This window comes from Adiantum capillus-veneris, chromosome 7, assembly GCF_014529385.1.
Source record: "Adiantum capillus-veneris isolate H3 chromosome 7, ASM1452938v2, whole genome shotgun sequence".
Lineage (NCBI taxonomy): Eukaryota > Viridiplantae > Streptophyta > Polypodiopsida > Polypodiales > Pteridaceae > Adiantum > Adiantum capillus-veneris.
Window position 1 is genome coordinate 46135351 of NC_140937.1, and position 144179 is coordinate 46279529.

General features: G+C 42.5%; 1 protein-coding gene across 3 annotated transcripts; it reads right to left on the reverse strand.

Annotated features, from left to right (window-relative positions):
• Window positions 1-26918: 26918 nt before the first annotated feature.
• LOC147453786 (putative potassium transporter 2) lies at window positions 26919-98307 on the reverse strand. 3 transcript variants are annotated; one of them, XM_086515882.1, is made up of 9 exons: window positions 97737-98307; window positions 97191-97474; window positions 82871-83105; window positions 59029-59274; window positions 58835-58885; window positions 29399-29659; window positions 28848-29114; window positions 28503-28757; window positions 26919-28414 (listed from the first exon to the last, which is right to left on the reverse strand). In XM_086515882.1, exons 2-9 carry the CDS (start codon window positions 97227-97229, stop codon window positions 27327-27329), a joined length of 2442 nt encoding a protein of 813 aa, XP_086372008.1. In that variant the 5' UTR covers window positions 97230-97474; window positions 97737-98307; the 3' UTR covers window positions 26919-27326. The 3 variants fall into 3 exon arrangements, with proteins under 3 accessions (XP_086372008.1, XP_086372009.1, XP_086372007.1); XM_086515883.1 differs by having other exon boundaries at window positions 28848-28962; window positions 29062-29114; window positions 97191-98307; XM_086515881.1 differs by having other exon boundaries at window positions 97191-98307.
• Between the last annotated feature and the right edge of the window lie 45872 nt (window positions 98308-144179).

The following is a 144179-nucleotide window of genomic DNA, read 5'->3' on the forward strand; positions in this document are numbered from 1 at the left end:
ATCAATGAGCAACTTATTTTTGCACGTGAAGTTATTTCAGACAGTTCCCTTGTGCAGACTGTTCTTGATGCCTTATCACATTCTTACCAGACTTTTGCTAGTACTTGGAGACTTATGACCCAAGGAAATCCAGAAGTTGTCAAGTTTGATGCATTATGCACATTACTGTTCCAAGAGTCACTTTCCAAAAAAAACAGGACTAGACAGCGTGCAGTTGAACAGGCTTTTAATGCTTCTCAAAGAAAGGGTGGTAACAGCAATGCAACTACTTCTTATGATTCTGCTGCGAGTGGCAAAACTTCTGTTCCTAATGCTTCTGTTGGCAGCACTTCGTCTGGCAATTCTGGTGATAAGGGCAAAAAGAAGATGCGTTGCCATTATTGTAAAGGTAATGATCACTTGATCAAGCGGTGTCCTAAGTTGAAGGCCAAAGAGGCTAAGAAGAAAGAGGGTGGTTCCACTACAAATGCTCGTTCCACTACAAATGCAGCCATTGTTGAGTCTTCTGTGAAAGGAGACTGTGATGCTGATGTCGATGCAGAATGGGCTTTTAGCGCAGAGTGCACTTACAATCCTGCTGTCCATGATGCATGCTTGTCAGTTGCTACAGATTCACATGTGTGGTATTTTGACAGTGTTGCTACAAAGGTACCTCACATCGTGAATTGTTCACCTCTCTTGAGTCTGTCCCTCATTGGAATTCAGTCACTTGTGCCAACAATGCCTCTATCCGGTTCAGGGAGTTGGAAAGATTGTGCTTATTGCTGCAAATGGCTGTTCCTTCACACTTTTGATGCACTTTGTGTACCTGGGATCAAGAAGAATCTCTTGTCTCTACCCACACTTGCTAGACATGGACTTGTAGTAAAATTTGTGGATGACAGATGTACGATTCATGATCTCAGTTTTGGTGATGAAATTGTTGCATCTGGCCTTTTGTGCCGTGGGCTGTATAAGCTCATTTTGTATGACAAGTGTGGACAAAATTTTGCAAATGCTGTTGCAGATTCAAGGGCTATTTCAGATGCAAAACTTTGGCATGCACGTTTTGGTCATCTAAATTTTGCCAATATGCTGCGTTTGCAAAAATCTGATATGGTTGCTTCTTTGCCGCCTCTTGAAGCACTCGTCAAACATGTTTGTGAAGGCTGTATTTTGGGTAAGATGCAGCATTCTAAGTTTCCAAAGGATGGTTCAGTTCGGGCCACATGCAGATTGCAGCTTGTGCATAGTGATGTTTGTGGGCCCATGCAAACTCCGTCCTTGGGCAATTACCTTTACTTTGTGACTTTCATTGATGATTACTTTAGGCATGCATGGGTATTTTCGCTTAAAGCGAAGTCCGAAGTTTTTTATGTGCTTCAAACAATTTCTGGCTATGACTGAAAATGTCTCGAAATGTACTATGGGCACCCTCCGTTTCAATCGAGGGGGGAGTATATGTCTCATGAATTCAATGCATTTTTGGCTAGTCGTGGGATAAAACACCAATGTACAGTACCTTATACACCTTAACAAAATGGTGTTGCTGAGAGGAAAAACAGGTCACTGACAGAAATGGCATGATGTATGGTCAAAAGTCAAGCTTTGCCGCATTCTTGAGGCCATCATGTGTGCCACTTATGTACTTAACAGGTGTCGTATGAAAGCTTTGCAGTCTATTACTCCATATGAAGCATGGCATGATAGAAAGCCTTCTATTGAGCACATGCGTGTTTTTGGCTGTTTGACATATGCTTTGGTGCCACAAACATAGCGCAAAAAATTGGTTGATAAGGCTGTCAAATGTATTTTTGTTGGTTATAGTGCTGAAAGCAAAGGTTACAAAGTTATATCATCCGCAAACAAAGCATATTCTAGTTTCACGGGATGTAGTGTTTGAGGAAGATTATGTTCAGCCCTTGCTATCATGTACTAGAGACAGTAATGTAAGCTCACAGGCCATTTATGACACTTTGTTGCCTCTTTTCAGTGGTGGAAATACGAATGTAATTTCCAATGAGGCAAATGTACAGCCTATGGGGGTTTTTGAAAATGTTACAGATCAGCCTATTACTGATGCAAATGTACATGATGTACTTGATGAGGAAAGGGCTGAAAATGAGCAGGCTAGAGGTATACCAAAATGGATGGTGCACACTTTGTGTGACAGTAAATTGGATGCACCTTTTTCTAGTCGTACTCGTTCAGGCTCTCACCATGCATCTTATGCATCAGATGGTTATGCTTTGGCTGTGTCTAGCTTGCATGATGTTGAGGAGCTTCTGTCTTTTGATGAAGCACAGAATTCAAAAAATTGGATGGCTGCCATGCAATCAAAATATGATGCAGTTATAGAAAATGACACATGGAATTTATGTGATTTGCCTCCTGGCAAAAAGGCCATTGGTACAAAGTGGGTTTACAAGTTGAAACGCAAGCCGGATGGTGAGATCGATCGCCATAAGGCTCGACTTGTTGCAAAGGGTTATGCACAACAAAAAGGCATAGATTATGAAGAGACTTTTGCTCCCACTTGTCGTATGACTACTGTGCGTTTTCTCTGGCATTGGCAGCTCATTTTGGTTGGGACGTACATCAATCAGACATTGTTACTGCTTTCTTGAATGGTGACATATTTGAGGAAGTTTATGTAACGCAGCCTCGCGGTTTTGTCACAAAAGAACAAGAGGACAAAGTGTGCAGATGTAAGAAGGCTTTGTATGGGTTGAAGCGATCTCCTCTTGCTTGGTATGAGAAAGCTGACACTCATTTGGTTAAACGAGGCTTTCGTAACATTCCAATAGAAAGCACATTGTGTGTAAAGCGTGAGGGTGATGTACTTCTCATTGTGGTTCTTTATGTCGATGATTTGATGATCACTGGACCAAATGAGAGACACATTGCTGAATTTAAGGCTGATTTGAATGCTACTTTCAAGATGAAAGATTTGGGGCCGTTGCATCATTACTTGGGTATACAGTTTAAGCAGTGTGATGGTGGTATTGCCTTGTGTCAGAAAAGTTACATAGAGACATTACTATGTAAGTTTGGACTTGAGGATTGCAAACCTGTTGCCGCTCCCATGGAAACAGGTTTGAAGTTGAGTCTACATGATGCTGGCAATCCTGCTGATGTCATTCTTTACCAAACTGCTGTTAGCTGCCTCATTTATGTATGCAACACGAGGCCAGATATTCAGTTTGTAGTCTCACAGGTCAGCAGATTTATTCATAGCCCAGGGTCTAAGCATTGACAGGGTGTCAAGAGGATTTTTCGCTACCTTAGTGGCACTTTACATCTTGGCTTGTTTTATCCCAAGGGGGGATCATTGCCACCAGACTTACATGCTTTTTCGGACTCAGATTGGGCTGGTTGTTTTGACATGCGAGTGTCCACGAGTGGTTTTTGTTTCATGCTTGGCAGTTCATGTATATCATGGTTGAGCAAGAAGCAACCTACTGTGGCCACTTTGAGTTGTGAGGTTGAGTATAGGGCAGTCTTCACAGCTACGGTTGAGTGTGTATGGCTCAGACGCCTTATGGTGGCTGATTTGGGTGTTGGACACGACACTGCCAACACTATCTACAATGACAGTCAGAGCACATTGGCAGTTGTGGGAAACCCAGTTTTTCATGCTCGCACAAAGCACATTGAGGTGCATTACCATTATATCAGGGAGAGGCTCTCAACAGGAGAGATCAGCTTGGCTTATGTGCCAACACAGGACAACCTTGCAAATCTTTTCACAAAGGCATTGTCTCGTGAGAAGCTTGAAGCTTTCCGCAAAGCTTTGGGCTTACTCCCCTTTGTGGACTGATCATGTCCTCAGGGCATGGCACTTCCCTTTACTCATGTGCCAGCTCTCGTTCACCGCATCACTTCAGGGGGGATTTGTTACCATATACATGTGGTAGTGATGTGTGTGAACACACTAGGACCGTCGGGGGCGTTTTTTCCCTCTTTAGGAAGTTTTTTCCCCCGAGCATTCATATATACGCCCATCACTCTAGGGCTATCTATCTTCCATTGCACACTAAGTAACACACTCTCTATTGTGTGCCTCGAGCTTCCTTCGTCTTCTCCAAGCTGTGTGTGTCTCTCTGCAACCCTAACTCCAACAGTATATACAATGCTCGGGGGGAAAAAACCTCCTAAAGAGGGAAAAAATTCCCCGGCGGTCCTAGTGTGTTCACACACATCACTACCACATGTATATGGTAACATTACATATATCAATTGCCGGTATAAAATGTTTGTGTGAACAAACTCTTAAGATAATTATTTAGGCCATACAATTTTTTTAAAATAACAAAAAAAAAACATGTGAACTCTTCACTTGCTTATTTGGCTGATGAGTTATCTGACATCAACACTTACATGTGTCGTATGGTGCCAGCGGTGCTATTATCTTGCCACCCCTTGGGGTGGCCTCTTCTTTGGTACACCTTCTATGCTACAATCCCAAGGATAAGGCCTTTGTTGATGGTGCATCACTTTGTTTGTATCAAGAGCACCCTCTTGATGGAACGCTTGTGTTGAAGGCCCTATCAGAGGATTCTCGCTGAATGGTTGGAAGGAGAGCACCCTCTTGATGGAGCGCTCGTGTCGAAGGCCCTATCAGAGGATTCTCACTGAATGGTTGGAAGGAGAAGCGTTTAAGTAACTTAGCCAAGCACTGATCGTTGGTGATATTTTACATGGAAATTATTCACATTAATGGTGATATTAAACATGACAATATTTTCCACAACGATGGTGGGGATTAGCAAAGGAATCCATCGCCTCTCTTGTGACACTGGTAGGTATACGCGAGCCCCCAAATCATGCACGGGGTGGACTCCCTTGCTGTTGTTGTTGCTGATCATAGAGCCTCTTCTGTCCAGACCTCTTCCCCCATGGCTACTATGCTGCTCGGTTGTCGATGCGCCACCCCTTCGAGAGTTGTTGTACCCAACCCTACTTGGCCTTCAAGGCTAAACCTCGGCTGGGTTGGTTGAGCTCCTCTCAAGAGCTCCTGGCTGAGCTTTGCTGCAGATGATTGTCATACACCAAAATTGCCACCTTGTGCAAGCATCTCTTCAAGCCTTCATGACTACTTCTCTATTGCAATCTCCATGGGACGAGGCCTATTCTTTGATACCACTTGTAGAGCCCTCGATGCAAGCAAATAGAGTCTTGAATGCTCATAGGTATGGAAGGAATGTGAGCGCAGAGAGAGAGAGAGAGAGAGAGAGAGAGAGAGAGAGAGAGAGAGAGAGAGAGAGAGAGAGAGAGAGAGAGAGAGAGAGAGAGAGAGAGAGAGAGAGAGAGAGAGAGAGAGAGAGAGAAGAGGATAAGCTCACATGTGGACACAAGAAAAAGAGAGTTTTTCATCAGGTTTTTAGGCCTTAAGTTTTACATTATGTTCACATAGGCACAGCCACCCAAGTTTGACTAACCACAACATCTTGTAGCTTGTCTGTTGAATTTTCATTCAGGGTTAGGTGTCAAAATTAGCCGCTAATTGGGATCAATGGGTTGTACTTCCCAAATATGATCACTTTGTGCCAAATGAGTGACATAAGAGGTACCGTTACGTTTGAACTTTAAGATGACCTGTTACCAGTTCGAAATTGCTTTGTAAGTTTGCATCCAAGGTATGCCTAACTCATGCCTAAGATGACTGCTTTATTAAATGATATGTGTCCATAATTACATGAAATTGGTATGGCATTGATGGACATCAATGATTGACATATTTGATTGACCTAAACTGACCATCGTCCCACAATTTGTAGCTTTGAGCTCAATCTGAATTGTCATCAATTGTACTCTGACATCTTCATGTACATAGAGTACTTCATGGCATTGGCTCGTTCTCCCATGTCTACAAGTGCTTGCTCTGTCAATCCATATGTCAGCTAAAGATGAATGTGTACATCCATACCTCCAAGCCAATTTGGTTCTGTCTGAATTGTTTCAATAGGATGAGGAGGTGTTGTTGGTTATTGAAATTATACGATTTTTTGTCCCTCCTTGTGCCTTAAAATTTGCTTCCTCCTAAGTTCGTGTTTGATTAGCTTTAGCTTTCTTCTTTCTTTTAGCTATGTGGTAAATCTTGTCTAGTATTTTTGTGGTTAGTGATACCTGATATTTCTTCAACTTACAACCACTAATCTAGTTGGACATCTCTTCTCCCTCTAATGTTGCAAGTTTTATGGCTTCACTGAATGATACATCATTGATCTCACGAATGGGCCATTTCTTTGCTTTTTCAGCTTTTTGGAGGGTTGTTTTAAGGTATAGACTAATACATAGTCACCCTTTTTAAATTCTTTTTTGATTACATGTTGATCATGGAACTCCTTCATACGTCATTTTTGCGTGTAGATGCCCGCGACCGCTTGTAAGCGTATTTTCTCTAGCGTTTCTAGTTTGTTTACCCTTCTTGACATCTCGTGGCCAGTCCACTCTAGGTTCTTGGCTACGTGAAGTATGGGAATTAAGAATTCCATGGGTAGTCTCGGGGGGTTCACTATATAAAGATCTTATATCAAGAGGTATTGATAAAACCCCCTAGTGTACATTTTTTGAGGTGCATAGATACCCCTTATGTACCAAAATTTCCACTTTTTTAATTTCAAACACCCTTCTGTATATATATGTTTTGTAAGTTCATAAGAAAAATCAATCCCTTCTGTTGAACTCATTTGGCTATTCTACATATTTTTGAGTGAACCCCCTTGAGTGGACAGTATGGCGTTAAGTCCAAACTATAGTAAACTCGATATGCCCAAAGAGCTGAATGGAATGTTTGGTCCCAATCTGCTCTTGACTCACTCACTATCTTTGTGATCACTATGCATACAATCTTGTTTGTGCTCTTCGCTTTTCCGTTAGCTTGAGGGTGATTGTGAGGGCCATGCTAGGGACCACCGGCTACACCACTTCCAAATGGATACACCACAATTTCCTGGCATCCCTCACACTTGAGACCGACACCAAGACAGGACTCTCCTTACGCTCTTCGATTCCAACTCAAGGGGGTGATAACATTCACTTTTTCTCATATGGAATCCTTAACTCCGAAATATCTTTTCCTTATTGAATCAACTTTCAAATCGAAGTCATCATACTAAATTTGAACCCTACCTTTCATGGTCAACTGGTGAGAGTTCTTTAATTCACCCTTGGTTCAAGGTCATTGACCCTTTTTTCCTTGTGATGACCGAGCACAACCGTCACTGCGTTCCCCTAAGATGAGTGTATTTACTAACTACACGAATCCCTCGTTCTCAAGTTTGATTCCTACTCTGTAGATCAAAATCCCTTTCCATGTTCTTGACTTAACTTAATGTACAACCTAAAATTTGGTGCAACTTTTCGGCCAACAAATTAACCCTCCGGAATCCACCCTCCCACTCAACCATTTGATAAATGCACCTTTTTGAGGTAGTACTATGATACTAAGAAAACAATATTCTAAACATGTCAAACCAAGAATACATTGAAGGCAGCATGCAAACTATTGCATACCCTTACAAGTGTGCATTTATCAGGTTGTTTCCACCTTTTTTTTCTTAGAATATTTTACTTTCTTTTTTCTTTAGTATTATTAAAGTTATCTAGTTGTCTTTCAAGGAATCACGTATACTTCTCCAGGCATATCTCTATCCTCATCCCAGGACTCAGGTATCCTGTCTCCTCCACCGAGTGTGGAGACAGCACCTTTACACGATTTTCAATTTTTTATTTTTCTTTATCTTATTTGGGAAAGGCTTACAAAATTAATCTACCTTAAGTTTCATTTAATTAAATATTCCAAGAAGCAGAGCAAAGGTCCAACTGATGAGAACAGTTACTGGATAGCCCATTTAGGTCCCTAGCCTTTCCAAGGTTCCTTTTTATGAAAAAATTAGAAGAGTTTCTTAATTAAATCACATCTCCCTCCCTTATCTGATCCCCTTCCTCGATACAATTTTTCTTCCTTCATTCCCGTCGGCATCAGGCCTACCCAGACTAGGCTGATTTCTAGACGTATCCGCGGGTCACTCGGCTGACACTCACTCCCATCCAATCCCAATTCCACGGCTTCGAATGAACCCGAGCTCAAAATTAGACCAACGGTTATCAATCCTTGCCGAAAAGGACCATCCCCCGTTGCATCCCATTAGTAAAAATCTACGTCGGTCTTTTTCCAAACATTTAAGATAGATATCACACTTAATCTTCTATGTTATGCTAGGACTATCCATGTCAAATGTTCTGTAAGGTTCCCAGTTTTTGAAACCTTAGAAATTGTACAAAGAATGATCAAATTGACCTGGTTGTTAAGAAAACACTGTAGAATGATCCAAGTATGGCAAATATTGGTATTTTTGGAACTGTAACCATGGCTTTACTATGGTTAGAATTTTTTAGAACAAAATTCCGATAAAATCTGAGAAGTTACGGGCTCTGAAAGGTTACACTGTGAATTTAATTAGCTAAGTAAAATTGAAAGGTTTCAGTAATTATTACTACTAAAGACTTTTTATCCTAAAGTTCTAAAAACTACAGATATTTCCAAGTTTAATCATTAAAAGTCAGGAAAATAAGCAGAAATCGATTTTGGGAATCTGGGGAGACTGTGTGGGGTCGTGGTGAACCTGCCCAAGATAATTTTAGCAGAAGGTGGCGCTAGAGGGAAGCTGGGGGCTTGCTTGAGGTGCCAGGACCTGCCAGAAACAGCCCAGGGCCTTGAAAAACTATAAATAGACCCCCTTCTTCACAAAAGAAATTAGACTTGGAGTCCTGGCAAATTCTCTCTCACCTAGAGAGATCTCTACTCAGAAATCACTAGAGAGCAAAGCTCTAGTTGGTTAATCAACGGTAATTAGCACTAAATCTTTTTAATTAACAAAATTATGTTAATCTATTTATATTTTCTTAATTAATTCAATTAATTAAGAAGATTAAACTTACTTACACTCTAAAATTCTCTTCTAATTCCTAATTCTCTGCTGATTATTGAGATTAGGTTTAGGGATACTAATCTAGTTAATTATTATATTATATTAGGACTGAAATTACTCATTTTAACCATAAATTAATGATAATTATACTAATTAAACTTATATTAAAAAAAGATAACTATCAGAGCTATTTTAGACTAACAAGATGCTAAAAAAATTATCTTTTAATTTTTTGAATGATTTTTGTAATTATTTAAGAAGAATTGTACTATTTTTAAGAAAAATTAAAGGGGGAAAATAGCAAATTAAACTAAAAAGCTTTGATATAATTATCAGAGGTAAACACATCTTAAAAAACCCGTGATAATTATCTTAACCACAAATAATTAGTTTGGCTAATTATCTCAGTATAAAAACACTATTTTTAAGGAAAAATTAAAGGGCGAAAATAACAAATTAAACTAAAAAGCTTTGAGATAATTATCAGAGATAAAATACTAATTATCTTACCCATAGCTAGTTAGTTTAACTAATTATCTCAATAGAAAAACACTGTTTTTAAGAGAAAATTAAAAGGAGAAAATAACAAATTAACACTAGAATGGTAACCTAACAGGACATAAAAGTGTCCTTTCAGGGTTTTGGGAAAAAAATCCAAAACCGTAGTAGATCCACTCATTTTGAAAAATCTTTTCATGAGTTTATAGTTCAATAACTACTACATATGGAAAAAATGAGAAACTTGTAATTTTTCTCATCCCTTGGTCACTACAAGTCTCCAAAGTTGATGGACCGGTGCATTTTGCCCAAAACAGTAATTTCTTACGATTGATTGCATATAAGTAAGAGTGGGGATTTTTGTAGGACATGAGATAAAATGCCCCGTTAACTTCAATGGGTTGGTGACCAAAACATATGGTTGCTTTTACCTCACTATTTGTTTTTTGGGCAAAAAAAAAGGTATAAAAAAGTTGCATTTTTGCCATTCTGCGGACCTATCATCAAAGTTTCTATAGTCACGCTCAATACAGATACTATATACATGTTTTCTTAGTTCCCTTTGGGCCTTTGGATTCAAAAGGAGCCATGGAGCATGTCAAAAGGATAATGAATCTCTTACGATTGGAACCTTGGGAGCAATGATAAAGTGCTAAATACAGCAAACATAAAAAAACTGGGTTTAGCATTATGACCTCTAGAAACCCATAGAAACTACTCAATATCTAGCCAAGTTTGTACTCTATGATTAGATATGGTTACTACCTACAAAATACACACAATTGGCCTAAGAAACTAGCAATATTGAGAAAGTTATACTTGCTACTCTAAAATGTATCGTATTCTTCAGCAATCAAAAAACTCAACCATCATCATATACTATGCTATATAGCATATTAGGTCCCCCAAAACTCAAGGAAGATTAGATTTATGTTATACATTACACTTACATAATCAAAATTGAATTTGGATATCAAGAAAGCCACCAAAAAAAGCATAAAAGTGCAAATTTTGGCCAAAAAACAGGATTATTCAATTCTTGTAAATTGGTCATAACTTTCAATTTTAACACTTAGCTCTCCCTACAAGCATCCAAACATGTTGAGAACTATGAAGGCATAACCTCTAGCCATCTAAACCTCACAAACATGAAGTTTAGAGTGGTATAGTTGCCAAAAATTGAGAAAAAACCAAAAACAGGACCCGTTTTTTCACACAGTTTAGGTTCAAAAATGTTGTGCAAGAGTAAGGTTAATGGTGAGATCGATACTCCAAAAAAAATGCTAAGTTTTTTTCCAGCTCATAAGGCAGCTTTGTGGATATATATCACCTAGAAATTCATTTTCATACTCTTCAAATAATTCAAGAAAAATGGTCACTTAACAGGACACAAAAGTATCCAAGGACATAAAAGTGTTCTGTTACCATTCTAGTGTTAAACTAAAAAGCTTTGAGATCATTATTAGAGGTAAAATATATCTTAAGAAATCTGTGATGATTATCTTAACCACAAATAATTAGCTTAACTAATTATCTCAGTAGAAAAACACTATTTTTAAGAAAAAATTAAAGTGAAAAAATAACAAATTAAACTAAAAAGCTTTGAGATAATTATCAAAAATAAAATACATCTTGAAACACGTGATGATTATCTTAACCATAGATAATTAGTTTAACTAATTATCTCAGTAGAAAAATACTGTTTTTAAGGGAAAATTAAAGGGAAAAAATAACAAATTAAACTAAAAAGCTTTGAGATAATTATCAAAAGTAAACACATGTTAAGTAACCCGTGATAATTATCTTAACCATAGATAATTAGTTTAACTGATTATCTCAGCAGAAAAACACTGTTTTTAAGAGAAAATTAAAGAGAGAGAATAGCAAATTAAACTAAAAAGCTTTGATATAATTATCAGAGATAAAATACATCTTAAAATATCCGTAATAATTATCTTAACCACATATAATTAGTTTAGCTAATTATCTTAACTAATATTAATAAATTTTGTGTATAAATTAAAAAAAGAAGAAAATTAATAAATAAATTTATATAATTACCCGATAACTACCAGAGACCAAAAACAACTTATGAAGGTTGGAAAAATTACCTTAGTCCCAAATAATTAGTATAACAAATTATCGTCACCCACTATTGTCTAAATTAGACCATAAATCTAGAAGGGAAATTTTATAAATCAATTTTATGAGTTAGCCAGAAAATTATTGGAGATATAACATATCAAACTCCAACTAGGGTAAATATCCCACTAGCAGATAGGTAATTCATAATTTACGAAGGCCAAAATAGGGTATTTTGGAACATAAATTAAAAGAGAAATTTAGAAAAATAGCTCCAATAATTATGGGAGAATACTAATAGTACCAGGAAGCTACATGAGAAATATCTCATCCAAATATTTAACAAGGATACCTATTTACTCCAAAAATCCTTATTTTTGGATAAAAGAAATAAAAGAGATTATTCATTTAATTCTCTAATCGATTAAGTCCTTTTATAAAGGTTGCCAATATGACTCCAAAAATAACCAGAGGAAATCCTCTTTCCGATGAAGAGGATACATTCCACAAAGGAATAGAGCAACTCATGACCATGAGACTGGGCCTAGTCATAGGCCTACGGAGGAAAGTCTGCAGGGGCCAATACAGCAGCAAATGGCTGACCAGTCTCACAGGTGGATTTCCATTTGTTCTCTTAAGTCTTTAAAAAGCTTAAAGTTCGTTTATAAAGTAACATTGCATACGTAAGAACTAGGAAGGACTAACTGGCCGTAAACGGAAGGTGACTTCCAAGAAACCAATGAGCAATGGTTGTAAATAGGAAAGAAATGATTGGGCTACGACTGATTGATCTAGGAAAGAAATGTTCAATCATCCTTAAGACAGCTTGTCTCAAGACACCTCTGATTCCTTGGAATATTTTACTCCAGGTAATGAGTAATGATGGCAACTCCGCCAAGGATGAGTCGGTTTCCTCTGTGCGTGTGGAGTCTTTACCCCGTGCTTGTGGATTTTACTTAGGATATCGAGTTTATCCTAGAGGAACCGCCCGATTGTATGGGCAACCGGTTGGCGTATGGGTGCCCGGACTTTGGGTGATGACTTTTTTCACCCCAATTTTTATAAATAAGGAATGGGTGCCGTTTTTTAACCCATGTATAGGTGGTCAAGCCAGTACTGGTCAGAGTTACTCCAGAATGACAGTACCTTGTCTTAAGTCTAAAGATGTCTGTTTGCTAAAAGAATGTTTTCAATACTGTTTTCAAGGACTGTTTTAATGAAATTCAGTTATGAAAGTTAAAAGAAATCATTATTTTAATTGTGACAAAAATGTGGTAGTAATTAAATAACAAAGCAACATGTGTGAGTGCGGGGTGGTAAGTGGGGATTGACTAAGGTTGTCAATCATGGATGGGTGGATCTGATTAGCCAATCATGATTGACTAAGGTTGTCAATCATGGATGGGTAGATCTGATTAGCCAGCTAACTATCCATTCCCGTGCACTGAAAGCGTCTATAAACTTCTCCACTTGGAAGAGGAGTCCACCAGCGCAGTTGTGCCCTCACATATGTTAGGGAGAAAAAAGCGTTGGCTAAGGAAACCTTAATCCGAATGATGGAAGTTATAGGGCTGGAATAGTTTTTTTTAATTCAACAAGTTGTCCCATTTCCACTGCGAGACAGGACTAGGTCTCGTAGGGCTATAAACCTAAACCATTATTAATGGTAAGGGTAAATTCCCTAGATTCTTCTTGTTTAGGGACTCAGATTTTATTAGGTCTAGAGACCTGTCAAGGATCCCATCCCACTTTTTGGTGTTGTCGGGTTTGGGGGCCTCACAAGTTGTATCAGAGCATGGTTTAACAAGGTCCTGACCCTAGAATGAAAAGTTGGCAAAATAGGAACAATAAGTTATTTTGTATTTTTAATTATAGTATATTTTGAGATGAGAATTTCCCTATCAATACAAGAAAATGTCCGCCAAGCTTACCGGAAGTTTATGATCTTCAAAATCATGTCCAAAGATGCTTGCAACTCTAGTAAATTCTTATTTCGCAAGAGCACCATGCAATTATTAGACCAAATGTTTTTCCTCCTCCTACATGGAGAATCAGCTGGTCATAGTTTGGTGGAATTTTCTTGATTGATGCGGGACAGATAGAAGGATTGGCACTAAATTTGAAGAGACTCAAATGGGTAGAAACACTTCGAACCATCAAAGTTTTCTTTTTCAATGGGACTGAAAATCAGGATCAGACTATTACTATAGATGGGGTAGAGGTGTCTCAAAATAAGTGGGTATTTGATCAGGTAGCTAAAGTTATATACCCAGGTAGGATCAGACCCATGAGGGTAGGCCCTAAATTTAGAGGACCAAAAGATGTTATATTTTTTGATCCCCTGTCAGACCCACCAGTGGTTAAGAAGATTTTGGTATAGAGAGTTACCTCTTGTATATAGTATGAGTCCATTTTGTACACAGTATGAGTCAATGATTGTATTAACTCTTGTATATACCATGGTTTTATGAGAATGACATGCTTTGTGTAATTCAAATGGAATGGTTATAATAATTGTTGGATTTTTGTTTTCATTCAAAGTTCTGAAAGTATATACATAGACTAGAAAAGTTGCATGACAACACAAAATTACTTGTTATCACTAAAAGATCTTCATTAATCAAAAACTCGGGGTAATGCAAAAAGCCTTTACACTCCCACCCAGGAGAAGGAACTACTATTAAAACAGGTTCAACTCCCAACCTTCAAGGGAGAGGGGACCAACTTAGAACGTGATGCCGAAGCCTGGCTCGACGCCATGGATGACTATTTCTTGGCAGTAGGAACTGCTTCAGAAAATCAAGCAATGCTAGGAATGTTTCGACTCACTAGAGATGTTAAACTCTGGTGGAAACAACATTGTAGAGATAATCCTTCCATTAGTCCATCCTGGGAAAGAATGAAACAGACAGTGAAAGAAAGATATCTTTCTCCGGCTCATCAAGCTATTAGAATGAATAAAATTTTCACCCTCAGACAGTTAGGGCTTACTTTAGAAGAATATTACACCAAATATGTGTCTTTACGGCGTTATGCACCACCAATGACAATAGAACAACAGCTTGCTCGTTTCTGCTAGGGCCTAAACAAACCTTTAAGTACCCGTTTAGAAGCTATGAGACCCACATCTATTCAAGATGCCCTTCTCAGAGCTAAACCGCTTGCGGCTGAAAGAAACCCCCCCTGCAAGGAACTATTATAACTACAATAACTTTAGAGGAAGGACAAGGGGAAATTTCAACCAAGGAAATCAACAAAGGGTAGTGACAACTGCATCTACTAGAGAACATACTTTTCCAAATATCAGATGTTATGGATGCAATCGAATGGGGCATTACAGGAGCCGATGCCTCGAGGAGAAAAACCCCCGAGTTGTTGCTAGAACTACTTCCCAGACTTAAATAGGTCAAGGAAATAATCAAAGAGGTGGAAGAAATAGAGGATGAGACAGATGAAGAGGTAGAGGAGCCAGAGCTTATGCTGCAGTAGGAGAGCCAACCTTGATGGATGAAGAAGATGAATTTGCTGCCATTGATAACCCTGGAGCTCGGCAACAGTATGCTGTCATCCAAACCACTGCAAACAAAGAAGGTAAAAAATTTGAACTACTTATAGATTGTGGCAGCACACAGTCTTTTCTCTCCCCTAAATGCTTAAGAAAACTCAAATTAAACCAATATCCCACCAAGAAATTAGTGGTAGAACTAGCAAATGGGAAAGAGGTTCTATCTCAATTTACAACTGGGGAGATAGAACTTACTTCATCTTACTTTTGTTTATCCCTTACTTCATCTTACTTTTGGACTCTACCAGTAGGAATCTATGACGGTATTCTAGGAATGGATGGGTTAATAAAAAATCAAGCCCATATTCACTGTGCTCAAGGGAACCTATCCTTCAAAAATCACTTAGGCGAATCGCCGCACCCTTGATGCAACTACTTAAAAAGACAGCCAAACTTACATGGGAAAAAGAACAGGAGGACTGTTTTCTCAAACTAAAACAAAATCTCACATCAGCCCCTGTACTCAAACTCCCTGACTTCACCCAAGAGTTTGAAGTAGTAACCGATGCCAGCGGCCTTGCTATAGGAGGAGTCTTAAACCAAGAAGGCAGACCAGTCACCTTTACTTCTCGGAAATTAAAAATCCACGAGCTGAATTATCCAACTCATGATCTGGAACTCCTAGCCGTCATCCATGCTCTTAAGCACTGGAGGCACTATCTTCTAGGAGGAAAGTTTCAGTTAATCACTGATCATCAAAGTCTAAAGTGGAATTTTTCACAAGCAACACTCAACATGAGGCAACGTAGATGGATAGAACTCTTATAAGAATATGATTTTGAAATAAAATATAAACCAAGAAAGGAGAATGTGGTTACTGATACCCTTAGCTGCAAGGTTTTTCTTGGGGCCATTTCCACAATCGACAATCCAATCCTAAACAAGATTAAGGAAGCCTCCCTGGAAGATGAGGATTATCAAAAACTCCTACAGGATATCACTCAAAAGGACCTAAAAGAGAAAGAGAAGGATAGAATCAAGGATTATTCACTTGAAGATGGGCGTCTCTATTATAAGTATCGGCTTTACATTCTTAAGAATCCAACGTTAAAGGAGTTAATCCTTTATGAAGGACACAATGCTCCAATTACCGGCCATCCTGGCTATGCAAAGACCCTTAATGCCATAAGAAAAATCTATTTTTGGCCAGGAATGAAGGAGATATACTTCGCTACATCAAACAATGCCTTTCCTGTCAAAGGATTAAGGCTGAAAGGGTAATGATGCCAGGGAAACTTCAACCTCTTGAAATTCCTCAAATGAAGTGGGAACTCATTAGCATGGACTTTGTAACAGGCCTTCCTACCGTTCAAGGGGGTTACGACTCCATTATGGTGGTAGTGGACATGCTGACTAAATTGTCTCATTTGATGCCTGTGAAAACAACTTACACTGCATCAGACATAAGTCGTTTATTTATCAAAGAGATCTTTAGATTACACGGGCTTCCTAAGAGAATAGTCAATGACAGGGATGCAAAATTTACTTCAAAATTTTGGAAAGCTTTATTTGAATCCTTAGGTACCCAGCTATGTTTCAATACAGCCTATCACCATCAGACGGACGGTCAGACGGAAAGAGTGAATCAAGTTATTGAAGACATCCTTAGAGCTTATTGTAGTAGAGAATCTCGAAAATGGATACAATTTCTTCCTCTGGTGGAATTTGCCTATAATTCCTCATTCCATCACAGCATTGGGATGTCACCGTTTAATGCACTTTAGGGCATGAATGTATATCACCCCTAAACTTTTCTGACTCCACCACAAGAGTAGAAGCTTCAAAACCAATGTTGGATGAGATGGATGCCCAAACCAAAGCGATATGATAGGACATTCAAGCAGCTAAGGACATCAAAAACATTATGCTGATAAAAAACGGTCTGATCGGTTTTTCAAACAAGGGGATAAAGTATTCCTTAGGGTACGTCCGAAGAGAAGCAATTTATCATTGGAAAAATTCAAAAAACTAAGCCCCAGATATTGTGGACCTTATGAAGTGATAAAAGTAATCAGTGATCAAGCTTACAAATTAATGCTACCTGAACACCTCAAGGTCCATAATGTATTCCATATTAGTCTTCTAAAACCCTATATTCCAAACCCCAATCACACTCTAGACGATGAACAAATTGTGAAGCAGAAGCAAGGAATTCTTGAACTCCAACCAGATTGTATTCTCGATACTAGGAAAAGAAGTTTGCGAAACAGAGTCATCAGAGAACATTTATTAAAATGGAAGGACTACCCAACTGTAGACACCACATGGGAGGACGAAGTATCACTTCTCAAAGATTTCCCCAATTTCGATTGAGATGAGGACATCTCAATACTTTAAGTTGGGGTGATTGTAGGTTTTCAGTTTTTGAAACCTTAGAAATTGTATAAAGAATGATCAAATTAACCTGGTTGTTAAGAAAACACTGTAGAATGATCCAACTATGGCAAATATTGGTGTTTTTGAACCGTAACCATGACTTTACTATGGTTAGAATTTTTCAGAACAGAATTCCGATAAAATATGGGGAAGTTACAGGCTTTGAAAGGTTACACTGTGAATTTAATTAGCTAAGTAAAATTGAAAGGTTTCAGTAATTATTACTACTAAAGACTTTTTATCCTAAAGTTCTAGAAACTGCAGATATTTCCAAGTTTCATCATTAAAAGTTAGAAAAAATAGCAGAAATTGATTTTGGGAATCTGGGGGACTGTGTGGGACTGTGGTGAACTTGCCCAAGCTAACTTTAGCAGCAGGTGGCGCTAGAGGGAAGCTGGGGGCTTGCTTGAGGTGCTAGGACCTGCCAGAAACAACCAGGGGTCCTGAAAAACGATAAATAGACCCCCTTCTTCACAAAAGAAATTAGACTCAGAGTCCTGGCAAATTCTCTCTCACCTAGAGAGATCTCTACTCAGAAATCACTAGAGAGCAAATCTCTAGTTGGTTAATCAATGGTAATTATCACTAAACCTTTTTAATTAGCAGAATTATGCTAATCTATTTACATTTTCTTAATTAATTTAATTAATTAAGAAGATTAAACTTACTTATACTCTAAAATTCTCTTCTAATTCTTAATTCTCTGCTGATTATTGAGATTAAGCTTAGGGATACTAATCTAATTAACTATTATATTATATTAGGGCTAAAATTACTCATTTTAATCATAAATTAATGATAATTATATTAATTAAATTTAGATTAAAATAAGATAATTATCAGAGCTATGTTAAACTATCAAGATGCTAGGAAAATTATCTTTTTATTTTTTGAATAATTTTTGTAATTATTTAAGCAAAATTACATTGTTTTTAAGGGAAAATTAAAGGGAAAAAATAGAAAATCAAACTAAAAAGATTTTAGATAATTGTCAAAGATAAAATATACCTTAAGAAATCCGTGATAATTATCTTAACCACAAATAATTATTTTAGCTAATTATCTCAGTAGAAAAACATTGTTTTTAAGAGAAAATTAAAGGGGGGAAATAGCAATTCTAATTAAAAAGCTTTGAGATAATTATCAAAGGTAAAATACATCTTAAGAAACCCATGATAATTATCTTAACCACAGATAATTATTTTAGTTAATTATCTCAGTAAAATAACACTGTTTTTAAGAGAAAATTAAAGGGGAAAAATAGCAAATTAAACTAAAAAGCTTTGAGATAATTATCAGAGGTAAAATACATCTTTAAAAACTCGGGATGATTATCTTAATCACAGATAATTACTTTAACTAATTATCTTAGTAGAAAAACACTATTTAAATTTTTTTTAAAGCAAATCAAACTAAAAATATTTGAGATAATTATCAAAGGTAAAATACATCTTAAGTAGTCTATGATAATTATCATAACCACAGATAATTATTTTAGCTAATTATCTCAGTAGAAAAACACTATTTTTAAGAGAAAATTAAAGGGAGAAAATAACAAATTAAATGAAAAAACTTTGAGATAATTATCAGAGATAAAATAAATCTTAAGAAATTTGTGATAATTATTTTAACCACAGATAATTAGTTTAGCTAATTATCTTAACTAATATTAATAAATTTTGTGTATAAATTGGAAAAATAAAATTAGTAAATGAATTTGTATAATTATCCGACAATTATCAGAGACAAGAAATAACTTTTGAAGGTTGGAAAAACTACCTTAGTCCCAAATAATTAGTATAACAAATTACTGTCGCCCAATATTGTCTAAATTAGACCATAAATCTAGAAGGAAAATTTTATAAATCAATTTTATGCGTTAACCAGAAAATTATTAGAGATATAACATATCAAACTCCAACTATGGTAAATATCTCACTAGCAGATAGGTAACTCATAATTTACTAAGGCCAAAATAGGATATTTTGGAACATAAATTAAAAAGAGAAATTTATAAAAATAGCTCCAATAATTATGCGATAATTATGTGAGAATACTAATAGTACCAGGAAGCTACAGGAGAAATATCTCATCCAAATATTTAACAAGGATACCTATTTACTCCAAAAATTCTTATTTTTGGATAAATAAATAAAAGAGATTATTCATTTAATTCTCTGATCGAATAAGTCCTTTTATAAAGGTTGCCAATATGGCTCCAAAAAGAACCAAAGAAAATCCTCTTTCCGATGAAGAGGATACAATCCACAAAAGGAATAGAGCAACTCATGACCATGAGGCTGGGCCTAGTCACATAGGCCTACGGAGGAAACTCTACAGGCGTTAGTACAACAGCGAATGGCTGACCAATCAACAAGTGGATTTCCATTTGTTCATTAAGTCTTTAAAAAGCTTAAAGTTCGTTTATAAAGTAACATTGCATAAGAACTAGGAAGGATTAATTGACCGTAAACGGAAGGTGACTTCCAAGAAACCAATGAGCAATGGTTGTAAATAGGAAAGAAAGGATTGGGCTATGATTGATTGACCTAGGAAAGAAATGTTTGATCATCTCTAAGACAGCTTGTCCAAGATACCTCTGATTCCTTGGAATATTTTACTCCATGTAATGAGTAATAATGGCGACTCCTCCATGGATGAGTAGGTTTCCTCAGTGCATGTGGAGTCTTTACCCCGTGCTTGTCTGTGCTTGTGGATTTTACTTAAGATATCGAGTTTATCCTAGAGGAACCGCCCGGTGGTATGGACAACCGGTTGGCGTATGGACGTCTGGACTTTGGGTGATAACTTTTTCCACCCCAGTTTTTATAAATAAGGAATGGGTGCCGTTTTTTCACCCCTGTATAGGTGGTCTTGAGACAAGGCAGTACTGGTCAGAGTTACTCCAGAATGACAGTACTTTGTCTTAAGTCTAAAGATGTCTGTTTGCTAAAAGAATGTTCTCAATACTGTTTTAATGAAATTCAGTTATGAAAGTTAAAAGAAATCATTATTTAAGTGTGACAAGAATGTGGTAGTAATCAAATAACAAAGCAACATGTGTGAGAGCGGGGTGGTAAGTGGAGATTGACTAAGGTTGTCAATCATGGATGGGTGGGTTTGATTAGTCAAGTAACTATCCATTCCCGTGCACTGAAAGCGTTTAGAAACTTCTCCACTTGGAAGAGGAGTCCACCAACGGCTGTGCCCTCACATATGTTAGGGGAAAAAAAGCGTTGGCTAAGGAAATCTTAATCCGAATGATGGAAGTTATAGGGCCGAAATAGTTTTTTTTAATTCAACAAGTTGTCCTGTTTCCACTGCGAGACAGGACTAGGTCTCCTTCTAGGGCTATAAACCTAAACCATTATTAATGGTAAGGGTAACTTCCCTGGATTCTTCTTGTTTAGGGACTCATATTTTATTAGGCCTAGAGACCTGTTAAGAATCCCATTCTACTTTTTGGTGTCGTCGGGTTTGGGGACCTCACATGTTCTCAGTAAAGTTTTTAATATTAGTTGAAATTTAGATTAGATTCATTTGAGTTATAATTTGTTAGTTATTTTCTTTTAATTTCTACTCAAACAAAACCTTAAGAAAACAACGAGTCTCTTGGAAGTTAAGGTTTTGTCTCGACGCAAGTTTCAAGTTAACCTTGTTTTGGATGAATCCCATTTGTTTTCTTTGTCTCAGTTGCCATCCATGGGAAATCTCCGTGGAAGTGATGAAAGTTTTTATGTTTAAGCAACACGGTTGTCACTTTCATGAAGCTATCCCCTCACTCCTCCCCTTTGTAGTTGCAAAGCAAACTTGAAAGTAGACAAACTTGAAACGAACAATGCATATGTTCTCTACAATAACCCTTGCCTAAGTGTGAACCGTGAGTAGTAAACCTTATGTAGCTAGGAGAGGCTTATAGTTTTAGGGTTTTTCCAATTGACAAGAAGGGAGATAACCTTACTTGGAATGGGAAAATCCTTTGATTATGATAAAATTGCCCTTCAAAACTCAACTTCCTCTTGAGATATATGTATATTAACTTAATAATATCACTAAAAATCTTAAGACACATAATTTATGCAAAATCATGAAAAAGTTGTGAGCCTTTCATGAGAGCATTTCTTTTGAAGAAATTATAATTCATCTTTTGAAAAATAAGGTTAATTTTAAAAATTCTAATACGTAGTCACCTTTGATTTATGGCATTTATCTTTATAAGAGTAATTTAGGTAAGAGAATAAAAATCACTTAAAAATAAATAAAAAGGTTATATGAGAGATTAAGAAATAATTAAGTATATTATTCACCATTCATCATGCATACTATATAGGTAAATACGATATCCAATCACCCTTGGTAGTGTAGTCGTCTCTCTCCCTCTTTACCTTCACTTGGAGACCACCAATTTCACTACTTGGATTGAGAGAAAGGAATGAGATAAACGAGATTCAAGCTATGAAAAGCTTAAGGGCTCAGAGAGAGGAGAGGGAGAGTGTAATGTGAAGAAGAAGATCAAATTTTGACAAACTTGATTAGGGTTTTAGCCATGGCTGCTCTTGGAGAGGGTGTGTGTGTGTAGAAGGTGTGTGTGTGAAAGAGGCTTAGCTATGGCTTTCTCAAGCTTCACCTTGAGAAATAAAGGAGAGAAGTGTTGAGCGAGTAGAGAAGGCCTCCTTTTATGCTTATTTTTTTATAAAATCCTTCATTAATCTTAATAGCTTATCTTCTTTATCAGTATGTTATTTTTACTTATTTTGTTAACTTCTTCTCATTTCCAAAGGTTCTTCAACGAGTAGCTTACTCACCTTATCCTTATCCTCTCTTGCATCCTTATGCTAATTTTATTGAAAAGAAAAAAACTAATTTCTCATGCATTGGTTATGCCCATGTTTCCATGGTGCAAACCCAAAGTGTCTCACGAGTAGACTAGGGTGCTTGGATTTAGCTCGAATTTACCCGAATATTTATTTTTTTATCATTATTATTACTTTTTCTTTTGAGTCGGTGGCTATTGTTGGTCATGAGGAGTAAGGGCTAGGAGGTGACTCATCCAACAAGAATTCAATCATTTCGTTTAGGAAGTGAGTCCCTTTGTCGTTCACTATTTCAATTGGTAGCCCGTACCTTGTAAAGACATTCTCGTACACAAGAATTTTGATGTCATTTTTGTATCGTTTTTTTTTGTCGCTTTGGCCTCAACCCACTTGGTTAGATAGTTTGTGGCCACAATTATATATTGAGCGCACTTGATATATGGGAGGTGTAATTGTTCCTACAAAGCCTATGCCCCACTTGGCAAAGGCCCTTGCCCCCATCATAGGTTGTAAAGGCATTGTGTCTCTCCGCATATGTGCTTTTGTGCATTGACATTCACCACAACTCTTCACATATGCTTCTACATCCATGAACAAGATTGGCCACCAAATTCCTGCAACAAGAATTGCTTTGGTAGTTTTATGTGCAAAAAAATGTCCACTTGCCTATCTAACATGAGCTTGCTCAAGAATCAGAATGTATTCATCTTTTGTGGTGCACATCCGTAATTGATTACCTTCCCTCACTTGTAGAGATAATCTTGAATCAACATGTAATCCTCCACTTAGGTTTGAATGAATTTCATTCTAGATCTACTCAACCCCTTTGGTAAGATTCCTTGGATCAAGTTATCCTCAATGTACAAGCTCCACTTAGGTGCTATCGCTACTCTGAACATTGTTACATGTTCCACTGCATTGACCAAACAATTTTTCCTTTCGTACTATTTAGATAGTGGCTTGTGAACAATGGATATATACCTAATTAGCTTGGCCCTAACCCACCAAACATGGTTGTGGGTGTAGCAATTCCTATTGATTTGGCTAAGAATGATGAGTGTGTTAGCTCTCAATAAGAGCATTTCAACTAACAAGCTTACCCTAATGTCATTGGAGAGTGGTCACAAGCTTACCCTAATATTATGTCTTGGGTTGTTGCAATAGGTGTAGTCAACCACTAGCAGTGCATTTGTGACCACTCTTTCTTGAGTTGCAATAGGGGTAGTCAACCACTAGCATTGCATTTGTGACCACTCTCCAACCACATGAGAAAGACTCCTCTTGCAAGAGGGGTTACACAAACACAAGGGGGAGCATTATTTCATTGTACAAACATGTATTTGATTTACAATCTAGCAACACCATACTTTCACATTTGAGGTCTGCATGTCATCCATGAACTTTGTGATGGGAGGACATTGCTTAATTGCCTCTATCAACCTCGAGGCAGCCCTATTAACAAAGATCCAAAGCACTGGCTTAACTATAGGACAAAAACACAAAAAGTGGGAGCACTATTTTAACTACAAGATAAATAAACTTATAGCCTAGCCATTCCATGGTGACCATCAAGGGAGCTCAATATGAAACATATGTTGTCAATGATATCAATTGCTATGGAATAAAACTCTAAAAAATATACACTCAATTTTTGCACAATTTGTTAGGATTCTTCATAGTTATACAAAATATTTATGCTCCATAGAAAACACAACTCAAAACTCTACTTAGAATCAACAATTGAGCAATAGTCCTAGGAGTTACAGACATAGATTAAGATAGCATTCTAAGGTTCCACTAATGAGGCAACCTAATATAGAGCGGGACAATATGTGCACTACTTGCTAGGTTGCCACTAACAAGGCAACCTAATACAAAGGGACAATATGTGCACAAAGGGACAATATGCTTAGAGCACTTCACCATGAGTCAAGTAAGCTCTCAAATGGAGTGGAAGCGTTCACAAAAGGTATGTAACTAGACATCAAATTTTCCCAAAAGACTAGTTTTTATATTTAATGGTACGCTCAAAAAGATTGAAAGTGTTCACAAAAGATACGCAACTAGACATCAAATGTTCCAACTAGTACGTCAAAGGCAGTTACTAAAGTGAACTAAATGTTTGCCTACAATTCATGGTGCATCAAAGCAATGTTCTGAAAAAATGTGTCTCAGCTTAATATCATGTCGTTTTCAAGTTCAAAAATGCCGGTTGAGAGCAAGGGGTAAAGGAGAAATTTTCCCCAAAATAGAGAAAAATAGTGTAAAAACCCAAAACATGACCTAATTTTTTAAAATTTCCTCTTGACTAAATCAAGATGGAAAAAAGAATTTTCCTGAACACTGCATCAAAGGCAACTACTAGTCAAAGGTAATTGCTAAAGCGAACTAAGCGGTTACCTCCAATTCAAGGTACACACTATGGAATTGAGCTATTCTCACTCACTCCTTTACCCTGCTACTTGCCTTCGGGCTGGCCATGCTAACAAAAGGATGAGAAGGAAGTCAGATTAGGCTATTAATTGAAGGGACACATTCACAAACTAAAAACCAAAGAACACAATTCAAACCCTACCTAGAATCAATAATTGTGCAACAACCATGGGAGTTATTGACATAGATTAAGATAGCATCCTAAGGTTGCCACTACCGAGGCAACCTGACGTACAGATAGACAATATTTGCACAACATGCCACGAATGAAGAAACCTAATATAGAGAGGGACAATACGTGCACAGCTGAAAACTGATGGAAACCAATCAATGTTTAAAGCTCAAGACATGCGATAGGGACCTCTCTTGCACTTGTCCATCCCATATCCTCATTTTGACATGTGACAAAGGCCCGTCCCTCCAATCATCCCTCCCACCACCTTCCTTTGACTTTCCTACATGTTTGCAAATTTGCATGCCTAACTATGGAACATGGGGGGGAGAGAGAGAGAGAGAGAGAGAGAGAGAGAGAGAGAGATTTTATGAATGTCTTGAGGTATAAAGATGTACAAGTGTGGGGGGAGAAAGTGCTGAAAATAAACATGCTACAAAATAAAGCAGGGTAAAGGAGCCAACAAAATTCAGGGACCCATCAATCCAGTGACCTGTAAAGAGTCGTGAACACACAAGATTTTGTGTGGTTAGTGCAGTTCTATGCCGTCAAATCCTGCGTTCAAGCCTTGCTGTCGAACTCTCGCCTCCCTTTCGCACCCACATTTCTATTTGCTGTCGAGCTTCGTCGTCCGACTCCAAAACACGATGGCACCACTATTGAAGATGCCTATGCACAGGCCGTTTGAATGCGCTCTTCCACTCCAAATTTGATTCAACAGATCGCCGAGAATTGGTCTCTCATCTTGGGCTTCTCTAAACTGGCTCCTCTACCCTAGACTAAGGCTGGGTTCAGACGATGCCGGTGGAAGAAAGCCAAAATCATGCAGTCTTCCAGGCGGAAGGTGGGAGAGAAGGGAGCTTCCACCAGGCAAGTGTTCACAAGGCGAGGCGAAATTGCCCAAGGATGTCAGGAGCTCTTGCGTGCATGGATGCTGAAGATTGGGTGGGAGCTGAATTGGAGGGCGGAAGGAACTTCTGGCAAAGGCGAGGGGGGTCGGAAGATCACACAAGGGTGGCGGAAGAAAAATCGGATTCCTTTGCCGTGACATGGAGCAGATTTTACAGTCTTCCACTGCCTCATCTGAACAAGATACTCCACCTGGCCAAAAACTATTGGTTGACGCCTATTGCCGCCGCGCCTTGTGAATCCAGCCTAAAATGGATGTACAAGAGTGTACGAGCGGGGGTGGATCACTGACACTTTATCGGATGTAAGGGGAGTACAACCGTGATGCTAACTCTATCCCCCTGAGAGAGAGAGAGAGAGAGAGAGAGAGAGAGAGAGAGAGAGAGAGAGGGTGGTAGCCCAACAGCCATTGGACCTAAGTGTCCTTGATCATCACATACATGTATCAACACTCAACAATCGTCCTTGCTTGCAGCAAGAAAACATGAAGGCCTCAACAAGGCTGTCACAAATCAAATGGAGGCAGTGACTATGCTGCTTTCTATGGTGGAGAGAGAGAGAGAGCACTTGCTTAGCCTTTGAGTATGCTTAGTGACAGCATTCACTGAACATCAAGTAACTAGATTCCAGAAAAAGACTTTCTAAATTTAGTGGTGCACTCAAAAGGAGTGAAAAAGTTCACAAAAGATATGTAACTAGACATCAAATATTCCAAAAAAGGGGTTTCTAAATTCAGTGGTGCATCAAAGGCAGTTACTAAAGTGAACTAAATGTTCGCCTACAATTCAAGGTGCGTCTAAGGCGGTCAATAAAGTGAAGTAAGTGTTTGCATACCTTGAAGACAAAGTGGTACCTCAAAGGTAGTTACTAAAGTGAACTAAGTGTTCACCTACAATTCAAGGTACGCCTTTACCGCTACCTCCGAGCTAACAAAAGGATGAAAAGGAAGTCATATGAGGCTCTTAAATGAAGGGACCCCTTTACAAACTAAAAACCAAAGAAGAATCATCATGTAAAGGTAGGCCCATAAGTACAAAAAGAATAATAAAAAAATTCAAATGTATGCCTTACTCCCTCCCTCACTGAGGCTTGTTTTAGAAAGCCAAAAAGAAGACCCGGGATTTTTTCTGAAGATAGCAATTGATGCACCATCATAAAACTGCAGGTGAAGGTTATATTTTTTGCATATTCAATGCATCTTCATCTTGGAAGATGTAAATAAGCCTTTCGCTAATCGATGTCAGCCCTGGATACAATCTAAACCCAAATACAAATCAAAATATTTTCCCTATTATGCACACCTGCTTTAGGGTTCTGTTGCTAGATCTGAAATATTCAGTTCCTGAAGACCCTCCAAAGATGATTATCTGACTGCCGGCACAAGAAAAAGCCCCAGAATGTGTGCAGTTATGTATGATAAAAACCGACATTCCCATTCTGTACAGACACCTTACCTCTCCAAGCATCCTCTATATATGTACATGTTGGCTACCTTCTAAGAACACTGATTTCACCTTTTATGAGATGCTTTGCATGCATCCATGCATGCCCATTTTCTCTATCTAAACATAGTATATCATACCCACTTCAATAAGACTAGTGTGGGGAATGCTGAGCGCCATCGAAGGCCCCCGACAGTTTCTCCTAAGAAAGTTGAAGCCAAAATTGATTGCAATTTTTTTGATGAGTGAAGAGCTTCCACTGGCCTTCACATATGAATGACCTAGAATGTAGGCAACCCCTGCTTCCTTTGCCTGAATAAGCTCCCTCAACTCCTCTAGAACTGACTGATCCATTTGGGGACTCTCCGGGAGCTCAAACCTGACTTGCTTCCGCCGCCCAGATGTTTGTGCGCCAAAATGATGACCCACAGCTTCTAGCATCTGTGAAGAGGATACCGAATGGTTGCTATCATCGCCATGGTGGCTTCCACCCACCATTGATACCATCTTCACGGCTGGGTGATCCGATGCCCTCACCACGGTCACCTTCTCATCCATAGCTGCTTCACTGGTAGCAGGTGATGTCATTGCACTCTTTGCTTCGCTCTTTATAAACTCCCCCATATTCAGCACGAGCTGGTCCTCAAAATCCACATCGTCTTCGTGCACATCCTTGTAGCCATACCTCACTATGCATCTGTATATCCTGTACTCCTTCGGCCCGATGCGGCCAAGTAAAAACCTCTCATTGGGAGGAATATGTGGAACTGGAACTGCCCTTATACACACAAACACCACAATCTGATGAAAAGCAGGTAGATTTGTCACAAAATGGGAGAAAACTGCTGGCACCCCTGAGACTAACTCTGTGTATATTAGACCCATGCCTCGAACTCGAACAACTCCCAGGCTTGGACCTAGGGTTAGCAGCCATTTCAAGGAAACTTTGTTTTGCATGTCAAACTCGTACTTTTTCCTCATCCCATAGTTCCAAATGTACATAATCAACATAAAAATCAGCGCAAGGACAACAGGGACCCATCCACCTTGGTGTACTTTGATGAGGCAAGATGATGCATACACAGCCTCGATGAATCCAAAAAAGATGAAAAACATGAGGGCTAGAAACAGGCTTTTTCGCCACACAATTATGATAACCAGAGTCATTAGACATGTGGTTACAAACATCACAGTGACAACTGCAAGACCTGCAGAAAGAGAGGCACAAGAAGTTAGAAATTTTCAGGCTATAAGCCATTTTGAAGCATAAGGTGAGTTTAGGTTCCATAGACACACCATATGCATTTCCGATCAAAGTCGTGTTCCGAAAACCGATTGTTACAGACAGGCAAAGAATCATCAAAATCCAGTTCATTTCAGGAACATAAATTTGTCCAATAATACTTCTGGATGTGTGAACAATTTTCACACGAGGAAAGCAGCCCAGAGCTGAGCATTGTTTGACAATTGAGAAAGTGGCAGATATTACTGCCTGACTGCCAACACAAGATGCAAGTGTAGCGACTATGAACACTGGCCAAAACACTGGCTCTGCAGCCAAAAAACAAAAAGCTTCCTTGATGAAATGAGTCAGTTTAAAGTATTGATTGCATATACAGAAAAGAAGAGAGTGGTGCTTACTAGGTATAGCTTTATAAAAGTTCCCCTCAATCTCTTCCTTATTTTTAGTGAGAAAAGCAGCTTGTCCCATGTAAGCAAGAATCAAGCATGGATATACCGCACAGATGAAAGCTAGCTGCAGATTGAAACAGAATACTTTGGGGATTGAAACCACGTTGCATATTGCCCACACGAAGATGGTATACAAAGACCACAGATAAGATCCTTCACCCACCTTGATGGATCTCTGAGAGAAATGCCCCATGTCAGCAAACATTGCCTCCACTCCTACACCAGAAATCTTGAGGTTTGTTAACACTGATATTGAGATTCTTAGAATCACATTCCAACCCGTAGACAAAAGTTACTGAGAGATGACTTCCTGCCTTGTGCTAATAGGAACCTAATAGATAAGCTCACTCATCATGTCAATAATTTCTATTAAATGTTGTTTTCTTATAGTACGGCTTAGAGGGCTTTCATGATGCAAATTCAATTCAGAAATCTTTAAGTACGACTCAGAGGGCTTTCATTATGCAAATTCAATTCAGAAAGTTGTTTTGGTGGTGTACCTGTAACACATAGGACCACTCCACCAAGTGACATCCACCCATCTTTTCTGGTTTCTTGAAAAAACTTGTACATATAATATGGTGATAGTCCTCTGTAAATGCCCGGATTCCAGTGACAGATATTGTAGATGCCAACACTGCTAATGCAAAAAAGCCAGGCGATGATGATGGGCGCAAACATAAAGGCAACTTTCTGTGTTCCGCATTGTTGTAAGGCAAATATACCAATCAAGATTATGCATGCAAGAAGAACAACCAAATCTGCCAAAAAACCAAATAATTAGTCAGAAAGAATAGCATGCTAGATACAATAGGTAGCTACAATGAAATTACAAGCCTCCGCCATTTCTGTGGCAGGACATTCAAGTGGAAAAAACAAAGAGAGAGAGAGAGAGAGAGAGAGAAATGAAATGAAATGAAATGTTATATTAACGTCTTCAAAAGGCCAAAATGACCTATGAGACCAATCAGTTACAAAATAGTGAATCTAATACCATGTCTGGGTACAAAAGAACTAGAAAAGAACTAGAAGTGGAACAAAATACTACTACTACTACTACAATCTAAAACTACGTGGGTGTAGCAGCTGATACAATAGGTACCCGGTAAACTGGATGTAACAGTGTGTGAAACAAAGATGGAAGAAATGGTGAGGATCCATCCTCATCTGCACTCTGGATGTCGAGAGAGTATGGCTCGAATCTTCTGTTGTAGTCTCCGTCGATGCTGTGTAGCTCCTCTCCTCAGTCGCGGTCGTCTGTATCTCTGTAGCTCCAATGCTCGGTCGATGAGAGTGCCAGTAGTGGTCGAATGAGTGTGGGACGAGCTCTGCAGTGGTGGCTGCTCCTCTGGCTGTCCCATATCTAGTGAAAAGAAATCTGTAATGTGTCTCTGGGACTGCCTCTCTCTAGCTCTCCCCAGTAAAGTGTCTCTATACCTGTGTAACTCAAGTAGATATAGTCCAAGACATCTCTGATCCTCATAACTCATGACCCTAGATAGAGGACCAAAACCCTCTCTGAATAAGCAGTGGAAACGCCCCCGTATCTCATAGAACACTGTGCAATGACATATGTAGTGCAACTCTGTCTCTGGCTCTCTCTGGCATAATCGGCATATCCTGCTGTCTGCTGGTATCCCTCTGAATCTACCAGTCTCAATCTCGAGCTGATGTGAGGATGTGCGTATCTGACCAATGGCACAACGCAAACCATGAGACATATGTGTGTCCATGTAGCTGGGTCGAATCACAAACCCATCTCCTGTGAGGTGGAGAAGATGCTCTCTATAGAAAGCCATCTTTGTGCTCAACTCCTGAGGCGGCTCTATCCATGTCCTCCTGGTGTCGAGCTGGATCAGGTCCTGACGAATGAGTCTAGTGATCTCCACCCGTGTAAGAGACAGCGAGGGTGCCTGAAGAGAATACTGGAAAGGGGGCAACCTGTCCATGGTGAAGCCATGCGTCTGAAACCATGAAGTCATCTGTGCATACCAGCATGAAGTGTCCCCCTGTAGAGCTAACTGTCTGGAAGACTCAAGGGCCAATCTAGCATATCTGTCTCTAGTAGTATCCCATAGGCTGTGCACAAAGGACACTGATCTGGTAAGCGCCTCAATCTCCATGGGGGGGGCAGCTAGCTCTGCTCGAATGATCGCGTGAGGTACGGAGGCCTTGGCTCTAATCAATCGGGAGATCATAGATACCAAGGGCCTCTCCATACCTCTCCAACCATCCTGGCCTACAGAAGGTCCCCATACCTGTACCCCATACATCATAGCTGAGGCTACTAAAGTATCAAAGAGCCATAACTTTGTCCGAGGTTCCTGGAACTGAACCTGCGAACACATCCTCTCCAAGCCTCCCAAGGCCGCATAAGCTCTGGTCAGTCTAGTCTTTGCTGCTCTCCCCAAAGAAAACCTCGGCCCAGTGAAGACTATCCCAAGGTAAGTGTATGCATCTGTATACTCCACAATCTCTTGACCATACGTGAAGGTCGGTGCCGATCTCCTGATCCACTGCGGTGTGGTGTTAAACACCATGACCTTGGTTTTACCAAGGTTTACAGACAATCCACTATCCTCTGCAAAACTGTGTAATGCATCCAACTGTCGCTGCATACCCTCTGGTGAGTCAGAGATCAAGACAATATCATCAGCATATAACAACAATGGGATCCACGTCCCTGCCAGCTGGGCACCTCTATCACCCTCTCTGTCAATGTAATCAGACACCTCATCAACATACATACCAAATAGAGTAGGAGACAATGGGCAACCCTGTTTCACCCCGATAGTGGAGTGAACTAAGTCAGATATCCCCTCTGGGGTGCGTACATGTCCCATCACTGATCTGTATAAAGCCATAATCCCCCAAATCAACACTGTGGGCACCCCCATCTCCTGCAGTCTGCGCATCAGTCGAGCTCTTGGTACCATGTCAAATGCTTTGCGGAAATCCACAAAGCTACAATAAATCCGTCTCCCATGTGACCTGCCCTCCTCAATGATAGCTCTGAGTGTCAGAATATGGTCAAGAGTGGAGAAACCCCTCCTGAAACCTGCCTGTCCCTTTGCCCGTACACCCTCACCCTCTGCCCAGTTACTCAACTGCTGCTCAATAATGGATGCATACAATCGTGCCAGTGTGTGTCCAACCATAATAGTGCGGTAATTTCCAGGCTCTGTAGGATCACCTGCCTTGAATATAGGCACAATAGTAGACAACCTCCAAGTCTCAGGTAATCCCTCACACATGGCACGATTGAACAACACTGCAAGAACCTCCATCAGCATATCCCTAGCATGTATAAAGTGCTCCGCTACTAGACCGTCATGATCGTAAGCCCTCCTGGTCCTCATCCTGTCAATGGCTCTCTTTACCATCTCAGTGGTAAAGAAGGTGCTCGTAGGTGGACATGGCTCTGTAGGATCTGGAAGGGGATCCTGCCCAGGAACCGTATATAACGATGTCGCATACTGGCCCCACACATCAGGAGAAGTAATCACTGGGGGAGGGGAGTGCTCATGGAAGAGTCGCCATGCCTCGCCTGAGTCTCTACTCAAGAACAACTGATACAAGTCTCGCTCCATCTGGGCCAGGTAAGCTCGTTTCTTCTTTCGCACAAGACGCCGGAAAGCAATCCGCGACTGTCTGTAGGTGATGACTCCTAAATGAAGATCCCTCTGAAGCTGGGCTCTCATCTCTCTGCACTCCTCATCATACCAACTATTCTGGGGCATGCTCCCAGAATGTCGCCTCCGATCCGGTTGAGTGTGTGGGTATGCCTCTGATGCTGCATCATGTAGTGTCTCAGTCAATAAAGTAGTGCACTCCTCTACTGAGAGGCCTGGAGCAACTGTGCATAGACGATCCCAGATCGCCTCTGTATAAACCGAGTCAGTCTCTGGTGTAAATGTATAACGGGTGTGTGACCTGCCTCCTGATTTCTGGGCTGTACTAAACTGAAAAGATACGGACAGTGTCAAGAGAGCATGATCCACTGCTACGCCCACTGGTCTGGCTCCCACCGTGAAATCCTGAATACAAGGAATAAAGCTCGGCTGTGTCATAACATAGTCCACTGTACTGGCCCCATGTCTGTGTGGAAAGCATGTGAAGCCTGCTGCTCCAGGAAACCGCTGTAAGCCATTAAGTATGGCTAGCCCATGTGTAGTCGTCATCTCCGTGAGGTATCTCCCATACTCAGTCTGCTCTCTGTCATGTGAGCATCTGTCAAACCCCAGCTCACCCACATCCAACTCTCTAAGCATCTCATCTGAGGTGTCGTAGAAGACTGTCTGACAGTTGCCCGTTCGAGCATTGAAGTCTCCTAGGAGGATGATATCACCATCCCTAGAAAACTCCCATATATCATCATCTAGAATTGAGAAAGGCGACTGCCCTCTGGATACAGCATATACTGACGTACTGGGGGGGAAGTAACATATAGCAATATATAGAAATCGACCTGTGTCAGCTCTCAGCCTCACCCACATGTATCTAGCCTGATCATCTCTTCGTACAATATGTAGTAGTGGCTGTAGCTCCTCCCTAAACAACACCGCTACTCCTCCTGAACCTCTACTCCCATGCTCAGATCTCGTGACTGTTCTGTGGGCTGTCTCCCATTTGTATCCCACCACAGGTGGCAACAGTTGGCCAGGGGCCTGGTGAGTCTCTGAAAAGAAAACAATGTCCTTGTCTCTGAAACTGTCCTCAAAGGCACCAACATCCAACCTCATAGACCCATTACAATTCCAAGTCGCCATCCTCAATGTGGTCCCATAGGTCTCGCACCGTCATGTAGAGCGCCGCTCTACAATCACCACCCGACCATCTCTGTAAAAGGCCATCTTCCCCTTCTCCCTTGCCGCTTGAATCTCGGGCATTACTTCTCTCATATGCGCAAGTTGTGAGAGAGTGAGGTCATCGCCTAAGAAAATACCTGTCTTCTTGAGAGTAGGTCTCTTCCTCAAGAATTCCTTCTTCTCTTCCAATGAAGGGAAGCGTAGTATGAGAGCTCTTTCCTTTGAAGATTCTCCGGGGCCCTCACTCTTCTTGCCCACTCTCCATGCCTTTGTGTGTGAAGGCTTCTCCACCCCCATCATTGATGTGAGGCTTGTGACCTCTTTTTCCACATTGTTTATGTCCTTGAGGCCGGTTACCCTCACATGTAGAGCCCGCACCCTCCTTCTTTGTTCCTCTTCGAGGGTCATGTTGATAAGAGTGGGTGTACAAGGAGCTTCCTTACCTTTCCCTTTCTTGGCAACCTCAATCCATTTTTCGGCCTCCTCTACTTTCTTTTGCGTTTCGGATATGACCGCGGCCCATGACTTCTTCTCCTCATTGATGTTGTCAATTTCTTCCCTCAAAGAGGGCTGAAATTCCCCCTCTTCAAGCCCATTTTTTGACCGTGTTTCCAACACTTCTTTGTGGAGGTCCAAAATGCTATTCTCCAACGTGGCGATCTTGTTGAGAAGATGATCCTTCTCGTCCTTCCACCTCTTCTCCTTTTCTTCATTTTCTCGGAGGAAAACGGTCTTCGCGTTCCTCCAATCTTCCATCTCTTTTCTCCATGCTTTCATTTCCAATTCAATGATGGAAATTCGTTTGGAGTGAAGCATATATTTGAGTTTGCTTGTTGCCATAGGTGAGGTTGGGGATGACATGAGAGAGAGAGAGAGAGAGAGAGAGAGAGAGAGAGATGAAATGAAATGTTGTATTAACGTCTTCAAAAGGCCAAAGTGACCTATGAGACCTAAAAGTTACAATGTGGTGGATCTGATACAAAGTCCGAGTAACAAAAGTAACAAAATGAAATGAAAATGACAATGACAATATGACAAAATGACTACTATGGAATCCTAAACTCCAAGGTGTGAACTAATCAGCTAGCTGGGATAGCTAAAATCACAAGAGATCCAGCATCGGTCGTTGGCGGATCTCATCAATCTCCTCCATGGTCAGTAGTCTGACCGGGCGTCGTGCATGTCGGGCCAAAGTGATCCGAATCCTTTGATGCAGCCTCCGTCGGTGCTGTGTATAGAGAGAGAGAGAGAGAGAGAGAGAGAGAGAGAGAGAGATGAAATGAAATGAAATGTTATATTAACGTCTTCAAAAGGCCAAAGTGACCTATGAGACCAGAAAGTTACAATGTGGTGGATCTGATACAAAGTCAGAGTAACAAAATAACAACATAACAAAACAAAAAATACTATGGGATCCTAAGCTAGTCAATGTGAACTAAGCAAAATGAGCAGCTGGCTGGGATAGCTAAATCACAAGAGATCTAGCATCGGTGGTTGGCGGATCTCATCAATCTCCTCCATGGTCAGTAGTCTGACCGTGCGTCGTGCATGCTTGGCCAAAGTGCTCCGAATCTTCTGATGTAGCCTCCGTCGATGCTGTGTAGTCCTCCGCAGTCGTGGGCACCTGGATTTCCCCAACTTAATCGCTCGGTCGATCAGTGTGCCTCTGGTGTGAGACGAATGTGAGCTCTGCTGTGGGAGTAGCTCCTGCGGCTGTCCAATGTCTGCTCTAAAGAAATCTGTGATCCGTCTCTGAGACTAGCTAGCCTCTCCACTCATCAGGCTATCTCTGTGTCTGTGCAGCTCGAGCAAGAACAAACCCAGGCATCTTTGATCCTCGTATCCTATGACTCTGGAGAGTGGTCCAAAACCCTCTCTGAACAAGCAATGGAAGCGGCCTCATATCTCGTAGTAGACGGGGCAGCGGCATGTGTAGTGCAACTCTGTCTCGGGCTCCATGTCACACAAGGGGCATGTCCTAGCCTCTGCTGGTACTCCGTTGTACCTCCCAATCTCAATCCGCAGCTGGTGAGAAGATGTGTGTAACTGGCCAATAGCACATCGTATCCCCTTAGACAAGTGGGTGTCCATGTATCTGGGTCTCGTCACAAAACCATCCTCCGTAAGCTGAAGAAGATGCTCTCTGTAGAAAGCCATCTTCGTGCCCAGCTCCTGTGCTGGCTGTATCCATGTTCTCCTGGTGTCTAGCTGGGTCAGGTCTTGGCAGATGGGCCTGGTGATCTCGGACTGTGTAAGAGTGAGAGATGGTGCATCCAATGAGTACTGGACGGATGGCAACCTGTTTATGCTGAACCCATGCGCCTGAAACCATGATGTCATCTCCCCATACCAACATACTGTATCTCCCTGCATGGCTAACTGTCGAGAGGACTCAAGTGCAAGGCGGGCATATCTGTCTCTAGGAAGTTCCCACATGCAGTGTATGAAGGAGATTGATCTGGTGAGCGTCTCAACCACTAGTGGGGGGGGGCCGCTAGCTCTGCTTGGATAATGGCACGTGGTACTGAGGCCTTGGCTCTAATGAGCCGCGAGATCATAGAGACGAGAGGTTTTCTCCATGCTCCCCCATCCATCCGTGCGACCCGACCTCCCGCGATGATCCAATGAAGGTCCCCATATCTTAGCTCCATAGAGCAATGGAGAAGCCACCACAGTGTCAAAGAGCCAGAGCTTCGTCCGAGGCTCCTGAAACTGAACCTGCGAACACATCTCTCCAATCTACCCAATGCTGCATGGGCTCTAGTCAATCTGGTCTCTGCTGCTCTCCTTAGTGAGAATGCAGGTCCGCTAAAAACCACTCCAAGGTAAGTGTAAGCATCTGTATATTCCACAGTCTCCTAGCCGTATGTGAATGTAGGTGCTGACCTCCTGATCCACTGTGGGGTGGTATTAAACACCATAACCTTGGTTTTACCAAGGTTGACAGACAAACCACTTTCGTGGGCAAACCTACGCAAAGCATCCAAGTTACGTTGCATCCCTTGCGGAGATTCAGAGATCAACACAATATCATCAACATATAACAAAAGTGGAATCCATGTCCCGACCAGCTGTGCACCTCTATCACCATCGCTCTCAATGTAGTCAGAAACCTCATCCACATACATACTGAATAGAGTAGGAGAGAGCGGGCAGCCATGCTTCACCCCAATAGTGGAGTGAACCGGTGTAGATAGTTTCTCAGAGGTGCGTACATGCCCTACTACTGGTCCGTACAATGCCATGATCCCCCAAATGAGCTCTGTGGGTACTCCCATCTCCTGTAATCTGCGCATTAATCTAGCTCTGGGTACTGTGTCAAAGGCTTTGCGGAAGTCCACAAAGCTACAATAGATCCGTCTCCCATGAGATCTGCCCTCCTCAATGATGGCCCTGAGTGTCAAAGATATGGTCAAGAGTAGAGAAGCCTCTCCTGAACCCTGCCTGCCCAGCTGCACGCATTCCTTTCCACTCTGCCCATCTACTCAACTACTGCTCAAGAATAGATGCGTACAACTCTGCCAATGTGTGTCCAATCATGATAGTGCGATAATTCCCAGGCTCCATAGGGTCTCCTGACTTGAAGATAGGTACAATCGTAGATAGGCTCCAAGTATCAGGCAAGCCCTCACATTGGCATGGTTAAACATAATTGCTAGAAGCTCTGCTAGTAGATCTTTGGCATGCATGAAATGCTCAGCCAGTAAGCCATCATGATCATATGCTCTCCCAGTCCTCATCCTGTCAATGGCTTTCTTCACCATCTCAGCGATGAAAAAAGCACATGTGTGTGGGCAAGGATTGGGGGGGTCGAGAAGGGGCGGCTATCCAGGTACTGTGTACAAAGATGATGCGTACTGACCCCAAGACTCTGTAGAGGAGGTAACGGAAGGCGGGGGGGGGGGGGGGGGGGGGGGGGGGGGGGCTCATGAAAGAGCCGCCACGCCTCACGCGAGTCCTGACTCATGAATAGCTGGTATAGAGCCTGCTCTAGTTGAGCCAAAAATGCCCTCTTCTTCCGCCGCACCAGGCGTGGGAAGTCAATCTGTGACTGTCTGTGAGTGATGTCCCCCAAAAGCACCTCCCTCTGAAGTCTAGCTCTAGTCTGGCGGCACTCCTCATCATACCAGCTATTCTGAGGCATGCTCCCTGAACGACATCTCTGCTCAGGCTAGGTGTGTGGGTATGCCTCTACTGCTGCATCATGTAATGTCTGTGTCAATATAGTAGTAAGCTCCTCCAGAGGTTGCCCTGGTTCCTCAGTGCATAGGTATCTGTACATCCCGTCTCTGTATACAGAATCCGTCTCCCGCGTGAAGGTGTAGCGAGTAGGGGCTGCTTCCCGTGGCATGTGTGCTACACTGAACTAGAAGGAGATGGTCATCGACACAAGAGCATGATCCACTGCCACCCCAACCGGCCTGGGCCCAACTGTGAGATCCTAGATACTAGAGATGAGACTCGACTGTTCCATGACATAATCCACTATGCTGGCTCCATGTCTGTGTGGGAAGCATGTGAAACCTCCCGTAGCAAGAAATCTAACCTCCCGTAGCAAGAAATCTCTGTAGGCCATTCAAGATGGCCAATCCATGTGCAGTGCCAATGTGTATCAGGTGTCGCCCATACTCAATATATTCCACATCCTGTGATAGTCTGGACAGACACGTCTCTACAACATCTAGCTCTCTCAGCATCTCCTTTGAAGTATCATAAAACACTGTCTGGTGATGGGCAGTCCTAGCATTGAAGTCCCTTAGAATGATAATGTCACCATCTCTAGAGAACTCCCATATGTCATCGTCCAAAATAGAAAAGGGGGATTGTCCTTTGGGTGATGCATAGACTGATGTACTCGGGGGAAAGTAGCAAATAGCAATGTAAAGATATTTGCCTCTCTGTGCTCTCAATCTCACCCACGTGTACCTAGCCTGCTCATCCCTGCAGGCTATATGTATCATTGGCTGCAAATCCTCTCTAAATAACATTGCCACTCCCCCTGAGCCCCGTCCTCTGTGCTCTGATCGTGTCTCCTATCTGTAAGCTGTCTTCCATCTGTATCCACTGATGTGAGGCATGGATTGCCTAGGGGTCTGATGTGTCTCAGAGTAGAAGATGATGTCTCTTCCACTTTAAGAGTTGGCCTTTTCTTCAAGAAGGTCTTCTTCGCTTCCATGGAGGGAAAACGGAGGATGAGTGCCCTTTCTTTTGAGGTTTCCCCACTGCTTCCATTTTCCTTTATGTTGCCCACTCTCCAAGCTCTTGTGTGCGTCGGCTCATGAACCCCCATCATCAAGGCCATGAGTTCTTTTACCTCTTCGTCTACATTGTCTTTGTCTTTAAGACTGCAAATTCTCACATGTAAAGCGCGCATACGTCTTCTTTGCTCCTCCTATAGTGTCAGATTAATGATAGTGGGTGTGGACGTGGCATTATCTCCTTGCCTTTTCCTTTCTTGGCAACCTCAATCCATTTCTCGGCTTCAGCCGCCTTTTGTTGAGTTTTTGTAAGAACATCTACCCAAGAAGTCGTCATCTCTTTGTGTTGCTCTTCTCCCTCTTTGATGGCCCGTACTTGCTCCTCGATTGTGTTGATTTCTTCGATTACTGAGGGTTGCAATTCGCCCTCTTCCAGTGTGTTTCTTGATCGTGCTTCGGCGAGATCATTCATGAGTGACGCAATCTCTTCATCTTGAGTTGTCACCCGATCTTCCAATGCATTTATCTTGCTTTCTTGGATCAACACGCGTCCTTCGAGCATTTTTATTGTGCCCAATGGATTGCGGTTCATCTTGATAATGGTCTCCGTCGTTTCCTCTTTGCACTTTTGAATGGCATCCTCTAAGGGGTCGGCTTTATCATTCGGCTTCCTCATGCTTTCTCCCGGAAAACGAAAGCCACTAAGCGCACATATGTTTCCACACTATGCATACAATGTCTCCCGCATCAAGCATACATTTTGCGTATCCTTGCAATTTCTGCAAAATCTGCAAAATCTGCAAAAAAGTTTGCTATCTGAATTTCTGAATTTTCTTTGGTTTTTTGTATTTCTGAAATTATGTCTGCAGACTTTGAGGATTTTTGAAAATTCCTAAAAATTCACTGCTGCTGGAAAATTGCTAGACCTCTACCTGCTCCGGGGGGGGGGGGGGGGATGCAAGGCAAAATCAGAAAATGCAGCGAGGCTGGCTGCAGAAAAGTGCAGGGGCGAGGGGGACTGGCTGCAGAAAATGCAGGGGGCAGCAGGGCGCAGCGGGGGTGGCTGGGCGAGGGGGGAGCGCGAGGAGGCAGGTGAGGGCAGCGCGCGTTTGGGGGGGAGAGAGAGAGAGAGAGAGAGAGAGAGAGAGAGAGAGAGAGAGAGAGAGAGATGAAATGAAATGTTATATTTACGTCTTCAATAGGCAAAAATGACCTATGAGACCAAAAAGTTACAAGGCGGTGATTCTAATACAATGTTTGAGTACCAAAAATAAAAAAGGTACTGAAAAGAGGGGTACTATAGAGTCCTGAACTGCTAGATGTGAGCTAAGCAGCTAGCTCGAACTGTGTGGGATATGAGTAAGGGGGTGAAAGTAGTGAATGAGGGCTAATGCAACACAATGTGTGTGTGTGTGTGTGTGTGTGGGTTGGTACAAGATGAGAAGGGTGTACAATCCTCGGAAGAGCTAAATCACAAGAGATCCATCATCGGTCATTGGCGAATCTCATCAATCTCCTCCATGGGCAGTAGTCTGATGGGGCGTCGTGCATGTCGGGCCAAAGTGACCCGAATCCTCTGATGCAGCTTCCGTCGATGTTGTGTAGTCCTCCGCAATCGTGGGCGTCTGGATCTCCCTAGCTTGGTCACTCGATCGATCAACATGCCTCTAGTGTGAGAAGAATGTGAGCTCTGTTGTGGTAGCTGCTGCTCCGGCTGCCCACTGTCTGCTCAATAGGTCTGTGATCCATCTTTGAGACTGGCTAGCCTTCCCTCTCATCAGGCTCTCTCTGTGTCTGTGCAGCTCGAGCAAAAACAGTCCTAAACATCTCTGGTCCTCATACCCCATGACTCTAGAGAGTGGTCCAGAGCCCTATCTGAACATGCAGTGCAGGCGGCCTTAGTAAACTAGGCAGTGGCATGTGTAGTGCAACTCTGTCTCAGACTCCATGTGAGTTGGAGAAGATACTCTCTATAGAAAGCCATCTTCGAGCCCAGCTCCTGTGCCGACTGTATCCAGTCCCCCTGGTATCTGGACTGTGTAAGAGTCAGAGAGGGTGCATCCAATGAAAACTGGAAGGGGCGCAATCTGTCCATGCTGAACCCATGTACCTGAAACCATGATGTCGTCTCCCCATACCAGCATGCTGTATCTCCTTGCATAGCTAGCTGTCGAGAGGACTGAAGTGCTAGGCGGGCATATCTATCTCTGGGGAGGTCCCATAAGCGGTGTATAAAGGAGACTGATCTGGTGAGCGCCTCAACCACTAGTGGGGGGGGGGGCAGCTAGCTCTGCTGGAATAATGTCGTGGTAATGAAGCCGCGAGATCATAGAGACCAGAGGCTTCTACATGCCTCCCCATCCATCAAAGCGACCCGACCTCCCATGATGGTCCAATGAAGGCCCCCATATCTGAACTCCATAGAGCAATGCGGAAGCCACCATAAAAAATCAGAGCTTCGTCCGAGGATCTTGAATCTAAATTTGTGAACACATCCTCTCCAATCCATCCAATGCTGCATAGGCTCTGGATAGCCCCTCTAGAGTGCGTAAATGTCCCACTACTGACCTGTATAATGCCATGATCTCTCAAATCAGCTCTATGGGTACTCCCATCTCTTGTAGCCTGCGAATCAGCCTAGCTCTTGGCACTGTGTCAAATGCTTTGTGGAAGTCCACAAAGCTACAATAAATCCGTCTCCCATGTGATCTGCCCTCCTCAATAATGGCTTTGAGTGTCAGAATGTGGTCAAGGGTAGAAAAACCTCTCATGAAGCCTGCCTGCCCGGCTACGTGTATACCCTCCCTCTCTCTCCATCTACTCAGCTACTGCTCAAGAATGGATGCATTCAACCGTGCCAATGTGTGTCCAATCATGATAGTGCAATAATTCCCAAGCTCCATAGGGTGTCCTGACTTGAAGATAGGTACAAATAGTAGATAAACTCCAGGCAGGCCCTCACACATGGAACGGTTGGACATGACTGCTAGTAGCTCTCCGAGCAGATCCCTGGCATGTATAAAATGCTCAGCCACTAAGCCATCATGCTCATATGCTCTCCCAGTCCTCATCCTATCAATGCCCTTCTTCACCATCTCAGTGGTGAAAAAGCACGTGTGTGTGGGCATGCCTCGGGGGGGTCAGGAAGAGGCGGTTGTCCAAGAACTGTGTACGGGCCCCAGACCTCTGTAGAAGTAATGGCAGGAGGGGGGAGTGTGCTCATGAAAGAGTCGCCATGCCTCACCTGAGTCCTGATTGTGGTACAAAAGTGCAAGTGAATCATCGACTTGCTACCCATCGAATGGGTAGCTCCCTCGATAATTCCAAGAACGACATGCATTTGCAAAAGGCACAACAAATTTGTCAATCCATCTCCTTGAAGAAAAATGCAGCCATAGAAACCTACTCCATGTGTTAGAGAAGATCCTACTACTGTCCAAACATTTCTCGTTTTTCATGGGCCTGTTGCAGTTCCCCGAGCCGGTTCCTTCACTCTTCCTTTGAGTATTGGTGTCATGCTGTGTATTTGTGAATATTGATTGAACAGTTCAGTTGTGGGTATATCTCTCTTCAGCACAAGTCAAAAAGGACAATTTTTGTGAAGATTCTAAGTGTCACAAATTGATGACGTGGCAGACTGCCCAGGATAGGGCAACTGTACGGCCCTCTGTGAATCACATTGACGTGGCAGTTGTACGGATCGCCGCATTCTATGTTGACATGTCACGTGGACTCACAGTAAGGATTTCAGTGAGATACGCTGACAACTGCTGACGTGCCAGGCTGTACGAATTTTTGCAATTTGTGCTGACTGCTTTTGGGGGTAGATTTTAGACAAGATGCTTTTGGGATTGACTGCTTTTGAGTTAAATTGCTTTTGGGGCATCCCTTGTAAGAATAAATAGACCCTTGGGGCCTCACTCTACAGAGCATCTGGACGCACAATCTGAGAGCAAAGGTCCCGCGGGTGTTGTACTTTGCTCAAGCATTAATATAAAAAGAAATACCGAAAGGGGCGCCACATTTTGAGGCCAATATCTCTCGGCACGGAACTACGCCGGGCCGTGTCGACTCAAATTTTAAAGTTGTGAAGTATTTTTAAAGTGATTCTCTCGTGTGTCGGGCCAGATTCTCGACTTGGGGTGCCAAAGTCTGTTAACAGGAAGCAAGTTACAACAGTGGGAGTATATGTGCTCTTCTCAGTCTATATCATAGAAACACGAGACGGGGGGACGCGGCCCTAAACAGACGGGATGTGACGGGGGACGCCTATTTGAGACGCAAGGACGTCCCTCACAAGGGAGGGAGGCGGGACGCGGGTCCCCGGTGACGGGGCAGCATGGGACGTGGGCAAGGGACGTTTTGGGCCAGTTTTGGGGGCAATAGTTTGCTATTTAAGGGCACACAAGGGAAGGCCTTGGCAAGCCTACCCTTCTAACTTCTAAGTGCTCCCGAGTCCCATGGGTGGCGGGCCATCATCCATGCCACATGGGCCATCTCTCTCTCTCTCTCTCTCTCTCTCTCTCTCTCTCTCTCTCTCTCTCTCTCTCTCTCTCTCTCTCTCTCTCTCTCTATCTTACATCATTATGTTTTGCCCTTTGGCGAGGATGATTGATGATTGATCACCACACCAACGGTGTCGCGCACGCCGCACGCCCTTTGTTATATTTTGGTATTATGTAATATGAGTGCAAGAACCACTTTTTCCTTGCAATCTTGTGCTCTTAGTGTTCACTGTTGTCTCAGTATTAAGTTTGCAAAGAACTAGTGTTTTTTAGAGCGCGTCCCCTGTCGCATCCCACGTCCCTTGTTTTGCCACGTCCCTGTCCCCGGGACCCGCCATGTCCCAAAGACCCGTCCCCGTCCCCGTTCCCGTCCCCATGTGACTATGGTCTATATGCAGTTTGGCATATTGTCTTGGATTGTACCTACAGGTTTGACCTTGGCAGATGCAAAGGAGTGGCAAACATTTGGTTTGATCTCAGGGAGTTTGCTTGAGTAGCTAGGTTCTTGTTGTACCCTGACGGCTTCTTCGGCAAACATGATCCTCAGATGACGACCTATCAGGTCTTCCTATCCTTAGCAGTCCAAGTTTATCGATGGTATGATACTCTTTGAATCTCGAGTTCTTTGAGATTCAGGTTTTGCCATTCAATTACATAGGAAGCAGTTTTACTCCAAGTTGTCTTAGATTTCTTTCAGGTGGTACTCAAACCTGTTTTCCCAGGATTGAGCAAGAAGGGGGCTTCCGGTTTTAGCTATGGAGCTTTTAACGACAGTGTTTGCTCTATTCCGACGTCAAGTTGAGTCAATTGTTACCTCAGAGCATACTTTTGAATATACTTCTCTTTCAAAGGGGACTTTCAGGTTATGATCTTCAGTCGACTTCCGGTGCTTTATTCAACGGAGTGCCATGCATGGTGGCTTCTAGTCCTTGGTTTCCTTGCCTATTTCTTGCAGCTTTGGATGGTGTGCTTTAGCCCAGAGTGCACTTAGTATCTTGGCGGATGTTCTTCTTCGGTGGTTGCTTTGTCTTTCGGATTTGTGGTGTGACGGTTCCTCTTCCCAGTGCATCCAAGCAGTAGTTCCTATGTTTTGTCTTCCTTGGAGACTATACCATCCAGGACACACCTACTTCTTTCTGGTGGTACTCAAACTTGTTTTCAAGGATTGAGCACGAAGGGGACTTCCTATCTTGGGGGAAGCTCTCGATTTTAGCTATGGAGCTTTTAACGACAGTGTTTGCTCTATTCCAACGTCGAGTTGAGTCAGTTGTTACCTCAGAGCATACTTTTGAGTATACTTCTCTTTCAAAGGGGACTTTCAAGTTATGATCTTCAGTGGACTTCCAATGCTTTATTCAACAAAGTGCCATGCACAGTGTCTTCTAGTCCTTGGTTTCCTTGCCTATTTCTTGCAGCTTTGGATGGTTTGCTTTAGCCCAGAGTGCAGTTAGTATCTTGGCGGATGTTCTTCTTCGGTGGTTGCTTCGTCTTTCGGATTTGTGGTGTGACGTTTGCTCTTCCCAGTGCATCCAAGCAGTAGTTCCTATGTTTTGTCTTCCTTGGAGATTGTACCATCCAGGACACACCTACTTCCTTTTCCTCAAGACTTGCATGTTGCTTCGTACTAGTGGATAATGGTCCTTCTTGGACTAGGAATGAGTTACAATTGGCCGGCATTCTTTACAGTGGGGAGACGATCTTCTTGGTTCTCCAAGATTTGATTCCAGTTTCCACAAGTGTATTTTCTTTCGGATTCACCTACCTTGGGGTGATCTAGTTACACAGGTAGAGACTATAGGAGAATTAAGGTAGTTATCCATGGTCCAGGAGTTCTTCCTTCAGATCGGGATGTGGAGTCAGCTTCCACAGACTTCTTCCTTTCAGTTTTAGTGGTTCCATGTCCAACAGACAGGATGGACACTTTTTTTGGTGGCTTTCAGTATCACCTTATTCTTCTCCTTGATCTTGCTGTATTAGCTACAGTCTCAGTATTTATGTGTGTTCCTTTTTGCTGGTGGATGTTCGTTCCAGATTCACTCTGAGAGTAGGGGTGATAGTCTCTCGGGATGTGTTCCAGAGAGATGAACATCAATAACAGTTGCACTCTCACTTCTAATAAAGTTCCTTCAGATACAATTTGCAGTTCATCATTGTATATGGTAGTTGGTGCAATTCTTAGGTTCTTCTTCATCGGACACTTGATTTCTTAGTAGCTTTGGTTGTCCCTTTCTTTGGACTTCCCATAGCAGCTTGGAGATTCTGGCATGTGGTATGTTACTAAAGGTGCAGGTTTCTGATGCTTTCCTGGAGGATAGAGCACTTTAGAGTTGGGAAATGATTTGGATACCATTAGTTTATGCCTTTACCCTCGGTTTTGATGCATTCTCTTAAAGTGGTCAGCAACAGTACCTTCTGCAGATGCAAGTTGTGCGACCTGTGAGTCAATTGAGTTGAAGAGATTCTTGTTAGAGCTGGATTTACTTTCAGCGGACAGCATTTTACTTCCCGGATGTCTTTCAGGGATAGCAATTGGATTGTATACTACAGGATACTTTTCCACTGACGAGTGTGTAGCAGATATCCTCGTCCACGAAACCCTCTCTTTATAGTTGTAGATTGCTCACTTCAGCTTCCTGGTCCGTCTTCCTTTCCAGGAGTTGAGAGAGGGTGTTAAGAGTTCATACATCTCTCTGGATTCGTCTAGTCGGTCCTAGTTTCTCCTTGTTAAAGAGTGAGGGTTGTTTTGTGGCTGTGCTCGGCCAATGTGAGGTTGTTTTCTCATGTTGGGATGTGCCTAGCCATGTTTAGCCGAGGGTTTTGTCTTCGTTCCACGGCCATGTAGGCTCCAGTACCCCCCTAGGCATTTTTCCCCCTCTTTCCCCACGACCCTATGAGTGAGCAGTCCTCACTTCCTCTATTTTTTCTATTTATGGGGTATTTATGAGGATTTACTAGGTCGTGGGCTGAGGGTCTTGGTCGCGCAGGCTAGGATAAAGCCTATCTATGCAGGAGAGGGGGGGGGGGGGGGGGAGGGGGTAAGAGTTCCGAACAACTAAGAGTGCTTAAAGAACTCGACAAAATGACAAAATATTAACCACAACACTTCAAAGAGACAAGAGGCAGAATGAGGGTTGAAGATGGGCAACCCCCCCCCCGCCCCCCGAAGGAAATAGATTTCTACTCAACCCAAGTACCTCAAGATTGAGCTCAGTTATAATCAACCCGACAGTGAGTTTAAGTAGACTCACACTCGTAGATCATGCAAGATGCCATGTGCACATGCATAAAAGTAAACATAAGTAGACTTCTCAAACACATGCACAAAGATAAAATTTAGCTGCTGCGTATGCTAGAGAAGAGATCTAGTGTCTTCGTTGCTTGTAGGATGAATAGAGAGCGCGAAACTGAAGGGAAAGAGCAGAATTTTCAGATTTATAGGTGTGCTGTCCTGAAAAACAGCAAGCTAGAGAGAGAGAGAGAGAGAGAGAGAGAGAGAGAGAGAGAGAGAGAGAGAGAGAGAGAGAGAGAGAGATGGCTTCTTGAGGATGAAGGAATAGTAAGCGTAGAGAGAGATGGTGATGGTAATGAAGGGGGTTTCTTGGGCTGATGGTAGAGGAAAATTCAGCAACTAGGAGATGGAAAAATGAGAGGGAAAGGTGAAGTTGCCTCAAGAGAAAAGGGAAAAGTTGAAGAGGATTGTGACAAGTGTTTAGTAAAAGATAAAGTTGGCATGACAAGTGTCCACACACTTGTCTCTTCCTTTAAAAGCTTTTTGACAAGTATCCACACACTTGTCTCTTCCTTTAAAAGCTTTTTGATAAGTGTCTCATCTTTTGGAAAGTTTGTGACAAGTGTCCCGCCACGTGTCCTCCTTCCGGAACCTTCCTTCTAGAATCTTCTAGAAGCTTCCATCTCGGAACTCCTAATATGGGTATCAATTAAAAGCTCTTTCTGAGTACAATACAGTTTTTGCTTCAAAACATGGATTTAATATATCTATGAGGAGATAAAGCATTCAATGCATTCAGTCTACATATGCATAATGAGCAATCTTCATGATCATGCCATCTTGTTGATTGTAACTTTCTTTTCAAGCGGATCTAGCCCACACTCCAAGGCATCAACCCTTTCTATGTGCAAGTATGATCCCGATATGCACGAGTCACAGGCGCCCTATTGGGTTACCTAGGTGGGAGTGTGCACTATCTATGTTCTAACCCATTGTGTGGGTCCACCTTAACCTGTGACTACTCATCGGTGATCATACTATGGTGCACTGTTCTAGCTATCTTGTTTTATAAAAGGAAAACACACTTGTAAAATTTAAGATTAATAGAAAAATGATACAAGTTCTTTTCTATTGAGGTGTGACAACCCACCCGCTCTTATTCAGCTGTTCTCAGCTCAAAAGCTTCCTCATTGTTTAAGAATCTTCGAGTAAGCCCGCATGAAATTTTTATCCACCGGCATCGGCTTCCTCATTGTTTAAGAATCTTCGAGTAAGCCCGCATGAAATTTTTATCCATCGGCATCGGCTGTGGGTAAATCTTTAAACTTCAATAGAAATTTTCGTGTCAGAAGGCCACTTCTTGTACTTGGATCCTTATGAAAGAGGATTTGTTCGGGTTGAATGAGTTGCTCTATGTCTTCAGCTTCTGGGGGATCCTCTGTAATAGGCTCCTCTGGTATTGGTCCTATGTAAGGCTTTAATAGGCTTACATGAAACGAATTATGTATCTTCAAATGACTTGGGAGTTCTAGCTTGTAGCATACTTCATTACTTTTCTTGATGACCTTGAAGGGTCCAAAGTATCTTTTCGACAGCTTCTGAAAAGGCCTTGTTTTCCCTGAACTTTGCTTTAACCTGTTCTTATCAAACTTTAGTAAGACATATTGTCCTTCTTTGAAAACCAAATGCCTTCGTTGCTTATCTGCTTGCTTCTTTTGTCGTTCTTGGGCAGCTTTGATAGTGGCTCGAACTTGATTCATAGCTGTCTTCAAGTCCAAAACAAACTCATCAACGGCAAAAATCTTGTCTTTGGTACGAATAATAGGTGGAGGTATTATTCTTCCTTGCATTATTTCGTTTGGAGACTTCCCGGTAGAGGAGTGTCGGGTGTTGTTGTAGGCAAACTTTAATAGAGGTAAATACTTCTCCCACTGCGACTTTTGCTCACTAACATAAGCTTTTAACATATCAAATAAAGTGAGTTCATGACTTCAATTTGCCCATCCATTTGTGGATGAAATGATGAGGAGAACTTTAGGTTGTTCCCAAATTTTCAAATAAAGCACACCAGGAATTACTGGTAAACTTGGAGTCCCTATCAGAAATAATTTCTGAAAGCACACCATGCAACCTAAAGATATGTTGTATAAAGAGTCGTGCAGCTTGTGAAGACTTCAATGTTCTATGGCAAGAAATGAAATGTACTTGCTTACTGAATCTATCTATGATGACCCAAATCATGTCACTCCCTTGCGGTGTCCTTGGGATTCCTGTGATGAAATCCATGGTGATAGACTTCCAAGGACCATCTGGTACTGGCAAAGGTTGTAATAATCCTGGAGCCTTTTGTCTTTCGAACTTTGATTTTTGACAAACCAGACATTTTTCAATGAAGTTGTGTGTATCCTTTCAAAGTGTTGGCCAATAGAAAAAGCGCTCTAAAGTACTTAGAGTGGCTGCTTGTCCTCTATGTCCTGCATAAGGTGGTTCATGACTTTTTTGATGAAGAGGGAGAGTGATGCATAGCCGATTATCCATCATGAGATATCCATCTTTGATGCAGTAGTTTGGATGAGCCTCTCCTTCTTGCAACTTCAACCATAATGTTTGAAGATGCGCATCCTTGTCATAGGTATTTTTCATACCATGAAAGTCTTCATGATGAGCCACTGTGGTTGAAATTTGGGGAACTCTTGAAAGAGCGTGTGCGACCACATTGTGCTTCCATCATGAGATATCCATCTTTGATGCAGTAGTTTGGATGAGCCTCTCCTTCTTGCAACTTCAACCATAATGTTTGAAGATGCGCATCCTTGTCATAGGTATTTTTCATACCATGAAAGTCTTCATGATGAGCCACTGTGGTTGAAATTTGGGGAACTCTTGAAAGAGCGTGTGCGACCACATTGTGCTTGCAAGGAGTATATAAGATTTGAAAATGAAACATAGACAAAAGTTTTCCCACTTTGCATGCCTTTCCTGTAAGTGCTTTTAAGTGTTGAAATACTTCAAGCTTTGGTGATTAGTTCTTACAATGAATTCATTGCCTAAGAGATAATGTTTCCAATTCTTCAAAGCATGAACCACAGCCAAAAGCTCTTTCTTATAAATATCATACCTCTTCTCTGCATCATTTAGGCGTCGGCTTTCAAAAGCTACTGCATGGCCTTCTTGATTGAGCACAGCACCAATGCAATTGCCACAAGCATCTGCTTCAACTATGAATGGTTTTGCCAAGTCGAGGATGATGAGAACTGGGCCTGAAGTGAGTGCGACTTTCAGCTTTTGAAAAGCTGCCCTCTCTTTCTCCTTCCATTGAAAAGTGCTATTCTTCTTGGTTAGGTCATGTAGAGGAGAAGCAATGTGGGCAAAATGCTTGATGAAGCGGCGATAGTAAGAGCATAACCCCAGAAAAGATCGCACCTCATGCACATCACGAAGATCTAGCCATTCTTGGATTATTGTGATCTTGTCTAGATCCATTTGAATGCTTTCTGAAGAGATCACATGCCCAAGATAATTTATTTTATGCATGAAGAACTCACTTTTCTTACCATTGATGAGAAGCTGATTCTCATGAAGTTGCAAAACAATTTCCAGATGTTGCCGATGCTCTTCTGCATTCTTGCTAAACACAAGAATATCATCAAAGAAAGTGCCAACATATTGGCGGTGACCCCTAAAGATGCGCTCCATCATGCGATTAAAAGTTGCCGGTGCATTAGTTAATCCGAAAGGAATCACCAAGAATTCGTATAAGTCAAAAGAAGTACGGAGAGTAGGCTTGTGGGTACCTTGTGGAATCACCCTGATCTGGTGATAGCTGCTCTTTAGATCAATCTTGCTGAAAATCTTGGCGCCACCTAGGCAATTCAAAATGTCATCAATTCGTATAAGCCAAAAGAAGTATGGAAAGCAGTCTTGTGGGTATCTTGTGGAATCACTCTGATCTGGTGATAGCTGCTCTTTAGATCAATCTTGCTGAAAATCTTGGCGCCACACAGGCGATCCAAAATGTCATCAATTCGTGGAATGGGAAACCTGTTCTTCACAGTTATTTTGTTGAGTGCCCGATAGTCGATGCACATTCTGAAGGTGCCATCCTTTTTCTGAACAAGAAGAGCTAGAGAACAAAAGGACGAGCTACTAAGCTTAATCAACCCACGACTAAGTATGTCTTCCACTTGCTTCCTAATTTCCGCTTGTTGAGGACGGCTCACTCGATAAGGCTCAATGTTGGGAGGAGAGCTACCAGGGACAATATCTATTTGATGATTTTCAGGCCTTTTCTAGAGGTAGTTGATAAGGAAGATCTTTTGAAAAACAGTCTTTATACTTTTCCAAGACTTTGAGATGTTCGTGATTTTCAACATGCATCTTATCATGACTATCATTTACATAAAGCAAACAACATTGCACACAATCCTTAATTGCTCTGGAGGCTTGAGTGTGGGTATGGTGTCCCCACTTACGCCTGCTTTGATCTCGTACTTTTTGCCTTTATGGGTGAACTCGACGGTCTTCTTTTGAGAGTAGATGGCTGAGTCCACTCTATGGTTCCAAGGCATGCCAAGTATGACATCTGCGGCGTCAAGATCTGCATTGCGAAAGGTGTCTTGATCTTTGAAACCTTGAAGTTCAAATTTAAGCTTGCCGATATAGGGTACAATTGTCTTCAATGTGTCTTTGTCATTGGCATTTAGGGCTTGGTGAATCTCTAGGGGTGTCTCCATGTCGTCATTCTTCATGCCAAGTTCTTTGGCTAAATTCCAAGAGATGAAATTTTCGTTTGCCGCGGGATCGATTAGAAACAAAGCTTGCTTTCCTTGAAATTGTCCCCAAGCCTTAAGTAATTGACACATTATTGGAGTATGGTTTGTATTGTTTGTCACAAGACGGGCACCACATGCCAATAGAAAAGAACAGACTGAACAAACTTTTAGCACTTTAATAACAACTGAACTGAAAGAGAGAGAGACGACACGTGACACGGAGTGGCAGAATTCCACCCCATAGAGTATTGGCCCCAAACCTTGGCGCCCCTTTCGGTATTTCTTTAAATTGCATCAACACAAAACAAGCCGGTACTCCAGACTCTGCACCTTCTCTAGGAAGCATGCCAGAGAATGAGCCCTAACCTCATATTTAAAGGTCCTTGGCCTAAAAAGCAATTACAGTAAAAAGCCTTCAAAACTCAAAAGCTTCTAATCCAAAAGCAAAGCCAAAAAGCTGTCAGCGCAATTTACGGAAATCGGTACAACCTGCCACGTCATCAGCCAGCGCAAAACGCGAAAATCGGTATAGCCTGTCACGTCATCATGTCAACGTAATTTTTGAAAATCTGCCACGCTGCCCTTAGGGTTAGGGTTAGGGTTTTTGCGGTTTTAGGGTTAGGGTTTGCAAGTTTTAGGGTTAGGGTTAGGGTTTTTGCGGTTTTAGGGTTAGGGTTTGCAAGTTTTAGGGTTAGGATTTTCAGAATTAGGGTTTCAACAATTAGGGTTTTTGGAAGAAATTAGGGTTAGGGTTTTCTGCTCTCGGACAACCACATCATCACTTTGTGACACTTCTTCTGTTACTTGTTCTTCTTAGGGTTTAGGCCCCTCGGCCACATCTGTAAGTTGGCTCCTCTCTTTAGGCTTTTGACATGTCACCAGTTTGTTACATCTCCCCTTCTTGAAAGAGAGTAATCGTCCGCGATTACAACATATCTGCAAAACAACTCAAGTTAGCTCAAAAAAAAATAAAATCCGAGGGACAATCAGTTTGCTCTTTTTATCAAGGAGTTAGCTTCTCCTTTCGACTGTTTTGATCAAGGAGTTAGCTTCTCCTTTCGTCGAGATTGGAACTCTTGATATTCCGGCGTAGTAAAATTAGCCATCACACCCAGACCGTACTGATCTTCCAGGGTTTCTTTATGCACTAAAATTACATTCCCACGCAATCTCATCCAATTAGGAATATTTAGTGATTGGCACATCACAATGCAACACAAATGCTCACATATGCATGCTACAAGACATAGAAATATAAAAAAGGCGCCGATGAACACTCCTCCCGAATAACCTAACAAGGTCTGGGCCGAGAGATATTCAACGACTCCCTCATCACTCCTCCCGCATAAACTAAAAAGGTCCGGGCCGGGAGATATAGAGGCCTTTTACAACCAAACGTCCCCCAGACCGTAGCCTGCGTCATTTGGAGGTGCTGAGAGTAACCACTGCTCAAACTTCTTAATACTCCTTCCGCATAACCATCCAGGTCCGGGCCGGGAGTCACAACAATAATTATTTTACAAGCATACAACCACACGCTCCCCAGGCATCGGCTTGTGTCGTTTGGACGTTTTCAAACATACAACGAAACGCTCCCCAGGCATCGGCCTGCGTCGTTCCAAGGTTCAAACCAAAACAATATTTCTCACTTCTCCACCCGGGAGTAAAATCACCAATCATTGAAACCAATATTAAACCGGAGTCAAACAATTTAAATCAACACCAAAACAGGTTGAAAACAGATACCATCCATTTCAAACAAATTCCAAACAGGATCACCAAACAAGTTCAAACAGAACTCAAACTTAAAAAGCAATCTTGACATCAGTCGAGCTCAAAAAGTCGAGTGACTTTCCGTCTTGAAACCTGCACCAAAAATTAGGGTTAGGTTCCTTCCATGAGGTCGTAGCCGAGCACAGCATGGTCCATCAGCTCTTGGACAGACAATGTTTCTTTGGCGGCGGTGGTAGTCCCAAGAGATAGCATTCACACCGAACCTCCAAGGTCATCTGTTTGTGAAGAGACATCTACTGGGAGATGTCGAGAAACGTCAAGTTATAATCTGCTAGGATTTCCATGGCAAGCATTTCAGGATACCCCACTTTGCCAGAAGTTGCACTCCGAAGGAAGATGTCAGAAACCATAAAACTTCGGGGAAAATTTTTCTTGAAAGCTTGCCAAGTCCTTGGAAGTGTGCGGCTTGGTAGCTATAGACATCAACATCTGCATGGCACTACTTCTGAGAAAAACAATGACTTGAAACAAATCTGGATCCTTCTCTTGCAAGTGATCTTAATTGGCTTATGCCCTGTAAGACGCTGCGCTGAAGACGGGAGCACGCCCGATGCGCAATGAAGGGTGGGAGTGGCTAATAAGTCCGGGTTGGAGGGCGAAGATACCTCAAATAAATTTCCAATAGCTCTGTTTGCTCTTTTGTAGGACCGGTATGCTTTCAGAAAAGCACACGCCTGATGCTCTGATACCATTGTCACAAGACGGGCACCACATGCCAATAGAAAAGAACAGGCTAAACAAACTTTTAGCACTTTAATAACAACCGAACTGAAAGAGAGAGAGAAACGACACGCGACACGGAGTGGCGGAATTCCACCCCAGAGAGTATTGGCCCCAAACCTTGGCGCCCCTTTCGGTATTTCTTTATATTGCATCAACACAGTACAAGCCGGTACTCCAGACTCTGCACCTTCTCCAGGAAGCATGCTAGAGAATGAGCCCTAACCTCATATTTAAAGGCCCTTGGCCTAAAAGGTAGTTACAGTAAAAAGCCTTCAAAACTCAAAAGCTTCTGGTCCAAAAGCAAAGCCAAAAAGCTGCCAGCGCAATTTACGAAAATCCGTACAGCCTGCCACATCATTAGCCAGTGCAAAACACGAAAATCGATACAGCCTACCACGTCATCATGTCAACGCAATTTTTGAAAATCTGCCACGCTGCCCTTAGGGTTAGGGTTAGGGTTTTTGCAGTTTTAGGGTTAAGGTTTCCAAAATTAGGGTTTGCAAGTTTTAGGGTTAGGGTTTCAGAATCAGGGTTTCAACAATTAGGGTTAGGGTTTTCTGCTCTCGAGCAACCACGTCATCACTTTGTGACACTTAGGTTTAGGCCCCTCCGCCATATCTGTAAGTTGGCTCCATTCTTTAGGGTTTGACACGTCAGCAGTTTATTACATTGTTAACCACATCTCGTATAGCATTGATTGTGGCCATTGGCTTGGCTTTGTCATCAGAAGAAACCTTCTTGTTTCCTTTGTTTGCACACTGCTTTGCTATGTGTCCCTCTTTACCAAATTTGAAGTACTTCCCTTCTTTCATATATTGTTGTTTCTCTTCTTTAGTAAACTGCTTCCTTGGAAGATATAAGGTTGAATTAAACTGGGGAGCATTAGAAAATGAGTAGGGTTTCACCTTCTTTGGATTTAGAGCTGATTGTTGGTGCTAATTTTGTCCCTCTTTAGGGACTGAATTTGCTTCCCAATTGGCTGGCCTCTTCTTATTTCTCTTCGAAAGAGTCTCCACTATTGTGCTCCAACTCCCATGTCTCCGCATGGTCTATGAGTTCCCTAAGATTAGAGCAAGAGTAATGATTTAGAGCAATGCAAAGTTTAAAATGCAAACCTCCCTGAAACTTCCTTAATTTTTTAGAGTTGCCGATCTTCTTGAATTGTTGGACTTTCAAAAGTAGCTCCCAAAACCTCTTGATGTAGTCTTCCAAAGATTCATTTTTCCTTTGCAACAAGCGGTCCCACTCCATCTTCACATCCCTCTTGAAATGGATCGGAAGAAATTGGGACTGCAGCATGCGGACAAAACTTCTCCACGATCGTGGGGCAGCACCATCATACTCCAATCCCGTCCACCAAGTGTGAGCTAGATCGGTCAAATGTAAAGCTGCAAACTTAATCTTCTCCTTCTCTTTATACTTCTCACGACCAAACATTATTTGAAATTAACGAACAAATATTAAAAGAAAATTAGGAATTCGTGAGCAATCATACATACTAAACTTGACCTTCTTCTCAAGTTGTGAGAGTGACTTGGTCTTCGTCTTCTTGTGCCTTCTTCCATGCCTAGATCTCAAAGTAGAGGAGGACGAACTTGTCTCAAAGATGAAGAAGAGGGTGAAGAATATCGATGTCTTTGCCTTCGATGAGATTTTCTGTATGAATGAGGTATCTCCTTGTCGCTTGATGATGACCCATCTGAAGATTCACTAGATGAATTTGATGAAGAGGATGTACTTCAGCTTCGATGGCTTCTCTTCTTTGAGATAGAGCGTCCTCTTTTGTCTCGTCCATTCTCCTTCATCACTGCTAATGGGCTTCGTGATCGGCTCCTTCCATTAGAATTGCGTTGCTTTGCTGGCTACTCTTTCTTGGCTTCATTGGGCTTCTCGCCCTTGTCGAGTTCGAGAAGTTGTTCTCGAATAGAGCGGTTCTCCTCTTGCAAACTTTGAAGACCTTGTAAGGTAGCAGTGTTTGTGTCTTCCATTAGTAAAATAAGAAATGGTCAGGCAAAGGTGCACACAATCAACTATAAGCACTAGTAGCGTAGGGGTGAGGATCAAGCCAAAGCTCTGATACACTGTAAGAGCCCTGAACAACTAAGAGTGCTTAAAGAACTTGACAAAATGACAAAAATATTAACCACAACACTTCAAAGAGACAAGAGGTAAAATGAGGGTTGAAGATGGGCAACCCCCCCCCCCCCCCCCCCCCCCCCCCCGCCGAAGGAAATAGATTTCTACTCAACCCAAGTACCTTAAGATTGATCTCAATTAATCAACCCGAGAGTGGGTTCAAGTAGACTCGCATTCGTAGACCATGCAAGATGCCATGTGCATATGCATAAAAGTAAACATAAGTAGACTTCTCAAACATATGCACAAAGATAAAATTTAGCTGCTGCATATGCTAGAGAAGAGATCTAGTGTCTTGGTTGCTTGTCGGATGAATAGAAGAGCGCAAAACTGAAGGGAAAGAGTAGAATTTTCAGATTTATAGGTGTGCTGCCTTGAAAAACAGCAAGCTAGAGAGAGAGAGAGAGAGAGAGAGAGAGAGAGAGATATGGCTTCTTGAGGATGAAGGAATAGTAAGCGCAGAGAGAGATGTTGATGGTAATGAAGGGGGTTTCTTGGGCTGATGGTAGAGGAAAATTCAATAAATAGGAGATGGGAAAATGAGAGGGAAAGTGGCTTTATTTATAGAGAAGTTGTCTCAAGAGAAAAGAGAAAAGGGAAAAGTTGAAGAGGATTGTGACAAGTGTTTAGTACAAGATAAAGTTGGCATTACAAGTGTCTCTTCCTTTATAAGCTTTTTGACAAGTATCCACACACTTGTCTCTTCCTTTGAAAGCTTTTTGACAAGTGTCTCATCTTTTGGAAAGTTTGTGACAAGTGTCCCGCCACGTGTCCTCCTTCTGGAACCTTCCTTCTAGAATCTCTCTTCTAGAATCTTCTAGAAGCTTCCATCTTGGAACTGCTAAAAACACACATTAATATGGGTATCAATTGAAAGCTTTTCCTGAGTACAATACGGTTTTTGCTTCAAAACATGGATTTAACATATCTATGAGGAGATAAAGCATTCAATGCATTCAACCTACATATGCATAATGAGCAATCTTCATGATCATGCCATCTTGTTGATTGTAACTTTCTTTTCAGGCGGATCTAGCCCACACTCCAAGGCATCAACCCTTTCTATGTGCAAGTATGATCCCGATATGCACGAGTTACAAGTCACAGGTGCCCTATTGGGTTATCTAGGAGGGAGTGTGCACTATCTATGTTCAAACCCACTGTGTGGGTCCACCTTAACATATGTGGGTCCACCTTAACATGTGACTAATCATCGGTGATCATATTATGGTGCACTGTTCTAGCTATCTTGTTTTATAAAAGGAAAACACACTTGTAAAATTTAAGATTAATAGAAAAAGGATACAAGTTCTTTTCTATTGAGGTGTGACAGGGGAGGAGGGGAGGGGGGGAGGGGGGGGTAACCTCTTTCAGCATAGCAGTAGAGCCCAGGTGGGGCGCCCTCCCTTGGGTGCCCAAGAGGGCTTGTAGCAGATGTAGGGCAGCCAGCGTCTTGTTGTGGATCAGCCCAGCATTTTTGCTCAACAAATCAGCCCAAGTGTTTTTCATGGGCAGCAGATGTTGTGCTTGCAGATCATCTCTACGGTGCAACGTTTCCTCAGGGCTGCCTTACACGGGCTCTGTTTGTTTTTGAATAGTCAATGTTAGCCTTATCTGGGTGCAATGGGTGGTGGAGGCGTCAGATGGTTGGAGCTCTTGTCCCTCTTCTTCAACTTATTATATATCCGGTTTTTGCTTCTATAGGTTGAAGAGCCCTGTTGATAATGCTAGAGATGGTTGAAGGCCTCCTCTCCCGGATTTTTGGTGCAAAGTCTCTTTGCGGGGGTGATGTTTATTGTGCTAGGAGGCACGCTATTGTTACGGCCTTAGAGATCCAAAGTCTGATATTAGAGATTTCTTTGGTGGAGTTTTTGGTCTCCTCGTCGAAGTCTGAGTGACCTATTTCTGCTTCAGCTCTCTACTACTTTCTTCCCTTATTCTCTTGCTCCTAGCTTTTGTAGGTATTTATTTTACTTATTTGTCAAAGTCTTGGGCAGGGCAATTTACTCATCTATTGGGCCTATTGCAGTGTGCTTGTTTGTTTGAACTTTGCCTAGCTGGTAGTTTTTCCCCTATGTTTTGTAGCTGTTGGATATCCCAAGGGTTGCAGATCCGTTATATTTTGTGTGTTGATGTAATGCCTTCGAGCCTGTAATTTGAATTACGTAATGCAAAAGGGTACCAAGCCCCCCTGCTTTTGCGCGCCCGCGCACACAGATGAAATGAAAGACCTATGAGACCAAAGAGTTACATCATGGTGAATCTGATACAAGGTCTTGATAAAAAGAAAGAAAGAAACTAACTAAACAGAAACACTATAGAGCTGTCAAGAGGGGGGGGGGGGGGGGGGGGGGGGGGGGGGGAGAGAGAGAGAGAGAGAGAGAGAGAGAGAGAGAGAGAGTTATGAAGTGCTCTATCCTAGACATGTGATCAGAATCTTTTCACATATCTTGTCTATACAACCGCCTCCCCCTTTTTCCCTTTCTCTCTCTCACATCCCTCCTTTAGGAATTGCCTCGCCTGGTTTTGATTTCGTTTTTGCGAGAGCTAGTTATGAAGTCGTATATACTGACATGTGATCTACAATTATACAACCAGCATGGCATCGGCATACATCTCAATTTGATATTTCATTTTTCTTATTATCAATCCTGAATTCAAAACCTTTTTGTGCTCTATAAATTTTTAAATTCAGTCCAGGCCTACTAAACATCTACAAGAAAGCAATGTTAGATTGAAAATAATAATCGGAGGCAGTATTAGCAACTCACGTTCCTCTATATGTTTTGCTGCAAGATCAATGCCAGAGACCGCTGCTAGCACTGCACACAAAAGCTCTTTTAAATGCACGTAAAATCAGGTATAAAGATACATGCATCATGGGTATAAATTACTGGTCATAACAGGACCAATCCTAGTGTAAAGAGAGTGTTATATCTTGACATAAGGAGAAAGAACAGTGTACCAGAAATCGGTGGTGTTAGCACGCCATCACCAATCATCATACACGTCCCCAATAGAACAATAATCAGTAAAATATTATGAACGAGTTTGTGCTGCTCTAAAAAGCGTAAAATAGCATGTTTGCTTCTTCCCCGGGAAGCAGAGTCCAGGTTGTAAGTGGATAACTCTTCGTCCAACTCCTGTTGGTTAGGCAGGAGGTTCAACTTGGTATGCCGGCATAGAAGTGAATAAAGAGCAAACGTCCCACCTAGGTCAAAAAAAGGAAACAATCTCTCTCTCTCTCTCTCTCTCTCTCTCTCTCTCTCTCTCTCTCTCTCTCTCTCTCTCTCTAGAACTCTATGTACTCCTCTAGTCAAATGTTCAACCATGTATGTTTTCTTGGTCCCATAGGTCATATTTGACCTCCGAGGCCGATAATGAAATCTATCTATCTATCTCTCCAAAAAGTGGGGCTTGTGACCCTTTGCATTACATAAAATCAGCCATAGGTCCATCGACAAGGAATATGGAAAAACCTTGAAAGATATACAAAGAGATTTTAGGGGGAAATACCCATACAACCACAAGGTACATCAAAGGATGGGGCTTGTGAGCCTTTGCATTACAATATATCGGCCATAGGTCCATATACAAGAAATATAGGAAAAACCCCCAAAGATATACAATGAGATCATGGGAGTCAATACCTATACAACCACAAGGCACATCAAACATAGTTACCAAGAACGGGAACGGGAACCGGCGGGGGGGATGGTCGACTAATGTACGGCTTGAATTACCTCCATTCAGCTTTAGTCCCAAATCAACTCCTAAACAACCCCAAACCTGCCCTCAAACTGCCCCAAATATGTCCCCCAAATAGCCCCAAATCTGCCCCCAAATGCTTACTTTTGCCCGTTTCACCCCGTTCCGGAACACCATTCCGGTTACACCTCGTTCCGAAACGGCGTTCCGTTCCCGACTCCGTTTCGGGAACGTGACTCGTCCAGAACGCCGTTTCGGAACATTTGGGCTGCGATCCACCCGTTCCCTATTACACTGATATCAAAGGATAAGGTACTCTAATCAAGAAGTGGTAAAGAAGCTCTGTAACAAACTTGGACACCCCAAGTCTAGAATCTGGCACGACACACGAGAAAATACTTGAAATCTTATCACAATTTAGTCAGAGACGACACACGGCCCGACGTAGTTCCGTGCCTAGAGGTATTGGCCCCAAAGTCTAGCGCCCCTTTCGGTATTTATTTTTATATTATACCTTGAGCAAAGTACAAAGTCCGAGGGTGCTCTCAAGCAAAAACTGAGAGAAGTGTAGCAGACTTGGACACTGTGGGTCTAGAATCAATCACGACAACACCAAATAACCACTTCAAAACAGTTCACAGTTCACAATAGATTTGCACTGGCCCAACGGAGTTCCGTGCCTAGAGATATTGGCCCCAAAGACTGGCACCCCTTACGGTATTTCTTTATGTATTAATCAGTTCAAAGTACAAGAGAGTGGTTAGGGTTTCATTCTCAGACTCTGCGTCCAGATGCTCTGCAGAGTGCGTGCCCAAACCACTTATTTAAAGTTTACAAGGGATGCGAAAAGCAGAGCCCCAAAAGCTTCAGATCAAAAGCCTAAATAAAAGCAAAGGCTCTTTTTTTTTACTCTCAAACTCACTTGAGTTTTAAAATAAAGCAAAGAATTCTCTTTCTCCTCAAATTGCGTTGAGAAAAAGCATCAGCTGCCGCAGCCCTAAATCAGCGCTGCAAACTCCGGGATTCTACCACGTCATCAGGCTGGCGCTTTTCACTGCTGCCCTTTTAGGGTTAGGGTTAGGCTTTTTGTTGTTTTTAGGGTTTCTGGCAGATTTTGGGGTTTGCATGTTTTAGGATTAGGGTTTGCACATTTGGGGTTTTCAACAGCCGTCATGATTTCGGCTCTCGGGCAGACACGTCATTACTTTGTGATATACCCCCCTCTTGAAAGCATTGTAATCGCCCTCGATTACGCCTGCAAAACAGACAGAGGCCATAAACCGTCTTAGCAGACACTGACTGTTAGTACCTGCGTACTAGGAACACACATCTAGCACATGTACCAATCAACAGTCACATCACAGGACATCACTAGACATCACAAAACATCACATGACCTTCAACATTCATTCGGATCTTAGAGCATGATTTATCGACAATGTAGCTAGCAATTGCATCTAGATCCAATCGGGACCTCATCGATGTCAGATTGACTAACCCCTATTGCAACCATGTCTATTCGAGATCAATTAGACCAAAATGCGGCAGTCATTTCATCTATCAATTCTTGCAATTCAAAGAGTCGAGAACAAATCGGTATCATAATCAGGAATTTCATTTCATAAAGTCATCCAGCAGAATATTGTCAGCTCTCAATATCCCTGAAGCTCAATAAGACATCAGTGACTTTAGTATCAAAAATCAAGGCATCTGTTGACAAAGGAGCGGAGTGACTCCCCTCTTGTGCATCCTACTGCACCATATCTCCGACTGAGCTGAATTCTGGGTTCCATTTGGAGTAGAATATGCTAAATCAAAAGCATCAAGGTAAAGTTTCACAATCCGAGGAGTATCTGCTAGGTCCTCCTCCTCCATCCACTTCGCATCAAATGCACGATAGTTCTTGAACTTAACCAAGAACCGCCTTTGGACTTTTACCTTTCTTCATATCCTTATGTGCCAAAATCTCTTCAGGAACAAGGATTTCCTCGTTTTCTTCCACTTCGGGTTTTGCTCATCAGGCTCCCCATCATCAGGCACATCACCTTTAAAAGGTTTCAAGAGACTCACATGAAATGCATTGTGAATCCTCCAAGTATCAGGCAGTTTCAGTCAGAAGGAGACATCATCTATTTTTTTAGTGATCTGGAAAGGTCCGTAGTATTGTATACTAAGCTTTGGAAAAAGCCTCTCCTTTCCCTTTTTCTTTCTCAGGCGTGCCTTCTCAAAACGTAAGACCACCCAATCATCCTCCTTCAATTTCAAGTTGCGACGATGGCGATCCGCTACCTTTTTCTGTGGTTCTTGAGACTTCTGCAAAGTCTTGCGAACCTCGGCAAAAGCCGTATCTAAGTCTCGTCTGGGCCACAAACAATCTCGCTAAGTGATCCGGCTTGACTGTTTTCTTCACTGGAATGAAATGAGCCTGTTTGCTAAATCTGTCAATAACAGTCCAGATCCATCGTGACCACTCTTCTCGGGAGATAAAAAATGAAATCCATTGCAATACTTTCCCAAGGGCGGGTGGGTATGGGTAAAGGCTGTAACAATCCCTGGGCTTTATGCCTGTCAAACTTGACCTTCTAGCATACTAAGCAATTGTGCACAAACTCTTCCACATCCTTAGTCTCGGCCAAAAGAAGTCTCTCTCTACCCCTTTCATGGTGGTAGCAATGCCGCGGTGACTAGTAAAAGGTGGATAGTGGCATTCAATCATAACCTTTTCTCTCAACGGCTGTGTAACGCACAACATGGTTTTTCTCATCAAGTAGCCATCCCGAATGGAATCCCGCTAGTGTCTCCCCATCCCGTATCCGTGTAAAAACGTCTGCAAAATCTATATCTGTGGCATACTGGTCGACCATATCCTCGAAGCTCCTATGATGTACGCGGAAATAGCCAGAACCAACGGCTTCCGAGACAAAGCATCTGCCACCACATTCTTCTGTCCCTGCACATGGACAATCTGGAAGTGAAACTGTGACAAGATGTTCGCCCACCGTATCTACTTTTCCGAAAGCCGCTTCTGTGACAAGAAGTAGCGCCAACTCTGATGGTCTGTAAAAACGGTAAAATCCGCTCCGAGTAGGTAATGCCACCACTGAGTAAGAGCATGGATAACCGCCAAAAGCTCTTTCTCATAAATCTGTGCTGTCATCTCGGCCTTGAGAACAATCGACTCTCGTAAGCAATGACATGGCCTTCTTGCATTAAGACCGCACCCAGACACGTCCACAAGCATCACAATATACTTCAAATGACTTCTGCAAGTCTGGCAAAGTCAAAACCAGTCCTGTAGTCAATTTCTCTTTCAATGTCTGAAAGACAGTCACCTCTGTGGGTCCCCACGAGAAAGGCACTCGTTTTTGTGTCAAGATATGCAAAGGGGAAGCAACCTCTGCAAACTTTCGAATGAACCGCATGTAGTACGAACACAGTCCCAAGAAGCTTCTAACTTCATGGACATTCTTCAAATCGGGCCAATCACAGATAGTCTCTATCTTGGCCGGATCCATTTTGCACTTCTGCTGCTGAGACAATGTGTTCCAAAAAATGTATCTTTGGTAGGAAAAATGCACTTTTCTTTGCGTTAATCACGAACTTGTGATCTCGTAATGCCTGAAAGACCTGAAGCAGATGATCTCTGTGTTCTGCCTCATTCTTGGAGAAAACAATGATATCGTCAAAGAAAGTGCCAACAAATAGCCTGTACTCTCGAAAAATCCTGTCCATCATCCGGTTAAATGTCGCAAGAGCATTGGTTAAGCCAAAAGGCATCACCAAAACCTCAAATAACCCAAAAGTCGTCCGAAAAGCTGTCTTGTAGACGTCTCCCGACGCGATTTTGATCTAATGATATCCACTCTTCAGATCAGTCCTGCTAAAGCACGAGGATTCCTGTAATCTATCGAGTATATCATCGATCCTAGGAATCGGAAATCTGTTCTTGATGGTGATTTTGTTGAGAGCTCTAAAATCGACGCACATTCTCCAAGATCCGTCTTTCTTCAAAACCAACAACACTCTAGAGCAATACGGAAGTACTAGGCTAGACAAGACCCTTGGTTCATAATCTCTTCATTCTATGCTCGGCTCACAGGTAAGGTGGCCGGTTCCGTGGTGTGCTTCCAGGTATCAGATCAATGGTATGATCTTCAGGCCCTCTAAAAAGCAATCGGCATGAGTGTGGAGAAAAATCTTGGCGTTCTTTTGTTCAGGTCAAAACATATTCCACCTTTATCCATCGTTCAGTTCTCTCCCAAAAGGATGAGTAAAGAAATTGAAGGTCATCAAGTACAATCTCTGAGCCCTTCATTTGTCAAAGTCGCTTTCTCGGCCCGGTAGTCAACCACGGCGTAGTTCTTGTGGTACCAAGGGATTCCGAGTAGAACGTCACTCGCGTGCCTTGAACACCCCTATCATTGCAAACGAAGTTTGCCAATGCTCGGTGTGATGGCAACATCCCGTCCGGGTGCCACTCGAACTACCTCCGCCTGTGGCCTCAGTCTGTCGGGCGTAGTTCCAAATCGAGCCGCCAATTCCAAGTGAAAAGAAGTTGGCCTTGGCTCCTTCAAAAGAGCTTCCTGATCCTTCACTTTGCCCCAAAAACAGCAAAGTTTGTACTTTCATTCATTTGATTCGGTTCAGGTCCCACGCCATGTGGTACCAGTTCTGCTTCTTATCTGCCTTTTCTGCCACGTCTCTCAGTTGCTTTAGAACTTTCTGGCCTTTCATCATCTTGTTCATTCGGTGCCTTGTTAGGGCACTTCGCGGAGATATGTCCATGTTCCCCGCATCCAAAGCACTCCCCCTCCTTGATGAAGCGAGCTCTCTCCTCAGGAGTAAGCTTGGGTCGTGCATCCTTCTTTTCTGGGTTGCTCTTTCTCTTTCTACTTTTATTTGCTGAAGTCTGTTCGGCTCGTTGTGTCATGACCTCATCGATGGGGTAGGTCAGACTGCCAGAGTGAATGGCAAAGCCCCGTTTCGCATGACTCATCAACTCTTGAATAGAAGCTGACTTTTGTTCCAAGCAGTGATCTCGGATCTTTGTAGGTAGACCCAAGGTAAACCGCTCAATCTGTTCTCTGAACGAGATCTTCTTGAATGAAGAGGCACGTAGAAAAGAGCTCCGGAATCTCTCACAATAAGCATCCATTGTATCTCTCTTGGTCATCCGAAGATGGTTCCAAGCAGCTCGTATATTGCGTTCATACTCTTGCGTTAGCCAAGAAGAAATAAAACGCTTCTTAAATTTCAGCCATTTAACTGGCGCAGTCTTGTTTAATAGAAGCATGGACCACCAAGTTCGAGCATTCCCCGTAAAATAAGAGGCAGCTCTCTGATCCTTGGAGTGCTTTCAGTAGCGTCCTCCTGCGAAAGCGATGTCAAACTGCTGTATAAAAGACAAAGCCTTCGAAGCATCTTTATATCCTGAAAAAGTGTCAAATTTGATCGACTATCCACCTTCCTTAAACTCTCTGACTTTCTTGCTTTTATCTTCCAGAAAGTCATACTGGTAGGCTTTATAAAAATTCTTCTTGTTCACATAAAAGTTGTCGTCATCAGAGTCTGAACTATCTGTAGACGAGTCCTCTGTAGAACTATCACTCACTGGGCGAGATTTAGACTTCTTTGCCTTTTTCTTCCCCTTTTCGAAGCGTTGTTTCTTGCTTCACTTTTTGCCTTTTCTATCTTCTTCACTCGAATCTAAAGAGCTAGAAGAACTGTCAAAAGAAGAAGAAGAAGAAGAATTGGGTACTCCTTCAAACCGAACATGCTTCTTCTGTTTCGTTGCTTTGTCAAATGTCGACTGACGACCCAAATAACCCGAAAAGTCAGTGCCTTTCTTCTGCTTTTTGCAGTGCTTTTTGGCTTTCTTCTGCGCGTCAAAAAGCTGAGCAATCCGTGCATCAACCACCTCTTCCAATTCCTTCTCTGAATATTTCTTGCGAGCAGAAGGTTTCTTGAGAGCGGGTTTCGGGGGTGGTGTTGTGGTATTCTGCCATTGCTCGTGCACTTCTTGAAAAGAAGTCTCGCTCATATATTTTGCCAATTTCGGGTCCTTCGCAAAACTGAGCATCATCTTTGTTGCATCGCCAATCAATTGACGATGCTTCATCTCTCGTTGCTCCGCCTGAGTAGGCCGAGGCGGGCCATACTCTTTGCCGGAATCTTCATTGTGATCCCTGCCCGCATCTCCGGATGCAGAGGGAGTCGACTGATCCTAGCGTGAAGCCATAGGTGCCGCGGAAAAAAATATTTGGGATCAGATTTCCCGTAGAAGAGAAATCAGCCGTGCTCTGATACCACTGTAACAGACTTGGACACTCCAAGTCAAGAATCAATCACGACAGCACCAACTAACCACTTCAAAACAGTTCACAGTTCACAATAGATTTGCATTGGCCCAGCGGAGTTCCATGCCTAGAGATATTGGCCCCGAAGACTGGCGCCCTTTTCGGCATTTCTTTATGTATTAATCAGTTCAAAGTACAAGAGAGTGGTTAGGGTTTCTGTCACAAAACAGGAGCGTACACGACCACTTAGAAATCTGAAAAATTAAAATACTTTGCAAATGTGAGAGAAGGGAGAAGATCGACACAGTATTGGGGACCACAAGATGGGCTGGTCCCCCCCCCGTCAAGAGTATTCTTTATTCAGGGAGAATTCATATACAAGCACGAGAACCCGAGGAAACCCCTCCGTTCTGTAATCTTAGACCCGAAGGTCGTTCTTTCCCGTAAAAGGGCTTGGGCACAAGGCCGTTCTTTCCCGTAAGGGACTTAGGCGCGAAGCTGTACTTTCCCGTAAGGGACTTAGGTGTGAAGGTCGTACTTCCCGTGAGGGAGGATTCTTGCAAAACAACCACACAAAGCAATACTCGCGATGTGTAAACGACAAATTATACCTGTTGCTCCTTGCTCGGAAAAACGACCTCCGTACTTAGTCGACACACGAACACTTGCAATTTCCGTCGCCAACACTTGCTCCAAAATCCCAGCGCTAGCTCCTTCTGCTGCTTCCGGCGTGTCCAAAACTGGAACGCTAGCTGCCCTGTTATAGGCCCTTGCACCCGACGGGAATAGGAGCCGAAAAAGCAGAACTTGGCGCCCCTAGAGAGAGGAGAGAGAGGGATCGCTGAATCAGCCCCCCCCCCCCCCCTGCGTAGCTTTTTAGTGCTGGCTTTTTTTTAAGAAGAGCCTTGCTTTATCTTATTATAATAGGGCTGGTCACTTAAAAGTGGCCGGCCACTTTATAAAATAAAGTGTGAACCTGTTCAAACTTTAAAAACTCACTGAGTTAGTGAAAATAATGCTACACGAACACATTCCAAGCGTCCCCGGGTGCAGAACACGGCACAGATGCAATGCAGACACAGACTCCTCGCGGAAAAACATTTGCCCTCCCGCGAATGTTGATACTTTTCGTAAAAAGCTTCATTGAACTCATCTTTATTCTTGTGCTTGCGTTCTTACGCGTATTTTCTTACTCAGTTCGGATTTCCTCCTTAGCCTACAGAATGCCCCCTTACTGATGCACCCGTCACCCATCATGTGACGCATCAAGGGCACTCGTAACCCGGCCCTTTCCACTGAACTTACGGAAACTCCTTCGCGATGTTTACAGTCACCCATCAAATGACACATTAGAGTTGTCCGTTCTTGATGGCAATTCCTGTAGCTACAATCTTTTAACAGTTCCTAGTGCACACAATAAAACATCCTAAAAAAGAGATTAATCATTAAAAATAAGAAAATAGTCCAATTAGTAACATCCCTCTGGCTTCTAAACAGTTGACCTCAACTGTAGTGCTTGGACATATACCTCCAGTATCTCGGGATAAGCTGCTAATTCCTCTTGCGTCATCCACTGAGCATCTAGATTCGAATAGTTCTTAAACTTAACCAAATACTTCCATGTTATCTTTCCGGATTTGAGAGGCCGCTCCTGATGATTTACTATCTGCTCCGGTTGGAGTATTTCTTCTGTTTCCTCAACCTCAGGAGGTTCCTCAGCACTAGGCTGGCTTGCAGGCGGTTCCACATACGGCTGGAGTAAACTGACATGGAAAGCATTATGGATCCTCCAATTAGGCGGTAGCTCTAATCGGAAGGTGACATCATTCACTCACTCAGTGATCTCAAACGGCCCATAATAACGGGTAGAAAGTTTTACCACCTTCCCCTTATGAGACGCTTGTTTCTTAAGTCTTGCCTTCTCAAACTTGAGTAAGACTAACTGTCCGACTGTTAAGTCTAGATTCCTCCTGTGCTTGTCTGCAACTTTCTTATGCTTTTCCTGAGAGCGTAGAATAGCTCTCCTAACTTGCCCGTAGGCTGTGTCCAAATCACGGACAAATTCATCTGCTGCAAAGATCTTATCCTTAGTTAAAAGGATCGGTGGAAGCAAAGGCTTACCATAGAGAATCTCGAAAGGTGCTTTCCCCGTCGATGAGTGTATGGTATTGTTATACGCATACTCGACAAGAGGCAAATATTTCTCCCAGTCAGATTGCCGGTCTGACACATAAGCTTTTAACATATCCAATACTGTGGAATTGGCTATCTCACTTTGCCCGCCCGTTTGAGGATGGTAGGCAGATGAAAAATTCAGCTTCGTACCAAGATTCTCAATCAAGGCACGCCAAAAATTTCCTGCCATGCGAGGATCTCGATCACTCACAATAGACTTAGGCATTCCATGATGCTTAAAGATCTGTGCCAGGAAGACCCTAGCCATATGATCTGCTTTGATCGTTTTCTTGACTGGTATAAAGTGTGCTTGCTTGGTAAACCTGTCCACAATGATCCAGATCGCGTCATTTCCAGTCTGAGTTCTAGGGAGGTCCATGATGAAGTCCATGGAAATACTTTCCCAAGGTTCATTAGGCACAGGCAAAGGTTGTAGCAACCAAGGCGTCTTATGCCGATCATACTTCACTTTTTGGCAAACCAAGCATTCCCTGACATACTTATCAATGTCTGCTTTAAGGCTAGGCCAAAAGAAATATCTTTCCATTGCTAAGGTCGTAGGGAGAATACCCCGATGACCCGCATAAGGCGAAGCGTGTGCTTCATCCATGATCTTCTTTCTTAATGGTTCCGCCACACATATGGCCTGATGGTGGTAGAGATAACCGTCCCGAATGGAATAGGGAAACTCATTCTCTCCACGATGTAGCTTTCCCCAAATGGTGGAGAAATCTGGATCATTCGGATACAAATCTGGTAGTGCTTCTAATTCTTGGTGATACACCGAAGTGATAGCGTTCACCCTTGGCCGCCTAGACACTGCGTCCGCGACCACATTCTTACTCCCAGTCGTGTGAAGGATATGGAAGTGAAACATAGACAAAAAGTTTGCCCATCTCATCTGCTTCTCAGATAGTTTCCTTTGCGTAAGAAAATACCACAAACTCTGGTGATCGGTCTTGATCACAAAATCCGCTCCTAGAAGATAGTGCTTCCAGTTGGATAAGGCGTGAATCACAGCCGTGAGTTCCTTTTCGTAGATTGATGCATGCAACTCTGCATCCTTAAGCCGTCTGCTTTCGTAGGCCACTGCATGGCCTTCTTGGTTTAACATTGCTCCGATGCAATCGCCTGAAGCATCGCACTGAACCTCAAATGGTTTCCTTAAGTCAGGCACTATCAAAATAGGTCCATGGCTTAGCAAGTACTTGAGCCGATCAAAAGCTCCTTGTTGTCTCGATCCCCATCTGAAAGGAATCTTCTTCTTTGTCAAATCATGAAGTGGTCCTACTACATGGGCAAATCCTCGGACAAACCTTCGATAATACGAGCATAATCCCAGGAAGCTACGTACATCATGTACCGTAGTGGGAATAGGCCAATCTTCTACCACTCGGATCTTGGCAGGATCCATACTCACTTGATTGTGAGAGACTATATGGCCGAGATAGTGTATCTCTGAGAGAAAGAACTCGCTCTTCTTTGCATTCACATGCAACTCATGCTTTCGCAATTCTTGAAACACTAGGTCCAAGTGCTTCCGATGTTCCTCTTCTGACTTAGAGAAGATGAGTATGTCATCAAAGAATACTCCCGTAAAAGCTCGATACGGGCTGAAAATGCGGTCCATCATGCGATTGAACGTCGCAGGAGCATTGGTCAAGACAAAAGGCATTACCAAAAATTCATATAGTCCAAAGGTTGTGCGGAAAGCAGTCTTATGGACATCCTCAGGGGCGCTACGTATCTGATGATACCCACTCTTCAAGCCTATGCGACTAAAGACACTTGCACCCTGCAACTTATCAAGTATATCATCAATCCGAGGGATCGGAAAGCGATTCTTGACCGTGATCTTGTTTAGAGACCTATAGTCTATGCACATTCGAAACGTGCCATCTTTCTTCTGCAGCAGTAGAACTGGAGAGCAGTAGGGTGAAGCACTTGGCCGTACTAACCCTTTCTCTAGAAGCTCGTTGACTTGCTTCAAAATTTCCTCTTGCTGAGCAAGACTCACCCGATAAGGGGGTTGATTGGGAGGCCAGCTACCCGGTATGAGATCTATGCGATGATCTTCCGGGCGTACCGGAGGGAGTTCATCAGGAAGTGTTTCCGTGAAACAATCTTTGTACTTTTCAATAAATTGAAGACGCTTAATTTCCAGACTAGAGGGAGAGTCCCCACTAGTTTTATCCTTCTCACGTGCAAAAATCAAGTAAGCAGAAACACACTTCTTCATTTCTTTCTTAATGGAGATATGGCTTACAATTGGGAACTGCCAATCTCCTACATCAGCATGAATCTTTATTTTCTTACCCCCATGATCAAAAGTGAGGGTCTTTTCCACATAATCGGGAATAGGTGTCATGTGGAAGTGCCATGGCATACCCAAGATGATATCACATCCCTCGATGGGTGCCATCAAATATGATTCGCGGTCCTTGTACTCGCCAATCCGAAGATTGAGCTGTCCTTGCACGGGAGTTGCATTGGTTGTCAACCCCTCGAATGCCGATCCGGATGTAACCGGTGTGCCAAGCTGAGCCGGTGTGAGGCACATACGTTCCGCAGTATCCAGGGAGATGAAGTTATCCGTGGATCCTGGATCATAAAGAATCAGTACTCGCTGGTTGTTCAAAGACCCCCAGCCCTTCAGAAGTTGACGCTTCCCTTTCTCCGTTTCTGTGTTTCCTTGAACATCTGGAATTGAGTTCGAGCTTGGTGGTGCGGGTTCCTTCCTTGATTTCTCTTGCCTCGTAGAGGCTTGTTCTTGCCGTTGCTGCTTTAGCGGGCAATCCGGTTTCATATGTCCTTTCTCGCCACAGTAGAAGCATCTTCCTTCCTCTCTGAAAGTTTGAAGTTGAGTGGGAGAAAGATACTTAGTTCGCTTGCCATTGCCCTCTGGCTTCTTAGAATGATCATAGTCCCTAGATGGAGGACGTTTTCTTCCTTGGCCCCATTGGTCATCGTAGACTCCTCTTTGTCTTGCACGGTAAGTGCTATGTTCCATTTTTCTGGGCGTCCCAGTTGAGTGCAAATCCTCAGCAATGATTGCTGACTCCATCATCCTCTGAAGAGTATCATGCGGATACACTTTCATACTCTTTCGAAGCTGCGGTTGGAGACCCGCTTTGAACTTTCGTTTCTTTTCCTCGTCGGCAATCTTAATGAAGGGAGTGACCTTCAGAAGAACCGACCAATACTTGTCCACATAGGTCGTTACTCTTTCATGTTCCTTCTGGGCAAGCCAGTCCCATTCCTTCCGTATGTCCTGCTCGAAGTCAGGCGGAAGAAATTGTTCATAAAATTCAGATTTGAATCTCTCTCAAGTTCTGGCCTGAGAACCTTCCAGAATCTTGGCTAACCACCAATTACTTGCCGTTTCCTTGAGGTGCATCCCCACATGGCGTAATTTGGATCTTTCTGTGAAGTGCCCATTGGTAAAGGCGACTTCAAACTGTCTGATGAAGGACAGTGCTTTGGAGATATCTCTTCGTCCGTTGTAGGTTTCGAACTTGATGTCCTTGTCGCCCGATTTGAAGACTCTCATGCGATGTTGAGACTTGCGACCATGCTTCTTGAATCGTGGCTTATCTTTAGGTTGATGTAGGGTAGTAGTAGTGGCGGCTTTCTTCTTCTGACGAGACGATCGAGAAGTAGAAGTATAATCAGGTGAGTAAGATAGAGATGAGATAGAGATGTCCTTGCTCTCGTTTAACAAAGAGAGCGCTTTTTCCTGGCCTTTCCTTGGAGTAGGCCGTTCATTCCGATCCGAAGATCCTTTGTGCACCTCGGCACGTTCTTCTTCTCCTTCCTCCTGTGGTCTCATGCCAACAGTGTGGTCTGGATGCCCGGCTGCATCGGTTCCATTCGTTTTCTCATTCCGCCCAAGAGCTTTTGGACATCTGGCAATAGTAAGATTTGTTGCAAATCCGCAAGCTAAGCTTGCACTCGTTGAAGCTCCTCTTCAACGCTTCTCCCTTGGCTCTTCCCGTTCTTCCCGGAATCGTCCTTCTTTGCAGAGAAAGAGAGGAGTCCGAGCTCTGATACCACTGTCACAAAACTGGAGCGTACACGAGCACTTAGAAATCTGAAAAATTAAAATACTTTGCAAATGTGAGAGAAGGGAGAAGATCGACACAGTATTGGGGACCACAAGATGGGCTGGTCCCCCCCCCCCGTCAAGAGTATTCTTTATTCAGGGAGAATTCATATACAAGCACGAGAACCCGAGGAAACCCCTCCGTTCAGTAATCTTAGACCTAAAGGTCGTTCTTTCCCGTAAAAGGGCTTCGGCACAAGGCCGTTCTTTCCCGTAAGGGACTTAGGCGCGAAGCCGTACTTTCTCGTAAGGGACTTAGGCGTGAAGGTCGTACTTCCCGTGAGGGAGGATTCTTGCAAAACAACCACACAAAGCAATACTCGCGATGTGTAAACGACAAATTATACCTGTTGCTCCTTGCTCGGAAAAACGACCTCCGTACTCAGTCGACACACGAACACTTGCAATTTCCGTCGCCAACACTTGCTCCAGAATTCCAGCGCTAGCTCCTTCTGCTGCTTCCGGCGTGTCCAAAACTGGACCGCTAGCTGCCCTTTTATAGGCCCTTGCACCCGGCGGGAATAGGAGCCGAAAAAGCAGAACTTGGCGCCCCTAGAGAGAGGAGAGAGAGGGATCGCTGAATCAGCCCCCCCCCCCCCCCCCCCTGCGTAGCTTTTTAGCGCTGGCTTTTTTTTAAGAAGAGCCTTGCTTTATTTTATTATAATAGGGCTGGTCACTTAAAAGTGGCCAGCCACTTTATAAAATAAAGTGTGAACCTGTTCAAACTTTAAAAACTCACTGAGTTAGTGAAAATAATGCTACACGAACACATTCCAGGCGTCCCCGGGTGCAGAACACGGCACAGATGCAATGTAGACACAGACTCCTCACGGGAAAACATCTGCCCTCCCGCGAATGTTCCTGCTTTTCGTAAAAAGCTTCATTGAACACATCTTTATTCTTGTTCTTGCGTTCTTACGCGTATTTTCTTACTCAGTTCGGATTTCCTCCTTAGCCTACAGAATGCCCCCTTACTGATGCACCCGTCACCCATCATGTGACGCATCAGGGGCACTCGTAACCCGGCCCTTTCCACCGAACTTACGGAAACTCCTTCGCAATGTTTACCGTCACCCATCAAATGACACATCAGAGTTGTCCGTTCTTGATGGCAGTTCCTGTAGCTACAATCTTTTAACAGTTCTTAGTGCACACAATAAAATATCCTAAAAAAGAGATTAATCATTAAAAATAAGAAAATAGTCCAATTAGCAACAGTTTCACTCTCAGACTCTGCGTCCACATGCTCTACAGAGTGTGTGCCCAAACCACTTATTTAAAGTTTACAAGGGATGCGAAAAGCAGAGCCCCAAAAACTTCAGATCAACAGCCCAAATAAAAGCAAAGGCTCTTTTTTTTAATTCTCAAACTCACTTGAGTTTAAAATAAAGCAAAGAATTCTCTTTCTCCTCAAATTGCGTTGAGAAAAAGCATCAGCTGCCGCAGCCCTAAATCAGCGCCACAAATTCTGGGATTCTGCCACGTCATCACGTTTGGCGCTTTCCACTGCTGCTCTTTTAGGGTTAGGGTTTTTGTTGTTTTTAGGGTTTTTGGTAGATTTTAGGGTTTGTAGGTTTTAGGGTTAGGGTTTGCACATTTGGGGTTTTCAGCAGCTGTCATGGTTTCGGCTCTCGGGCAGACACGTCATCACTTTGTGACAGAAGAGTGGCCCTGGCAGTGCTTATAAAGACCCATGGCCTAAAAGCAATTACATGAAAAGCTTCAGGTCTCCAAAAGCATCTGATCTCTTTCTCTCTCTAGCGCAAAAGCTGCCAACGTAATTTGCAGACGTTCGAACAGTCTGCCACATCAACAGCCAGCGTGTTTTGCAAGCGTCCGTACAACCTACCACATCAGCATTGTTGCGTACTTTTTTTATATCCTTTTGTCCGTTTGGGCCCCTTCGGAGGGGTAACTACCATAAGTTGGAACGACTTGTGAGTCGGTTTCTTAGTGGGACAGTGCCACGTCATCATTTTGTGACACTCTGGTGTAAGAATCCTACCAAAAACTACCAAAAGTCTCTCCGCCTTTGGCAGTGTAGCAAAACCACGAAGTCCGAACAAGGACAACCATTTGCTTGAAAAAGTGTTTAAAAATCCTGTTTGGAATTTGTTTGAAATGGATTTTATCTATTTTAAACTTGTTTTGGTGCTGATTGAGATTGCTTGATTCTGGTTTTGATGTAGGTTTTAGTGATTGAAAATTTGTGATGAACTCATGGCTCGGGTTTTCCTGACATCCGAGTACAGAGTATTTCTAGTGCGTGATTCAGAGTAGTGACGGGAGCACTGTGAAAGGGAATATATGTAAGGCCACCAAGAACGGGTACTTCTGATGCGTCACATCGGATGGGTGACAGGGAGCATCGGGAAGAAGTATCCGCCATCCGCGAACGGACATCTTTGATGCGTCATAGGATGGGTGACATAGAGCATCGTGAAGGAGATTGTACCGTAAGTTCGATAGGAAAGGACTAGGTGATGGGTATTCCTGATGCGTCACAAGGTGGGTGACGGGTGCATCAGAACGGGAATATCCATAGTCAAGAGAAAATTGTAACAAATTGCTGACGTATCGACCTACTGAAGAACGGAGCTATCGGCCGAGGGGCCTAAACCCTAAGAAGAACAAGTAACAGAAGAAGTGTCACAAAGTGATGACGTGGTTGCCCGAGAGCACAAACCCTAACCCTAATTTCTGTCAAAAACCCTAACTGCTGAAACCCTAGTTGTGGAAACCCTAACCCTAAAACCTGCAAACCCTAATTTTGGAAACCCTTACCCTAAACCTACAAACCCTAATTATGGAAACCCTAAAACCTGCAAACCCTAATTTTGGAAGCCCTAACCCTAAAACTGTAAAAACCCTAACCCTAACCCTAAGGGCAACAGGCAGATTTTCGAAAATTGCATCGACTGATGACGTGGCAGGCTGTACGGATTTCCGTGATTTACGCTGGGAGCTTTTTGGCTTTGCTTTTGGACCAAATGCTTTTAAGTTTGAAGGCTTTTCATTGTAATTGCTTTTTAGGCCAAGGGCCTTTAAATATGAGGTTAGGGCTCATTCTCTGGCATGCTTCCTGGAGAGGGTGCAGACTCTGGACTGGAGTACCGGCTTGTACTGTGTTGATGTAATATAAAGATATACAGAAAGGGGCACCAAGGTTTGGGGCCAATACTCTCTGGGGTGAAATTCCGCCACTCCGTGTCGTGTGTTGTCTCTCTCTCTCTTTCAGTTCAGTTGTTATTGAAGTGTTAAAAGTCTCTTAGTCTGTTCTTTTCTATTGGCACGTGGTACCTGTCTTGTGACAGAAATTCCGAACTGTGTTAGAATTGTGCACAAGGAAAGGCAAGCACTTGAATGAAGATGGGTTCAAAGGAGAGGAAAAACGAATGCTTTTTGAGAAAGTGGGATTGCTTTTCGAGAAAGCATCTGCATTGCAATTGTGCATGTGATTGCATCCAAGGACACCTAGGAAGTGCTGTGAAAGCATTGTTTTCAACTTATAAGGTTTTATTGAGTTTTTGGGCAGTTTCAAACCATTTAAAAAAGGTGACCGGTCACCCACTTAATAAGCGGGCAGCCTATGATTAAATAAAGCAATAAAAACCAGGCAGTGATTTTTCTCTCTTTTTCTGTAGAAGAGCAAAAGGGGGAAAAGAAAAATGGCTGCGATCTTTGGACGGGCAGCCAGTGCTCACCTATTCTTGTCGTGACCAGGGAGCTATAAAAGCATCACACGCCCTCTCCTAGAGGGAAGACCAGTTTTTGCAAGGAGAAGATGCTGCTGCAGATTTCAGCCGCAAAGAGTCTTACCATACACCGAGCGACATTTTTCGAGCGAATATTTATACCGCATATGCCCATGTTGTCCTATGTGGTGCGGTTTGAGTCCCATCCTCAATATCAAGGATGAAGCAAAGGAAGGCATGCCACCTAGGGACCATGTCTATAGTTTTCTTCTATATTCTCTCTCTCTCTCTCTCTCTCTCTCTCTCTCTCTCTCTAGCTCTATAGCATATGCAGAACCACCTTCAAAGCTTAATAGATAGTAATGGATGTGTGTTGATTCTTATCTTCACGTCCTTATTCAAGAGACTTGACTTATGTGGCTTTGACTTCAAGAGTTGTAGGGCATAGACTTGCCGCACGCTCTCTATCTCTCCTCTCGCATTGCCTTGCTCTTCCTCTCTTTCTACAAATGCACTCTCTTCTCTCTTTGACCATAGCGCACAAGATTGTGTCTCCTCTCTCTCTCTCTCTCTCACATACTGTACATCTTCTCGTGAATGTAGGCCTAGATGGAAGCTACTAGAGGAGTAGGGCAAGCCCCAAGGTGCAATGCTGCACAAGCTAGGCAAAGCGTGCGTTTGGGTGAGGATTATTAGTTAGGCAAGAAAATAAGGGAGAGAGAATATTTATTTATGCATAGTATCTAACTCTTATAATTGAGAGAGATAGGTAATGAGGGCCTTGAGAAGAGGGAGAATGAGGGCTTGAGAAGTGCCATGTGTCAAAAGCCTAATTATTGAGTGATATTGAATTTTAGAATTCACAAAACTGTAACATTCCTTGAGATAATGTCTATTCATTTTTTAGACTCTTTAAATTGTCAGCAGCCTAATTATTGAGCCCTTTTCTCCGTGTGTGTGTGTGTGTGTGTGTGTGAGAGAGAGAGAGAGAGAGAGAGAGAGAGTTCATAGTACCTCTGAATGAGAAGAGTGATTTTTCTTAGGTGCATGACACATTAGGGCATTGAATCAAAGGCCATGTGGAGGTGGAAGCCAACCATTTGTAAATGAAAAGGAAAAAGTTGGCCTCCACCCCTTGTCAAAGGGATAGCCTCGTACCCTTGGCCAATTTCTCCAAGCAAAGGCCAACTACAAAAAGTGCACACACGAGTTCATTTCAAAGGCGTCAACCCCTAACAGATATCGTCCAGGTCAAAGGTTTAACCACCTGAGCTACTCTCATTCGCTGAGAAAAATGTGCACCTCTTTTTTCAAGTCTAGTGTGACAACAATGTTAACGGCCATCTACAAAAGGAGGGTGGGACAGGTGCCCTAGTGTGACAAGAGACTTATAAGCCATTCTAAAATACAAAAGTGAATGGATCTTTTTTTATTGAAACTCTCCATTGTATCTCAATCGACTGATATTGAAAAGTCTCGGGTCGATTTTGAGCTTGCTTATAGGAAAACTCAAAAATTTACACAAGCTTTGACAAAAGCTTCAAATTTTGATCTAAAAATGAGAAGAGATCCAAGTTTGCCCTTATTTTCACCGGTTAAGAAAATTGTATTTTTTTAACCTCTCTCTCTCTCTCTCAAGCACACACACAATTTTTGTAGTTTTTTTTTTTTAAGTTCAAAAGGTGTGCGACAGTGCACACCCTTTGAGGGAGATTTTATTTTTTAGAATAATTTTAAAAAGAAAAGTGTATAAAAGCCTCCCTAAAATATCACAAAAACAAGAGAGAGTTTAAAAATCCCCCCCCCCCCCCCCCGCCCAAAATAAAAAAAATAAAATGGTACCACCCCAGTAGAATCTACTAGGTCTATTGGAAACTTTAACATTAATTGGACAAGTGGATTCCCCCAAGGGTTTTTATGCCACTGATTTATTGTTGTTCTTGCACATCCCCCTCTCCTTCCGACTGTGACTTCATCCGTGCTGCGATCGCCCTCTCTTCCTTTTTGTCCTCTCAATAGCTAGATCTGCCCATCCAGATCATTGCATCTCGCTCTCTCTTCACTATTTAATTTGCGCTCGGCTTATACTAAGGTATAAGCTAAGCAGCACGCCGGTTCAAGACAATGGCCCATGGCATCCAAGGCATCGACGAGTAGAACCCTACAAAAAGGGGGTTTGTATATACGCAGCAAATGGATCTGGGTACATTCACTGCCATTCCTAGTTGAATCACTGAGCTACAACTATAAAGACAACTCCTCAGTGTCCACTATGTGCAGCTTTTCTTTGGAAAGGAACCTGCTATTGGAGATGGTGGCATCATGTGTACAAGGGTAGAAAAAGAGAGAGTATCACTCATCAATGAGGCCTCCCTTGCTTGCATACCTCGCCACTTGTCCCTTCTTTGTTGCACTGCCATGTCGTGATACGCAGAGGAAACTCGTTTTTCCATCGATATTCTCCAAAGGCATCTCCATTTTAACATCAATCACGGTCTCACTTCCCAAGGTGGCCAAAAAGTGCATATAACTTTCTCTTACGAGGGAAGACAAAGTAGAGTGACCCTAAGGAATACCTTATGTGGACTAACGTTTTTGCTTAGCTTTGCCAGAAGGCATCTCAGTGTGAACTCTTAAAAAGATCATATCAACCTAATTACTTTTTGTATTCACTTTGAAAAGGAGTTAATAAAAATAACAAAGGCTCCTTAAAGAAATCACTACAAAGAAAAAGAGAGTTAGAAAAAAAAACCAAAGCCTCCCTAAGGGATTTGCGCCGCCGCAGATCCCTTAGGAAGGCTTTGTTTCTTTTTTCCTAAATCTCCCTTTCTTTTTGTAGTGGTTCCTTTAGGCCGCAGATCCCTTAGGGAGGCTTTGGTTTTTTTTTCCTAAATCTCCCTTTCTTTTTGTAGTGGTTCCTTTAGGGAAGCTATATTTATTTTAACTCCTTTTTTTCACATTGAATACAAAAAGTAAGCATGTTTTTTAGACGAAAGAAAAAGGGAAGCATTGCCAAGTCGACATACGTTAGGTAAGTGGCTTGGAAGTTCACAAGGCAAGTAGGGATAGATGATGACTTGTCTGGCTGTGTGGGGATAGGAGTCCATGCAACAACATCAACATAGCCATGTACAGATCAATAGAGGAGATGAAAGGCTTCGCTACACTCAAGGAGAGGTGCAGCTACGTCATTGTATGGGGGTTCAATTTTGAAAGCAATTGTTTAAAAGAGAAAGGAAAGAAAAATGGTGGACAAAAGAAGGTACATGTCCGACATGCCTGCCCAAAAAGGGACACAAGGAGCCAGCTAGGGATTGTGCTAGGTAGGATGACAAACCCAAAGAGCAAGGAGGAGCAAGACAGTTGAGGGGGGTCTCTCTGCTAGAGCTACATAGATGACACCGTTTTCTACACTTCAATTTTTCTCTCTTTCTCTCTCTTGATGTAGGTCTCGCTCCTCTCTCTCTCTCTCTCTCTCTCTCTCTCTCTCTCTCTCTCTCTCTCTCTCTCTCTCTCTCTTTGTGCCACCCATGCTACCCTAGAACCTACGCATCAGTCATCTCTTACTATCCTGCCTGATCTCCTATGGACTATTCTCAAGGGACAAGGGTAGGGGAGGGCGTGATATGCAGGGTCACACGAGAGACTGCAAGTCGCTTCAATGGGACAATCGAAGACAATGATTGGCACCCCAGGGGAGCGAGGGAGGGGGGGGGCAGCTCTGCTTTGTCAATTCATTGGGCATGGTGGATGTAAGGCTTGTGATCTATTAGCAGAGGGGATGGAGAGGCATCCTTGCTAAGAAGGAGGAGGGTCTTTTTCCATAGAGTCATCAAAGGCATGTTGCACATTTAGAGAGAGAGAGAGAGAGAGAGAGAGAGAGAGAGAGAGAGAGAGAGAGAGGTTTTTCACATGCAAATAGAGGGTCTGTACTTTGGAGCCTTTGTTCATTACATGCACAATGAGGGGGGGGGGGGGGGGGGGGGGGGATTAGAAAAAGTACAAAATTCAACGGATTTTATTAAGATTCTTCCTTCCAAGAAAGGCGGAGAGACAAACATGCAAATAGTCGATGGACAAACTTCTTGTGTGCAATCAACTTCAATTTTGTCTTTAGGGATCTTGGTAGATTCCTCATAAAATTCAAATAAAACTCAACGAGGATACTGGTATTGGTAACCATATAGAAACAAATAAGTAACGATCTCAATTTGTAGCACCCAAAGATATTCACAATAGCCGGTTAATAAGGTTGGTCCGTGAGCAAAGAGTTGAAAAATACTAAGGTATGCTATAGTTAAGAAAAAAGTTGAAAAATACCTAGATATAGTTCAAAAGTGGGGGGGGGGGGGGGGGGGGTGGGGGGGGGTCCTGTAATGTCAAGAGATATGCATAGAAAGGCCTGGAGACAACATGTCAACATTGTTTTGGACAAATGTTTAAGAAAAATGATTTTCACAAAATTACAAAATTCCTTTGGGCAATGGAAAAGCTACAAGGTTTCGTTTACTTGCTAGCAGAAAACACAAGAAAGAACAAACTCAAGAGTTACTGAATGGCAAGCTTGCTAGCGCCGCCTTCTTGCATATCCATTTTTAAATGTAACTGCCATCTTTAGGAGGTTTAGGGCCAATTTACTTAGCCTCTCAAATGAAGAAATGATTGACTTACAAGAACTCTTGGCTATGTATGTTTTGATAAAGTGCATCTCATTTACTTGCTCGATTTTATCATTGCTCGGAAAAATTCGCTCGGAGTTTGGGCTTCCTCAGCTGCAAAGAAGACGTTGCCGGTGATGCCCATGGCTGCACCAAGTGTACCCGATGTTGCCAGGACCCAGTGGGCGAGCTATCTCGCGAAGAAGTGCCTACGGAGTGTGTTTCCATCGCAACAAGCTGCTGTTTTTCTCTGTTTTCAGCCCATAAACGTCGTAGACGGGGCTGATTTACGAGAAGGAACCCGAGAATAAACCTCTTTGTGTGTAGGATTGGAAGAGAGGATTTTCAATGTAGAGATCTCTTTTGGGGAATTGCTTTTCGAGAACCGAGTTGCGTTTCGAGCGTAGAGACTTTGAAGGTAACGATTTTCATGTTATGATCTCTTAAGTATTTGTTTGCAGGTGTACTTCCTCTTAGTGAGGGAGTAGGAGCAGAGGAAGACATGAGCCTCTGTACGAGAAAAGCGCTCTGAGGAACTAGAGCCAGATCAGCCCAAGGGTTTCGTACCCGAATTTGGGACGTAGATCCACGGATCTGAGTGGTAGTCTCTCGAGTTGTGATCCGAAAGCGAGCTTGGGACGTAGATCCACGGATCCAAGAGTGGTAGACTCTCGAGTTGTGATCCGGAAGTTGGGATTCCCAAGGACTCCGTGTCCAAAAAAGCACAGTTATTCTACAGGAAGAGGACTCTGGAAACCGAGTCAGAAGAGAGAGTCGCAGGGATGCTATACCCTGAGTCTGGAAGGTGAGATCCAGAGGCGAGAACCTTGGTTCTCGAGGATTTGGAATAAGGAACGGAAGTTCTTTGGAATAGGGTTTTGCCCTGGGAACAGGAAGCCGAGGCTTCCAGGAACCATCAAGTCTTATTCTAGAATGAACGTGGTAATACGTTCGATTCAAGTGCTTGTATAGACTTCTCCTCAGTAATAAAGATACTATTACGGGGACGGGGGGGGGGACCAACCCATCTTCTAGTCCCCAGTACTCTCTCTCTCTTCTCTCTCTCTCTCTCTCTCTCTCTCTCTCTCTCTCTCTCTCTCTCTTTATTTCTCTCTATATCCTCTAGCTGCAGTATTAAGTGATAAATTCTATTTATCCGAGTATATTCTATATTGCTATGAGCTCCCGTTTGTGACAGACAGATAGGCCATCTTGCGAAGGCATGTCCTCGCAGAAGGACCCAACCTGCGCCACAGACTTAGCCTCCCAAGACTGCCAGACACAGACCTAGGGTGCATAGGATGGCACTTCTTCAGAGATGGGTGACCAATCAACTGATGGTTGACAGTACGTACGAGGCCGTCGCTGTCAGGGATAGGCTCACCATACAAGCCCTCCTGGTGACTGAGGCCAGGAACAGTGGGTTCCTACAGGGAACTGTTTTGACCCTCTACACCAGGATGTGCCTGAGGAGTCTCCGTCCACCTCAGCCTCGCAGCCCCCCCCATGTACCACATTATGCATCTCGCGGAGAGTGAAAGGCACCATCGAAACCTGATACATATCCGAAGTAACCACAGGCTGAAGAATATCCAAGATGTGCAAAGGCGGCCAAGGGGTTGGAGATTTGGAGGGGGCGCCGTGGGGCGGGCCGGGGGGGGGGGGGGGGGGGGGGGGGGGGTAACGCGCAGCTGCTGCCACTCATTGGGCAATGATGCCAACATGAAGCAACTAGCGAGTTCAACTCAGTTTCTACAGCTTTTAGCTCCAACTTATCTAGGGTCATTGACTAGGGTCCGATGATCCGTAAAGACTACACGGACCCACCTTCAATAATCAATTACTTTGCCACCTACAAATAGCCCACTCACAAAACCATCAAAACAGCGACCATCTTGTACGAAAATAGGCCAAGGCTGCTCAAGAGTACATCTACCCCCTGCTTACAAGAATGCTTTATAATTTTACACTCAAGAAAAACTTAGATTGAGCCTTTACTAGGTACATTTCCAAACTAAGGTTTCACACCGGCTTAGTCCTCATGTTGTTCTTTGAACAAATAAGTAGAGAACATTGATGCAAATGAAACCTAAAAAGTACTTCAGTAAGCATATGGAAAAAGATTACAGTTAGCAAAGATTACTAGATGTCTCCTGCAAGGGTTGAGAATCACCTTCACCATTGTCATTAGCCTTGAGGACAACGAAAGCATACTTTGCCAATGGCACCAAAGTAAGAGTCCAGAACACCAAGGATAAAACACCAAGAATTTCTGTTTCATCATCCTTTAACTTGACAGTTCCTGCAAGAGCGCTTTTGAAAACATACAATGGCGATATGCTTAAATCACCATATACGACTCCAAAGCTCTGATAGGCAAGAAACAACGTTGTTCTCCACGAAGTGCCCTGTATATTAAGAATCACTCAGTCAGAAATTTCAAATGGCAATTGACAACAGCAAATTGATAAGAAATACATAAAACCCCAGACAATGGAAACACGCTTTTGTTCTCTACAAGATGCTGCAAGGATTAAAATTTTGATCTTTACAAACCCACACAATCATCTTCAAACTTTGACATAAGATATCACGATCCTTGAAATAGTTACTTGTAGATTATGCCAACTGTTGTTCAACAACCTCCAAAAGAGTTTCACTGTACTAAGCTGCTTGTAGCACACAGACTGCATAACCCAACAGCAAGGATATCTTTGCAAGGTCAGAAACACATGCACTTAAAAACTGTGATAGGCCCAGAGCAAGAAAAACACAACAACTACAAAGAAACGAAGAAAGTGCTCAATAAACCAATTAAAGAAATGTGCATATACTTAGCTCAATGTTTGAATTTAGACTAATACTTGAAAAGCAAAAGACAACCGTCGACATAAGAAAAGAAACAGCCGATTTATAACATGAAACCTCGGAGAGAGAAAGAGAGAAAGAAAGACCAGACTATACTAATACTAATGTTTCTAAAGACCAATGAAATCTATGATACCCAAACCGTACACACAATTATTGTTCTCTCTTTTTACTGGCACAAAACAAACCTAAAGCTAAACTCTAATGACTGTCTATCTAAGGAATACATTCATACTCCAAAATATACAAGATTTAATAGAAATCTGCTCTCTCCTCCTCAGACAATGTATCTCTCCATAGTTGAGATGCTTTGGCATCCTCCTGCAGTGCCCAAGAATAGTCTTGATCCAATGGAAACGGGGGTGTCTGGGTCTTTTCCTTGGTAGACATGGATGTCTCGCTCGACTGAGGGCCAATGCCCTATCACAAGTGACTCCTCTCGATGATGAAGCTTCCGATGATGTATCTCTGATGGTGTCAATAAAGCCTGTCACGTGACACATCCAACCCTATGTGTCCGTGGACAAGCTACAACATGATCAGGGTTCAGTTAGTCCAGTCAGTCTAGACTAGAAGTGATCTGGCACTTTTGTGAGTCTATTCGTAGACCGTGCATGCCCAATAAGTTAGTGTAGCTGCATATCCTCTGGTTGCACACAGCATGATCATCAGTATTCCCATCAGAATCCATCAGATTCCATCAGGGGAATTTTCCAGTGCATTTAGCCTATTTTACCTATTTTTGACATTTTTCACTTATTATTTTTAAGTGACTTTTGTTGGAAAGTAGGTAGGGCAATTTTGCTAAGTTTGTATATAAGCAAACTAGAGCTAGCACTATTTGGCAGAAGAGGCAACAGGAGCCAAGCTCAGTAGGCAACTTCTCATCAAGACCTTGGCGGTTTCCCCCACCAAGCAAGAAGAAACAGAACCTCCCTTAACGTTTTTCACAGAAGCATCACAGCCTGGCGTTTTGCATCATCACACCATCGCCAGAACCCCCAACATACCTAGCGTTTGCATCAACAAGGAATCGCCAGCAGAAACCGACTGACCTAGCGTTTGCAGATCCCAGCATATGCAGCCTTGTCCATAGCGATTTTCAACTTCAGAAGACCTGCAAGATCAGCCAGAAGTAGCAGATTCAGCCCAGAAAGACCATCAGTTTTCAGCCTTTAGGAACCTCTGTTTTCAACCCTAAACCTGCAGAATTTCAGCGACAAAGAACCACAGAAACAGCCCCAAAAATCAGCGTTTTTGGACCCGCAGATTTCAGCCCATAGCGTTTTTGGACAGCAGTAGAAAGATTGCAGATTTCAGCCCTTAGGTCGGCCTCGTCATCCCCGTCGTCATCGTCAACATAGCTTAGACTTGCATCAGTCTCATGCATTCCATTTGTACCAGATTGTGCAATCATAAGTAGACCACTCTCGCCGACGAGAGAGGGGCCTTCGGAGCAGGGTTTAACAACGTCCCTGGTGTCGTATCTCTCTTCTCTCTCTATCTCTCAGTCTCATACACTTGCACGCATAGTGTCCATTCACTTTGTTTGTGATCATAGCATTCTCTCATTAAGAGCGGAAGGCTCTACCTTCCATAAGAACAAAAGGAACCTTGAGCACAGTTTGGAGCACTCATCTTGAGCAAAGCGCAAACATTCATTCCGCTGCACCTAACATTGGTATCAGAGCTTTGGCAGTGTTCTGCATTACTCAAGGAAAGAACCACAAGAATCACAAGAATTTTACCCAAGTTCGCTTGGGTGTGTCGATTCCTAATCGTGTTTTTGAAGAGTGACAGGAATCCCTGGAAAGAAGCTTGTCCAGCCTCCCCTTGTGCCTCTTTTCACTCATTGAGAGCGGACCGTGCACTTAGCGGTTGGCCAATCGACGTGAGGTGGGAAAAAGTAACCTTGGTGTGGGCACAAGGCTGCCAAGGGGTGCGCCCGCGGAAAGGAGTAGAACTCGGGTGAAGAGAAGATTCTTCTCAAACGCAGATTGCAAGCGAAAAGAAGCAACTCAAGAACCCCATGAACCAAGACTCCCAAGAACCCAAGTTCCTCGTGAACCCAAGAACCAAGACCCCCAAGAACCCAAGTTCCTCGTGAACTTAAGAACCTTAGACCACAAGAACCCTCAAGAACCCACGACTTCAGTGGATGGTCATCACTCGAAGCGGAATGGATACTTCGCTTGGAGGTGATGAGCATGAGAGAGGCGAAGAAGAATTTTCCCCACCAGGAGGTTTTTCCGACCCTCCCCCTTCCCCATCCACGTCAAGGATTGCACTAACTCCTATGGAGGACTTGGAGCTGATGTTTAAGGAAAGGAATTTAGAACGCGAAGCAAGAATGGCAGAAATAAAACGCAGACACGCAGAAGACAAAGCAGAAAGAGAAGCAGAAAGTGTTGGGTTAAAGGCCTAAATAACCCCTTTTTGTACATTTTTATACTTTGTCCAGGTTCAATATGAACCTGGACACAATTTTTAAAGGTCACTTATAATAAAAGTGGGAAAACCCAAAACTCACTCATTGAGTTTTCCCCAAAAACGTGAGCTCTCTCTCTCTCTCTCTCCCTCTTCGTTCTGCTAGCGCCACAGTGCCTCCGCTTCAAGCCTCAAGGCCTGCACATCTGCGCGTGCTCTATCACTTGCACACACCGCCGCACGCTCATCAACTGGTATCAGAGCCCAATTAGGGTTTGCTCCCAAACCTGCAAACGCTGATTTTCAGCCAAGGAGGTCAACTTTCACGCGAGATTTTGCAATTTCATCGCCAAAGGACTCGTCCCCGGACACCAGAGAGCTCCCGACAAGTCAAATTGACCTAAAACAGGCTGAAATTAGGTCAAAACCAGCAAATTACAGGTTATGACAACAAAATACAAGTTTTGCAAATGATGTATTAAGGTGTGGGAACACTTTTGCTAAGTCCCCGCTACCCGAAAACATTGAAATTGCCGAAAAACAGGTCCTGAAACAGGTGTTTTCAGCAAATTTCAGATTTATGCAGGTTTTTGCAAGCGTTTTTATGATGCGACTACATTGGGGGAAGTGCAAATTGAAGCAATCTACACATGTTTGACAAAGTTTGGCTATGTATGACCATTTGTGGCTCAATTTCATACAATTTGATGCTACAAATTGGGGCTTTTGCTCTTACATGCTTCTAAAAGCTGTGCATCAACTTTATGTATGTTCTATGAGGTTAAACAACTAAAATTGTTGTTTTTGAGCACAAATTCGCTCGTTGAAATTTCCTGCGCATAAATTTCAGAAATTGTTTTTTGTACCTAGATCGACCTATTTTGCCCCAAATTGCTCATGTGACCATTTGGAGCTGTAGTGCACACCTCAGTGAGGCTATACTCCGGTTTTTGTGCATTTTGCCCAAAAATTCAGCGTATTAGCCCTCTTATTCGTGCAACTATGGCTTCATCTTCTTCGGATGTGAAGAATCTCTTCGAGATTAGGAGGTTCGATGGAACAGGTTTCGATCTTTGGAAAGACAGGATCCAAGGAATCCTATTTCTTAAGGATTGTGAAGGGGCACTTGAACAGGTAAAGCCACGAAATATGACGGATGAAGCATGGGTTAGCCTGAACAGGAAGGCTGTTACATACATTAAAATGGCCAGGACCGATGAGACAGTCATTGATGTGAAAGGTCTCACAAGTGCTTTTGATGTGTGGGAGAAGTTAAAGGGAATGTATGAGAATACAACGCCTGTCAACCAAGTGCATTTGATGCGAAAACTTATTGGCATGCAACTAAATGAGTCCAAGAGCGCTGCAGTGCACTTGTCGTTGTTCGCAGGTACTTTGTCGCAGTTACACGATTCAGGCTTGCCCCCTTTTGATGATAAGCTGAAAGCTATCTTCTTGCTTATGACCTTACCTGAGTCATGGGAAAGCCCCCTTTTGATGATAAGCTGAAAGCTATCTTCTTGCTTATGACCTTACCTGAGTCGTGGGAAACATTGGTGGTTTCATTGTCCAATAACCCCAATTTGACCTTTGATGGTGTTAGGGGTTCTATCTTGAATGAGGAAATCGGGAGGAAAGCAAGTGGAGAGGGAGGCAGCTTTGCCAACATGGTTAGAGGCAGAACAGAAAAGAAGAATGCCTATACACGAAGGAGTAAGAGTAAGTAAAGGAAAAATGGCAGTAAAAGCAAGGGTGATGTGACTTGCTCTCAGTGTGGCAGGAAAGGTCACAAGAAACCCGATTGCAGGTACTACAAAGCCGAGTTAGAACGGAAAAAGAATGGCAGAGACAAAAAGAAAGAGAAGAGGAAAGTCAAGACAGATGCACAGGATAGCTCAAAGGACAAAGAGAAGGCCAATGTGGCTTCTAGTGTTGTGATTGAGGAGCTTTCAGATGTAGAGGACATCTTGTGTGCCACTTTGTCAGATGATGATGCTTATGACATTGATGCCTCTCTTAATGTTCATTCACACGACATGCAAATCACTAAGAATGATCTTATTGATGCTTTGTTGACTGTTAATGATGCATTATCCCAGACTTGGATTGTTGATTCCGATGCTTCATTTCATGTGACTCCTATCAAGGAGTGTTTCTCTACTTTTGATGCAGGCAAGCGTGGTCATGTATACCTTGGAAACAATCATGCATGTTCCATTGAGGGTATTAGCACTGTGCATCTCTCCATAGATGGCACAAATGAGCTTGTCTTGCATGATGTTAGATATGTGCCGGGAATCAAGAAGAGTCTGCTTTCTGTTGGTCAGATGGATATGCATGGTTACAGCATCTTGTTTGAGAGAGGATCATGGAAAATGACTAAAGGCTCAAGGCTGATTGTAAAGGGCACAAAGAAAGGGACACTTTACTGCATGCATGGAAAGGCCGTGTTGGGCAAGTTTATTGCATTGGCTGAAATTAACTCTCACATGGAGTTGTGGCACAAGAGGCTTGGCCATATGAGCCAAAAGGGCCTTTCTAAACTTTGTACTTTGAACAAGCTTGATGCTAAAGGCACAAAGCTTGACTTTTGTAATGAATGTCAATATGGCAAGCAAGTAAAGCGTTCTTATTACTCTGGTGTCTCTCGTAAATCTTGTGTGCTTGATCTTGTACATTTTGATGTATGTAGCATGCCTACTAAGTCTATGGGAGGTGCATGCTATTTTGTCTCCTTTGTTGATGATCATTCTAGAAAAAATTGGGCTTATTTGCTTAAATCTAAGGATGAAGCCTTTGCTGCGTTTAAGAGATTTCATGCATTTGTGACCACCCAAACAGGTAGAAAGCTAAAATGCTTGCGTACAGACAATGGGGGGAAGTTCACAAGTGCTGAATTTAACAAATCTTGTGAAAAATTGGGCATTAAGAGGAAGCTTACTGTGCCATACAACCCCTCTTCTAATGGTGTGGCTGAAAGATTCAATAGGACACTTTGTGAAAGGGTGAGATGCATGCTGTCCACAGTTAATCTCTCTCATGGATTTTGGGGAGAAGCTTTGAAAACTGCAGTGCATATATGCAATCGATCCCCTCACATGTCTTTGAAAGATGACATCCCTGAAGAGGTTTGGTCTGGCAAGCCTGCTTCATATGATCACTTACGCATTTTTGGTTGCGAGGCTTTTGTGCATGTTAGACCCGAGTTGAGGAGTAAACTAGATGCCAAATCCATTAAAGGCCTTTTCATGGGATATGGTGAAGAAGGCCAAATGGGTTGCGGGATTTGGTTACCTCAGCTCAAAAGGGTTGTGCGCAGCCGGGATGTTGTTTTTAATGAGGCAAGGCTCCTTCAAAACAATTGTGCCTCAAAGCATGACCATAAAAGGGTCAAATTTCAGTATGACCAGCCACCTGTTAGGCCTATTTTTGACCCTCAGGATGCACCACATATGGCTGAAAATGTAGATGATCCAGTGGTATTTGAGCCAGATGATGTTGGATAGCAAATTGAGGCTCCCGAAGGGCATTTGCAACCACGAAACATTGCTGAAAATGATGTACAACAACCCATTGTTGATGATTTTATTATGCCACTTGATGTAGACCCATTACCGGATAATGTGTATCATTGGGTGAGACGGTCTACTTGTCCAAGACGGACTGTGAGTAGATATGATCCCTCTTTGCATTACATTATATTGACAGATGAGCGAGAGCCTCTTACGTATAAAGAGGCAAAGATATGTGAGTCAAACAGTAAGTGGAAGCTTGCAATGCAAGAGGAAATGAAATCCTTGTATGCAAATGATACTTGGGATCTTGTGCCATTGCCTAAAGGGAGAAAGGCTCTTCCTAACAAATGGGTATACAAGATTAAGATTCTGGATGGAAAACCCAAGTACAAGGCAAGAGGTTAAAAGGATATGCACAGAAAGAAGGAATTGATTTTCAAGAAATCTTTTCTCCCGTTGTAAAGCTTACAACTTTACATGTCCTTTTTGCTCTCGTTGCGGTGCTTGATTTGGAATTGAATCAAATGGATGTAAAGACATCGTTTTTGCATGGTGACATTGAAGAGGACATATACATGAAACAACCTGAAGGTTTTGTAGGTTTTGTAGTTCCTACACGTGACGAGCTTGTATGCAAACTGAAAAAGGCTCTGTATGGTTTGAGACAATCATCACGGCAGTGGTATAAGAAGTTTGACACTTTTATGCTGTCTCAAGCCTTTAAACGCAGCCATGCAGATCATTGTTTGTATACGAAAAGGGATGGAGATGGTAGTCCCATCATACTTGTTCTCTATGTTGATGACATGTTGCTTGCCGGGAAACATAAGACTAATCTTGATGCTCTAAAACGTAAGCTAAATTCAACATTTACTATGAAGGATTTGGGTGATGCAGAGCATATTTTGGGCATGCGTATTAAAAGAGATAGAAAGCTGAAATTGTTGTTTTTATCTCAAGAAAGGTACATTGCAAAAGTACTTGACAGGTTTAATATGGCTGATGCTAAGCCTCTTGGAGTACCTTTACCTCCATACACTAAGCTTAGCAAAGCAGATTGCCCAAAGAATGAGGTGGCATTGAAAGCAATGAAGGGAATCCCTTATGCATCAGCTTGTGGTTCTCTTATGTATGCTATGGTTGCCACTCGTCCCGACATTGCTTATGCAGTGGGAGTTGTTAGTCGATACATGTCGAATCTTGGCAAAGCGCATTGGAAAACTATCAAATGCATTCTGAGATATTTGAAAGGTACACAATCAAAGTGTATCTGTTATGGCAAAAGTGACTTAAAGTTGCAGGGATATTGTGATGCAGACATGGCAGGTGACATGGATACCAGGAAATCTACCAATGGATATGTATTTGCCATTGCTGGTGGTGCAATCTCTTGGTGTTCTAGGTTACAGAAAATTGTGGCATTGAGTACTACTGAGGCTGAATATATTTCAGCCACAGAGGCTTCAAAAGAGGCCATTTGGTTGGGCAGACTTGCAAAAGAACTTGGCATGCCTGCTCATACACCCGTGTTGGGTTGTGATAGCCAGAGTGCTGTCTATTTAGCCAAAAATGCCATGTTTCATGCACATACCAAACACATAGATGTGCGGTACCACTTCATACGATAGGTATTGAAGGATGATCTAGTCAGCTTGACTAAGATCCATACACAGGATAACCCTACACATGTTCTCACCAAGAGTCTTGCTAAGGCTCAACATGAGCATTGCATACACCTGGTGGGAGTTGGTTAACTTAAAGGCGTCATTTATGCCTTTAAGTGGGAGATTGTTGGGTTAAAGGCCTAAATAACCCCTTTTTGTACATTTTTATACTTTGTCCAGGTTCATATTGAACTTCGACACATTTTTTAAAGGTCACTTATATTAAAAGTGGGAAAACCTAAAACTCACTCATTGAGTTTTCCCCAAAAACGTGAGCTCTTTCTCTCTCTCCCTCTTTGTTCTACTAGCGCTTCCCTTCTACAGCACAGTGCCTCCGCTTCAAGCCTCAAGGCCTGCACATCTTCACGTGCTCTATCACTTGCACACACCGCCGCGCGCTCATCAGAAAGAAAGGCAAGACAAGAACAGCGCGACCGACACATGCAAGAGTTCTTGCGACTCTTTTCTCAAGTGCCGGCACAGATGCAAGAGATTCAGGAGACAGAGACTCTCTCAGTCTCTTCTTCTCCAAAGCATGACACACAGGATTTGCATGATTGTGAGCAACATGATGATTTGAATGACATATTGTACATTGAGCACGTTTCACTCATGAATGAGCAGGAATGTATGCGGATTGTTCGTGAAAAGCTGAAAAGTATGCATTCAAGGAAGTCACATTCCATGTCTCTTCCTTGGCACGACAAGGAAGTAGAAAGAGCACATGATAGTATGAGCACCAAGCATGGGCATTTCCATTGTGAATTGCCGCAGTTGATTGATCTAGATCAAAAGAGAAAGATTCGATCTCATTGTTTGCATGTGTTTGATGAACGGTTTGTCACTCCTCTCTATGTTCATCTATATTGCATACACAGTCTTTAGAGAAGACAAGATTTTTTCCATTCACTTTACATGGAATGGGTATGTTCATGGTTTTGTGTTGGAAATGGTTTCACGAATTTTCAGCCATGGAGATTCTTGAAGAAGAAAGAAGCATGACTCTCGACGAAGTTGAAGCATTGAAGGAGCCACACAAGACTTTGTCGCTTTCGGTGCGGCCCAAAGAAGCAAGCGTTGCAGACCTTTATGAAGTTCCTGTACCGCACGACCCACACATCAGAGTGGGCCGACGAAGAGTCCCTTCCAGGATTCCGGATGCTGTTGGCGATCTCCCTCGACGCCATATAGTTCGGTACCAGTACCTCACTTTGAAAAGGAGGGGATGTCACGTGACACATCCAACCCTATATGTCAGTAGACAAGCTACAACACGATCAGGGTTCAGTCAGTCCAGTCAGTCTAGATTAGTAGTGATCTGGCACTTTTGTGAGTCTATTCATAGACCGTGCATGCCAAGTCACTTAGTGTAGATGCATATCCTCTGGTTGTACACAGCATGATCATCAGTATTCCCATCAGAATCCATTAGGGGAATTTTCCGGTGCATTAAGCCTATTTTACCTATTTTTGACATTTTTCACTTATTATTTTTAAGTGACTTTTGTTGGAAAGTAGGTAGGGCAATTTTGCTAAGTTTGTATATAAGCAAACTAGAGCTAGCACTATTTGGCAGAAGAGGCAACAGGAGCCAATCTCAGCAGGCAACTTCTCATCAAGACCTTGGCGGTTTCCCCCACCAAGCAAGAAGAAATAGAACCTCCCTTAACGTTTTTCACAGAAGCATCACAGCCTGGCGTTTTGCATCATCACACCATCGCCAGAACCCCCAACATACCTAGCGTTTGCATCAACAAGGAATCGCCAGCAGAAACCGACTGACCTAGCATTTTTGTCATCAGCATCTCTAGTGTTTTTGGTCCCAGATCCAGCATAGGCAGATCCCAACATATGCAGCGTTGTCCATAGCGATTTTCAGCATCAGAAGACCTGTAAGACCATCCCAAAGAAGTAGCAGATTCAGCCCGGAAAGACCATCAGTTTTCAGTCTTTAGGAACCTCTGTTTTCAGCCCTAAACCTGCAGAATTTCAGTGACAAAGAACCACAGAAACAGCCCCAAAAATCAGCGTTTTTGGACCCGCAACAGATTTCAGCCCATAGCGTTTTTAAACAGCAGTAGAAAGATTGCAGATTTCAGCCCTTAGGTCGGCCTCGTCATCCCCGTCGTCATCGTCGACATAGCCTAGACTTGCATCAGTCTCATGCATTCCATTTGTACCAGATTGTGCAATCATAAGTAGACCACTCTCGCCGACGAGAGTGCGGCCTTAGGAGGAGGATTTTACAACGTCTCTGGTGTCGTGTCTCTCTTCTCTCTCTATCTCTCAGTCTCATACACTTGCACGCACAGTGTCCATTCACTTTGTTTGTGATCATAGCATTCTCTCATTAAGAACGGAAGGCTCTACCTTCCATAAGAACAAAAGGAACCTTGAGCACAGTTCGGAGCACTCATCTTGAGCAAAGCGCAAACATTCATTCCGTTGCACCTTACACACAAACTGCTGACGTGTCAAGCCACTGGAGACGTAGAGGGTCGGGCACCCTAGCCCTAATCCAAGCCAACCTGCAGATCCCGGTTGAGGGGCCTAAACCCTGGCAGAAGCATAAGAAGACAAAGTTGTCACCAACTTACAGATCCTTGCTGAGTGGCCTATAGGGTTAGGATTAAAATTCTAACCCCCAACAACTTATGGGACACCCGTCCAATGGGGCCTAAAAAAAATGTCACGTGCACATGACTCTATGTGCCACGTGGACATGCTTCATCGACTTCCAGAGCCAGTTTTTCCCTTCTTCCTAGATAAGAGTGTCTAGAATCCTAGGAGGATTACTACTGGTAATTTTGTGAGCCTGCTCGCAGGACCTGCATGTTCGGACGAGTCCACTAATTAGGTTTTCCAATTTTGGAACCCTCTTGCATAAATGGTTTGTACACGCGTTTTGACAAATGTTATTACACTATGGTGGGCATCTGGCATGACGTGCATGTAGTTTTAGGTTAGAGGAATCCAACGAGCCATTCCCCGCGTCGATCGGATTCCTGGGTGGCAAATGTGCAATAGTTTCACCCAAAAACTGACCCAATCATCCAATTTATTAATAAATCATTTTTATGATTTATTTTGTTGGGTCTCATGGACGGTTTGCCCTACCTAAGCCTTAAGAGGTTTATAGCCTATAAATCTCACCTATAAAGGAAGCAAGGAGCTATCGTTTCCTATCAGAATGCCAAGCGCTAGCAAAAGTAGCAAACCCTCTCCAACGTTTTCTAGATATAGCACATCTGCTAGCGTTTTTGCCCAAGGCAGCCTAGAGTTTCCTTGCAACAGCATTCAACCCTAGCGTTTTTGCCTTGCATCAACAGATCAGGCCTAGCGCTACCAAGTTTTGCAGATCAACCCTAGCGTTTTTAGTTTTCATCCCTTCCCTCGCCGGATCGGCCTGGATTTGGGATCGCTAGTCATCCTCGTTGCAGTCCGGTACTTCGACAGCCCATCGAGCCTCCTCTCGGCCATTCCCTTGCCGACATCGAGTGCTCCATTGCTGACCATCATCGGCATTGTCGAGATCTGCGTTTTCGTAGCCAGCTTTCAGTCCTTCATTCCTCTCACATCGGGAGCGCAAATCAGCCCCAGATCTACCCCTTGGTGGCCATTTGCAATTCCACATCGAGAAGGATCCAAAGGTGCATCAAATCAGCCCCGAGGGTGCCTCGTCTTGAGGAGTTACCGTGGCGAAATTCATCATTCGAGTCAATAGAGTCTGCACTTGAGGTATTGCATGTGTGTACATTCCATTTACGCAATCAAAAGCAAATACCACATCGGCAATGGTGTGGGGGGCCCTTGAGAGGGTTGGTTGGGACCCCATCGGGTCTCTCTCTCTCTCTCTCTCTCTCTCTCTCTCTCTCTCTCTCTCTCTTTGAAATTCTCTTCTTCTTCTTCTTCATCTCTCTCCGTCGGGTCAAAGTGATCCGAATCCTTTGATGCACCCTCTGTCGATGCTGTGTAGTCCTCCACAATCGTGGGCGTTTGGATCTCCCCAGCTCGGTCAGACTACTGACCATGGAGGAGATTGATGAGATCCGCCAACGATTGATACTAGATCTCTTGTGATCTAGCTATCCTAGCTAGCTGCTTAGTTCATACCTAGCAGTTTAGGATTCCATAGTATTTTATTTTGTCAACTTGTTACTCTGACTTTGTATCAGATCCACCACATGGTAACTTTTTGGTCTCATAGGTCACTTTGGCCTTTTGAAGACGTTAATATAACATGTCATGTCATTTCATATCTCTCTCTCTCTCTCTCTCTCTCTCTCTCTCTCTCTCTCTCTCTCTCTCTCTCTCTCTCTCTCTCTCTCTCTCTCTTACACACACACACACACACATTCTCTCTCTTCGGGGAAAGGTAAAAGGAACCATTGTTCAAGCTAAAAGGAACCATTAACTCGAGGAAAGAAAGTAAAGGATTTGTGGAATTGTAAAACCTAGATCTTCACCATTTCAATTCCGTTGCACCCGACAAAAAGCAGGCACACTCACCCTAGAAATTGCCTAAAGGTTGATGAGTGGCAGGCTGTACGGATGCCCGCGTTTTGCGTTGACTATTGACGTGGCAGTTGTACGGATTTCTGCAAATTGCGCCGGCTGCCCATGGCGCATGCTTTTGGGACCATATGCTTTTAGAGTTCATGCTTTCATGTGAGCTGATTTTGATGGCCAAGGGCCTTCATAAGAGAACCAAGGGCTCACTCTCTGGTATCCTTCCCGCGGGAGATGCGAAGTTGTGTTGCCGATGTTGTACTGAGTTGAAGCAATATAAAGAAACATCGAAAGGGACGCCACAGTTTGGGGCCAGTGCTCTCCTGGGGTGGAACTCTGTCACGCCGTGTCTCGTGTGCAGTGTATCCCTTTCAGCTCAATTGTTTTGAAGCGTCTAAAGTCTATTCAGTCTGTTCTTTTCCGTTGGCATGTGGTGCCTTCCCGTTACAAAGCCCCTATGGTATTGGTCATAACATCGTACTCGGCCATGAGGTGAAAGAAATCCGTAATCGGGCACTTGAGTGAGAGATCTCCTCTTGCGAAATGGCTGTCCCACATCTTTGGAGCTCCAGGAGGGAAAGCCCCCAGCATCTCTAGTCCTCAAATTGCATAACCTGTCTCAACGGCCCATAACCCTCTCAAAATAGACATTGATACCTGTCCCTGATGTTGTAATACACTATACATCTGCAAATATAGTGCTCCTTTGTCTCCGGTCATAGAACAATGCACCTTGGGCATATTCCAGACAAATATGGTATGTATTCTTCTATTGAAAAACATCAATTTGGTCTTTATAGCATACATTCACAAAATTTACATTCTAAATGCTCTACGTATGTTAGATTCAAATGAATATAGGTGTATTTTCAACAGGCAACAACATCTAAGCAATGTCTTTCCAAACCTCTCTAGGAGAAATTGTTGGGTTATCATCCTCCACCTAACAACCTTGGAAAAATGAACAATGGTCTGCTCTCAAGGAAAAGTTGTTGCATGTTTAATATTGCAGTGACAAAAGGATGATCACAGATATGGCAATGATTATCAAGAGCTGCTGGCAAAATGCTCTTGACTTCTGGCAAACGACCAGACTTCATATGTCTTTCTCTATGAGCCATGCACAACTCCCAGCTTACCTACTTCAGTCATTTGAGGTTTCAAGGGCTAGGAAGGGAGACCTTGTCTGCCGTGTTCCATAAAGAAATTATAGCTGAGATTGTAGAATACATCCGAATGGCTGGGCTATTGTACACTGACGAAAATCGATTGTGGATCAAATCTAGCGGCAGTCAAGCTTCCTACATTTCCTAGCTTCCTCAGCCAAATGAATGCACCTATTCAACTGATTGGGCTGAACATGTCTTTGCACCTACGTAATTCCAAACCTATGCATGTGAATGCATTAAAGATAGCTTCTATATACAGCTACAGAAAACTAAACAGCAATCTATTATCTGAGAAGTACGCTTACGAGTGCATAAAAAAGCATAAATTATAAAGTACTTACCACAAAAGCACCTCCATAAATGCCTGCTTCAAGATCCATGAGGTATAACGTGGCTCTCAAGGCAGAGTGGCCAGGTCTTCATCAATGAGAAGTGTTTTCCGCCCACAAGAAATGCAGGAAGGAACCAAGAAGCTGCTGCAAGACGGTGCCAACTGGAAGCCGGTGGGCATCACTCGCAAGAAGCCAAAGCTCACAAAAAGGCAGGTGCCATTTCTCATCAACAAAGGATAGGCTCCCAAATCTTGGGCGGGATGGGCTCTCGGCCAGAAAGCAAAATTTGGAAGCTGGAATTGCAAAGAAAAAGCAAATGAGAAAGGAGAACGACGCACAAAAGCAAAAGGGGCAGTTGGGCGCCTTCCCTGAAAGCACGGGAAGGCAGTTGGTCAATTCCCAGAAGACAAAAGCACGGCAGCAGAGGAAGACGAGCAGCACTAACGAAGCCAAAAATGGAAAACTCAGAGTCTCTGTGTGTGTGTGTGTAGAGAGAGAGAGAGAGAGAGAGAGGAAGAAGAAGAAGAAGAAGAACTCAAAACCAAAAGCACCCACCTCAGCTGAAAAAAGCACCTCGACAACCCAAAAAGGCGAAGGAAAAGCAAATTGGAAGGTCAAAGTTGGGTCGCATTGGGCAGGCACGGCAAGCCCGGAAATGGGCAGGCCGCAGAAGCCAACAAGCGTATCGATTCAGCAGACCAGCCTTATCAGCAGAGAGAGAGAGAGAGAGAGAGGCGGGGGGAGCAAGCACATTCTCATGAAGCTACTGGAGAAGCAGAAAGGCTACCCTACACCCAAAGCCCATAATTACTGCCTAGTCGCGTGTGTGTGTGTGTGTGTGTCTCTCTCACGCAGAGCTGGGTTGCCAGGTGCCGGAGTATATAGCTATGTAGGTTTCACAAAATGAACAGCAAAGTAGGTAAGGGCTGCCGAAACGTGGAGGTGTTTGCAGCCCACATGCATGGATGGAGGTGGGGAAAGGCTCGATGATGAGAAAGTACGATTACTTATGGCACTGTGTGTGTATGATGAGTGTAGCTTTGTTGTAGCTTTGGATGGGGTGAGGGCAAGCTATGGTGTATTTAGCAGGCAGGAAGGGGGCAAGGTGTTGCTCTAATGGAATGCGTATGTAGGTGGAGAGAGAGAGATATATATATATATATATATATATGTATGTGTGTGTGAAAAGCAGTTGGCCTCAAGTTAAAAACCATTAACCATATAATAATAATAATCACGATTACATTTCACCCAATTGACTAATCACATGCATTCTATCAAAATCACTCAGATCAACAACAAGAGAACAAAGGCTTTCTCGCTGCATGGATAATACCAAAGTTCCCTTTCTTGCAGTCTGGTTGCACTTTCTTCGTTTGGTGTTTAGAATACCATTCGCGAGGTACTCATTGGTAACTCCTAGTCTCCTAACTCCTATAATCTTCAGATTAAAGCAAATTTGAGCACGTTGTTTCGATCCATTATCATATTAATGAATTAATGATAATGATAATGAGATGAGAAGATTAATAAAGGCTTGTTCACATAGTGCTCAAAATGTTTGCATACATCAACACTGTGGAGTGTCATTACCACACACCAGATAGCATGAGCACAAAAAAGGCCCACCGCCACTGCTATGGTTATCTTCTTGAGTAGGGAGGCCAGAAAGCTGAGTGGCAAAATCTAGAGCACACAGAGCGGCCAGCTACAACAATTTAGTCCTTGATATCTTTTGAAGCCGATGGTGCCCTCCGATTGCAAGTTTACCCTCTAGATGAGTGAAAGGTCTTTTCAAATCCCATTTCAATATTAGCCCAAACATGCCTTAGTGATGGGTTACCCTTCATATCAAGGATTTGGGTGTCTTATGAGTAGCATCAAATTGTAGCCAATCTCAGCACAAACGAGGTGCCTAATGCCAAAATGTGAAACTTATCGCTTCAAGTACAAGTCTTGGCTCCTCCAAGCAATAAAGCTATCCAGTGGACAACCAATTTTCAGACAATTTGTGCATATTGGTTAAGAGTTTTTGGCGTGAAGGTAGGATTTACCCATCTCGGCCTTATTCATATGAAGCGAAAACCGGAGGGTGACGAGTCTCATATATGGATGGATAAACATGAGACAGGTAGATTATAGTTTTTTGGAGCATCATGCAACTCACAAGAAAGGAATGGAACTCATGGAGAATGGCCCATATTTCAACGTGTAAACACGCTCTTAGCAACAAGAGTAGAATACTACGACCCATGTTGCAAAAGAAAAAGGCCCTTGTGAATAGATAGTCACCTTTTTGTTAAAATAGAAATAGGGGGCTTTTGCATGCAAGGAGCGTGTGTGATGTTGAAGTGTGCATACTACAAGACGTGCACAAGAAGACCGCATTTCTTTTGTTTTGTAGTAAAGATGTTATTTGAGGCTTGGCCACTTGAAAGCTAATAAGAGGAGTTTCACACTTTGCAAGGGTGAGTTAAGCTCACGGGATCACGTTTGTCGATGTGTTGCTTCTTGCTACTTTTGCGTGGGTTGGGTGGCTGAGGTAGAGAAAGGGTTTAGTAACCCTACTAAAGTTGGCCTCGTTAGAGTTGTTTCACACGTTGTGGGACTGGGGTTGAGGTGATGCTAGCAAATTTATCTTCTCGCTACTATAACACAAAAACATGGTGGGGGTTTCTGTAACTCCGACTCTTTTGGCAAAGTTACAGAGAGGGCAAGGGTAGAGAAATCCTCACTCTGACACACGTGACGTGGGTAGTGGGGGTTTCTGTAACTCCGACTCTTTTGGCAAAGTTACAGAGAGGGCAGGGGTAGAGAAATCCACACTCCGACACAGGTGACGTGGGCAGTGGGGGTTAACCCATGCTTTGTGTGAAACACCTACTTCACTCTATTTGGCATAATTTATTGAGATAATTAATTAGATGGGATTGTCATGGAATTAGCATTTTGATAAATTGTTTATGGATTATTACGTATATTTTATGAGAATTTCAATATTGAATTCAATTGTGGAAATATGATCACTTGTTGGGTGTTGTGTTAGCAGACTAATGACCGGTACGTGCATGACAATAATGCGATAGTTGTTGATGGAATAAAGCTGCCACTATTGGACTTCGTGGCAACCCCTAGTGTTTCAAGGTTTATTAAATTCATAAGTCGAGATGTAGACATTTTATTATTAGAGAGAACTCTTTATGAGCAATCATTAACTTTTATGCCCAAGTATGAAATGATATGATCTTTTTCATGAGCATTGCCTCTATCTATAAATAAAATACGTGCAAGAGGAAATGATCACTCTTGCACGGGGGGAGATTGCACCCACTGCCATGTGCTCATTCTCTCTTCTCATCTCTCCTCCCTCCGTCCCGTGTAGTACTCCACTTTAGGAGGTGCACGTGTACGTGTGCGCGTCTATACTTTCTTTCGCTCGCTATCTCTCAGATCGTGTATAGTTGTGATTGTATGCAAGTGCGGTTAATTAGGTATGTAGTTTCAATGGATTTATTGCTTGCAGCATGTTGTTGGTGTATATTTTGCAAGCACGTCTCGCCTCTGTCTCTACCAGTGGTATCGGTGCATGGGCTACACTCCGATATATTCTACTTGAAGCTTTTGGTGGCTATGGAGATGCAAGATTTACACATGATGATAAACATCATAAATTTGTTTTATGTCAACAAATAATACTAATAAGAAAGGAGAACTTAAGAACGTAGAGAGGACAATTGAGCACTTTAATTTGGTGAGTCGAGCAGAGTGGAAGCGGTTGATGCTTCAAAGAAAAAGAAGAAAAATGTAGGTCATGGGAAAACAACCCCAAATAGACTCAAAAAAATACACACAATTTGAGGAAAAGACAAAGTTATTTGTAATGGTGGTTAGATTCATTGTAGTAAAAGTGTAAGCTCTCAAAGCGCTAGTGCACGGTGGAAGAAGCCAGCGGTTGCATCCTTTATCGTGCTGCTCAGCATTCCATATCTACAAAAGGCTTAGCTCTCGATACAAAGAAACAAGTAGCACCTACAATGCCTCCCAATATTACATGGCACCGCCAAACCAACTCGACAACAAGTGCTAGCCACACCTTTGAAGTTTGTAGAAACTTGGTGGTGCTCTACACTTGCAGTGCTCTGCATTTGGAACCCCCCTCCCCCGTTCTTGTGGTGGCACGTTGTTGTCCCGACGAGGAGAGGGGAAGAGATGACATCCTTTGGTGGCTACCACTTGTACTCCCAAAAAGTTGGCAGCTCGCCTCCACCCATCCCCTACTCTACATGGTGCAACCCAAGCACCATGACCCACCACCTACACTTTGCATGTAGACAACACAAAAATCGCCTACAACAACATGTAGACAACAACTTCTTATATATATATATATATATATATGTAATCAAAATGACCTATGAACTTTAAGAATAGCGGAATTAAGAGAATTAGAGTGAGCATTTTTGTGAGAATACTTTGAGAACATAGAGGGTGAACTTAACTAGCAGTAGCAACATAACCCTTATACTTAATTAACTTGGCATGAACAATACTTTTGCAAGAGAGAGAATTACAGAACATGACAACAGTTGAGGACCGGAATTATGTGGGGCTGGTCCCCCCTCCAATACGCTTTTGTATTATAGATTCTCCCATCAAGAGAGACTTGGTACAATACAATCTTTGTGTTCCTTGTGACCTAGGTGAAGCAATGAACATGGGAAACTTCATGCATCACAAGCATAACATAATCCTTTGTAAAAAGCATTAACCATCCCCAGCCTTAGTCCCGAGGCCTCAAACACCTTCAAAGGTGGAGAGAGCTAACGAGGAATGAGAGTAGGAAAGAGGAAGAGAAAGCATTTATAGGAGAAAGAAATAGTTCCTCACTTATCATCACTCTTCTTGCTTAGCATAGCATAATAGCATAGTGATGAAGATGAAGAAGATGGAAACCTTAAGCATTGAAGCATGGCTCTTGATTGGATTTGCATTCCATAGCCGTGTAGGCTCTCATCAAGCTTGGAGAAGGAGATGGAGCTCTTGCACTTTGCACCTCGCACAATGAGAGAGAGAGAGTGTGTGTGTGTGTGTGTGGGAGAGTATACCCCCCAAGCTAGTCCACCTCCTTGCTTTGATCGACCCCTCTTCAAGCTCATGGTGGAAGCTCATTGGATCCCTTCAAGCATAGCCAATCACATGCCAAGTGCATATCTAGCAAGCATGCTAGGCTTGGGACAAGTGTCCCCCTTTCCCCTTTGAGAGAGAGGACTTGATAAATGCATACACAATTAATTAAATTAGCTAAATTATCATTGCATCCCTTGAGAGGCCAACATGAGAATTAGCGAAATTAGCAGGATTAGAGTGAGCATTTTTGTGAGACTACTTTGAAAACATAGAGGGTGAACTTAGTTAGCAGTAGCAACATAAGCATAGTACTTAATTAACTTGGCATGAACAATACTTTTGCAAGAGAGAGAGTTTAGAGAACTTGACAACAGTTGAGGATCGGATTTATGTGGAGCCGGATCCCCCCTCCAATAGGCTTTTGTATTATAGATTCTCCCATCAAGAGAGACTTGGTACAATACAATCTTTGTGTTCCTTGTGACCTAGGTGATGCAATGAAGATGGAACATAATATAGACTTGTAAAAAGCATTAACCATCCCCAGTCTCAGTCCCAAGGCCTCAAACACCTTCAAAGGTGGAGAGAGCTAGCGGGGAATGATGATAGGGAAGAGGAAGAAGAAACATTCATAGGAAAAAGAAATAGTTCCTCACTTATCATCACTCTTCTTGCTAGCATACATAATAGCATAGTAATGAAGATGAAGAAGGTGGAAAGCTTAAACATTGAAGCATGGCTCTTGGTTGGATTTGCATTCCATAGCCAAGAGTGTTGGTGTAGGCTCTCAACTTCCCTACTAGCTTGGAAAAGGAGATGGAGCTCTTGCACTTTGCACTTTGCACTTCACACAATGAGTGTGTGTGGGGGGGAGAGGGGGGGCAAAGTATACCCCCCAAGCTAGCCCCCTCCTTGCTTTGGTCGACCCCCTCTTCTAGCACTAACTTTCACTTGATTGGACCTCCTCAAGCCTCTGGCCAATCACATGCTTAGTGCATATCAAGCAACAAGGGTAGCCTTGGGACAAGTATCCCCTTTTCCCCTTGAGGGAGAGGACTTGATAAATGCATAAACAATTAATTAAATTAACTAAATTATCATTGGACCCCTTGGGAGGCTAACCAATAGGCTTTAGGCACACTATGAGGGCAACATGAGGAGGAGCTTGACAAGTGTCCTATTTGCTTTCTTTGTACCAAGCTTGCCTTGTGTGAGGGTGTGTGTGTTCTCTCTCTAGCTCCTACAAAGAGGGCTCGCCCCTTCATGAGTAGGAATCATGTTGACTTTGTGGAACACCTCAAGCACCTTAGTCACATAGCACCTTAGCACCTTACGTCATTAAGCACCTCAAGCACAACAAGCACCTCAAGTTTGGGCTGAGTTCCCACCTCAAGCACAGCCCTAGCTTGCCTAAGGTGCCTAAGGTCAAAGGACGTTTAATACTAACCATTGGAGGTCTTTAATGAAGCTATCCCTAAGGTCTCTAAGATCCATCGCGTAGCCTTGTTCTTTGACAGATCATCTCTCATTTAGACCCCTTTACCATTGGCCCCGTGTTGAGATAGACATGTAAGCACATGTCTATATTCTAACCCTTGTTCCCATGTATTACCTCACAATAAATGATCAGTTTAATATGAGAAAATCATTTGGGTTGGTTAGATATTAGATTTTATGACATTACCTCTCTCTTGAAATCATAGTCGTCCTCGACTATGAGGTAGAAGAGATAAAGCCTTAGTCATCAGTCAATGCTTCTTAGTGAGTAGAGGATCCCTTTTTACCCTACGACATCATTCCAAGATGGATGAATAATCCATTTGATGCTTGGAAGACGTAGCTGCCACAAGAATGTCTGCTCTTCAGTCCATTTCATTCTCCCAAGTAGAGTGATAAATTCTACTTGGTGTTTGAGAGATGTCGTCATCACAAACATGATTCTAAGCATGCATACTATTTAAGCTTGTGTATAATAAAAAGAGAATTAGTCTTATAAAACAAAAACATTGATCTTTTAAAAGAAAACATGTACATTTGCTTACTCTAATGTAGCATTGTAAGCATTAACAAGGTTCATACTATCCTTAAGTTGTATTCCTTGCATGCATCTAGCATCTTCAAAAGGATAATTTTTAAACTTAATAAGATATCCTCGGATAATCTTACCATGTCGTAGTACCTTGTCTTCATGCCAAAGGATAGCTTTGGGTTGTAGCACCTCTTCTTGGTCTTCAATTTTTGGAGGGTCTTCAATAATTGGTTCACTTGGTGGGTCTCCTTTGTAGGGCTTAAGTAGGATCACATGAAAAGCATCGTGTATGAGCCAATGGTTGGGCAACTTAAGTTAATAAGCCATCTCATTGATTGGCTTCAAGATTTGAAAAGGACCATGGTATCTTAACATAATACTTTTGATGCCCTATAGGATTTTTGCCCGTCGTTTGCCTCAATCGAGCCTTGGAAAACTTAAGTAAGACCCAATCATTTTCTTTGAACATTAAGGCCCTTCTGTGCTTGCCAGCATCAACTTTTTGCCTTTGTTGAGAGATGGATATAGCCTCCTTAATCTTTTGAAAACATTCTTGTAGGTCATGACTATACTCATCGGCATTGAATATCTTCCCATGTACTTTAAGTAGCAAGGGACTTTTAGGTCTTCCCTCTATGATTTCAAAAGGTGCTTTTCCCATAGAAGTATGGACAATATTATTGTACGCATACTCTACAAGAGGTAAGTACTTTTTCTATTGAGAGCATTGATTTGCCTCTGTAACATAAGTCTTTAGTAGATCAAGAATCGTAAGACTGGCTATCTCACTTTGGACATCCATTTATGGGTGATAGGGCAAAGAGAAATTCAATCTTGTACCTAGATTTTCAAAGAGACCTTTCCAAAAATTAGTGGTCATTTTAGGATCTCTATTTAACACGATGGATGTTGGCAATCCATGGTGTTTGAAAATCTGGGATATGAAGAGAGTTGCCATTTGGTATGCCTTAATAGTCTTTTTGACAGGAATAAAGTGTGTTTGCTTGCTAAACATGTTGACTATTGTCCATATTCCCGAATTCCCATGGATATACTTGGGTAATCCAAAGATAAAATCCATGGATATACTCTCCCATGGTGAATTAGGGATTGGCAATGGCTGGAGTAATCCAGGTTGCTTCCCTCTATCATACTTAGTCTTTTGGCATACCACACATTTTCAAACATATTCTTGTATGTCCACTTTCATAGTAGGCCAATAGAAGTATGTTTCTACTCCTCAAAGAGTAGGTTGAATGCCTCTATGACCCGCATAGGGAGGAGCATGGGATTCATACATGAATTTCTCACGAAGGGAGTGGGTAACACATAGCCTATTACCATAGAGAAGATAACCATCCTGCAAGGTGAATGGTTCCTCTTTCTTTCCCAAAGTAAGGGTTAACATTATGTCTTTAAAGTCAAGGTCAGTAGCATACTCATCTATCATAGAAGATAGATCATTGTGAGTTGTTATAGACACCGCATTAACTTTTGGTCTTCGTGAAAGTGCATCGGCCACTTGATTGTGCTTACCAGCAATGTGAGCAATATGAAATCAAAATTGCAAAAGAAAATTTGCCTACCTCATTTGTTTGTCGAAAAGCTTGGTTTGCATCATGAAGTACTTGAGACTTTGGTGGTCTGTTCGCAAAGTAAATGGAGTCCCCAATAGATAGTGCTTTCATGTATCTACGGCATGTAAAATAGCTAAAAGCTCTTTCTCATAAGTGCCCAAGACCCGTTCATTCGTATTGAGACTTCGGCTCTCATATGCTATGGCATGCCCTTCTTGAAGCAAGACTGATCCAAGGAAATCACCACAGCATCGCATTGGACCTCAAATGGCTTTGAGAGATCCAGAAGCATAAGGACTGGTTGGGAGGTAAGCTTCTCTATGCTATGGCATGCCCTTCTTGAAGCAAGATTGCTCTAAGGCAATCACCACAAGCATTACATTGGACCTCAAATGGCTTTGAGAGATCCAGAAGCATAAGGACTGGTTGGGAGGTAAGCTTCTCTTTCAGCTTTTCAAAAGCATTTGATCCTTAGCTGTCCATGAGTACTTAACTTTCTTCTTTATTAAGTCATGTAATGGTCCTGCTATTTGAGAAAATTTTGCTATGAAGAGTCTATAGTATGCACACATACCAATAAAGCTTATTAACTCATGTAGATTACTTGGGTTAGGCCATGCTTTTATTACCTCCAACTTTGATGGATCCATACGGATACCATTTTGGGAGATAATATGACCTAAATATTTAATTTCTTGAAGGAAAAATTCGCTTTTCTTTTGATTGATAAAAAGCTTGTTCTCCCTCAAAGCTTGAAAAATCACTTGGAGATGTTGCTTGTGTTCCTCCGAGGACTTGGAGTAGATGACGATATCATCAAAGAACACTCCGGTGAATTTGCGATAGGGTCTAAAGATTTTATCCATTAAACGATTGAATGTGGCTGGTGCATTGGTCAAGCCAAAAGGCATGACTAGATATTCATATAGACCAAATGTTGTATGAAACGCGGTCTTTAGGATATCTTCATCCAGTATCCTTATTTGATGATAGCCACTATTAAGGTCAATCCTATTGAAGTAGGTAGAGCCTTGTAGCTAATCAAAAAATTCTTCTACCCAAGGCACGGGAAATCTGTTTTTGATAGTGATATGGTTTAGTGCTCGATAGTCCATACATATGCGGTATGTACCATCTTTCTTTTGCACTAAAAGGACTGGAGAACAAAAGGGAGAGGAGCTAGGCCTCACCATCCCTTTGTCTACCAATTCTTGTACTTGCCTCATGATCTCCTCTTGTTGAGCTTGGGAAACTCGATAAGGAGGCTTGTCAGGCGGTGAGCTTTCTGGTAGGAGTTCAATTTGATGGTCATCATCCCCTCGTTTTGGAGGTAAGTCCATAGGGATATCATCGATGAACACATCTTGGAATCCTTTTAGAAAATTAGACAAGTCTAACTCTTCTTGATTCCTACCATTTACATTTGATGAAACATTAGGACCTTTTAGGGACTCTTTGACAAAAATCATGTACGCAGAAATTGAGCTTTTCATTGATTTATCAAAAGCAGGAGGATTTACAAGTGTTATAGTACGACCAGACTCACTAGCATCTATATACATGCTCTTTTCCCTGTAGATGAAGTAGATTCTCCTTTCAGGGAACTTCAAGTTGGCAGCCATACGGTTGAACCATGGTGCCCCTAGGATATCATCCTCATGTTGGAGAGGAGAGATGAAAAAGTCTTCTTTGTCGACGTAGCTTGGGACATGAAGCCTCAATTTCCCAATTAAGGGAGTAACGGAGGCTTGTTGTCCCTTGAAAGCTGTGTTGGCCATTACAGTATCTCCTATCTCAAAAGCTTGAATGCCCAACTTGGTGGCCAACTCCATTGATATGAAGTTGTGAGTAGAGTCAGGGTCAAACATGATGAAGGCATCATGCTCCCTTACCTTTCCCCAAGCATAGGAGAGAGGTGATCCATTGCAATGAGCATCCTCTTTTGGAGCTTCGATAGTGAAAGCTCTAGGAGTCTCATTGCGGGCATCTCTCTTGGGGCAAGAATGATAGCCATGTCCTTGCTCCCCACATTTGAAACATTTGTGGTCCTTGCGAAAAGCTTCAAGCTCTTTAGGAGAGAGTTTATTTTTTATCTTTGTAAGCTCCCTTCTCCTTGGACCGATTGTTGTTGTTGTTGTTGTTGGAATTACCTTGGGAAGAATTTTGGGCATTGGTTTTCCCCTTTGCATCACTTTTGTCTTTGATTTTCATGGCCTTGACATTCCTTCTAGCCCCTTGTTGGAAATTGATGCGAGAAGCAACCATGGTGTGGTGGATTACTTCGATGATAAAACCAGGCCATTGGAAGTTGACATACTTGGCCATCTCTTTAGGTAACCCCGCATAGAATTGTAACTTCTGCTCGGCGAAGTCTATCTTTTGAAAGACATTAGCCTTGAGATATAATCCCAAAACTTGTCAATGTATTTGTGGATAGTCTCATGGAAGAGAATCTTCAAACTCCGCCATTGGTAAGCACTTTGTCCGTTGCATCGCTTGCAAGGAATTGCTTCATGATGGAAACTCGTAGAGTTTTCCATGTCTTTGGGGCTTCGTCGTTGCCACAAAAGCTAGCGCACCATTGACGAGCCGATTTTTGGAAGTGCATAGTGACATGGCGTAGCTTGGAGGACTCCGTGAAGCATTCATCTGCCGCATCAAATTGCTGGATGAAGGCCAATACTTTGTCAATAGCACCAAAGGTGCCATCATAGGTGAGAAAAGAGATACTCTTTCCTCCCTCTTTGAACTTCTTGAGCTTTTGGGACCTTCGCCATGCAAGGTAAGATTTGCAATATCCTCCCCTCTTGTATTCTCTAGGAGAATAGCTATAGCTTTCGTCGAAAGAGGAGGAAGGTGAAGAAGAAAGAGAAAAGGGTGACCTCTTTGTTACCCTTTTCTTCCTTTGTTTCCTCTCTTCCCTTTCGGAGTGACAAGCAGAAGGACTATGGGTTGACCATTTCCTCTTGGGAGGAGTTGGCAATCATCTAGACCGCCGTCTTTGTGGAGCCACATCTTAAGAGGATGTTGAGCCAGCAGAGGATCACACCCACATTTTTGCTCACACTCATCATTTTGTAACCATTGATTGTAATAAATGTCTTTCCGACATTAATTTTGATTTGAGCCATTCATTAAGTAACGGGACTCAATTGAGTTTCCAGCTTGTAATCCCGAAGTAATTTCACTTGCTGATGTAATTAGTTAGAGATGTTCTCACCTCCAAGGCTGAGGTATATAAGCCAAAGTTTTTGTAACCTAGGGGGCAGATTATTAATCAAAGTGAGTTTTTGAGCGCCGCGACTGTGTCTGAGAGAGAGAGAGAGAGAGAGAGTCTTATCTACTTGCTATGCAAGCTACAGAGCCGCCATTGGAGAAGCAACACCGCCATTGTGTTAGCAACGGCGAGAGCTACGCACAGATACCAAGAGTGCGCGCTATCGGCTTCTATGTGTGGTAAGTTCCTGCGAGCTTCGGTGTGAGTTTTCTTCCAACTCGTGTGTCGGAATTGAGCGTGCAGTATATCTATAGAACCACAACGAGTAGAGCTACACATTAGTACCATCGGGGTCAAGTTTTGATCACCTGTATTTTTCGGCCTGTCTTCATACGCGTTTACCGCACGAAGTGGTTATAGGTTGATTTTGCAGTTCAAGTCTTTAGGGTGTTGTTCTTACCTAGTGTATAGACTTCCCCTTGAGTTTGAGATCGATTCAATGATTCTAGATTCTGTTTCGTATAGCATTCGTTCATAGTACGGATTTCAGTCACTTGCGTATTTTAGAACTTAGATTTGATTTCCTTAGTAGTGATTGTCATTAGAAGGTCGAGTAGGTGATTTGACACCCACCTAGTTGTTTCCATGCGCCTGCGGGTCAAGCTCCGTCCTCGTCTGGCAAATTCTGTTGTTGGTTGAGTTCTCGCTATTTAGCTTCCGCCTAAACATTTGGCGCCGCTGCCGGGGACGAGAGCCCTAAGTAGGTGACCTTAGACTAATCCTACGAGGTGAGTCGTATAAACTACTTTGTATACTTTAGTTAGAAAAGATCTAGGAGTGGTGGACTCCGAAGATCTCGAGAGATACTAGGAAGTGGGGTATTCCTGGGTCTTCCATGTTGACAGTATTTTTAGTTTAGCTTAGATTTGTTTGTTGTTCTGTTGGTGTTGAGTAGTTGTTGATAGAAGAAGAATTTGCTAGTCCGTGAGTGGCAATGGATCTCTTTAAAATCACAATTACCAAACCCATTTTATGATTAGGAATAGCTTAGGTAGGACTTCATTTGATCCTGATCTAGAGCTAGTAATCATTGGAGTATTTGCTTGATATGGTTGATTGCATGTTAGATCACTAAACCGTCGAGTTAGTAGTGAAACTTGCAATAAACAAAAGTCAGAGAAATTTTCTGTGTATCTGGGAGTTGCTGAGCACTTGAGAAAGCTTTAGGAAGGATTCTCTGCCAAAAAACTCGAAATCTGCAACTTTAGACATCATACGCGTATGATGTCTAAATGACGAAACAGAGGCCAAAACAGAAATTTTGACTTTACTAGAGTGTTCAAAAGGGGGGTTATACCCTAATTTCAACTTAAAACAAGAGCATTAACACTCAAAGAAACCCAAAAAGACAAGTCGGAGTCCAAGAAACGCAAAGAATAGGAAATTTTGGATTCAGATCTTGTTTTTACATTCAAACCTGACAAAAAGACTTGAAACTCAATTATAAACATTGGAGAAGGCTTAAAACCAAGAATAGTCAAAATCTGGGACAAAAGACATCATACGCGTATAATGTCTTTTAGCACATCCACTGCTTATTTTTGATATCTGACCTGACAAGATTGTTACAAACACTGTAGAAAGCATAAATATCAAGTCTTGACCCAAATTGATGAAAAAAACATCATACGCGTATGATGTCTTTGACCTAATTTTGGACATATTTTGATACTTTGCCAACACAGATCCATTGTAATAGCTGTCTAGAGGTTATATTTCAAGTTTCATCCCATTTGGATCACAATTGACCCAAAACAAGTCAAAAGCGGAAAATTGCCAAGAAAAGCCTAAATTAGCCATAACTTGCTCAAACAGAGTTCAAACTGAATTTTGTGAGTGGACAGAGCATAAGGGGGCTATTGAGAGTGAGCATAACCAAAATAGTCCAAATCTGTGAAAAAAGACATCATACGCGTATAATGTCTTTTTCAGCATAACTGCAACAAAATTCTCACTTGATGAAACAGAAGTTGTCCAACTGACAAGATTAAACAATTGACCAAGTATCAATCAGTTTGGATCAATTCTGACCACAAAAACTTGGGAAAACAAATTGCCGAGACGGAAAAGTTAAAGTCCTTTAGGGGAATTGATGAATTTGAGATCGGGCAGGAATCTCCAGAATAACCAACCAAAACAAGGGGAACAAGCAAGTGTCATATCAACCGAGGGAAGTGTAAACCAAAGTTGGGTGCAACCATTAGAGCCGATCTTTGAAGGAAGTGTTTCTGATACTTCTTCGCAGAGATCTTACGAGATTTTCACCGAACACTTGGAACACTTGAACCTGAACAACAGAGAAAATATGGCAGCAGGATCATCAAACCCTTCCGCCACAATGAAGCTATTGTTCATAAAATACCAGTACGACAATGAGCAAGGTGCCAAGATCTACAAAGATGGAATGGACCGCTATTGTGTAAAGATAGAAGATAGACCTAGTGAGTTCAAGGACTTAGTGCCTGTGAGCTATAGCGGAGATAGATATCTAGATGACGAGGGTACCATGTACTTGGTAGTCCTAAACCCTAACATTGTGGACAAGTGGGGATTGATGGGCACCAAAGCCAAAGTAGATGAAGAACTTGAGGAGAAAGCACCAATAATGAACTTCCCTGATGCGAGGTTAAGAAGAGAGAATGAAACTACAAGGATCAACACTGATAACATCTATGTGGGGCTATACAAATATAATAATGGGGAGCAAGATCTCTATTATAGATGTGAAGAACCCTACACTGGAGAGTTGACAGACCAAAAAATACTTTATGTCTTTACCTACACAGAGGGATCGGAAGTGAAAATTTCCGCTTACGACAAGTATGGGAGGCAATACTCACCAATGGGCAAGAAAGAATTAGAAGGATATACATACTTTGGGGGACCACTACATCAGTATTATGTTACTTCTAGCTCACAAAGACCAGCACCAACAAATGGAGTGCAAAACCCAATGACAACAGGAGGACAAAGAACTCAGGCTGCTGACTCTTTCAATCAACCTCAGTACTCGAAGCCCGGACCAATGGGATCATTACATTCCAGAGAGTTAATGGATACGAATCGAGGTAGTGCAGTTCCAATCCCCACGTATACCACTCCAGGTCCAAGGTTCGAAGCGGAACCATCACATTTACCTCCTAATAGTAGACTCAGGACAGGGGAACCGACAAGGGTAACCCATGAAGTCCATGATGCTAGAGAAAGCTTTAGCCGGGACACAGGAGCAATGAGATTGGTAGCAGACCATAGACGTATGAGACCATCTCAAGTAGCCAAGTGTATGCCAAAGAAGTATGGTGGTTCAGGAGATCCGTATGCACATGTGTCACTCTTTAAGCAAGTCTTAAGAGCTGAGCAGATAACAGATTTCCATACACAATACGAGGGATTGGTCTTACTCTAGAAGGTACGGCATTGACATGGTTTCAACCATTGAACAGAGGGGGATTCCATGACATTGACCATTTGCTAAGAGAGTTTGCTGAGGAATTCTCAAAACGAGGGATTAAGCACAATACGGTCTCACAAATATATGCTTTTAAACAGAGAGAACACGAAAAAGTGAAGGAAGCTTCACTTCGCTTCAAACAATACATTGAGAGATGTCCAGTACGTGAACGACCACAAGATGACAGACTATCTGTTCTCTTTATTGAAGGATTGAGAAACGACACTCTCAAGAAGGACTTGCACTTGAAAGCTTGTACAAGTTTCGAGCAAGTAACGAGAGAAGCATTGTACTTAGTGGATAACTGTACGGTTTATGGAGAGGTGTCAGCAGATACAGATTTTGCATCCAGTAGCTCTTCCTCCGTAGCGAGCGAGACTACCACTAAAAAGAATGTTCAAACAACAACCATGCCAAATGTAGAGCAAATGATAGAAGATGCTCTAAAAAGGATGGCACCATACCAAAAACCATTGCCAAAACCACTGAAATGGTATGATATTGAACAAAAATGGACAAACCATCCAACAGAGGAGTGCTATTACAACAAAGGGTATGTAAGGGAGCGTCAGTATGCACCTCCTGCTCAATTAGCACCACCTCAGGTACATCCAGTACCTCGATACCCAACGGGAAATGTACTAGGACCTATGGGGATAGAAAGACCGCAACCGGTATTGGGACAACAACCACCTTTACTAGGAGCAAGACCAGTGGGCATTAGATATGCACCAACCTTAGAGAATCAGGAAGAACAAGCCTTAGTGCCTGTTCAAGCCTATTATGAAGAATCTGGTGCACACATGTCTCCAACTGTGTATTACCCACCAGAACCATGGGGCATGATTGGGAATGTTGGAACACCAACAGTTACAAGTGCTCACGATGAAGAGAGATACAATTTGGACGCAAGAACATTGATGTTCATAGCTCATGGAGGGTTAACAGGACAAAGACCATCCTATCCACAAAGGACGAATCAAGTGGGACCAAGACCAGCACTAGGACCCTGTTACAAGTGTGGAGGTGACCATCTGATGAATGTTTGTCCACATACGGAAATCATTAGAATTAACGCTTATTGCACTGAGTGTGGGGTTACTCACTCCATTGAGGATTGTTCAAAGAATCCAAACAAAGTGCAAAAGACGACATTGAATATGCTAGAAACTATTCCTACCAGCAGTGGGTCTGAAAATGAAACTCTGATACCAACGCAAGTTGTTACTAGATCTCAAGCTAAGAAAACCACTAGAGAACCTGAGAATGGAAAGTTAGCGACTGAAGTGGTTAGTCAAGGACCGCGGAGTCAGAGAAACACATGGAAATCTAGAAAAGCACGCATGAAGTTGAGAAAAGAACGTGAAGACGCTATTCTAGCTGAGGAACTAAAGCAAACTAAAGATAGATTAGAAAAACTTGAGAGTCAAAACGGGAAACGAGAGATGAGCCCGGAAAGAACGAAACAAAAGAGTATCAAAGAGACAACGAGCTTAAGCTCAGGGGGATCAATGCTAGTCTACAAAGTACACGAACCCTTGGACGCACTGATGAGAGCTTACGAAGCTAGGTTAAAGAACAACCAAACACAAGAACAGAGGTGGATGACATACCCAAACGCGGAATTGGAAAAGCAGAGACTTGAAATGTGCCAGAGAATGATCGAGACTGCACAAGCCTTATTAGAACCACCAAGAGAAACAATGAATTGTGGAACGAAAAACCCAATTCAGCAAGAGACTATCATTTCACGGGTAGCTGAAAAGACTCCCAGTGCACAAAAGCCTGAAAATACACACAAGGATGACCGCATAGTATTGAACACAACCGATCAGGAGATAGAGAGTTTTCATCCAGTCATACAGAGGTCTTACGGAAGAGATGAGGATTACAATGAATTTTGGAAACAAGTGAGAGAGGCAAACTTTGCAAACGAGCTAAGTTGCCAAGCTAATCAGACAAATTGGGAAAAGGACATCAGGAATCCTCCCATAGTGGAATTTGAGGCAGGATCTCAAGTGGACTTGGATCTGCAATCTTACTGGGGAGATGGGGGCTCTGTTAGAACAATGGAGAGCAAACCTCATTCACTGAATACCTTACCTTCATACTTAGGAGAGTATGAAGCAAAATCCGAGATTAGAGCACTTCCCTCACGAAGAATCTCATCAGAAAAAGTCATGGACTCGCAAGGATTGATAGAGATCTTGTCAACACCAGTGACATGCACTATCACTCTAGCTGAGCTTTTGAGGCTAAGACCACATATGTGGACCACTGTAGGAAAATGCTTGGAGAAATTTGGGATAAAAGACCCAACATCGAGACTGCAAGAGGGTATACAAGAGCTGAGCAAACCACAAAAGAACGCTAAGCCTGTACCCTTAAACAAGGTCGGAGAGTATTGCGAAGGTGAAGAGGGGAATACAACCTTACCAGTTGAATTCCAAGGAGTGAACACGATGGCAATACTAGACAGCGGAGCTGGGGTAGCCATTGCTACAAAAGAAATCTGGAAAAAATGGGGGAAACCAGCAATAAGGAAGACTAGGTTGAAACTCCAATTAGCAGATGGACACATGGAGAAACCTATGGGGTTATTAGAGAAAGTCGTAGTGACTTCTTGCGGCATTGAATACGAACATACTTTTGCTATTGTCGATTTTGGCAAGGAGAATAACTATGATATCATACTGGGAAGACCATTCATGAGACAATTGAAAATGGTCCAGGATTGGGGCTACGATCACATATACCTGAGAAATATGGAAACCACTACACGTGTGAACCTGAGAGACCATAGCTACAAAGATGTGAACCGAACACCGGTAGAGGAGTTTGATTCAGCTACTTTGGCGGGATCCGAATTTCCAGCTTGGTTAGGTAAGCCCAAGGAGTTATGGATGTGTGGAGCCTCGAAATGTGGAAGTCTGAGGCGAGAAGAATATGTTTTAGAAAGGGCTATCGAAGACGAAACTTATATAGGAGAACCCTTTCCAGAGGACACACTTGAACCATTAGAATGGACACACATTCTAGCAACCCTAGATGTTTGTGCAATTCCGGATGGTCCCACAACGAAATTTTGCGACAAGGACGGGTACGACGTGGTTCCGTACTTCATGTTGAGAACTGTACTCGAAAAAGAAACTGAAAAGAACGATACACTGGAAAAGGAAGATGAAGAAGAGGTGTTTCACGACATTCCCGATCATCCAGAGTGGGGAAATGAAGCAGACAACGAGTCAACGGACAGTTCAAGCGGAAACGAAGAAACTATAACGGATGTCAGATTTTATGATTTTCCGAACCAAACTAAACAACGCCAGAAACGCTATAGAGCAAAGAGAAAAACAAAGGGGGTTAGAACCAATCCGATGCCTAGAATAAGAGGAAAAAATCAATTCCTAATGCTAGTAAAGGCGGAAGATTGTGTTAAGGACAAGATTTCTGGAAGAATGAGAGGCAATGATCAAAAGAGCTTACGAAAAGACAAAAGAAGCTCAAGAAATCAAGTTCAAAGGAATGAAACGAAAACTGAAACAGAAAAATCAGAAAAGAACAAGCGCAACAGAGAACACACGGAGTCCAAGTTAGAACGTAGAAACAAGTACAGAGAGCTCAAGAAAACTCTGAAAGAAGTTTGGACGACAGAAATTGAGAGTGGAGAGGACGAAAACGCCAAAATCAAGGAAAACATGGATGTTCCCTCTCACTACAGGAAATTCACAATAGAGGATAGGAAGGTGGTATTAACCCAACCTATTCGAGAGAGAAAGGCGAACGAATCTTATGACGGACCGGAGGATGCAAAAAAAGTTGATTTAGCAGCTCCAGGTGAGACACCTAAACCGGTGTACATATCCACAGATTTGTCTCCAGGCGAGGAAGAGAGACTTTTGAGTCTTCTCAGAGAGTACAGGGATGTGTTTGCATGGTCTTATAAGGACTTAAAGGGAGTTGACCCATCAATATGCCAACACACAATCCCACTAAAACAAGACGCAAAGCCTAGCAGATAGAGACCATACACATATAATGATACGTTTGCTAAGCGAATCAAAGAAGAGATAGATAAGCTAATGGAAGCTGAATTCATATACGAGATTGAACACACCGATTGGGTATCTCCGATTGTGGTGGTACCCAAGAAGAACGGAAAACTTCGAGTGTGTGTCAACTTAAAGAAAGTGAATGCTGCAACAATCAGGGACAATTATCCCTTGCCGATAACTGATCATGTTCTAGAGCGTGTATCAGGGAAAACAGCATACTCCTTTCTTGATGGTTTTTCAGGATATAACCAGCTAGCCATAGCACCGGAAGATCAACATAAAACAGCTTTTGCAACGGAGTGGGGAATTTATGCTTATCGGGTTATGCCTTTTGGTCTAACCAATGCTCCCGCAACCTTCCAGAGGCTGATGACGCATGCTTTCAAAGAATACTTAAGGTTGTTTCTAGAAATATACATGGATGACTTATGTGTACATTCTCTTCTGAGTGATGAGCATCTAGAACACCTAAGAAAAGTATTTGAGAAATGTAGGACATATCGCATTTGTCTCAATCCTGAGAAATGTGTGTTTATGGTCCGACAGGGCAGAATTCTGGGACATATTGTCTCACAAAACGGAATATCCACGGATTTAGAGAAGATAAAAGTTATAGTGGATATGCCTAGACCAACCAATGCGAAACAAGTACAGAGCTTTATGGGACATTGCGGATATTATAGACGATTCATTTACATGTACGCTATAATAGGCCAACCACTTTACAGGCTAATAGTGAACTTTGAATGGACAGAGGAGTGTGAGGAATCATTCAAGAAATTGAAAGAGGCACTCATTACTGCTCCAGTCTTGAAATCACCAGATTGGGAGAAGATATTCCATGTGCATATAGATGCTTCGGCATATGCAATAGGATGCATTCTGGCTCAGCCAGAAGAAGGAAACATGGATTTTCCTATCTGTTACGCCAGTCGACAGCTCAACAATGCAGAGAAGAATTACACCACAACAGAGCGAGAGGGATTAGGAATGATATATGCTGTGAAGAAATTTCGGCATTATCTTCTAGCCAACAAGTTTGTGTTTTTTACGGATCACCAAGCCTTGCTCTACCTAGTGAATAAACCATGCAATACCGGGAGAATAGTGAGATGGTTCATTATCTTACTGGAATTCGACTTCACGGTAGTAGTAAAGAAAGGAAAAACACATCTTAGAGCTGATCATCTTTCGCGATTGACGAATGGAGAAGACCCTATAGGAGTAGATGACGACATGCCAGACGCGTACTTGTTCAACATAGAAATGATACCGAAGTGGTCTCAAAATGTCGTTAGCCTATTAACCTATGGAGGAGAGTTTGATAGAAGAGAATACAACCAGAAACATATTGCTATTCAGCAATCCAAGAATCTTCAATTGGTTGCAGGAAGGTTGTATCAATTGGGAAATGATCATGTTTTACGACTATGCATCAATCCTGAGGAATATAATATATATCTGCGCGAAGCACATGTTCAGGAATGTGCATTTCATTGTTCAAGAAGGAACACATATAGGAATTTGTTACAATTGGGAGTCTATTGGCCAGGAATGAAAGAAAGCGTACATGAATATGTCACTGTATGTATTGTATGTTCCTCAAAACCGCCAGCAGAGTATTCGACATTATATCAGATAATGATCGCTCCGGAATGGAGTCAGTATATTGTTGAATATCTCACAAATAGAACTTTCCCAGAAGGAACGTCAAAAGCTCGTCAGAAATCTGTAGAGACAGAAGCTAGAGATTACGCTTTAATAGGAGATCAACTCTATAAGAGAGGTAAAGACAACCAGCTTAGGATTTGCGCATCAGAGTCTGAGTATGTGATAATCCTGGAGCAAGCTCATGGAGGAGTAGGTGGAGGCCATTTCTCAGGTGATAAGACAACAAAACTTGTCTTAGCCACAGGAATATGGTGGCCAACATTACATATGGACGCTGAGGAATACGTTAAACGGTGTGATGACTGTCAGCGGACCAAAGTACCACTTAAAAGAGATGATATGCCGCTTAGACCAATGATGGGGGCAAGAGCTTTTGCAAAATGGGGGATTGATTATGTCGGACCCATTTCACCTCCTGCATATAAGACTCATGCACAATACATCGTTGTGGCTACAGACTATCTAACAAAGTGGGTCGAAGCAAAGGCAACTCAAAAAGCAGATGCCAGGACCACGGCACAATTTCTATATGAATACGTCTTTGTACGATATGGATTGCCAATAGAAATTGTGAGTGATCGAGGCACACATTTTATAAATGAAGTGATAGAGATCCTTCTAGATGAATTCATGGTAATCCATAGGAAATCAGCCCCGTATCATCCACAAGCAAACGGACAAGCTGAAGCAACAAAAAAACCATATGCACGGTCCTTACGAAGATTGTATCTGAGTCGAGAACTGACTGGGACCAGAAGTTGCATTCAACATTATGGGCATATAGGGTAGCATATAAAACATCAATAGGAACGACCCCATATAACATGGTTTTTGGGCTAAATGCTATCTTACCAATAGAATTCTTGATTTCAACCTTAAGGGTGGCTAAGGATCTAGAGTGGACAGGCACGAGCTTTCTGATAGAATAGATGACCTGGAAAAGCTAGACGAGCTTCGCCTAAAAGCAGTAGCTTCTATCTACGCTCAAAAAAGGCGACAAAAGGAATTTTTTGATAAGCATGTGCGGACTAAAGAGTTTAAGGTTGGGGACTATGTCCTAGTTTACACTCTGAAACAGCATGCTAAGAAGCTTAAAAAGCGAGGGATGGGACCTCTGGTGATTAAAGATCTATCACCAAGTGGAGCCGTCAAGCTTGCTACATTAGACGGAGAAGAAATGCCCAATTGGATTAGTGGATGCAGAGTGAAAAAGTATCTTTTGCCGCTAACCCAAGACATGCTTCTCAAAATACATCAAGAAAAGCTGCGTGTCCAGAAAAAGAAAAAGATTGTGGAGGAAGCGCAAGCCGAGGCGAAGGAAAGAATGGAGAAAAGAAGACTACTGCGTCAGAAACAGCGCAATGAAGGAGCAATACGAATAAATGCAGTCAATATGACAGAAATGGATAATGACAAAGAAGAACCCATCATTGAATGCAAAGTAGGAACCAACCAAATCAAAGCCAGAGCACTATTGGATTCAGGAGCTCAAACTAACCTACTTTCACTCAGTTTGTATAGACAATTGACAAATGACACTACATTACAAACTGCCAAGCAAGAGTTAAAGAGTTACTCTGAGGATTCAATCAAAACTGTCGGATGCACAGTTTTACATATACAGATTAACCAGTATGTGTATCCTCATATGTTTTACGTGGTTGAAGACCAAGCTACACAACATCCATTATTGCTAGGACAACCATGGCAGAAGCAATACAATGCAATGATTGACTGGAGTTCTAAATCTTTGCTTATCAAATACGAAGGTGAAGGTCAATCAGTTAAGTTCACCAAAGGAGCATAGCCAACTCCAAAGGAAGAATCCAAGAACAAAGGTAAACAACAACCAGAGAAAAAGAAGAAGCAATGGCAACCAAAAGTTTCTATACAACTGGATTGCTCTTCGACGAGGAACTCTCAACATTGGATAAGGAAGACAAGCAATAATATAACAGCTCAACCTTGGGAAAAAACAAAGAAAAACAAAAATTATATTACAAGGGCAGTGTCTTACACGATTTTGCAATTTTTATGTTTGATTGCGGATATTGATAATATTTATGCCCTTATATACCTTGTTTTGCAACAAGAAGAGATCAAATGATGAATTTGGGTCTCTAGACGTGTAAATATCACTAAATAAGAGTGTTTTTGGAGCTAAAAAGTGGTAATCCAAGTCCAGAAATCACAAATAAGTGTATATTCATATACACAGGGTTACCAGCTATTTATTGTGTATGTTTGGAATTTTTTGGCTTCAATTTGCTATTTTCCTTTATTTCTTATGATTTTCTTAATAAAAGTAAAAGAAAAATAAAAAAGCAGGTGAAATGAGATCGGAAAAAAGAAAAGAATAGACGGTGATGGTCCTAATGACAAGGGCAACCCGTGGTAAAAATTGGGTACAATTCTGAAAAAGGTGCGGAAAGTCCGAAACGACAAAATTTTGGCAAGTGGACGGAATTCTAAGAAAACAGGTCAAACGGAGTCCAAATTGAAAAATTTCAAATCCTAAAGTGCATTTCACGACGAGATAGGAGCACATGTCAAATTTGGTAACAAGTGATCCAGGAAGTCCAAAGTTAAGTATTTTTGACTTCACTTACAGGCTCATTTGCACTATTACCCACTTGGAGAGAGCAAAGAGCACACAGGAGCATCCAACCTTCTACAGCCTTCTACGACTGCTACGAGAGCTCAGAGGACGCCAGACATGAGAGGTAGACTCGTTGCCATAAGCTTTTGATGCTTATCATTAACTTTTGTCGCGAAAACTGAGCAAAACCAAGAAACAAGAATAGACGGGGAATGCGGTAGAATGCTAGGTAGTGGCACAACCGCCTAACCAAACCTTGCAAGAACTTATAGGTGGGTTACCCTAGTATAGAATATGGGTTTTTAACACTCAAAGCTCGAGAAAGAACGACTGGAGAAACCCTAGGTCGACAGAGCCTGCAAGAGGCAAACAGGAAAAAGTTGTCGAAACAACACGAAACTTCACAGGAAGTTCAACCACATCAAGGACAATGCAACCATGGAGTGTCTCCAGGTTTGGACCACCAAAAGTGGGTCAAAACAACCGATTCGACGACAGACACACAAAGCGTCATTTTGGCATAACGGCTGAAATTGACGACCGAATGAAATGAAACTTCACAAGCAGCTTCAAGTAACTATTGATGACTTATGTTTGCAAGCAAAACCCAAAAGAAAGCTGATTCACTTACCGATGGAGAAAGACGCTTTCGGGCAACCAAAAGGAGAAAGATGGAGAACGGGGAGCCAAAGTCAAGTTCAACCAAATAGATGGCTTCACAACATATCCAATGAGTTGGAAATGCAACTCTCGAGAAGAAAAGTTGAAGAAATTCAACTCCAAGGCAAAAGACGACTTCGGAGACTGAAATGCCTATAAGGGGGCTTTTTAGCTAAACTGATGACTTCTTAAGTTGAAAACTAGTTAGCAGGGCTTAGGGCACTAGCACAAAGCATTCTTTGCACAAAAGGACCAACATTTTAAGAAAAGACATCATATGCGTATGATGTCTCACAGCATGAATTTCACATCCATTCCAACATTTGAGTGCATAGCCTCATTCCACATGTTAATCACATCCTATGAACCAAGTATCATGAGAATTGGAGTTAGAAAACCCAAGGAAAACCAAAAAGACGCAAAGTAGGCCATAAAATTGATTTTTGGTCCTAATTTTGTCAAAATAACTCCAAACTCATTGAAACTTTGTAGGATTGTTGTTAAACACATCTACAAGCTATCTGGAACCAAAAAGCACCATTTTGACACAAAAGACATCATACGCGTATGATGTCTATTTGCACTTACAGAGCCAAAACTGCTCATTTGTCATCATACATCCATTATATATATCTAATACATGCTACATATGAAATTTGGAACCATTTGGTCAAGAGGATCACCCCATTAGCCCAATTGAGGGAAAATCCTTCACCTAAAGCCTATTTTTGGCCCAAATCCAACATACTCAAGTCCAAACCAAGATTTGAGTAGGAACAGTCCTTCACTAGTACATGGGGAGTCCACAGAACCAATCCCATGCAAAATTGATGAAAAAGACATCATACGCGTATGATGTCTCCAGAGCCATTTTTAGCCCAAAATCTATCCAAACTTCATAAATCCACTGAATAAGCCTATCTAAAGCCAAATCCAAGCTTATAGAGAAATTTGGTCCAAAAATACACTAAAAGACATCATACGCGTATGATGTCTCACTATGTGATTTTGGCACCTCAGGGCTTCAACCACCAAACAGAAGTGATCTACATGCCATTTGAAAGTGAACCACCAAGTTTTATCCAATTTGGATCATAAAATCCAATTCCCTTTCAAAATTTTGCCAAGAGCCGGAACTGGACTAAATTGGCCAAAACTTGACCAAATGGGATCCAAACTCAAATCCAAGCATATGATAATCATGTATACACTATCAGCTACAAGCACAACCAATATGAAGTCATTTTGACACAAAAGACATCATACGCGTATGATGTCTCCAGCATGATTTTGAGCCCATTTTGCATATTTTTTCACCTACCTTGCATCCTTAGGTCCTGAATAGCTCATGTTTCAATTTTCAAGTCATTTGGATAGTTAAAAGCTTCATTTCGGCTTTCAGTACTAAAAAGACGCTAACTTCTGAAATTGGAGTTACAGGATCCATGGATTCCACCAAGTCGTCGGCAACGAAGAGAAAAAGACCGACAATCAAAGATGCTATTGCAGAAGCGGAACCCTTTGACATTCCAGCAGAAACCCTCAAGCCAACCAAAACTTGGGTGGAGGAAGCAGTATTGGAGAAAGAGGGAATAAAGATCTACCAGGGGACTTTCAGAGATCCTCAAGTGCAAGCGGTGGATGTACCGATGATCCCACGGGAATTGGTAGATTATAGCAGGTCAGAAGACATCAGCAGGTACCTGGAAAGGGCAGACTTGCACAGTTTCTTCACCTCGAGACCATCATGTGTGGATACAAGAAGAGTGTACGAGTTGGCAACATCCATTCAGAAGGATGGAAAAGCCACATTGACAGCCATGGATGGAGAGAAGGTAGAAGTACAGATCACTCCACAGCTAATTGCAGACGCATTGAAGTTGCACAACAAAGGGAGCTCGGTCAGGGAAAGAAGAGAGGCCATAGAGGTCTATGGGCCCAAGAAACAGAATGCGACCTATGGAGATATGGCGGACCCAAGAGCGGCAACCCTTTGCCGACTGTACAACCAATTTCTTCATGTTTGCAGTAAAAGACCACAAAAGTATACGACACCACCCCATGCCATTGCGACCACCATCACATGGGCATTAAAGAGCAATATGCCAAAAGAGGTGAATTACGCTCAACACATCCACGAGCAAGTAATTGCCATGCACAACGAGAAGCCAAAATACATAGAAGGAGCGAAAATTCTGACAAGAATAGCTTATGAAGCTATCGGAGCTAGAGATCAGTGGCCAAAGGCTCCGTCCCAGAATGAGTGGCTTAGAGAAGCCGACGAGGAGGAAGAACAACCTGAAATATCCAAGAGGCATCCACAAGAGCACGCCGGAAACTAAAAGTAGTTTCAGAACCTGAAGAGGATGTGGATGAGCCACTTAAGAAGAAAGTAAAGAACAAGGTTGCTCCCAAGCAAACCAAAAGTCAGAAAGCGGCAAGAATGGAAAGATTAGTGGAGCAGTTTAGAGCGGAAAGAGCTCTAAAGGGTGACTTTGAAGAAAAGTGGGTGCCAGACCCCACTAAAGTCGGAACTAGCTCGGCCAGGCCACATATTGATCAATACGATCAATATATTAAAGCTTATGAGGATTCAGAGGCTATTTTGGAGTAGCAACCTGTCGAGCCATACACTGAAGAGGAGGTACAACAATTAAAAGCTGAGCTGAAAAAAGATGACAAGGGGAAAAGGAAAGTAGATGAGTCTACTAAGCCTCAAGAGAAAGATGGGCAAGCCGACAAGCGGAAAGCCAAGGAAGCTGAGGACAAACATCCCTCTATGACTGATGTACCAAGCCCGAAGAAGACAGAAAAAATTGTGGAAGAGACCACAGTAGAGGTGGACACAGATGTTTTGGAAAAGCCAGAAGCCGAGACCAAAGAAAAGAAGATAGATCCAGTTCAGCAAAAGAGAAATGATTATGAGGATCTGGTAGAGATAGGATACACCAAAGAAGAGGCCCTTGAGGCAGTTTATGGGATCACCCTACAAAAACAAGATGAACGGAGAGGAACGGAGAAAAAGACAAAGAGTAAAAAAGAAAGTGAAGAGAAACTGGACGAACCGAAAATACTAGAAGAGCCAAAGCCAGTGGAGGTGGTGGCGGAAAGAGCTTTAGAGTTGACAGATGATGATGAAAAATACATGCACATGGTGCATGAACTGCTCAGCAAGATAAAAGAAAGGTCCAAGGCAAAGGAAGTAGAGATTGAGACAGCCAAACAAAGGGAAGCGGAGTTGCAGAGAAATTTAGAGAATGCCATGACTGAATCTGAAAGTCATAAAGCATCACTCTATGATGCAGAAAATGAGAGAGACGGCTTGATACTCCCGAGGCTTCAAGAGAAGTAACAAGTGCACAGGAAGCAAGGGAGCGGATAGAGGATGAGTTGGAGGTGGCTAAGGATGAGCTCATTGAGCTAAGGGAAAGAGTCAAGCTCCAAGAAAGAACAATCACTAGACTCAGGTCTATCCCTAGAGCTAGCAGAGCAGGAACCGAACAAGAGGGAGCTATCGTACCAGTTTTGGAAGACCAGGTCCGAAGCTTACAAAGAGAGCTAAGATAAGAGCAAGTGCAAAGGTTGCACATTGAGGAGGGATCATTGGCCGCAGAGGAGAGGCTAACATTAGAAAATCAAACACTACGGACAGAGAATGAGGCCCTCCGCAAACAGCTCCAAGATCTACAAGAGCAACAAAGAAGAGAGGCAGAGACACCACACGAAGAATCAGGTGGAGCCGCCATAGAGCTACTTGAAACTGGAGAGGCAGCCACAATTGAAGATCTAGCCCCAGCTCAAGAGGTGGCCTCGACTTCAAGAATCTCTGAAGAAGAAGAACAAAGGCTCCATGACCAAATAGAAAAGTCAGCAGAGGAGAGTGCCAAGGCGGAAATGGAATGGGAGAGGAGACTCCTAATCTCCATTAGACTTCAGGGACTAGACACAAAAGTGCTCCATGAACAGTGGATGCAACCCTGCCTGCCTTTCCCTTTGATGAAATTTGAAGTGCTAAAGACGAAAAAGAGAATAGAGGAGGAGCAGTATGTCGCTCTTTACGAAGGTGACATCACAAAGGAGGAACAATCAAAGAAGATAGTAGATTCACAACCTAGATGGAGGAAAGGTTGGCTGAACAAATACCCAGCCTACCTCATCTACTTGGTGGAGGCACCAAAGGAGATTCGAGAGGATGCAACCTTCTGCCCGGTGCCAAGAGTCAGAAACTGGAAAGAGCATGGCAGGATTGCAGAAAAGAAGCCAAATTGGCTTAATTATCCAAGGATGCCAGGACCAAAGGCAGGAGAGAGAATAGGTAAAGCCTACATGGTGGAAACCCTAACGGGCACCATCAAGCTCTTTACTGGCTCTCCTGACCTTTCATGTCAGATGCTCAAGAAAATCTGCAGGACTCTCTTAGCTTGCATTGAAGTGTTCGCACCAGATAAAGCCACGACCTCGAGTCTACTATCGACAGCCGACACGGTGACTGATATGATGTACGAACTTTCATTGCAGCCTTCTCCAAAAGTGTTACACCTCCTATACCAAAGGATTATGTTTTTACCTAGCTTCCACATGCAAACATTTGAAGAAGCTTTCTACACCGGCTTTTTCACCCACGAAAGCAAAATATTCGGCCCAACCTTGACCATCGGCAACCTACGATACGAATCACATTTGCAGATGCTCAAGACGACAGGACTTTATTGACCAAGCATAAAATTCATGTCAGGGACGACATGAACGCGGAGGGGGGGAGTGTTGAGCCAGCAGAGGATCACACCCATATTTTTGCTCACACTCATCATTTTGTAACCATTGATTGTAATAAATGTCTTTCCGACATTAATTTTGATTTGAGCCATTCATTAAGTAACGGGACTCAATTGAGTTTCCAGCTTGTAATCCCGAAGTAATTTCACTTGCTGATGTAATTAGTTAGAGATGTTCTCACCTCCAAGGCTGAGGTATATAAGCCAAAGTTTTTGTAACCTAGGGGGCAGATTATTAATCAAAGTGAGTTTTTGAGCGCCGTGACTGTGTCTGAGAGAGAGAGAGAGAGAGAGAGAGAGAGAGAGAGAGAGAGAGAGAGAGAGAGAGAGAGAGAGAGAGAGAGAGAGAGTCTTATCTACTTGCTACGCGAGCTACGGAGCCGCCATTAGAGAAGCGACACCGCCATTGTGTTAGCAACGGCGAGAGCTACGCACAGATACCAAGAGTGCGCGCTATCGGCTTCTATGTGTGGTAAGTTCCTACGAGCTTCGGTGTGAGTTTTCTTCCAACTCGTGTGTCGGAATTGAGCGTGCAGCATATCTATAGAACCACAACGAGTAGAGCTACACATTAGTACCATCGAGGTCAAGTTTCGGTCACCTGTATTTTTCGGCCTGTCTTCATACGCGTTTACCGCACGGAGTGGTTATAGGTTGATTTTGCAGTTCAAGTCTTTAGGGTGTTGTTCTTACCTAGTGTATAGACTTCCCCTTGAGTTTGAGATCGATTCAATGATTCTAGATCCTGTTTCGTATAGCATTCATTCGTAGTACGGATTTCAGTCACTTGCGTATTTTAGAACTTAGATTTGATTTCCTTAGTAGTGATTGTCATTAGAAGGTCGAGTAGGTGATTTGACACCCACCTAGTTGTTTCCATGCGCCTGCGGGTCAAGCTCCGTCCTTGTCTGACAAATTCTATTGTTGGTTGAGTTCTCGCTATTTAGCTTCCGCTAGCAGCGTAACCGCCTAAACAGAGGAGCTTAGGGATTCATTACTTTCTCATTCTTTTGGATTCATCCTCTTGTATGGGAGACTGTCTTCTTTTGGGGGTTTTATCAAGAGGCCTCCTAAGCTCTCACTCCTCTTGGAGAGGAAGGGAAATCCCATAAGCACAAAGTTGTTAAGTAACTTCGGCTTGTAAAGCAGGGTTGCCCATAGCTTGCTGCAACCCAGTAACAAGATAATTGACAAATATGGGGGCATCATCATTATCACCTTCATATGAAAAATCAAAGTTATCAATGTTCATTCTACTCTCTTGGTTATTGTCAGCCATGCTAATTATACTTATGTATAGAATCACTTTGTGCTTTGGTACCCTCAATCTGTTGAGCTTGCTCGTAGCTCCATAATGGTTAAGCCAAAGGAAAGCCGCGAGAGGCTCCATTATTAAGACTATAGTTCCCAACGGTGTACCTCAAACTAAGTCCTTCTCAACCAAGATAATAGATCCCTGTCCCACTTACCCTATTGCAATAAACATGCCCAACCTTTCATGGACAACTTAAGGACCTCTCTTCCTAATCAAGAACAGAGAAACCAATACTCTGGATACCAATGTAATGGAAATGGCCTTTGAAATTTGGGAATAGCGGAATTAAGAGAATTAGACTGAACACTTTTGTGAGACTACTTTGAGAACATAGAAGGTGAAATTAATTAGCAATAGCAACATAACCATAGTACTTAATTAACTTGGCATGAACAATACTTTTGCAAGAGAAAGAGTTTAGAGAACTTGACAACAGTTGAGGATCGGATTTATGTGGAGCCGGTCCCCTCTCCAATAGGCTTTTGTATTATAGATTCTCTCATCAAGAGAGACTTGGTACAATACAATCTTTGTGTTCCTTGTGACCTAGGTGATGCAGTGAAGATGGAAAGGTTCATTCATCACGAGCATAACATACACTTGAAAAAAGCATTAACCATCCCCAGCCTTAGTCCCAAGGCCTCAAACACCTTCAAAGGTGGAGAGAGCTAGTGGGGAATGAGGGTAGGGAAGAGGAAGAAGAAACATTCATAGGAGAATGAAATAGTTCCTCACTTATCATCACTCTTCTTGCTAGCATACATAATAGCATAGTAATGAAGATGGAGAAGATGGAAAGCTTAAGCATTGAAGCATGGCTCTTGGTTGGATATGCATTCCGTAGCCAAGAGTGTTGGTGTAGGCTCTCAACTTCTTATCAAGCTTAGAAAAGGAGATGGAGCTCTTGTACTTTGCACTTCACACAATGAGTGTGTGTGGGGGGGGGGGGGGGGGGGGGGGGGGGGGGGAGAGTATACCCCCCAAGCTAGCCCCCTCCTTGCTTTGGTCGACCCCCTCTTCTAGCACTAACTTTTACTTGATTGGACCTCCTCAAGCCTCTGGCCAATCACATGCTTAGTGCATATCAAGCAACAAGGGTAGCCTTGGGACAAGTATCCCCTTTTCCCCTTGAGGGAGAGGACTTGATAAATGCATAAACAATTAATTAAATTAACTAAATTATCATTGGACCCCTTGGGAGGCTAAGCAATAGGCTTTAGGCACACTATGAAGGAAAAATGAGGAGGAGCTTGACAAGTGTCCTATTTGATTTCTTTGTACCAAGCTTGCCTTGTGTGAGGGTGTGTGTGTTCTCTCTCTAGCTCCTACAAAGAAGGCTTGCCCCCTCATGAGTAGGGATCATGTTGACTTTGTGGAACACCTCAAGCCCCTTAGTCATGGAGCACCTTATCACCTTAGTCATTAAGCACCTCAAGCACCTTGGTCAACAAGCATGACAAGCACCTCAAGCACCTTAGTCAGGAAGTACGACAAGCACCTCAAGCTTGAGCCGGTTCCCACCTCAAGCATAGCCCTAGCTTGCCTAAGGTCAATGCCTAAGGTCAAAGGACTTTTAACACTAACCATTGGAGTTCTTTAATGAATCTAAACCTAAGGTCTTCAAGATCCATTAGCTAGCCCAGCTCTTTGAGGTATTATCTCTCATTTGGACCCCTTTACCATTGGCCCCGTGTTGAGATAGACCCGTAAGCACATGTCTATGTTCTAACCCTTGTTCTCGTCTATTATTCCACATTAAATGATCAATTTAGTATGAGAAAATCATTTGCGTTAGTTATATAGTAGATTTTATGACATCCTTTGTAAAAGAATTAACCATCTTGAGCCTCAGTCCCAAGGCCTCAAACACCTTCAAAGGTGGAGAGAGCTACCAGGGAATGAGGGTAGGGAAGAGGGAGAAAAAGCATTCATAGGAGAAAGAAATAGTTCCTCAATTGTCATCATTCTTCTTGCTTAGCATAGCATAATAGCATAGTAATGAAGATGAAGAAGATGGAGATCTTAAGCATTGAAGCATGGCTCTTGGTTGGATTTGCATTCCATAGCCAAGAGTGTTGGTGTAGGCTCTTAACTTCTCATCAAGCTTGGAGAAGGAGATGGAGCTATTGTACTTTGCACTTCAGAGAGAGAGAGAGAGAGAGAGAGAGAGAGAGAGAGAGTATACCCCCCAAGCTAGCCCCCTCCTTGCTTTGGTTGACCCCGTCTTCTAGCTCATGATGGAAGCTCATTGGAACCCTTCAAGCCAAGCCAATCACATGCAAAGTGCATATCAAGCAAGCATGCTAGCCTTGGGACAAGTGTCCCCCTTTCCCCTTTGGGAGAGAGGACTTGATAAATGCATACACAGTTAATTAAATTAGCTAAATTATCATTAGACCCCTTGAGAGGCCAGCCAATAGGCTTTAGGCACCTTATGAGGGCAACATGGAGAAGAACTTGGCATGTGTCCATGTTGCTTCATTAGGTAAGGCTTGACTTTTGTGAGGGTGTGTGTGTTCACTCTCTAGCTCCTAATATGAGGGCTCGCAACCCCTTGAGTAGGGATCTTGTTGACTTTTTTGGAACACCTTGAGCCCCTCAAGCTTGGGGAAGGTTCTCACCTCAAGCTCAGCCCTAGCACCTCAAGCACGACAAGCACCTCAAGCTCCTTAGTTAGCAAGCACAACAAGCACCTCAATCTTTGGACGGGTTCCCATCTCAAGTACAACCCTAGCTTGCCTAAGGTCAAAGAAATTTTAACACTAACCTTTGGATGTCTTTAATGAAGCTAACCATAAGGTCTTTAAGCTCCATTACGTAGCCTTGCTCTTTGACATACCCTCTCTCATTTGGACCTATTTTAACCTTGGCCCCGTGTCGAGATAGATCCATGAGCACATGCCTATATTCTAACCCTTGTTCCCGTTTATTCTCCCACATTAAATGATCAATTTAATATGAGAAAATCCTTTGGGTTGGTTAGATATTAGATTTTATGACACACACACACACACACACACACACACACACACACACACACACACACACACACACACACACACATTAGCAAGCCTTTCTACCACACATTATCAATAGTTTTTTCTCCCCATGCCTTCAACATTTACCACAACCACCACAAACTCTACCTTTTTTTTTTCTCTAACACTCTCAAACCCACACTTCCACACTTCTCTTTCTCGAGCGCGCTATACTATATTTTGGACGTATCTCTCAATTATGTTCACTTTTTTTCAGCTATATTACTGTATTATGGAGAAGCTAATTCTGGTACGCCACATGGAGGAAAATGCATTCCTCTCTCTCTCTCTCTCTCTACCATCTCTTATCAACAGGCTCCCAACCTTCAACCTTCAGGCAAACTTCCCCACAAGCTACATTCGTGTGCTTGGTCACGTTTTGGTCTACCTATTGGCCACGATCTTCGTGTCTAGAGAATTATGATAGCTCTCATTGCTCTACAGACTACGCGCATGCAGAGTCTGGCCGTTAGGATGGTTGAATTTATTGTTGTTACAATAGTGTGAGCACTTCAGAGCTGAGACAACTTGAGAGGGCTCCTCCCATCACTATAGGCGCAGTGGGCACCTCAAATTGTTGCATGGTAATATGTGAACGCCCTTCTCATTTGGTGCAGTGTCCTCAAGTTTTACCCTCTTGGAAATGCAGCTTTGTTTGAGAAGAAGGCGTGACGCCAGAGTCCACCATAGCCATGAGGTCCTAGCAAGGATAAATGCAAAAGAAGGTGGAAAACCAAAACAATTTGCTTTCATTTTGATCAGTGACATTCTGCATCCGAATCAAACCCGATGTGCAGCTTCCACACCTCATGACACTCTCCTCAACGTGCAGCCACACCCCTTGCATCTTTTTCCTAATTAAATGTGCTTCTTCGTGGTGTGTATCACCCTCTGTCGCATTCGCAGGAGTTTTTGCCCCTTGTGTTACTGTTATTGGCTTTTGCCACCTTGAGTTGAAACCTTGCGCTGAGTGTCATGATATAAAGTTGCTGACCTGCTTGCAAGATATGGGGTTGCTGACTGAAGAGTCAATGATGATATTGTAGGTCACACTCATATCTCCAACTTACAACCTCCTTACAACCAGCTGTCCATGTTGATCATCATTTTATGACAGAGTAGTGCACAACTCTTCTATATTGGCCCTCTGTTACACAATATAGGTGCGTGAGTACACATTGTGGTTCATTTGAGGAGTAGTCCACCTTTAAGTCCATCTACATGGAATGGGTTTCCTCTGCTGCATCCATTAATGCAACGTCCCCTTTCAATAAGATCTCTATAGCCACATGGTTGCAAATGCAACCTTCCTCTACTGTGTCCATTAATGCAACGTCCCCTTTCAATAAGGTCTCTCTAGCCACATGGTTGCAAATGCAAACTTCGGTCCTCAGACCCTCAAGTGCGATTTGTTAGCAGCGATTCAGTACTCACCACGGTGAGTAGCCTCCATTTCCATCTGTCTTGAGTTAGGGCTGTGGGTTAGCTTGCTGCTTCAACCATCATTGCAACGACAATGGTTGCTATGTTTTGTGATGGTTGAAGGGTCATACTAATATCTACAACTTACAACCCAACTATCCATGCTGATCATCATTTTATGATGGACGAGTATGTGGCTTGTCTATATTGTCCATGTGTTATACAATATAGGTGTGTGAGTACACATTGTGGTTAATTTGAGGAGAAATCCACCTTTGAGTCCATCTACATGGATTGGGGTTCCTCCTACGTCCACTAATGCAATGTCCCCTTTTAGTAAGATCTCTCCAACCACATGGTTGCAAATGCAACCTTCGGTCCTCAGACCCTCAACTGCGTGAGCAGTGATTCAGTACTCACCATGGTGAGTGGCCTCTATTGCCAGTTCAGTTGAGTTGAGAAACGGGGGTATGGCTAGGAAGAATATGGGTTGTTTTCAAAGAATGTGGAGAGAGGGACGCTCGCCCTCCTTGAATGCACTTGAAAAAGGAGAAGTCACCATGTCTTCCTTGTTTTTTATGCATGCAATACAAAGGCATCCTTGCCTGAGAAGGAGACCAACATGTGCCAGTGTGTAGCACAGGATTAGGACCCCCCCCCCCCCCCCCGTTTTCTCTCTGTTTTGAGTTAGGGCCATGGGTTGGCTTGCTGTTGTAACCATCAATACAACGAAAATGGTTGCTATGTTGTGTGATGGATGAAGGGTTCTGTGAGACATGGGAAGGACGGCATGCTTTCATGCAACAAGACCCTCTCTCTAGCTCTCAGGATATTCCCATGGCTTACTATAGAAGCAAAATAAAGTTGTAGAGTGGAAGAGCAAGCACATAGTAGAAGTTGCTAGAGCTATGATGAATGAGAAAAACATGCCTCAGTGTTATAAGACTGAGGCTGTTGCAGCCCATCCCACTGCAGCCAGCGGGATGGGTGCAGGGGTGTGCTAGGAAGCAAGCCGTGGTAGGACAAAGGCTCTACCTAGCTCTCATAAGCAAGGTTGCATCAAGAAGGAATCCAACACATGTTCTCGACATTACCAATGACACGCCATCAATGGTGACATCAAAAGTACACCAACTTATATGAGATAGAGGAAGAGGAGATGCATGTTACCATGTTGAGGGCAACCACAATAGCTAAGTAACACCTTTAAAAGTGTCAGTACGCTACCCACGTCTCTCTCTCTCTCTCTCTCTCTCTCTCTCTCTCTCTCTCTCTCTCTCTCTCTCTCTCTCTCCATCTACATGGATTTCAGTTCCTCTGTTGTCCCGCTGCAATGTCCCCTTTTAGCAATGTGGTGCACTTCATTCCACACAAAAAGTGCTTGAGGATCTTCTTACCCCAACAGATGCCCCCGTAAGTTGAAGCTTACACGAAGTGCATGGATTCTAACCAAAACTAATATGGGTTACTTAGGGTAACTGCATATGGCTCATAAGGTGGAGTCTGATGCAAGAGAAGTAAGTCTTACCTCCAAACTTTGGGTTTGGGGCAACGTCTAAAACCCATTACAATACATCCTCATAATAGACGGTGTTGACTTCCCCTTTTTATTCTTCTTTTTCTTCTTCTTCCACTATGTGCACTTTACCTTTGATACCACTTGCAAGGTTCGTGTCAAGTCTTCCCCCGAGTTGGATGGTGGTTTCAGATGCTCCAAATATTTTTCTTCATGAGCACTCCTTTGTCCTTTGTCTGCCAAGTGTGAAATCTGACATGTAACATTTAATGGGGTAGTAACTTATGTGTAGCGGAAATTAACATAGACATAGTGAGCATTTCATTAATAATGGATTCCTAATGAGCATAGCAAGAGTGCTTGGTTGGAGAGAGAGCAACAAAATCATAACACCTCGTTAAAATTAGGCATGAAAAATACTTCAAAAAGAGAGAGAAATTAAGCTAGTGACAACAGTTGAGGACCCGATGTACATGGAGCCGGTCCCCCCTCCAAAAGGCTTTGTATTATAGGTTTCCCCCATCAAGGGAGACATTTTAAAATACAATAATTTGTGTTCCTTCAATAACTTGTTGGTGCAATGAAGATGGAAGCTTCAAGCACCAAGCTTACACTTGAAAACACAACATCAATTCCCTCACAGTCTCAGACCCAAGACCTCACACACCTTCGAAGACGGTGAGAGCTAGTGGGGTATGCAAGTAGACCTAGAGGAAGAAGAAGTATTCTTACGAGAAAGAAGAGTTTCTCATCACATAATCACACTTAATAGCTTAGCATAGCTTAGCATGGTAGAGGAGATGAGCATGCATTGGAGCTTGGCTCTTGGTTGGATTTGCATCACAAAGCCAAGAGTTGTTGGTGTAGGCCTCCCTTCTCACAAGCTTGGAGTAGATGATGAGCTTTTCTTTAAAGCTTGAGAAGGAGATAGTCTTCTTTACTTCACATGTGTGAGTGTGTGTGCCATAATGCCTTGCAAAATCATCCCCCTCTCACTCTTGGTCGACCCCTCTTGCTATTTCTTCCTCCTGGCCCCTCATTGGCTCATGCCAAGCTTAGCCAATACGAAATTAGAGGTCAAATGGAGAGCCTTGTGACAAGTGTCCCTCTTTCCCCTTTAGTGAGAGTTTAGGTAATTCAAATATTTCATTTAAATCCTCTTTAGACCTTTTTTCCCTTTTGCCAATAGGAATTAAGCAAGCCATTGGGATGCTTAATTCTCATTTGACCCCTTGGCAGGCTGTCCAAAAAATCTTCTAGGAGACTTAATTTTCGTTGGTTCTTTTGTCAAATGTTTTTAAATTAATTAGACTAAATTTACTCTAGCCTAATTCTCATTAGTCCACCTCTATGGCCATCCAATAGGATTTGAATGGGAATTGGGGGCAACTGGGCTTGGAACCTGACATGTGTCTAATATGCCCTTTGTGTAAGGGAAGCCTTGAGTGTGTGTGTGTGTGTGTGTGTTCTCTCACCTCTTCTCTCTCTTCCCCTACCTTTAAGGCTCACCCCCTCCCATCTAGGGATGTGGGAAGACTTTGTGGTCTTCCCAAAGCATCCAATTTCCCTAAAGATTGACCATTGAACATTTCATTTGAATTTTGGAACCTAAGCTTTTTGGAAGTCTTAATGGGCTGAACCTTAGGGTCTTTGAAGCCCATTGATGCACGTTGTTCTTTTGCAGATGGTCCCTCTTTGGATCCCTATTTTCCCTCCTTTGGATCCCTATTGTGACCAGTCTGCTAGCCTTACCAATATTCTAGATTTTTCTCCCCCGGTTCCCCATATTAAATGATTAGCTTAACATGAGAAAATCATTTAGGAGAATTAGATATTAGTTATTATGAGACAACACCGTTGAACTTATCGATGTTGTTGGTGGACATTGCAGGGCTTCTGAAGCACTACATTCTTGGGCACTATCCCAACACTTTAGGCACTTTGACTTGGCATCCCAACTGGCCCTTTCCGGAGCCTTCTTGGCCTTAAAAACCGCATTAGACATACATTTCCATTGGCCTTGTGTTGCCCAGGTCCTCCATGCCTGCTTAAACCCTTTGGCCAGCACTTGTATGCACCCTTAGCACCACTTGGCACCACTTCTAGCTTCGACCAACTTTGCATGTACCACCGTCCCCCATGGTGGAATCTTGGGAATTAGGATAAGTACTGATTTTATCCTTCATGGGACAATACTTGGCAAAGTAACCAAATTTCTTACACTTGAAGCATGCCCCAAAGTAGGTCCTGAAATTGAGAGGAATTGTTATGAGCCCAGCTCCAACATTGACCACCATGCACTTTGGTGGTGTCCTAGAAACACTCCAGCCTACAAAATCCCTATTGGAGGGCTTGCCGAGACCCGTCTTGTTAGGAACAAACAAGGGGGTTTCCAATTGAATGGCAAGCATCTTGATGTTATCCCAGAGCCAACAAGGTAACCCCACAAACTCGACCCAGACATGATATATCCCTTGGAGATATTTTTTCCATTCAAAAACCAACTCCCATGGTAACACACAAAGAGTTGTCTTGTAAAATTTAAGGGGACCTTTATCGAGGATCTTTGAGACATCAGAACCCTCCTTGAATCTTACTGAGCAAAAGCCCTTGGCAAGGTAAGTATCATTTTCAATTTCTCCCCCATACCCAAGAATTTGTGGACCTTAAATTCATTGCATCAGTTCATATCTATTTAGGGCTCTCCCACTGAAACCAAATACAAGCGTAAGCTTAGCTTGTATAGCAAGTTGCTTTTTAATAAGTGCCAGTAGAATTGCAACAGTGACAGCCTCTACAACCTCCACCTGCTGTGCAGAAGAGATTTCTTAAAAGCATTATAGGCTTGATCCGCCAGTCCTTCTTTGGACATCCCATTATTTTCAGCATGTGAGCTAGTGCTTTTGGTATCATTTGAGCATTTCTCAATTTGTTTGTTGACCTCTTCTAGCTCCTATTCCAGCTAAACTTTTTCATTCTTTAGTTTTTCATATCCTCCATCACTTGTTGTCTCAACAACTGTTGTGACTTTAGCAATGTTCTTAGAGTTAAGACCCTTCAATAAGCTTGCGAACAAGATTCCAGGCCTAAGAGCGATAGTACCGGTTGACTCCTTGCTTCCATTTGTATAAAGCAGACCCTGAGGCACACCTACCCTTAGGGTCTTAACCTCAAAATTAATGCCCTTAGTAGTAGATGTTTGTTCGTTCACTTTTTTTATGTCTTTGGATTTATCAAAGGAGACCTTCTTAATTGAAGAAGCTTTATTGTCAATCTAGGCCGCGAACCCCTTGTCAATGCTTCACTCGGCTTTGTGACATCGAGCACCGGCCATGATTTTACGCACATACCCGATGAGATTGACCCATCACTTTCGTCCATTGGCACATCTTGTTCGTCCATTGGCAGTTTTCTTGCCGCAAGCATTTGAGAAAACTTTAAGTTATTTCAAATTCTAAACAATAGAACTGTAGGTTAAGAGACACTTTTTGAGTGGCCAATATGTTTTAACCTTGTTAAAATAGGATGACAAGAACCTGGCCTTTTGTGCTTTTATTTTGCCAATACATCCACTCACCATTGTGAGTTTGCAAGTTAAAATAGGATGAGAAGAAGAAGAAGAAGAATCAAAACTCAATTAATTCGTTCTTCAGATTCTCGAGGAATCTTGAAATTCTAAAGAAAAGGAAAGGCTCATTGACTCTGCAACAAATCGAACCCACCAAGTTCGGCATTGCTTCATTAGTCCATGCTTGTTCCGCTCACTCTGGGTCCCTATTCTCTCTGCGGATCTCTTTCTCTCTGTGTGTGTGTGTGTGTGTGTGTGTGTGTGTGTGTGTAAGGTTTGATTAGTTAAGGCGAAAAAGGATTAGTTGCATTCATGGTAGTGAGAGTTTCATAGTAATTAGGAGCAAAACAAATGAGAGAGAGAGAACTCAATGAAAATAGACTCGCTTGATTGATTTATATGAAAAGATCAAAATACAAGCTAAGCAATATGGCCTTATATAGGCTTAGAGTGGAAAGGTGGCATTTAATGTTAGAAAGTGATTTCCATCACATGTGGGAGAAGGTCAAATATCATGTGCCTATAGTGAATAGCATGTGCCTATAAAGAAGCATATAATTAAGGAACTCTCCAAATGCAATCACATATGCTTGGCACTGCCTTGGTCGACATGTATGCCAAATATGGTGCACTTCATGAAGCACAAAAAGTGCTTGAGAAACTTCATATCCGGGACATTGTCTCTTGAAAGGCGCTGATTGTGGATATGCCCAACTTGGGCAGGGCAAAGAAGCTTTGGGCTCTTTTTGATAGATAATAGTCGGTCATCAAAAATTACAACAGGGCATGAGGTGTAGTTTTGATTGCCACAAAAAATCCCAAAAATAGCCCAAAAAACTCAAAAAATGAGCACTTAAGCTCGTAAGTTTTTTCCAAAAAAAATTATGGCTAAAAAATCTAAGAATTTCTACGTCATGCTTCATTTAACAATGAAGGATCTTGAAAACAATGGAGAATTGACGAATTTACAATCACATATTTAACTCAAAAAAATTACATTCCCATAATCACATCAATTTTTGACCAATTAATAAAACATAAAACTTTGTTATTTTACTATTGTGATGACAAATGCAAATAAAAAACACGTTTATAATTTACAAACCCCAAATTTTGCATCTAAGTTCTAAAAAAGTTAAGTAGCAAGATTATCTCTACTTTTGCAACAAAGCTTCATAAACAAAACTAAAAAATAAAATTATGAAGCAAGTTTAAAAGCATATTTCTTCTCTTTGTCATTCACAATTTGTTTTCTTTCCCTTCTAGAAGACAATATAAGATATCTTGCGAGGTGTGTTCGCTGACATCAACAAGATAACCAACCACTTTAAAAACGCTTTCCTCCTTGTTGGGACCTTTATCATCAACGACATAAAGAAATAAGAGGTTCAATAATTGTTTAATTGTGCCCAGAAACACCTACTCGAATTGACCAAGCATGACCTTTAGGCTTCTTGTGTCGTGCATGCTTCCAAAGGATTTGAACATCATGAGTTGATGCTTTTTTTTGTTTGTGAGAGGTAGCAAGCATACCTCTAGGGGGAACAATGACTCTCTGTAAAGGCACCATTGGTAAAGTCTCGTCAATACCTTGAGCTTGTTCTAGAAATTGATGAGCAATTAACAAATGTTGTCAAGAAGCTCCACTTCCAAAAGCAAAAGGAGGTGGAAGAAGTTGTCTTCTAGAATTTGCTCTAGCTATTGACACATGTATCCTAACTGTTTGAAAGTGAGGAATGATGGGAGCAAGTTTACTACGTGAGGGAGTGAGTGAACTTGTACGACGTGAACCAATTAGAGCAGATAAAGATTGATTAGCGAGAGTAGATTGTTGACCTCTTCTTTGCTTCTTAAAAACATGAGTATCACCAGAAGGAGAAGCCTTTACAAAGAAGAAGCTGCAAACATCGACAAAAAAACCATAAATTCTGTCTATCAAGCATGCCAAATCTAAAATTTATACTTATAAAACAACAAGAAGGATATGCAAAAAAATTAAACAAAGAAGATTAAAAATCCCTCATATTTCAAGGATTTCCTAAGTAGAAAATTAAGAATTTATGTGTATTTAAACCAAAAAATCAAAGTATGTCTTTATTGGCATAGTAGATCTTTTATATGTTAACAAAATGATACCAAAAGCAAGTGCATCATGCTAGTTCCATCTCCCTTGCTCTAGTGTCTCAACAATAGGTGCTACAATAGTACTCACACTTAACAACACTTAATAATTGAATCTCCAAGCCAACCACATAATCTCACAAATTTCTTACAACAAGTACTTTTTTGACCAAGGAAGACCAAAGAGAGTAGCTAGAGCAACACTTCACAATTGAATCTCCAAGCCAACCACATAATCTCACAAATTTCTTACAACAAGTACTTTTTTGACCAAGGAAGACCAAAGAGAGTAGTTTATACCATCCAACCTATACTCATTGAAAAGTACATCAAGAATAAAAGAATCACACTTGCTTATTGTGTCCCTATGCATATAAATCTATATCATTTGTACAAAGATCTACACAACCAATGTATCAAACAACCAATGGAAACTTCCTCTGCACAAGATTGCCAAACCACAGCTCTCTTTTTATCTACAATCCATCATGCATGTGTAATTTTAACCTCCACACCAATACATGTTTTCTGTAAGATACACAATGGAAGATTTTTTGTATGGCTGAAAACTATCTTCTGCTGTGATGCTCAAAACAAAATTCTGAGGGCATGAAAAACTCCAAAAGGGGGGTAAAACTTTAGGACACCTATTGAAAAATTTCTCGGAATGTTGAATATGTTTGTCCAAGTTCTAGACCCGCAAATTGCCTTTAAACTTCGCGCGCGTGAGAAAACTCAAAAATGATTTGCACACAACCATGCAAAGTACACACATGAAGATAAAGCAAACTCACACAAAGAACAAGGAGATGGAGAACATGAAGATAGAGATGAAGATGGGAAAGACATACCTAGATGCGACCTCTGGTTGAGAGCAAAACCTTCTCATTGTGTTTTGGAATACAAGATTACAACAAAGTTGTATTCTAAAATACACCTATGCTACAAACTTGTATTCCAGAATACACTTGTGCTACAAACTTGTATTCCAGAATACACTTGTGCTACAAACTTGTATTTTAGAATACACAAACTTGTATTCCAAAATACACTTGTGCTACAAACTTACATTCCAGAATACACATGAGTTACAAACTTGTATTCTAGAATACACTTGTGTTGTAATTTTGTATTCTAAAATATAAAATTGTTACAATCTTGTGTTCTAAAATAGAAAAGTGCTAAAACTTGTATTCTGAAATACAAGATTGAAGTACCCTTGTCTTCTAGAATTAAAAGACTTGAATCCTAAAATAATTATACACAACAAATGAACAAAAAGCTTCATACTCGTGTATTCTATGATACAAGTGTATTGCAAAGTTGTATTCAATTGATGTTCATTGATACAAGCAGTTTGAGAAGATGCAAATACAAGTAAGTACTACTTGAGGTGATCAAGGTGACTTAGAAGAAGAAAACAAAAACTAGCGAACGACATATCAATAAATTAAACTTGGAGGATATGAAAATTCTAGTTTATGGTCTCATTTTGAAGAAGTTTGGTCACCTTTGTCAACAAACCATAAAAATTTTGGTGGAAAAAGTTTCAAGGATTTTAATTGAAAGCCTTGAGTCTTCAGTTGTAAGCTTTCAAGGATGTAACTGTTTTTTTAGTGGAATATTGTGTAAATTTTTTAGGAATATTTACACTTTTTTGTCTTAAAAAACTTTCTATATTGACTTTAGTTCAAAAAATTGAAGTCTTTTTGACAATGTTCACTGTTATTTTTTTAAGTTGCTCCAAAAATTGATGTTTTTTAGTTTTGTGAGAACTTTTAGCCAAATTCAAGGTGAGGTATTTTTCACGATTTAGGTGTACTTTTTGATGACCAAGTGTTAGATGCAAAGTGAGGGTTTTCACTAAAGACGCAATCACATATGCTTGCATCTTGAAGGTAAGGGTCACAGTGAGGAAGATCTTGCCTGTTTTTAACAGATGCAAAGAGAGGACATCTCTCCAAACGCAATCACATACACTGGCACCTTGAAGGCATGTGGAATTACAAAAGATTTTGAGATGGGAAAAAGAACTCACGATGATATGGTTAGTCAGGGGTTAGCGTCGTGCTTGGAACTGCCTTGGTTGACATGTATGCCACATGTGGTGCACTTCATTAAGCACAAAAAGTGCTTGAGGAGCTTTCTACCTGGGATGTCGTGTCTTGGAATGTGTTGATTGCAGGATATGCCCAACTTGGGCGGGGCCATGAAGCTCGGGGCTGTTTTTGGTGGATGCGAAGCAAGGGTGTCTCTCTAGATGCAATCACATATGCTTGCATCTTGGAGGAAGCTCTGGTGTTTTCAACAAATGTAGTGTGAGGATATCTCTCCAAATGCAATCACATACACTTGCAATCCTGTCTCGGATGTTGTCGCTTGGAATGCACTGATTGTGGGATATGTCCAAGATGTTGATATGGCCAAAAGAATTCACGATGATGTTGTTGAAAGAAAACGTCATGCTTGGCACTACCTTGGTCGACATGTATGCCAAATGTGGTGCACTTCATAAACCACAAAAAGTACTTGAGGAGCTTCCTCTCTGGGATGTCATCTCTTGGAATCTTGGGGGGTCAGTATATGTAAATCCTATACATCACTTGTGTTCAATGACTATTTATAAAACCCCTTACTTGTGAAATTTTCACCAATAAAAGGGACCCTTTTCTATTCAATCTGTAAAAAAAATTTGAGATAATTTTTTTAACACCTTTTTTTATGTAAAAATGTGAGAAAATATAGAATAAAATAATCCCCACTGTTGAACCCACGTGATATGCATTTTCTTACTGTAGTGACCCCCTCAAGCTTGGAATGCACTGATTGCGGGATATGCTCAACTTGGGTAGGGTAAGAAGCTGTGGTTTTTTTTTGGCCGATGCGAAGAGAGGGTGTCTCTTCAGATGAAATCACATACGTTTGGCACTACCTTGGTCGACATGTATGCAAAATGTAGTGCAATTCATAAAGCACAAAAAGTGCTTCAGGAGCTTCCTGTCCCGGATGTTGTCTCTTGGACTGCACTGATTGTCGGATATGTCCAACATGGGCAAGGCGAAGAAGCTATGGGCTGTTTTTTTCATATGTGAAGCAAGGGTTTTCACTCTAGATGCAATCACATACACTTGCATCTTGAAGGCAAGGTTCGGGGTCAGGAAGCTCTGGGTTGTTTTAAGCAAATCCAGATAGAGGGCATCTCTCCAAATGCAATCACATACACTTGCACCTTGAAGGCATGTGGCATTACACAAGATGTTGTTATGGGCAAAAGAATTCACGATGATATTGTTAGTTAGGGGTTGTTGAAAGAAAACATTGTGCTTGGTGTTGCCTTGGTCGGCATGCATGAAAGATGTGGTGCACTTTGTAAAGCACAAAAAGTGCTTGAGGAGCTTCCTATCTAGGAGTTTTTCTCATGGAATGCACTGAAATGGGCTACAAATCAAAGAGAGAGATCGCTAGAGGATACCTCTATTGAGGAATGAGAGAGAGAGAGAGAGAGAGAGAGAGAGAGAGAGAGAGAGAGAGAGAGAGAGAGAGAGAGAGAGAGAGAGAGAGATAATTATTATCCATGAAAGAGAAAATTATATATCTCTCTCTCTCTCTAATGTAAGGCTTATGTAGATAGTGTGTTTGCATGCTTGAGCGCCGTCGAAGGCCTTACCATTGTAAAGTGTGAGCTTTGTCCTAAGGTGTGAGTCAAGGAGAGGAGAGTGGATTTATCCCACATGCTGTGGAGCAAGGCTGTAGAGCTACTTAAAGCTCATTTCATGAATGAATAAACAACAACTCCATTTTGCACTACATGCTTGTCTATGATGAGCTTGTGCTAAGCTAAGTCAATACTCAAGATTGTGTTTATGAGTCCAAGCTAATTCTATCTTGGAACCTAATTCACTTGAGTGATAATATTGCTTACACACACACTCACGCATTGATGCTATGTTTCTCTTTCATCCACCATAGCTAGCACGATCCAATTCCTAACATTTGGTATCAGAGCCATGGTGTGCTAGCTAGGATTGTCATTATGCATTAGTGTGTGTTAATTAGTAGCATCTCTAACTAATTAAGCACTAATCTAGCTATGTGTGGGCATGTCCTTGGCATACCCAAGAGGCCACTACCGTCCATGGCTAGGTAGGCTTGATTAGGAGATCGTAGGTGCATTAATCTTTAGCAATCTTGCATATTTTCTCAATATGTTTGTGCTTCCATTAAAACAAGTAACCAATTGATCACCCCAATGATCAATTAGTGTCTTGATTGATTGGTCACATCCTTTAGCAATCATCTCTCTTCAAATCTATGTGCATATAGTGTCGATTTTTCTACTTTTTGCATTTGCAATTAATCCCCGCACTTTCATTATCAGCTTGCATCATGTCCATTATCTTGAAGCTCTCCTCGCAAGTTCTCCATAGAGTCTCTAAACACTCAAATCTGAGCTCGGGAGCCCCTTCATCTCCATACCCAAACCTTTTCCTAAAAATAGGTGTGTGTGTATGTAAACCTGCTGAGCTTGGCTTAACAACCTACTTTTCGGAGGATTCTTCACAAGGAAGCCCGTGGGCTTGTTGGCTAGCCCAATTTAGGCATACTACTGTTGGCTTGAGGTCTCGAGGTCAAAAAATTGCCTATTGTGGGGGGAGAACGGGCGGACCCGAATCGGCATCTCAAATCGGCTTTTTATGGAGCTGGCGGGTCCGCAAGGGGGAGGTCCCACAGTCAACGGCGCGCCTGCCCCGATTGGCTGCCCTACTGCCTGCGCGTGCCCGGACTTTACCCCACTGC

Bases quoted from the DNA above. Each gene is read 5' to 3' on its own strand.
- LOC147453786 (XM_086515882.1), bottom strand. From the start codon at position 97,229: ATGGATCTTGAAGCAGGCATTTATGGAGGTGCTTTTGTG. The intron at 83,106-97,190 runs GTAAGTACTTTA...CTTAATATACAG, and splicing joins TTTATGGAGGTGCTTTTGTG to GGCACTTCGTGGAGAACAAC. The intron at 58,886-59,028 runs GTACACTGTTCT...TTTTGTGTGCAG, and splicing joins GCTAACACCACCGATTTCTG to TGCTAGCAGCGGTCTCTGGC.